This window comes from Castor canadensis, chromosome 9 (genome assembly GCF_047511655.1).
Source record: "Castor canadensis chromosome 9, mCasCan1.hap1v2, whole genome shotgun sequence".
In the NCBI taxonomy this organism is placed as follows: domain Eukaryota; kingdom Metazoa; phylum Chordata; class Mammalia; order Rodentia; family Castoridae; genus Castor; species Castor canadensis.
This window is the reverse complement of record NC_133394.1, coordinates 150,847,735-150,990,086: the sequence shown is the minus strand read 5'-3', so window position 1 is coordinate 150,990,086 and position 142,352 is coordinate 150,847,735. Positions and strand designations below refer to the sequence as shown.

The following is a 142,352-nucleotide window of genomic DNA, read 5'->3' as shown; positions in this document are numbered from 1 at the left end:
TGCTCCATGCCTGCATGTGACATGGGTCATTTGTCATCCTGACAGTATTGACAGAGCTTCCACTCCACTTGAGGCTGCACCAGAGACACCCTGTCAGAGAGAATGAGTGGATCGGGACACAGGTGGCCGTACCTGAGAACTCACTGGAATGACCAGCAGTTCCACCAAGGCTGGATTCTGTCAAGTCAGCTGTGCCACTTCCAGTTGTGCGGCCTTTGGCACGTCACTTAGTCTCCCTCCTCAGGGCTCTGCCTGCTTTGTTGGGTCCGCTGGGGTCAAACAATATGAAAGTCTGGCACCTGACCAGGTGTTGTGTCTGTCCTGGGGCTGTCATAACAATCCCCCACAAGCAACAGAAATTTATCACCTCACAGCGTTGTCCCTTCTGGAGGCTCTAGGGAGGGTCATCCCGGTCTCTGTCCCAGTTCTGGCTCTGACAGTCCTCGGAGATCCTTGCAGACACATCTCCAGTCTCTGCCTTGAACCTCATGAGGGGTTCTCCTACACCTCACCTCTCTCTTTTCCCTTGGAACAAGCACATCCTAAGGTCCTTAACTTAACGCCTTCTGAAAGACCCCGTTTCGAAACATGGTTGCGCTCCGAATCAGTTCTGGGGGAGGCCACTGTTCAACCACGGCCTTCCCCAGAACCTGGCTGAAGGATTCAGATTCAAGGTCTCCACCAGCTTCAAGCCAGATGCTAAGACTGGTCCTGAAAATTTGGGAGGCCGATCTTTGCCATGGTACCCTGGCCTCCCAGCCCTCTGGCTTTAGGAAAGAGTGTGAGAGATGAAAGGTGGTGGGGGTCCTAGGGGTCTCTGGGCTTCCAGGCACCTGGGAAGCACCCAGATGTGGGGCTGGCCAGCGAGAGCAATGTGTGCAGAGCCCAGTGAGATGAAGGGCTGGGGAGGCCTCAGGGGAAGACAGAGAGACCAGACAGAGAGATCTCTGCCCAGTGTTTCCAGGTTCTTGTCACCAATTGTCAGAGAAAGAATTCAGAGGAGACAGTTAGGAATTGGTTTCATTACAGAGAGGAAGTACACACTCACAGGGCGAGTGGATGTCCTCAGAGTGAGTTGTGCTTATTGGGGATGGGACAGCTCATCTTATGGGCAGATTTTAATGGCAAGAAGGATTACTCATGCGTTAAGGCAAGGAAAAGGTGGGGGAACTCCTGGAATGGGTCAGGAGTTTTCCTGGAATAGGGTCTACTCCCTTTTCTGTCCTCTCATATGCGCTATGGTGTCAGGTGCATGATGGGATCAGCCAACTGTGACAGACAAATGATACGGAGAAGCCTTTACAATGAAGCAGATGACAGCAGTGGTCTCAGTTGACCATGTTGGTCCCAGCTGGTTCTGAGATGTCTTGGTTTTCCTCCTTAGAGCAGTCTCGGTCATGTGACGTCCTGCTATTGTGCCACTCTGCTGTCATACCCGCCTTCAGCCAGTTGCATCTTTCCCCATGCTACCCAGCCTGCCTCATTGACTTCCAGGAGTCAGGCGTTGCCCAGTGATGGTGTCAGAGGCGGGGCCTGTGGGAGGTGGTGAGGCTATGGCAAATGGGACGGAGGGACTGAGGATCTTACGGGAGAGCCGTCACACAGCATTTGACCTGCTTGCCCTTCCACCTTGCCTCATGTAAGGACGCAGCACCCTCCCCTTTGGAGGTGCCATCTTAGAAGCAGAGCTGGGCCCCTCACCAGACATGGAACCATGGTGCCTTGATCTTGAACTTTCAGCTTCTAGAACTGTGAAAAATAATGTTCCATCCTTTGTAACTTACCCTATCTCAGATAGTTTGTTACAGTAGTACCATTGTCTGACAGTGAGCTTGCACAGCCAGGGGTGATGGCGAGCTCAGGGGCAGTGATGTCCCCAGGGCAGACGAGTCTCCTTCCTCAGCCTCCCCATCCATGCTCACTCTGAGTGGGGAAAGAGCAAGCCACTTTCCAGGGGGAGGTCCCACGGCCTGGCCATCCTTACCCTGGTGCCATGCTGCCCAGGCTGGAGCTGGGTTGAGGGATGGAGCCACTGGAAAGAGATTGGGGAGAGTTGGTGGGCAGAGGGTCCTGCAGGGAGTTTGGTTTTAATTTAAGAGCAAAGCCCAGATAGGACATACCATCTGTCTTCTCTGTGAAATGGGACTGGGGAGGGGGTGAAAGGGAGCCACTGTCTCCAGGTACCCAGGTGCCAGGTGCCAGGGAGGACTTGTGGCTAGTTTGGGGGAAATTCCAAAGGGATATCTGGGTTGTGGGGGTCAGGGAAGGAGGAGGCGGGCTGAATTCTGGGGTCTAGGTGAGGTGAGCAGCTAGGCTCCTGGGGAGGGAGGGAAGAATGGGGCAGGTCCCAGTTGGGGAGAGGGTGTTCCTTGTTTCAGACAGGTCAAGTGTAGGTGCCTGTTGATACCTGCGGATGAGCTCTGGCTAGGCAGGACTGGGATTACAAGGGTCTGTAACAAGCAACCTCTGGGCAGGTTTGGAACCAATGAAAAAACAAGACAGCAGAGAGGCAGAAGGGAGATGAAGGTGTCAGAAGCTGGCAGTGGACAGTGTGGCTTCTCTGAGGATCGGGGGCTTCCAGGCTGAGCCCCAGAATCTGTAAGACTCCCTGAGGCCTGAACTGCACAGGATGACTGACGGCCCCACAGAGCAGCCAGGGGCAGAGGGACCAGTGTGCGTCAGCCTCCCGGAGCCACGGACAGAGGGAGTAACCTGAACTAGAGGGAACCCTGTGCTCCACCCCGGGGGGCGGAGAGCTGCTGCAGCATTCCCGGCCACTCGGAAAGAGCAACCTGGTCACAGGTGGCAAGTGTTTGTGGCCAGTTTGCTGGTGTCGGCTTTGGCTCTGCACCCTCTTCGGGGCTGACTGGGGCAGGGACCATAGTCACTCACTGTCTAGGTCCTGAGGACCCTGTTTATCTCCCCAGTGTCTCCCTCCCGCACCTCACCCCAACAGCCAGCACCACTGCTCTAACCTAACAACACCTCTTGATGCTCTCCAGCTGCTGAGGTTCTCCTGGGAACAACACCCTGCCTGGTGTCTTGTCACTTTCTGTCTCCTCTGTCGCCTGAGGCCATGTGCTCCTGGTGAGGTGAGCAAGACAGGGCTCCTCAGGGCTCCCCACAGCTGAGGGCTGACTGTCCTCCTGCAGGCTGCACTGTCTCCTCCATTCTTTGGGAGTCTGGCATCTCTGAGAAGCACTCTTGGGTTTTTTGTGCTTCTCCATTTCTCAGGCCCTTCCAGAGGCTTGGTTGCTAGCACATGGCATGTGTATAAATGTTCCTGGGAGCCAGCAGGGTCTTCCACCCGCTTCCTGTTAACTCAGTTGCCCAAACTACTTATTGATTCATTCATTTAATGACTATGTATTAAGCCCTCAGAGTGTGTCTGGTTTGTTACTAGGAGCTGGTGATAGAGTAGAGCTGAATGAACATGTCTTACTACCCAGTAGAGGAGGCACAGATCTATTAAAAGGCCACGAGAGCAGCATGTGCAAAGGTCCTGTGGCAGGAGGCAGCAGAAAGGAGGACCATGTGATAGGAGCTGGGGCTGGGGAGCTGGCACAGGCCTGTCCTGCAGAGCCTGGGTGGCCTCTTCAGGATCCACATTTGTCTCTGGCTCTCCAAAGCATGGAGCTGGTTCGGATCTCCTTCCTCACTCCAAAGGGGCTACTTCCACTTGCATCATGATTAACCTCCCCTCTCAGCCATGGTTGCTTTCCTTCTTAGAGGCTGTGGGGGCTGCCCAGGCATGCCTTGTCACCTAAGACCCTGGAAACATCCCCTCCTAGTGTACCTGGGGCCCAGCTCTCCCAGGGGAGTTGCAAGGATCATGGTGCAAAGTCAGCCCTCTCACAGACCTGCTTGTCTCCCTTGTCGTTCTGTCTCCTGAAAGAGATCCCACAGAACTGCTATAATGACTTCCTCAACCAGTTGGTAGAAGTCTCCAGTGAAGCCATTGGACCCTGGTGCCTTCTGTTGGGAGGTTATTAATTACCGATTCCGTTTCTTTAATAACACAGTCCTATTCAGACAGACTCTTCTCTTGGAAGATTGTATCTTTAAGGAATTGTTTCGTTTCACCCAGGTTGTCGATTTGTAGCAGAGTTGTTCATAGTCTTCAAAAAAAGTTATCAGCGTATAATAATTGTACAGGGGGCCACACGATGATGTTTACATATGTCACCATCCATTTTTCTCGCGGTCCTCCCTCCCCTTCTTAGAACAATTTCAGTGGGTTTCTTTCCTCTGTTTTTTCATAGGAGTACTCCTGGCTCTCCTTTTGACGTCCACAGGATCTGTAGTAATGCGCTGTCTTCATTTCTGATAGGAATCATTTGCAGTTCTCTCTTTTTGTCTTAATCAGCATGGCTAGAGAAACACCAGTTCTACCAATGTTCCCAAGAATGAGCTTTTCATGATTCCATGGATTTTTCTCTGTTGATTTTCTGTTCCAATTTCATTGATTTCAGTTTTAATTTTGACGGTTTCTCTTCTTCTGCTTACATTGGACTTAATTTGCTCTTCTTTTTTCTGATTTGCCTAGGAACTAGAAAAGAGGAGCTTAGGTGACTGACTGTTGATCTTTGTAGAAAATGCATTCAGTGCTGTAAGTTCCCCCCTCTGCACTGGCTTGCTGCCTCCCACAAATTTTAATATGTTGGATTTATGAGGTAGGATAGATGGGTGAGGTGAAGGGAAATGAAAAATAAACATTAAAAGGGCCAGACTCAGAGATTAAAACCAGAAAGCATCCAGGCACCGGTGGCTCACACCTGTAATCCCAGCTATTCAGGAGGCAGAGATCAGGAGGCTTGCCGTTCAAAGCCAGCCTGGACAAATACTTTGTGAGACCCTATCGCAAAAAAAAAAAAAAAAAAAAAATCACAAAAATAGGATTGGTGGAGTGGCTCAAGGTGTAGGCCCTGAGTTCAAACCTCACTATCACACACACACACACACACAATACCCAAAAAACCAAACCAGAAAGCAGTCAGGCACAGTGGCTCATGCCTATAATTCTAACCACTCAGGAGGCAGAGATAGGAAGATCGTGGTTCAAGGCCAACTTGGGCAAAAAAATTAGTGAGACCCCATTACAGCAAATAAACTGGGTGGTGTTGGTTCATGAGTATAATCCCAGATACCTGGGAGGTTGTAGGTAGGAGAATTGAGGTCTGAGGCCAGACCCAGACAAAAAAGTCAAGACCCTATACAAAAAATAAAAGTAAGAAAGGGCACCTGCCTAGCAGGCGTGAGGCCCTGAGTTCAAATACCATAGTCCCCCCTGCAAAAAAAAAAAGCAGTAAAATCCCCTGAAAAATTGGGGCAGCAAACTTGCCTCCCACCATCTCCTTTCAAATCATAAGGAAAAGAATACGGAGACACAGAGCGGCTATCTGAAGCTGCTTTCCTCCTTGAGCCTGGAGGTACAAAGCTCCTCGAATGGATAGAGAGACAGAAAACTGAAGAGCCAGCCTGGCAGATGAAGTCCTGGCAATCACACCCATTGTTCCTGCATCCTGGACTCACACCTATTGTCCCCGCACTTGGGGCCGGCTTGACCACATCTCCACGTTCTGACTAGAAAACAGGACCCATCTTGGCCATGCTTTGGGTGATAGGCCCACCCGGAACCCGTGGTCTCTAATGGTTAGGGGCTGCTAGCCGACATGAGCAGGTGTAGAGCCCCAGCTCAGAAAGTACAAGGACCCCAGACAAGAACCACCATTTTGAGTCTCCTTTCTCCCAGTGTTTCTCTCTCTCTCTCTTTCCTGCTTCTCCCTACTCTATCCTGCTTTACTAAATAAACCCTCGCTGACCTTCCACCTTCTGAGATGCTCCTTTTGTGAGACCCCTCGAGATGCTTTTCACTGTGGATCCAAGTTCCTGTGACTTGCATGGAAACTGGGCAGCTAGGGGACTACTTGTCTCTTCTCCTCCAGTGACATTTTCTTTCAACTAGCTCAAAGTATGCTTGGATTTCTCTTGAAATTTCTTCTTTGGTCCCTGTGTTACCTGGAGGTGTGCTGTCGTCACCCTCTCTGTTCCACCCCCGTCAGGCAAGCCTTTGCTTCTTCCCTTCTGCTCAGGGCCTCCCTTCTGCCTGGACACAGATTTGCTGGCTCTGCCCAGGGCTGTGCACCTGCTGCTCAGCGGAGCCTCACTATCTCCTCCGAAGAGCACAGTACCGACCCTCTCCCCTGGGTGCCATAGGCCTAGAAACTTTGTAAGTGGGGGGACTGGAATTGGAACCCTGTCTTCCAGGCTTCAGGACCCCGTGTTTCCCTTCTTTCCGCAAGTGGAACCTCAGGCTCAGCACAATGGGGCTCCATGGCAGCGACCTGTTGAAATGATCATGAGGGAAGGGAGCCATGTCTCCAGGGGAACCTCCCAAGGAGTGGCAGATAACTTCTCTCCTATTCCTAGTAAAGTGACCAGCCATCATCGCCAGACCTCAGCTTCCTTCTCGGCGAAGTGGGCTGATAGGTATTCAGGAGCCGATGGTGGCTACAGCACCTGTCATGTGGGGAGTTCTTTCTACACCCACCTTCTACCCCCTGTGCTCTTCACCTGCCTCCCAGGAAGGAGTCACACTGACGACAGCCTCTCCCTGGAGGGGCCGGTGAGACTCAGAGCAGCTGGGTAACTTCCCTGGGTTCTCTTCCATCATGTCCTCCAACTGGCTTTGGACCCAGGTAGGCTGACTCCAGGGCCACCTGTTATGGTGAGACCAGGTGAGTTGTGAGTCAAGCAAAGTGCCCATCACCCAGGACCAGGGCCTCAGGGAGTCAGTGTTGTGGGGAAACATGAGTCCTGCCTTGACCCAGAAGCAACACCCACTTCTGCAGGTGCACCATCTGGGGGGCTCCCTGGGAAGGGCCCTGTATACCTCAGGGTCTCCCTCCTGCCCAGGCTGTGAGGGCTGAAAGGAGGTTATTTCTGGGGTGTGGGGAGCTAGGAGGAGCCAAGGCGGCAGGGCTTTCTAATTTGGAAAACTCAGCATATATAAATACCCCACGCCTTCTGCATCCTGACACTCTGGGATGGCTTGGTGGCACCTGCCTACGCTGCTCCTGGGGCTGGTTTCACAGTGGAAGGGAGTGTGGAGTTGGCTGGGGGAGGGGTGTCATGAACCAGGGACACCTCCCACAGAGACCCAGGGGGCCAGCATTGTGCCAGCTGTTTATTTTGCCAGGCAAAGACAAAATCAGGTTCCTCATTGTTACCACCATGTCATAGAAGACAAGACTGTATCTTGCCAAAGCAAGTAGGAGGGACAGAGGCTCAGAATGAAGAGCAGTCAGCATATCAAAGACATCTTTTATAAATGTGACACTCAGTGCCGGGTCCTGGCTAGTCTCATTTTTACTGAAGGTTATGAAATCACAGCCCAGCCCGTAGGGCCTGGTAACGAGGAGTCCCAGAGCCAAGACTTGGAGGTGCTGCCCACTGGGAGGTGGACTGATGAATGCTGGCATGAGAGATACAAAGGCCCTGCTGTGAGATGCAGCTGGCTCACCTGCAAATGGGGTTTCCATCCCCACCTTCCAGGGGTGCTGAGGGTCAGAAGAGGCAGCTCTGCTCTCTGCACAAGAAGTCCTGGTCTCCATCTCTAGCAATAAAGGAAATGCAAATTAAAACCACGCTAAGATTCCACCTCACCTCTGTTAGAATAGCCATCATCAGCAACACCACCAACAACAGGTGTTGGCAAGGATGCGGGGAAAAAGGAACCCTCATACACTGTTGGTGGGAATGTAGACTAGTACAACCACTCTGGAAAAAAATTTGGAGGCTACTTAAAAAGCTGGACATCGATCTACCATTTGATCCAGCAATACCACTCTTGGGGATATACCCAAAAGACTGTTACTCCAGAGGCACCTGCACATCCATGTTTATTGCGGCACTATTCACAATAGCCAAGTTATGGAAACAGCTAAGATGCCCCACCACTGACGAATGGATTAAGAAAATGTGGTATCTATACACAATGGAATTTTATGCAGCCATGAAGAAGAACAAAATGCTATCATTCGCTGGTAAATGGATGGAATTGGAGAACATTCTGAGTGAGGTTAGCCTGGCCCAAAAGACCAAAAATCGTATGTTCTCCCTCATAGGTGGACATTAGATCAAGGGCAAACTCAACAAGGGGATTGGACTATGAGCACATGATAAAAGCGAGAGCACACAAGGAAGGGGTGAGGATAGGTAAGACACCTAAAAAACTAGCTAGCATTTGTTGCCCTTAACGTAGAGAAACTAAAGCAGATACCTTAAAAGCAACTGAGGCCAATAGGAAAAGGGGACCAGGAACTAGAGAAAAGGTTAGATCAAAAAGAATTAACCTAGAAGGTAACACCCACGCACAGGAAATCAATGTGAGTCAACTCCCTGTATAGCTATCCTTATCTCAACCAGCAAAACCCCTTGTTCCTTCCTATTATTGCTTATACTCTCTCTACAACAAGATTAGAAATAAGGGCAAAATAGTTTCTGCTGGGTATTGGGGGGGGAGAGGGAGGGGGCGGAGTGGGTGGTAAGGGAGGGGGTGGGGGCAGTGGGGAGAAATGAACCAATCCTTGTATGCACATATGAATAATAAAAGAAAAATGAAAAAAAAAAAAAGAAGTCCTGGTCTCATCTTCTTTGCAGACTGCAGAGTTGAGGATGGTTCTGGAGACCTAGGGCAGGGCTTGGGGGGAATATGTTGGGCAGATAAGAACACAATTTGTGGGTCCTGAGGACACCAGCCATGAAAAAATGTGACTGATATGAATTGAGTTGTGGCCCTCCCAAGGTGTGTTGAAGTCTTTATCCCCAGCACCCCATAAGGTGGCCTTGTTTGGGAATAAGAGCTTGCAGATGTGCTTAGTGAAAGATGGGGTCATGAGTGGAGCCCGTAGCCCAACACGGCTGGTGTCCTGGCCAGAAGAGGAGAGGTGCAGAGACACAGAGGGAGGAGGCCAAGCGATGATGGGGACAGAGACCTACGGGCTTTAGCCACAATCCAAGGCATACTGAGGGTTGGTGTGCCAGAAACGACCAGGCAGGACTGGATTCTCCCTGCAGGTTTCAGAGGGAGAATGGTCCTACTGATGTCTTCCAGAATTCTGTAACTTTGTCATAATACTTTGTCAGGGCAGGCCTTGCAAACTACTACAAGTGCTTATCACTGAGTTGTTCCATAGGCAGGGCTTGCTAAGTGTATGCTAGATGACATTTCTGGAGTGCTTACGCGCTGTGACAGAACTCATTTTGGGCTTCCCACACCTCTGTGGAGCGTTCCTGTAAGCTCTTTAGACGGATTCACTTGTGGGATGCACACAACAGTGCTTGGGGTGAGTTCTGCTGTGGTTTTTATATTATGAATGGAAAACCAACACTCAAAGAGCAGGGTCTTTTGCCTGGGATCAGGTCAGCAGCTGAGCTAAGACTCAAATTTTCTCAACTCTCACTGCAGCCCTCCCTGCTCAACACTGCCATTCTACCTCCTCACCTGGCACATGGTTGGCCACTATTTGTGGATAACTCTCCCAGCTGTGCCAAGAAGATTCTGGAGTTCTCTGAGAGCCCTCAGTTCTCAAATGAGAGAAGTGTTTAGCTTTCCTACCCCAACCTGCCAGAACCTCTGGTTAACTGCTAAGATTTGCAGAATAAGGGCTGACTGAATGCTGCCTTTACAATTCTCACTTCTCAAGAGATGTCTGGCCAGCTCCCATCAGAGCATCCTTCTCTGGGTTGAATTGTACGCTCCTCAAACAGATGTTGGGGGCCCCACCCCGACACTTGTGAATGTGACCAAATTTGGACATAGGATCTTTGCAGATCCTATGTCTACTTTCCAGAGATTAGAGCAGGCCATAATCCAATATGACTGGTGTCCTTATAAGAAGAGATGTGGGGACGTTAAGGCCATCTGGCTGTGACATCTGTCACCCCATTGAATCCAAAGGTTGATTTGGCTGATCTGGATGGCTAGGCGGGTCCCCTTTCTTCCCCACCACTCTGTCTGCATCCCTCCCAAAGCCGTGAGCTCTGTTGAGAAGGACGACCATCCTTGACAGAGGAGGACTGTTCTTTAGTCAAGTACACAAGTAGCTGTGCTCCCCTGCTAGAAACTCCAAACAAGCTCTCAATAAGAAACATGGACACAGAAGGAGGAGGCCATATGGACATGAAGGAGGGACTGGAGTGAGACATCTACAAGGCAAAGAATGCCAGGAGCAGCAGAAGCAGGCGATGCGTGGAGCAGATCCTTCCTGGAACCTAGGTTTGGTGGGGCAAGTCCGTGAGAACACCTTGATTTTAGATTTCCAGTCCCAGAACTAAAATACATTTGCATTTTCAGATACAAAGTTTGGAGCATTTGAGGAAATTAATGCACAACCCAAGTGTTGCTAGCTGACAGTGCTTGTCCGTGCACACCTTCTCCCACATTCTTCAGGCATGTTCTGGAACCCGGGGATCAGAATGGCCCCAGAACGATTGCCAGGCCATCTGACAAGCTCCCCTCAGTTCAGGGTCTGTGCCTTACATCCCTGTGTGTGCCGTGAAAGCCATGGGCCCTGGGGCCAGGTGGTACTGCACAAAATGTTCAGGTCTCCACTTAGAACTTCTGTGGCCTTGGCCAACCAAGTCACACCTTCCATCTTTAGTCACCTCCTCCATGAATGTGGTCATGACAATACTGCCTTGAGAGATGAGAGGATCAAGTGGGAACAGGTGTGGCAATACCTGGGCGGCCCTCAATCCTACCTGGTCTTCAGTAAACACTTCTTGAATGGAACCCAATGAATAGAATATCAAACCTGTCGTTGGTTCCTTCAATAAATGTAATTAAATTTCTCTTTATTTCAGAGGTTCACAGAATTGAAAAGATTAATTGCATAATATCTCCAGCTGCTCCTTAGACAAGCAGGAAAATAATAGCACGATTATACCAGGTTTTGTACTTCCTGCAAAGACAAAAAAATAAAAGAGGGAGATAAATGACTTTTCCTTAATTCAGGAATTAAGGCTCTGCTTTTGTACCCTTCAGCTCCCTAAACACAAGGCCAAATTTCTACACACCATCTGTATTTGAATATTTTTATCATGCCTCAAAATTAGTGTTAATTTAATTATTGTCTCCAGGGTTTGCAAAATATTTTCCTCAGTAGTTTTGAACCGGAGGTGATTCATTCAGGGAGGGAGTGGATGGTGTCTTCAGGACAGTGTGCCAGACTTGGAACCCTGCAAAGCAAAGCAGGAGGGCGCCTTCCCGGCCTGCCTGAGCTCCACTTCACCCTTCCAGGGGCTTCCCTGTGCACACCTGTGCCCTGAGGCTGTATCAGAGCTGAAAGGACAGAGTTAGAGCTCCCTGGCTTGGCAGGTGAGCTGGTCCACCTTGTCAACCCTCATGTCTGACCTGCCCTTCCTGCTCACTCCACTTTCTCAGATTGCTCTAGCTCGCATGGAGGGAGCACCTAGATGGGTTTGGCTGCTAAGCTGCACTGTTTTTTCCCAGGATGCCTTGGTTCACTCCAGTCCCCTCCCATCTGGAGACCCTCCCTGCCTCAGCCCAGACGCCTCCTCTTCCTTGGATCTGACAACAGTTCCTTACCAGCAAAACCACATCTCTGCTCTGTTCCTTGGACAGACTCCAGTGCCTTCTCCCCTCCCACCCGCCGCCCCGGGCCTGAAGCCAGGGCCCTGAGTGGCTCATGAGAACCACAGGTCCTCAAGATCCCCTGGGGTACTGCACAGAAGCTTGTTAAGGGTTTGTGAATGTGTGAGTGGTGAATGAATGCGTCAGTGTTGTCTGTCAGTAAATTTTTTAGCCTAAAATGTAACCAAATCATCCTCACTGCAGCAAGCCTCTTTAAACCCTCAGACTTAGAACAAAGCTAGTCATATTATTAAATAAAATTCCCCAAGATGCAATAAAGTGCAGGGAAGTCTTTTCTCTAATCCTGATGTGTAGAGCAGCTAATGCTGTTAAATTAGCATTTTAAATGTGTGGTTTTATTGGATCTGAGCTCACTGGGTTTAATCAGAATATGACCATTTGCTTTTGAAGTGAAGCAAACTCAAATGAAGCCTATTGCTATTTGGCACTTAGTGTTTGTCAAGCACCACCACAGGCACTTTTTTAGATACATTAGGTCACAGTGCAGAACCCTGGGCTCATGAGAGTCTTCATCCTCAACTCTTTCCCTTGTAAGTTCTCACCATCACATCACTAGTAGCACAAAATCACCATGATTGGCCTCATTACAGCCATCAACATCCACATCACCACCACCACCACCATCACTACCATCACCACCACAACCACCATCACCATCACCACCACCATCACCATCACCACCGCCACCACCACCACCACCATCGCCACCACCACAATCATCATCACCACCACCACAATCACCATCACCACCACCACCATCACCATCACTACCACCTCCACCACCATCACCACCACCACCACCACCACCACTACCACCACAACCACCACCATCACCATCACCACCATCACCATCACCACCACCACCATCGCCACCACTATCACCACCACCATCACCACCACTATCACCACCATCACCACCACCACCACCACCACCATCACCATCACCATCACCACCACCGCCACCACTATCACCATCACCACCACCACCATCACCGCCACCACCACCACCATCACCACCACCACCACAACCATCACCGCCATCATCACCATCACCACCATCACCACCACCATCACCACCACCACCATCACCATCACCACCACCACCACCACCATCACCACCGCCACCACCATCACCACCATCACCACCATCATCATCATCACCACCATCACCATCACCATCACCACCACCACCATCACCACCATCACACTATCACCATCCTCATCACCACCTCCATCACCACCATCATCACCATCACCACCATCACCATCACCACCACCACCACCACCACCATCACCACCGCCACCACCATCACCACCATCACCACCATCATCATCACCACCATCACCATCACCATCACCACCACCACCACCACCATCACCACCATCACACAATCACCACCACCATCGCCACCACTATCACCACCATCACCACCACCACCACCATCACCACCATCATCACCATCACCACCACCACCATCACCATCACCACCACCACCATCACCATCACCACCACCACCACCACCATCACCACCATCAACACCATCACCATCACCATCACCACCACCACCATCACCACCACCACCACCATCACCACCATCATCACCATCACCACCACCACCATCACCATTACCGCCATCACCATCACCATCACCACCACCACCGCCACCACCTTCACCACCACCACCACCATCACCACCATCATCACCATCACCACCATCATCACCATCACCATCATCACCACCACCACAACCATCACCACCACCACCACCATCACCATTACCACTATCACCACCATTCATTCATTCAACAACCACTTGCAGAAAGGTCCTCCTATGTGCCAGGCACCTTCTAAGGCTTGGGGATTGCAGGGCTAACAAGACCGAGGCGGGAAGTTGGCATTCTGTGTGTGTGTGTGTGTGTGTGTGTGTGTGTAAACACAAGTGAGCCTGTGGGGTGGGTGCAACAGGAACACATAGTGAGGAAGCAAACAAACAAATAAACAAGAACAACTTCCCATTGATATCATGAGTGAAGGATATAAAGCAGGGTGTTGGGGCCCGTGACAGGCAGAACTTTGTGAGACTGGACTCAGGGACGATCGGAGGAGGTGACATTTGAACTGAGACTGGAAGAGTAAGAAGAGGCCCTACTGAGAAAGGAGACAGGAGGTGCAAAAGCTGGCCAGGCTTGTTCCAGGAGAGGAAAGCGATGTGTCTCGGGGTACTGAGCCAAGTGGGAGGAGAGGTGTGTGAGGTCAGGGTGGGGCTGTGCCACCTGCTGCAGTTAGGGGTGGGCTTACCTAGGTGAAATGGGAAGGGGGTCAAGTACGTGGGTGACATGATCCCTCTTCTGTTGAAAAGGACATTTGTGTAGAGAACAGATCAAAGGAGACAGAAGTCCCAACCTCAAGGTGCCTGAGGTCGTTGTCCAGAACAGGTGTGACCGCGGGACAGGAGGAAGTTAGGAGTGTCTGGGATGCTTGTGTGAACAGTGATCAAGAACGGCTGATTACACGTGGAGGTGCAGGGCCAGGAGGTTGAGGACCCTGGTGACAGCGACACTCAGCTCTTGTCACATTGTGTGCTATAAGCATGCATTGCATGGAATAGGCCGCTCTGTCCTTCCAAGAGCCCCGGAAGGTTGGTTGGTACAGTTGTCATCACTATGGAACCAAAAGTGGGAACTGAGTCACCAAGAGCTAAGGTCACACAGCTAGAAGGTAGTGGACTCAGGTTAAAGCCCAGGTGTTCAGTGAGTGTTTGCTGAATGAGCAAGTGAGTCCAGGGTGCTGTTGCTCACAGATGTGCCAATGTGCAGGTGTGAGCCCCGGGCAGGGTGATATCATGGGATTAGAGCCCACTAGCGTGGTTGTGTAAGAGCAGATTGGTGTGGACACATTTCTGGGTGATTTCTGGGGCATGTAGCTTGCCCTTTTTTGCAGGATTAAATTGACTTTTTATTGCACATTTTGATTTCTGAATAATGTCTTGACTTTCTTCCTTTACTCTCTCTCATATTTCAGAGACATATCTCTGACAGCTTGTGCTGCTCTGTTTCTGGGTGGTGGGGAAGTGCTGAGAGGCAGAGTGGTCTGTGTGTCTCTGGCAAGGCCTTGAGCTGTCTTTTTTTGGGGTTGAACTCAGGGTCTACACCTTCAGCCACTCCACCAGCCCTTTTTTGTGAAGGGTTTTTCAAGATAGGCTCTCACAAACTATTTGCCCAGGCTGACTTTGAACCGTGATCCTCCTGATCTCTGCCTCCTGAGTAGCTAGGATTATAGGTGTGAGCCACCAGCACCTGGCTTCTTCTCTGTTTTTAAGAGAGGGTCTTTGGCTTTGCTGTCATCTTTTCTCAGCCTCAAGAACTCCAGCTTCACACCCAGTTTGCTATGTGAGAAGTGCAAGGTGTTTTAACCACCGCAGTTAAAGTAAGAGTTGGTCTGATTTGCCTTAAGAATCAAACACTGTGTCACTGCTATTCTGACGCCCTGGGCTCTCACCAACTCCCTGAAGACCTGAGTTCTATCCAATTTCCTTCCCTTCAGCCAGAAGCAGTTCCATGATGGCTGACAATGGACTCCTTCAGTTTTTCTTCGTCTGAAGTGTCTTTATGTAATCCTCCCCATGATTTCAGGTTTCTATCACAGTTTGAGCCATCCTGAATGATCAGAAGGACTGCCCTCTGGTTAAGTTCCATAAAATAGTAAGATCCATCAATGTTCACTAAGAGTCGATCCCTCCAGCATCTGTCAGTTTTTGATTGCCTTTTGGTGTATAGTAGTAAGCGTCCCATTACTGTAACAAAATACCTGAGAGAATCACCTTAAAAAGAGGAAAGGTTTTTTGGCTCACAGTTTTAGAGTCAAACAGTCCATGTTTGGATGACCCCATTGCTTTTGGGCCTGTGGTAAGGCAGCACATCATGGTGAGTGAGCTTCTCACCTGATGGTGGCCAGGAAACAGAAAAGAGAGGAAGAGGAGGGCTGGGGTCTCCAACTCCTTCAAGGGCATGCCGCCTATGAACAGAAGGCTTCCCACTAAGCCTCACCTCCTAGGGTATTTCCACTACCTCCCAGGGTGCCAGGTTGGGGACTAACTCTTTAATGGGGGTGGGGGTTAGGGGGACATTCTAGATCCAAGCTATAGCCAGGCAGTTACTTTCGAGTTCTGTCTGGGTTCGTGGTGGTTTTCTGCGGGAGGGGTGGCCTGAGAGGAGCTACTTTGCATTTCTGGGAGCAGAATTCTTAGTACTTGTTTTTTAAAGTTCTTCTCTGAGTAATATTCCATTGTGTGTTATTCCACGGTGTGTTTATTATCTTCTGTCGATGGCCAGTTGGATTGCTTACAGGTTTGGCTGTCATAAATAAAACTGCTGTGTCCATCCATGGGTAAGTGTTTGGTGTGGACACACGTTTTCTCGTGTGTAAATGCCTGGGTGCGGAATGGTTAGGTCACACGGTGAATGTATATTTAACTTTAGAAAAAAACTGCCAAATCATTTATTCATAGGTTGTTGTATGTGCCTGGTGAATTCCAGGCACTGGGCACACAGCAGTGAGCAAAACATATACAAAAAATAAGAATAGATGCCATGAGTGTCCTCATCAGAGGGTGTTAGCTGATGTTGAATACAATGAGAAAAAAGGGAGAAAAAAAAAAGGGAGGTGTGGGGGAGGGGCCTCCATTTAGAACTGACTGGCCAGGAGACCAGGACTCAGAGCAGGTGGCTGTGTGTGTGTGTGTGTGTGTGCACCTCTGAGGTGGGAAGGAAGCCATGAAGGCCCTCAGGTACTGGTGGAGTGCGGGGGTGGAGTGGGGAAGGAGGTCCTGAGTCCAGCAAGCCCGGGAAGAGCATGGACAGGTGACAATGCTTAGGACCTCAGGTTTGCTCCAGGCAGGACAGGAAGCTGGGAAGGTTTGGAAGTCAGGCTTATGGAGAGAGACACCCTGCTGTGAGCTGAAAACAAACAGTAGCTGGGAAGACTGAGAAGTGTGTGGGACAGAACACTCAGCCCGGGAGTGCAGCGAGGGGTAACTGGGGTACGGTGGGAAGGCAGAGCTGGTGGGACTTGCTGACAGATTAGACATAGGTCTTGAGAGGAAGCGAGGTGGCAAGGATGACTCCAAGATACTTTTGCCCAAGTGACTGGAAGCACTGACTGATGTAGAGTAACGTAAACACTCAATATTGATCAGGGAAAAGGGGATGGGAAGTTTGCGAAATCACTCTTCTGTTTCCCTGCCAAGTTTCCCACAGTGTCTGGAAAGGATTTTATTTCTTCGCTTATTTCTGATCTTTCTATCCTACTGGAAGGCCCCTCGCCCAGGGCCCAGCACAGGTTCTGGCACGTGTAGGAATCAGATGAATACTATGGGGTAGAGGGTAGAAGAATGGAAGGAAGGAGGCAGAGAGGAGGGAGGAAGGGAGGCGGGCAGGAGTGAGGCACTCACCTGGCGAGGCCACACCAAAATCATTGTCCTGCACAGCCAGTGTCTACTCAGCTCTCCACACCAACCACACATGCACCAACCAGAGGGAAAAGAAGTCCCGAAGGACTCCCTGGGTCCACAGAAAGGTTCAGGTTTTAAGTTCAGCTTGCTGGTGCCCAGTGACCGAGCGGCACAGCTTCCAAAGGTAGAAATTGCTCCTTCCAGCCCCGAGCAGCTCAGGTCATGGAAATGTTCGCTCCACTGTGGAAAAGAAACACGTGGTGTCCAGTTGTCCTTGTCCCCGACATGCCCACATCCCAGCCCACTCAGGGCCCTGCAGCACAGGCTTGTTCCTGCTACCAGGTGCCTGAGGACAGACATGCCCTCCCTGGGTCCTCTCTTTCCCCAGCTAGATCCTCACCATTCCTGATTCTTCACCTCTCCCTCCCTCAAATGACTCCTGAGCCCCACTGTGCCAGGCCTCATGTTGAGCTCTGGGGCTCTGAACACTCAGACTTCAGGTCCCTCTCCTCATGGGTCATGGCTTAATAACAAGACATGGACCGGCTGTGCCGTCTGCACTCTGGAGGCTGGTGTCCCTGTGGTCCAGAGAGTAGCAGAGGCCAACAGGGCATGGCGATGAGCAACTTCATTCCCCAGGCCAGCCTGGCCTCAACTTTCCCTTCTGCAAAATGGCCCAATGGTCACACCTTCCTGGTGAGGCCAAGGACATGCCTCCTTTCTCTCAATGCTGCAGTCTAGTGACTAGCCAGTACCAATGATACCTAAGAAGGAGTGCACAATTCATAGACATAAACCCTAAGTGTTCCACGTGGTTATTCTGGGGGGGGGGGCGCAGCTGGACCACAGTACTCAGCTGACTCACTCTGGTCAATCCTGAGACCAGGGCTTTGCGACCCTGAGGGCTTCACCATTATATGCTGAAGCAAGGGCCAGACTCCAGCCTTGTTCCTGCATTGCTGGGCTGGGACTCTTGGATCCCATCCGTCCCTAGAGCAGATGGGGCTCGGGTGGAGGCAGGGTGCATCCTGTTTGGGCATCAGATGTCACTTCCAAAGCAACTCCTAAATCCAGTTGGTAATTGCTTCGTCTGTTCCCACACTGGCCAGTTACACTTCGTGACAGCAGCAGCTTAGATGCGTGTTGGTGGAGTCTAGCATGCTGGGTATGGTGCAAGGGACTTGCCGAGTTTGAGTCTATGTTCATCAGAAAGTAGCTCCAGGCTCACTGAATGATTTGTAGTTAATTACCCCAGCTTAAGGAAGTCTTGCAAGTCAGTGGTTATCCTCCCCTCACTCATTCTCCCAGTGCAGAATTGTCACCCTCAGCTCAGGCTGAGGCCAGCAAGTTCACTGATATCCTGGTCCCCTGCTGACGCTCCCCCATGATGGGTGCCATGTTGTTAATGTGACCACTCTGCCCATGTCAGCTTTTATCACCATTAGCACCCAGCTCCCATGAGCCCTGCAGGATTTCAGACAATTCCTCAAATTAGCAAGCTTTATCCCACGTCAGGGTTTTGGAGCCATTTACCTATGGTGACAAGAGGGTGTGCACACGCAGAGCCGATGGGCTGTTTGTCAATGGTGAGGTGAGGGACAGACACACCAGGACACAGCTCGAATGCATCTCCCCTTCCTTCCTGCGCCACACAAGGGTGAGATAGCAGCCTCTTGGAGGAGGCTCGAGGTCCCTCCCGGGGATGACTGGGGCCAGGGTGCAGTCCCATGGGGTGTGGGCCCTTTCCAAGTGATGGTAGATCCAAGGCCGACAGCCCTGCATGGACAGGGTCAGATGGAGCTGGGAAGCCCATGTCTTCTCATTTTCTTCTTCTGCTGAGGAAGAAAAATCACAGAATCCCTGTGTCACCATGGGCCGTTCTGTTAGTGTCGGCAAAGGCCACATGTGGCTGGGGACATTCTTGGCCTCCTCCAGGGAGGAGGAGACAATGTGAGAATCATCAAATATTCCTGTATCATGGCAGGTGGGCTGGGGAGCGCTTTGAGGGAGGAGAAAGCCTGCAAGGGGACAGGGACGATTCCTGGGGAGGGGCTTACACCTTTGACTTCTAGTCGATACTCCAGGGCTCCCTGTATATTGTTTCTGTTCACCAGTTGTGCGTTTGCACCAGCAAATGCATTGTCTGCATGAGGCCTGGCTTTCCACCTTGTTTCTGGTGGTTTTCACAGAGCAGAGGGCATGGTTCTTTGCTGGTTTGGACTCCGGACTTGGTTGGAAATCCTGTACCCAGCACCATAACTACAGGCTGCTATAATGTCCTGCAGAAGTTTTCAAGTTTTGCTCTTCAGACTTAGAGATTTCATTCACTCAGATTTATTTTGTGCAGGGCTTGAGGTAGGGATCCAAATTTATTTATTTATTTCCACAGGAAGGAAAATGTTCCAGTGCCATATAGTGAGTGGGTACCCTTTCCCCTGGTGCGTAATTATATTACTTCTTTCTTTCTTTCTTCCTTCCTTCCTTCCTTCTTTCCTCCCTCTCTTCCTTCTTTCTTTCCTCCCTCCCTTCTTTCTTGTGTTACTAGGGTTTGAACTCAGGGTCTCACACTTGCTAGGCAGGTGGTCTACCACTTGAGCTACTCCACCAGCCCTTTTTTGTGTTGGGTTGTTTTGGGATAGTGTCTTGCTCAGGTTGGACTTGAACCTCAATCCTCCTGATCTCTGCCTCTTCAGTAGCTAGGATTACAGGTGTGAGCCACTGGTGCCCAGCCTATAAGTTTATTTATATGTGTAGTATGAATTTCAGTCTTGTCTGTCAGCTGTCTTGCTTGCCTCTGCCCTTCTCCTGATGCTGCTTTCTGAGGCCCGGTGGTGCCTGGCCACCTGGCTAGTCAGCGTGGGATGCACTACAGACACTGGTTTCTATCATATCACCTGGACTGGCTCAGGTGCAGCACACAAGTGAACGGCAGTGACAGGGTAAGGCTGTGTGGGGACCTGTTCATAGTAAGGTAGGTGGTAGGGACCCACCACTCCCCTGGGCACACAGGAGTTCAGCATTGTAAGAACACTGTTAAATACTGTTAAAGCACTGTTAAGTCAGTGCAAGTCTTAATTGTAAGCACCTCTTTAAATGTTAGGGACCAAGGTGATTTAGTCCCTAATTAACAGCTCTTAGACCCTTCCTTGGTGCTCTGGCTGCCTTGAGCGAAGGACTTTCAGCCAGTCAAACAGTCCTCATGGCAGCACCTGCTGCTTCGAACGCTGCACGAACACCTGGAGGAAGCTACATGGCAACCACAGCTGCTTGCCACCAAAGCACAACTCCAGCAACTAAAGATACTGCCCAGCAAACAGCTTGCCCTGGACTTTCTGCCATCATAGCCTCGGAGAACTCTAGATGACCTTACAGCCATCTCCACCCAGGCCAGGGGGGAGAACTTCCCCTTGTGGCCCAGCAGAAGATCTGTGATTGATGCCAACACAGTCCTCCATTAGCACGAGTCTGACATGATTGGTCAGACCCCTTGCCACTCCCTTTCTGGCTGTATAAATGGGCTGTTGGGCTCCCTTTGTCAGTTGGGAGATGCCTTCCTGTGTTGCCCCCTGGTGCTGCAACACTAGGCCCAAGCAAAGGTTCCTCTTGAGTGTTCTTCTTGCCTGCTTTTGATTTTCATCATAAATAGACTGGCTGAGCTGGTAACAGAAAGGAGAGAGCTGAGAGCAGAGCCAGAGGCAGTGCCAGCACCGGCAGCTGTGACGGTGGAGCCAGCAGAAGCAACAGCAGGACTGGTCCCCAGCAGCAGTAGCAGCAGTGGTCGTGGTGACAGCAGAGGAAGAGCTAAACAGCAGAGCAGAAAGCAGCAGCGGAGCCTCTACCCTGGTGGTAGCAATGATAGTGGGGGCAGTTGTGACAGTGGCCAGGGTAAAAGCAATGGGGAACAGAAGTGGCAGAGACAATGGGGGATAGCAGAAGTAGAGAGAAAGCAAGAGAGGGCAGAGAACTGAGGCTGAAGAAAATCAGAAGACTGTGAAGAGCCAGAAAGCTGAGAAATTGTAGGCCCTGGAAGAGCGCTGTAACACTCGACAGTCCCAGCAGACAGGGCCCATACGCGAGCTTCAGCACTAGAGGGCGCCACCTGACGCTGCTCTGTGGGTTGAGGATTGCAGAAACCGCCAAGGGTCCAGGGTAACTGGAAGAGCTTCTCCTCACCTACCCATGGTCCCTCTGTGGGTAGAGCAGAAGGACCCCAGTCTGCTGATTGACAATGGCCTCTGGCTCTCACCCTGATGCTCAGAGAGCTTCTTGCTGCTTCTCCAGGGCAGGGCAGGCTAAGCAGGCCAGAGGACTAGCAGGTAGGGTTGGGCTATGCCCACCTACTTATTGTTCTCCCAGTTGTTCCCCATCATGCAGCCTCTGTCCATGGATGTCCCCCCTCCCCGCCGTCACATGGGTGGCCTACCTCACAGATCTCCTGAACACTCTCTGGTGCCTCCTCTCTGCCCCACAGTGTGTCCCCAGGTCAGGCCAGGGATCTCCTGCTGATCTGGTCCCATGACAGCCTCTGTGTAAAGCAGCCAGGAGGGTCTCTGAATGAAACCTTTGTGCCACGTTTCTCCTGCTTCAGACTTCACAGCAGTAGCTCTGCATGGCTCTGTGATTGAGTCTGTACCCTGATTTCCAGCCACTAACCAGGAAGGGGCTGACCGTGGGGCCACCTCCCTGGCCAGGTAGCTCATTTCTGTTTCTTATGCCCAGCACACCCATCTGAATGTAGGAAGTGTCCAGGACTGTTTGTTGAATGACTGAATGAATAAGTGAATGAATGCAGGATGGATCAGTGCGAGGGCTTCTTGGAGAGGAACGTCACATCCACAGTGATGCATCAGGGTCCTATGCCGATGCGCTATTTGGAGACCTGTGGTAAGGAACAAAGGTCACCTGTGTGTCCAGACATGCTATGAGGCTGACCTGGGCCCCTGGCAGTAGGGATAAAATAGAGGCCTCTAGGCTGGACGGACAGGTCCTGCCCCCTCCATGGCCAATGAACCTGCCTGGTCCTGTCCTTGGGTGCTGGCCAGAGCACCAAGAAAGCACAAAAGACCTGCTGAAAACTGAGATGAACTTCAAAGTGGTTTGGAAATGTACCTGCCCAGGGGCTCTGTGAGGGCAGGAGGCTGAAAACTGGATGCAGGTGAGACATGGGCAAATAACTTTTTTGGATTCAAAAACAGCAAAACATCTAACAGCCAGGGAGGCTCACTGGCACATTCCAGCACGTTCTGTTGATTTGTGGTTGTTTCTAGGCAACAGAGTACACTGAAGCGGGTGTGATTTTAAAGTGTGGCTCCCGACCAAAGAGAAAACCATTAATTGAGGTGGGGGTGGGGGAGGGCTTCAATACAGTCCAGAGTATTGGAGTGTTAGAAGCAATTAGAGCCAAGGGTCTCCACCCCTCCCGCGGCAGTCCTTCAAGGTCAACTGCAAGTTCACAGAGCAGGCTGCAGACCCGCGCTTCTCCCCCAGAAAGACCAGCGTGGACTTATCTTCTGTTCTTCAGCATTGATCCGGCATGCCTAGGTTCTAATGTAGCCCCGACACTGTACCAAGTGTACGAAGCATGTCGTCTTGACGTCAGGATTCATAGTGTGCCTGTGTTTATATCACACACAGCTCCAGTGTCACAGCACAATGCATGAGCTAGATGTGTACTGATACCTACTGTGTCACCTGCTTGGGGTACAAGAGCAAAACAGACAGAAGCCCCGGCCCCAACACGAAGCTGGCATTCAGGTTTGGGGAGAGAGACAATAAGAAGGAGAATCTGGTTGACCTCATTAGGAAGGTGATGCTTAAGGAAGTGAGGGACTGAGCTTGTAGGAATCTGAGGAAGAACAGTCCAGGGGGGAGGGAGCAGCAGGTGCAAAGGTCCTGAGTCTGGGACACACATACTGTGTTGGTTGGTACTGGATTTTGAACTCAGGGCCTTGTACTTGCTAGGCAGATGCTCTACCACTTGAGCCATATTTTCAGCCCCACATGCTGTGCTGGAAGAGTAAGGAGGCCAGTGTGGCTGGAGAGGAATGAAGTGAGAGAGGGAAGACAGGTCCTATAGGGTCCTCAGCCCACCCAGGGAACATTGTTGACAGGTCCGAATCCTGACCCTGAAGCCCAGGCCTACACCTAGGGTGCAGGCCCTGGAGACAGGCTTTGTTCTTGCTCAGAGCCAGCTTGCTCCTTTCCAAATGGCCTCAGTGTGTCCTTGCTGCATGTTCTCCAAACCTCAGTGCTGGAGTGTGGGCAAACAGCCAAGGCCGAGGCTGGACAGAGGTGGGCTGAGGCTCTCACAGTGTCTGCCTGGCTCCCCTTCTCATTCTTCAGCACCTTGACCCTGGAAGGCCAGAGATGGGGCCTCCGCACCTGCATGGGGTTGACCAGCGCTCAGCAAGGCACAGGTGGTGACCCAGGTGGAGAGCACAGGTCTTCTGACACAGTGATGGGTGGTGAGACACTGCTGCTGGCTGTCCCTACCTCATGCTGGAAGAGCCAGCCTTGAAGTGGCAGAGTGAGGTCAGCCATGCAAGGGACAGAGAAGAAAATCAGGGAGCATCCCATAGAACCACTGTCCCCAGGCTGGGGCCACCTGAGGCCTGGTGTTGTGCCCTCACTTTTGCTAAGCTAGTTCAGAGTGCCTGTCTGTCACTTGAGACCAGAGAGTCCTGATCAAGCCTCCTTATTGTCTCTGGTGCCACCAGGTACCACAGCAAGGCCAGCGGGTAAAGCCTGGCCCCACCCCAACCATGACCTGTCCCAAGCCCTACTCCATGACAGCCCGGCTACCCTCCCCTTTGAACCAGTCTCCCGTCTCTCCAAGTCCCTCTGGGCTCCCACAGCCTCATTGGTCGATGCTCTGGTTCCCCAAGGAAAACCTGGTTCTATCATCTGCTTCCTGGCTCAACCCACCAAGACACACGGGGCTGGTCTGGCCACATCTCACAAAGCTGGTTGGTCTGTGTGCTCCCTGTGGGAGGCACCATGGGGTCTGGAGGGGACAAATGAGGAGCAGGAAGAGGGGCCAGCCACCAAGGTGCTTCCTGGTCTCTCTAATGCTCCGTCCACAGAGCAGGGGACCACAGGCAGAGCTCTCCACCCTCTTGGGACTGCCATTCTAGTGTGGGAAACAGAAAACAAGGTGCTGCAGAGAGCGAGGGGTGGGGGTGTCGAGGTTGAAGCTCAGAAAGACGGTGCCCCTTCTCGGTGTGTGAAGGGGTTTGGAGCCCGCTCTGGAGCAAGGACTGCCACTGCTCACAAGCACAGGGGGTCTAACCCCCTTTAGGCTTTTGTTTTCCCATTTGTAGCATGAATAGACTCCACAGTGGGGTTTGGGGGAGGAGTGAGATAACACTTAGGAGAGTCACACAGCTCATGGGTAGAAGCGGTCCTGTCCTCCAGCCTGAGCAGTTGAGGCCTCATTCTTGCGGCTGTGACCCATGGTTTGCAATGTTTTCCCTATCATTTGTTCCTCAGGATGGCGGTTTCCTTGAGAGCAGGACAGGTGTTATTCATTGGTCTCTGCTCCAATTCTACTGCAGTCTTGATAATCCATCAATGATCAATCATTTAAAAAATAAATTAATGAATGAATGCTGTAAAGCCTTGGTGATGACCTCAAGCACTGAAGTAGTCAAGGAAGGCTACCTGGAGGGAGTGTCACAGGAAACAGGCTTGGAAACAGCATCTCACTGATGCCACTTCGTCCAGGGAGAAAGGATGTCCACAGATGAGGGTGGTCCTGGGTCTCGGCATGGAGCTCCTGGGAGCTCCATGGCTTGGAGTTTTGTCTTCCTGATATGGCCAGACCCAAGTAGGAATTGGGATGAACATTGGACCTCCAGCGCCTCTCACAAGGGCTGGGCCGCTGGGCCAGAGACAAATGTGTATAGCTGCAGCTCGGCTGGCAGAGCTGAGAATTATTGGTCACTTGAGAGGAGCATGTCTGTCAAGGTCGTGTCCATCCTACACTGAACTGCTTGTCTGTCTTCCAGATTTCCTCAGGCTGCCCTGGGGAGGCGGGGATTTTCTTTGTGTCCATTATTTTGCTTGAGTCCAGTGTGGGGGACAAAAGGCACCAGCCCCTTCTCTTTGATATTAAGCTCAAAAGCCATGGATGGATTCAGTCAGGTGCTGATGGGGGGCTGCTGCACAGCTTGGCATTGGAGAAGGATGCATCTCTGTGAACCCCGAGACAAGTGAGTTTCAACTCACTTGTTCCAGTGGAGGGCTGGCAGAATCTGCAGAAATTAGGGGCAATTCACGCTCTCTGAGTACCCGCGGTGTGCCAGGCTTTCTGAATATCATCTCCTTTCGTTCTCAGGGAGGCATTCAAGTAAGCAGAACAGCGAGGAAGCATATTTCCTGAGAAAGTCGTCAGAAGCTGGGGCAAAGAATCTCCCATGCCTTGCTGACAGGCAGGCCTGAAAAGGTAGAGTTGTGGGATGAAGGTGGCTTGGGGAGAGGACTGCCTGGAAGAGCTGTGCTGGAACCCCATCCCGTCAGGGGAGGAAGAGGAGGCGCCGGCCCCTACCCTGGATCCTAGTGTGGAGGAACGACTCAAAGCTCAAATGAGCCTGCTGGCTTCCACAACATGGAGCAAAGCACAAAACTGTGTTTGTCAAGCAACAGGACACCAGGCTGCCAAGGGAAGGGAACACTGAGAGCTGGACACTCAGGCAAGGCCGAGGGCTCCTCCAGCTTCCTGCCTACGCCCCTGAGCTGAGCCCTGAGCTGAGTCAGGGAGACCAAGGTGGCTGGAACGCACGGGAAGCTATGGGGAGGACAGTTGCCCAGAGTGGGCTCTGGAGACAGTGGAGGTCAGCTTGGGGGCTCAGCTGAGTGCTGATCAGCACACACGTATAGGGAGATTGACCCAGTCAGGAAGAGCCACAGGGCTGGAGGAAGCAGTGTACAGAGGCACATGTGGGGTCGGGAACCTGGCTCTCTTGCCAGCTCACTTGAAACACTCGAGAATCAGAGCATCCGGAAGGCTACTCAGGAAAGTCTGGCCTCAGTGCTGGGGAATAATTAGTCCTGGATTGAGAACGGCTCTAGACGTGCTTAGAAAATCACCCAAGCAAGACTTGAAAGGATCAACCTGCTCCCAAGTGAGGTGGCTACCTCCCACAGCAAAGCACAAGGATATTTATAGGAATATAGACAGTTGCAGCCCCCTAGAAGGTGAAAGTCACAATGGCTGCCACCCAGTAAGAAATGACCAGCCATGTGCAGAAAATGCAGCCCATAGCAAGGAGAACAGTCTATTCATCAAGGTGGATCCAGAATTGACATGTTACAATTAGCAGATGAGGACATCAAAACAGTTACCATAACCATCTTCCATACGTTTTAAGAGCTAGAGGAAATGAACATTCAATAGACCTGGAGGATATAGGAAATGTTGGGGTGTGAGTGTGGCTCTGTGCGATCAAGGATGTGAGGTGACATCCTTGCAGATCCTGCAGTTATTAAGAAAATAATATGGAATATTATGAACACGTTAACGAATTAAAAAGGCTTAGATGGAAAGGATAAATTTCATCACAAATAACTGAAGCTTATTGAAGAAGAAGCAGGTATCAATATTAAACCTTCTAAAAGAAAACTCCAGGAGACAGAACTCTGATGAATTCACCAAACATTTAAGGAAGAAATAATATCATTTCTACACAAACTCAGAAATTAAGGAGAAGGGAGTTGTCCCTAAGTCATTCTATGAAGAGGTATTACCTTAATATCAAAACCAGGAGATGCTGTTATGGAAAAAGAATACTATATTCCAATACCAAAAGCCCTCGTGGACCTCAGTACAGACATTCTTAACAAATCTAATCCAACAATATCGAAAAAGGAAAATAAATACATCGTGACCGTGTGGGTTTATCCCAGGAATGCAAAACTTGATCAGTCTAATTCACCATGGTCTGAATGTGGTGTGTCCCCCAAGTGTTCATGTGTTGGAGGCTTGGTCCTCAGTGTGGCCTTCAGAAGTGAAGCCTTGTGGGAGGTCCTTAGGTCACTGGAGACCCTGTCCTTAGAAAGGATTAAGGTAGCTCTCCGGAGACTCTGAGCTAGTTCTCAGGAGAGCAAGTTGTTGTGACCCTGACTCTTAGATCTCTCACTGACTTCCTGTCTGGCCATGTGCTCTCTCCTTCTCATGCCATCCATCATGGGGTCCTCACCAGGGCTATTGTCAGCCATGCCTTAGAACCATGAGCTAAATACACTTCTTTTCTTCATAAAGATACCCAGCTTCAGGTATTTTGTTACAGAAACAAAATGGACCGATATATTAACAAAATGGACTGATATATTAATGACCCAAAAGAAAAAAATTACAAATCATCTCAATAAACACATAAAAATACTTACAGAAACAACCTTTATTCCTGACCAAATTCCTCTTGAAACTAGGAACAGAAGTGAACGTCGTCAACTGGACTCAGAGCATCTATGTGAAAAACTTACAGACCTCATGGGGAAAGACTAATGCAGCCTAAGATCAGACCTCACCTTGTGGTAAGAGTATCTTCTCTCACCATCTCTATTCCACATTGTACTACAAATCATAGCCAAAGAAATAAAGCAAGAAAGAAAAATAAAAGATTTACACCAGAAAGGAAGACAGGAAACTGTCTTTGTTCACAGATTGCATGATTGTCCATGTGCAAACTCCAATGAAATCTATAAAAAAAAATCAGAATTCATAAATGAGTTTCTCAAGTTTGCAGGATACGTGATCAATCAGAACTGAAATTTAGTCGGGCACCAGTGGCTCATGCCTGTAATCCTAGCTACATGGGAGGCTGAGATCAGGAGGATCACTGTTCCACGTCAGCCTGGGCAAAAAAGTTTCCAAGACTCCATCTCAAGAGAAGAAAGCTGGTCATTCTGGCTCGCGCCTGTCGTCCGAGCTACTACTGGAAGTATAAATAGGAGGACCATGATCCGGGCTGGCCTGGATAAGAAGTGAACCTCTATCTCCAAAATAACCAGAGCAAAAAGGGCTGGGGGTGTGGCTCAAGTTGTAGAGCACCTGCCTTGCAAGCAGAGGCCTTGAGTTCAAACCCCAGTACTGTGGAACAAATTTAAAAGTACCACCTACAAAATGAGGTAATGAGTCTGCCAAAAGGTGTAAGGACCTATGCACTTAGAATTTCAATACATTGGTGATGGAAATTGAGTTAAATAAGACCTAAGAGAAGAGACACTGATGTGACTGGACTGGAAGACTTGCTCTTGTTCAAATGTCAGTAGGGCCCAAATTGATCTATAAGTTAACATGACCCAAATAAAATCTGAGCAGGCTTTTAAAACTCATTTTAGAAGTTGACGGACTGATTCTAGAGTTCACATGCAAAGGCAAAGGACCTAGAACAACCTAAACGACTGAAATAACAGAACAAAGAGGACCAACGTGATTTTAAAATTTATCGTAAGGGCTGAGTAACCGATGCAGGTCATATTGGTATAGAGACAGATAAACAGATCAGTGCAAGAGAACAAAGTCCAGAAACAGACCCACACATACAAGGCAGCTTACTCAGTTGTCTTCTGGAAAGGTATGAAGGAGAATGTTTAGAAATGGTTTCTAAAATAGTTTTATGTTGACAAAATATTGAACTTCAGTCTATACACTGTAACATATACAAAAATTAATTCAAAATGATCATAGATCACCAGGTATGGTGGTACAACCTGTTATTCCAGCCCTTGGGAGGCCAAGACAAGAGGGTCATGAGTTCCAGGCTAGCCTGGACAACATAGTGAGAACCTGTCTTAAAAAAAAAAAAAAAACAACAACAGATCATAGATGTGCATGTAAATCCTCATTCTGTGAAATTTCTAGAAGGTAAGTTGACAACCCTCTTCTTAAGTGAGCACGTAAGCCTGTGGGCTTAGGGTCTCTGTTACAAGTTCACGATTCTGCCATTGCCATGTGAAAGAGGCAATACAGAAAATACAGAAATGAGCGGATAGGCAGCTGGTCTCCAAACCATGATTTGTCAATCTCTGTTGTAGAAGAAAACAGGATAAAATCTTTGTGACCTTGACTTAGGAATTTCTTAGATATGGCAGTTAAAGCAGGATCCATAAAAGGAAAAAAAAAAAAACAAACCTGATAAAAATACCTCCTCTTTGAAAACCACATCAAGAAAATAGACAAGGCTTAGTCCGAGAGAAAATCTTTGCAAAGTGTGTATGCAATAAATGGGTTGTATCAAAAATATATAAAGAGCTCTCAAACTCAAAAGTAAGAAAACAAACAGTTCAGTTCATAAAGTGGGCAAAATGACTGACACTTCACCAAAGATAGCACACAAATAAGCCCAGGAGAAAATTAACATCAGCATTTGCCGAGTGTAACATCAATTAAAACCACATCGAGATGCTACTGCACATCTGCTAGAGTGGCTAACATTTAAAGCCTGGCCACATCAAATTTTGCTGAAGACACAGACAAACCCGAACTCCTACACACATTGATGGGACTGCAAATGGCATGACCACTTTGGAAAGAGTTTGGACTATGATCTCGATTGTATACAACTATTACGTAAAAATACAAAAGAAAGTTTTCAACTCATTTTATGATGTGCCTATTTATGATATATCTGTAAGAAAAGAAAATTGCTAACCCAGCTAGTTTCTAAATATGGATGCAAAAACTCAAATAAATTAGCAAAACAGATATGGATTCTATCTCTATTTGCATCTTAATCATGTAAGGCCCCCCCTAGAGATGCAAGGGTGCGTAAAGACTTTATTTAACTCTATTACTATTACTTAACCCTATTAATAGGTTAAGGACGAAAGGTCACATGATCACATAAGCAATATGTCAAGACAAAGCAACCAGCCACAGAAAAGGCACCACTCTAGAGTCAATTCAATACTCAGTCTTGGTTAAGTCTCTCAGAAAGCTAGGAACGGGATTCCCAGCCTGAGAAAGGACACCAATCAAAACCCAACAGCCACCATCATCTTTCATGGTGAAACTTTGAAAGCATTTCTAGGCCTAGGAGACAGACGCTTCTTGTCATACTACCTTGTCTTGGAACCAACTGGACCAGACAGAAAATTATGGAAGAATGGCAAGGAAACATCAAAATTGTCTTTGGTTGCAGATAATATGATTGTCTACCTAGAAAATCCAAGAGACTCTACCTGCTGTTTAACTACTAGAAGCTTGTAACAGCTTAACAGAAGTGTTAGATACAAGACAATGAAGTAAAATCAACAGCATTCTTACTGACCAGTGATACCATTAGAGCAAGTAGGAAGGGGCAAGTCCCATTTATGGTTGCAGTAAAGACTACCAGGGACTCAAGATGAAACCTAACAAAATTCCTATAATCCCTTTGTGGAGGTGGTGCAGGACAGTGGATCAGTGGGTCACAGCAGAGTCTTCCAACCCACATTGTCTGTCTTCAGGTCACAGACCTACTACTTCCTGCATCTCAGTTTCCTTATTCATAAACATTATTCACAAAAATTCATCTACCTCACAGTGAAGGTCTGGAAGATTGGGTTGTATATAAAGTGTTTAGGACAGTAGCTATGTATAAGTGGTCATTGCTACTGTTATGAAGAAAGTTACAAAATTTAATTGAAGGACATGAAAGATTTGAATGAATAGAGAGATCAACCATATTCATGGATAAGATGATTCATATCAGAAAGATGCAAATTAGCATCTTTTATAATGAAAATTTATAATCTTTTATAATGAAAATTATAAAATGAAAATTTTTATATAAAAATATTTTTATATAAAAATTTTCATTTTTATATAATGAAAATTATCATTATAATTTTAGTGAAAATCCCAGCAGCACTTTAATGGGATCTGACACACTAAACAGACAAGGAAAAATCCAATAGCCAAGAGATTGCTGAGGAAAAGCCAAGGCACTGACATTTGATCTATTTGATATTGACTTAGTATAAAGCTATGCAATCTAAGGCAGGGCAGTACTGTCACCTGAGACAAAAAGACGATGGCAACAGAACAGAGAGTAGAGAGATGGATCCACACATATATAGGACCTTAGCTCAGAAGACAAGTAGCATTGTAGATGGTGGGAAAGACTGCACTGTTCAATGTTTGGTTTGGATATCAGGTTCTTCATATGGAAAAAGAACATAAGGAGAACCTTCCTCACCCCAAACAGCTGCCTGCTGTACACGGGCTAAATCTACTTACCTGTACACGTAAAAGCAGCATCTTCTGTGGATCCCCTTTATAACTCAGGGGATAGAGGAGCATTGATCAAAAAGGATACAAATGGCAACATACCTAGAAGATGACATTGATACATTATGACACTTGTAGGACAGGAGTCCCTTAAGCACCCTTAAAAGGAAAATAACAAGTTAGAAGAGAATGTTTGTAACATGCATAAAGAGACAGAGTAGACAGTGCCATTACCTAGAAAGGTCCGGGGAGCCAGCTAGAAGAAAATTTATCAAAGCAGTGGAGAACTGGGCAAAGGGAAAGAACAGGCAATCCATACAAGATGAAACACAAGTGGGGGGTGGGATTCCCAACCAGGCTAAGAGTCAGGAAATGTAAATCAACCATGAATCAGCTCAGCATCAACTTCATGTGAATTTAAGTCTGCTCCAGTGTCACCGGGAATATGACCTGCTGCTATAGAAGTGTAAATGCTTTTGTCCATTTGGCACCATGTTGAAAGTTAAATAGGCACACCCACCAGTAGGCATGACCCGCTAGGTATGACATGAGCACCACCCAGTAGCTGCCCTCCATTTCCTGGGAAGCCTTTACCTTTGGATCTGGGGAACTTGGTAAAAAAAAAAAAAAAAAAAAAAAAAGAATAACACTGTGTTGTTTGAGTCCAGGAAAGATTGGAGACAACCCAAGCATCCATCAAGGTGGGTGAAGGGAAGGAGGGTGGAGAGAGAAATCAGTTATAGTCACAGGTGTGCTGGGAGCTGTTTATCAGCCCACTTGCCGTCTAGGGGAGAAAGGCTAAATTTGTAGCATTGGCCAATTTCTGGGATGTAAAATTCTCCACCACCGGCTGATTGCTTGCCACCCCCACGGCATCACTGAGCACAGGGTTAGCTCTTGTGATAAGGTTCTTAGAGCAGCATCAACACACCATTGATTGTCTTCTTCCAGCGTCAAGATCAATGAAGAAACTATGTAGAGCTGAAAAAAATAATGCTTGGGAAAAAAAAGCAATTTGCAACATGGGGCAATCAATACAACAATGTTTACATAAATTTTAAAATTATACTAAATGATATAATGCATATGTGTTAAAGAATAGAACATAGATGGGAGAAAGCACTAGGGAGGGGGTGTTTGCTTTTGGAAAGAGAAAGGGAAGAATATAGCCAGGGAGGTCTCTCTCTCTCTGTCTCTCATTTCTTAAATGAAAAGAGATGAATCAACTGTGTGAGAATGCTGAGATCGATTCATTGTTGAATCAATGTTCAGAAGTAAGGGATTATAATAACGCATGTCTCAGTTTATTTGAAATATGTCATTGAAACAAATAAAATACAAAAAAAAATAAAGTGAAAAACCTACCCTGGAGAAGTCCTGGGATTCCATACTTGAAGGGGTTTGGGCAGCTATGTTTGGATTCAGGACCATAACTTTTCTGTTTTTCTTTATTTCTGAATGTCTTATCACGAGTGAGTGCTACCTGTGTGGAGGCAGAAAATCCCTCATCTTATGAGTGCTGGGCTGGATGGTGACTCTGGGCTCTTCCATGAAGATGTAACCTCCATTTGCTAGGTCTCAGCCTGTCTCAGAATTCCAAGATAATCCTCCATCTAGAAGTGTGGTGACTGGGCTGAGCTGGGTGGGACTGTGTCCATCATTTCCCCAGAAGAAAGAGTCATGGTGGTTGTTTCAGCTCTCCCCCCTCCCACACCCCCACAAGGTGACAACAGATGGCTCACGATACAGGAATGAACCAAGAGGCCACCTTGAAGCTTGGCCTGGGACTTGGGTGGTCATCGCAGGGGACAGTGTCAGAGTACAGCTAGATCAGCACCGGTTCTGTGGGCTGGCTGAACAAGCCCGATCCACATAGACCTGCCAGATCTCAGCACTGTCACAAAGGAGCAGGGGCCTGTAAAAATGACTCGGTTCCCGGTTTTGCATTTATAAAATGGGAACTATGATAAACTCTTACTTTGCAAAGCATTTGCAGCCCCTTCCTGGAGGGGTATTGTCCTTCTGTGCTTCACCAAGGCCATGTGGCTATGAGACCTAGTGTCGTCCCTCTCTGACCTCATTGAATTCCTATCTGGCGTTATGTGACTCACTTGGGCCAATGACACTGTGGCTTATGGCCTCAGCTCTCTCTTTTACCTCTGCATGACCCCAGCAATGGCCAACTTTGGAGATATTCTGACAGCTTGAGTTGTGGAATGAAGATGTAAGGATCAGAGCTGTAGCCAACTCATGATGGGCACATGGCATGCATAAGAAATACCAATGAGCCACCATGTCACCGCAGTATAGCGAGAGGGGTTCCTTACATCTGAGACAGGAGGAGAAGGCGTGTGTGAATACTCCAGCACAAGGACGGGAGTCAGGATAGGTGAGGGTGGGCTGCTGTTAACAAGAAGCCTGCTAGTCTTAGTGGCTAAACACAGCGCATGCTTGCTCTTTCTGACCCTGCACAAGAAGTAGGGGTTCCTGGTCTTCGAAGTCATCTGGGGTCCTGTCTGACAGAGGCTCTGTGTTGATGAGTGCTTTTGTAAGACCTTAAGTCAGGAAAGAAAATTCTAGCTCTTCAAGCTTCAGCTCAGAAAGGAAACTCCCTTACCTCACATTTCACAGACCGCATCAAGTCTTGTTACCATGCCTAATTTAAGAAGGGACGAGGAAGTGCAAATCTACAGAAGCAGACTAGAAGCAGGCTGTGTGAGGTCAGCCCTGAGGGCCTCCCCTGTGGCCGCTCCGTGACCACTGGACGATGCGTGACACTTAGACAGATTCTGATCGAAACGAAGGTGGGACATGGGTCCACATTCTAGGCAGGGGACCAGCTTGGGCAAATGCACAGGTCTGCGAGGGGACTGACTTGCTCAGGAAGTCGCCCATGTTCAGGGGGTTACAACACTGGGGCACAAGGGACATGACCAGAGCTGCAGGTGGAAGTGCGTGTTGGGAAGACCCTTGAATTTAGACTTAGAGTATGGAAGCTTGGAGCTTAGAAGGTCTGCAGCAGTGCGGGCAATGTGCACCATGGAGTGAGGGGATCCTGGGGTGTGCGGACTGTGACACTGGCTGGAGGAAGGCAAGGTCAGACTAGGAAGGTATGGGGCACAGAGCACGGCGGCCCCATATCATCTTCAGTGGACTGGGGAGCAGCCAGGTCAGTGTCAGGAGAGGATGCCAGCTTCAGCCATGGAGGCAGGAGGCGGCTAAACCCACAAACTATAGCAACAGTTGAAGGAGGTTGTGTGCCAACAGAAATTTTCTCATTTATCTCTTGGGGACCTGTGCGACATCAGTAACAAAGCTAAACAACCATAGACGTGACGACTGACACTTCCCACCACAGCACGAATGCTGAGACAGGGGAGCCTTGTCCTTTCAGCCATCAATTGAAAAGCAGCTCTGAATGACCATCAGCAGTGGGCGAACTGCAGACTTTCCATGATGGAGGATCACACAACAAGGAACAATGAATTAGTTACAAGTATGTATCTGAATCTCAGAAACAGCACCGAGCAAAAGAATCCAGATGAAAAAAATTCATACTCCAGGACTTTATTTATAGAAATTCTCTAGCCAGGCACAATGGTGCTTGCCTGTAATCCCAGCTACTCAGGAGGCAGAGACTGGAAGATTGATAACTTGAGGCCAGTCCAGAAAAAGATAGTAGGACCCAATCTCAAAACCAAAGGATTGGGGACACAGCTCAAGGGCAGAGCTCTTGCCTAGTGTCCTAGACTGAACAACAAAAAAGGAGGAGGAGGAGGATGAAAGATTTTCCCTAAACTAGCAAAGCAATGTCAGAAGTCACCATGGGGTTATCTCTGGGGTGACCCGTTAGTCATTCATGGATGTTGTAACAAAGCTGCCACCACCTGGATGGCTTAACCGTAACTCCTCACCACCTGGAGGCTGTCTCAGTAGCAAAGCACCAGCTAATGAACTGTCTGCTGATGGCACATTTTCTTCTTGCTGTGTCTTCACTTGACAGAAAGAGAGCACAAAAACTCTCTCACAGTTCTTAGAGGACACTAATCTTGTCCGTGGGCTCCATCCTCATGACCTAACCACCTCCCAAGGACCCACCTTGCAGCACTGTCACCTTGGGAGTTAGGATTTCAACAGGTGATTTTGGGGAACACACCTTTAGTCCCTAACAGGAAGGCCTCTGGTTGGCCATGCTCCACGTTACAGGGGTACTTATTTCCTGGTGTCCACTGAGTGAAACATTTAGCGTTTGTGTTTGTGTTTGTCCTCTTGGGTTGCTACAACAAAATACCACAGCCTGGGGGCTTAACCAGCAGGACTGTACCTTCTCACAGCTTTGGGGCCAGAGAGTTCAGGGTGGACACCGGCCAACTTGGCCCCATGGTGAGGGTTCTTGCCAGGTCTCCACGTGACATCTCAGGGAGTGAGCAAGTTTTCTTGTCTCTTCCTATAAAGGTGCTGATCCCACCATGAAGGCTCCCCAGGACCTCATTTAACCCTGATCGCCTCCCAAAGTCCCCCTCCAAAGACCATTATGTTGAGAGGTGGGGCTGCAACAAGGATATAGGCAGGAGACCATTGGATCTGTAGGGCATTTTTCTGCACAGGCTCTGTACATCCGGGGAATGTATGGGGAAACAGGTACAGTGAGACACACAGGCAGATTTTCGGAAGGAACACGACTCAACCTTGAAAGTGGCTGCAGGGAGCCAGAGGGACAGCCAGAGAGAAGTGTGTGTGGGTGCCCACAGGGTGGAAGCCAGGGACAGAGCAGTCATCCTTGCCCTGTGAGACTAGTTTCTCTCTAGGGAGGAGGGTGGCAGAAGGGTGGTGGGAGGGTTGCAGCAGTGAGTGTGCGGGATGAGGAAGAGGAAGCAGCCAGTGTAGATTCGCTCTTCTGTCACTGTGGTTGTGAATCAGAAATGTGCTTGCAGCTGGATGGGGACACGGAACGAGGCCTGTTCTCTAATGTGGAAGAGACTCAAGCAGGCCCGTGCCTCTTGGCACCACATCACAGATGTAGGAAGGGGAAGGGCCCTGCAGGAGGGTGCAGCTCAGCAAGATGATAACTGAGCACCACAAGACCAGGCCCCTTGCTCAGCACAAACCAGCCATGCCTGGTGATGCTTTGAAACAACCCCTGTTGCCATGTCCTTTTTATACACAAGACTCTGCTGGCCCCTCAATGTTGGGACTTGAACTCAGCCCATCTGCCTTCCAATGTGACGCTGCAGCCATGTTGCTTTTCTGAGCTAGAGGCCAGGGGTGTGTGGTCAGAGAGTAGGATGTGTGGGACATCTGGGTAGACCAGGTGTGAGGGACAGGAGAGCAGGCTGGGGTGGCAAGTAGAACTGTGGGGTACAGTGGCACGGAACCCACTGATCCCAAAGATCCTGTTCTGCCCGGGAGTCTGCACAGCTATGCTAGGAGGTGAGCAGCAGCCCTGTGTTCTGCGGTGAAACGGCTGAAGCTGGCACAGGTTAGTGAGCAGGTGCTGGCTTTGGCCCAGCCCTCTCCTGTTCCAGCTCTTTCCATCACACCCTGCAGGGTCCTGGGCAAGGTCTTCCTCTCCTCCTCATATGTCCATGCTGGGCCTTTCTATCAGGGGAAAGCCCAGTTCTACCTGTGGACGCTCCTTTCGGTTCCCAACAAGAAACCTCCCTTAACCCAACCTCTCCGCACTGTCTGGACTCTGCTTCCATTACATTTGGGGGCTGCCTGGAGTCCCCAAAACCAGCTGAGAGAAGCAGAGAGCACTGCAGAATTGTAGAACTGGGTGAGGCCAGCCCCACTGGCACTAATGTCTTGGACCCTAGGACTCCTCCACCTTGGTGACCCCACTGCATTGCCCTTCCCAAGGCAAGTTAGAGCTTTCCTGCTTCCCTTTGCAAGGAGAGCTTGCTGAACACAGAGGAAGGCCTTCCCCCCAGTCCCAACACCTCTAAACCCCCTGTACTACCTGCAGGGGAGCGGAGATTCTTGGAGGAGACAGCTTGACAAAAGAGACAATACTTTTGAGGGGTTATTTGTACCAGGCCTGTTAAGATGTGGGGTATTCACTAAGGACTGAAGGGGGCAGGGGTGAGGGGGGAAGGGAGAGAGAGAGAAGGTTGGTGGGCAGAAGCCCAGGGTTGTTCAGGAACGGCCATGCAGGGGGAAAAACCATTTCCAGTGCTGGTGTCCCTGGTTACTTCTCACCTGTTGTAGGAAGAGAAGGATCACAAGCTCTGCCTGGGAGCGGGAGGCTTGGAGGGGGTGGAACCCACCTCCACTGGCATCATCCAGAGTTTTACCATGTAGGATGCTTGCCCCCCATTTCTTCACGCAGACCCAGCTGTGCGCTCAAGGGGACCCCAAAACTACCGCTTCTACTAACGAAGGGGCCCACTGTCCTCCCCCTTTGGTTCCCCAAGTGTCCACTCTCCAGGTGCCCTATGCAGCGATCCAACCCGCCACCCCCCTCCCCCCCCCACCCCCCGCAGTCGTTTTGGTCGCTGCCTTCTGCCCAGCTAAGCTGCGGGCCTCCTCCTCCCCCCCCCCCCCCCCGTCTAGCCTCCTGACCCGTTATGACCAAAGAGTCCATAACTGGGAGCACCTGGGCACCCAAGGTACCCTCCTCCCCAAATCGCAGCTGACCAACACCCCGCCCCCACCCAAGCCTGCTTCATCTTTCTCCCTTCCCCCTGGCGCGCATCCAGGCCCCAAAGGTCCCGGCGCGAGGGCCGAGCACCGCGGTGCCGCGTCTGCCTGGGCGCCGGCTCCACCTGCAGGGTGGCTGGGCGGGCAGCGCGGCCGCGGGGGCGGAGAGCGGGCGGCGCGAGGGAGGGGCCTGCGACAGCCGCGGTGGCCGCCCCAGCCGGCGCAGCCCGGCTCGGCCCCGGCTCGGTCGGCGCAGCGCAGCGCAGCGCCGCGCGCGTCCCCTCGCCGTCGCTGCCGCAGCCAGGCGCACGGCACCAGGCCACCGCCGCCGCCGCCGCCGCCGCCGCCGCCGCCGCCACCGCCGGCGCACGGACGCAGAGCGCACGGGCCGGCCGGGATGCGCGCCTGGGCCCCGGCCCGCCCGAACCCGCGGCCGCCGCCCGCCCGCCGCGCGCTCGCCTGACCGCGGCGCCCGCCCCGGCCACCCCGCCCGTCCCCGGCCGCCCCCCGGCCGCGATGTCCGCCCCCCAGGGCCCCGGCGGCCCGCGCCCCTGCTAGGTTGCGGCGGCATGGCCCGCGCGCCCGGCGCGACCTCTGCGGATTGCATCGGTGTGCGGCGGCGGGGCATGCCCAGGGCACCGGGCACGGCCTTCAATGGGCGAGGACACGGACACGCGGAAAATTAACCACAGCTTCCTGCGGGACCACAGCTATGTGACTGAAGGTAACGTACGTGTTGTCTGAGACCCCCTCCGGCCGGCCGCGGCGTGGGGATGCCGTCGCACCGAATGCCCTCCGAAGGTTTGGACCGCGCGCTGTGTGTCGTGTCCCCCCCGCCCCATCCCACCCCACCCCACCCCGACCCGGGTCTGGCAGGGAGGGAGCCCGAGGGCACCGGCCTCGCTACCCAGCGCTGGAAGAGGGGCAGCGCCCTCCTCCGCGCCGCCGTCCGGGAGGGAGGCAATTTTGTGCTCCTGGCCAGGTGACATCCCGATCCGGCCCTGGCTATCATTTTTACAAAGGCCATGTCTGCGGCCAGTCTAGTGTAGAAATCTCGTAAAGGCTTAAAATCCTGGATTTGCCATTTCAGCCCTGCCCATAGCCCGCAGAATTTTCTAGGCTGCCCACTCCCTGGAGACGAAGAGGGACCCAGAAAAAAAAAAAAAAATCCGTTGCCATATCCTCCGGAGAGGCTCGCCTGCCCTGGGCCCCTCCCTGCGCCTCCAGAGGCAGGGTCCCTGCGTGGGAGGGAGGAGGCGGCTGGTGTGGGGCTAGGCTTTTATTCCTGGGGAGTTATAGTGAGATAGGAGTATCTGGGCCAGACCTTTAGGATGTCACAAAAAAGTGGGACATGCCACCCACAAAAGGCCCTGTATTTTAAATCCCCTAAATTGGCTATGGAAGCCCAACCCCCACTCCAGGCAGGGGAATCCTGAGGGTCAGTGCTCCTTTCCTATATGACAGTAACTTGCAGGGTCCTTCCGCCGGGCCTTGCCCTGGGAACAGTGGGACAGCTCGCGCGCGCCGCGGGGTGCCGGCGGAGTGAACCCCTGGTGGAGGATGGGAGCTTGTGACCTCTGGAGGCAGAGTAGCCACAAGCTTGGGCGGCGGGGACGCTCGTGCTGGACTGTAGGGACAGTGCAGCCTCCCTGGGGGCTGCCGGGCTGGCCCACAAGTGTTTATGACTCCCTGGTGGGCGTCCCTGTGGGAGGGGCGCTGGCGCCGCGTCCCGCGCGGCTGGTGCGCGTGGGTGCCTGTGCCAGCGAACCGGCGTGGGCCCCGTGCGGTGACTTGACTGGAGCTGGTGTCCGCCACCCTGATGCCCGCTCCGCCGGAAATGAGGCCGAGCAGGCGCGGAGGCCGGCGCAGCGCTGGCCCGGGAGGCCGAGGATGGGTGTGCGACCTGGGCGGGCTGCGGAGCCGTGGCGCGCCCCGCGCGGGGAGGAGAACCGCTGAGTCACGCTTCGCCACCGTGCGTGCGCGCGTGTGTGTGGCTAGAGGGGACAGGGCCGCCGGGCTCGGTGGCTTCGGGAGGCCCCCCCCCCCCCCCCCCCCCGGCGCTGAGCGTGTGCTTTGTCGCCTGCCTTGGTGAAGTGGAGGAAGGACCGCGAGTGTCCGGGGGTGTTCTTTCTGCTCACAGCCGCGGGTTGGACGAGGCGGAGGCCTCGGGTTGCTGGCAGGTGCCCAGGTGGCCTGGCTAAGGTGCCAGAGGATCTTGGCGCAGGTCCCTTTGCTGTGCCTGAGCTGGCTCTGGTCTGGCTGCCTCTGTTTTCTCATCTCTAGATTGGGCGTGATAATAGGGCTGTTGTGTAACCAGCATAAAAGGCACCACACTCAACCCGGAGCGGACATTTTCTGTCCACCCCTCATCACCTCCCCTTTCTTTAATAAACCCACCAGTTCTGGGCAGGGGACAGCAAGGGGGGAAATGACAGCTGCAGGAGGGAGGGGCCGTGTTTAGCCCTGATCCATTTATTCAGCAGATGCACCATTTGAGCCCTGGGACTGTAGTAAGTCCCCCGTTCTTGTGCAGCCCAGTGATCTGGAGGGGAGTCTCTGCTCACCTGCCTCAGTTTCCCCACCTATAAGATGGGAGTAAGGCCACCTTGTCTCCTAGATCTTGGGATTCCTGTGAGGATCAGGTGAAATGGTGAGGAAGGAGCTACCTTGGAACTGTGAATTGTTAAAGGCAGCCAGTGTTGAGTACCTACTATGTGCTGAGGCCCTACTTAGCCCTCCTCCCACTTTTTAGGTGAAGAAACCAAGGTTAGGCCTTTTCCATGGCTGAGGCCCAGCCCCAGTGTATGTAGGGCCCAGGCCTTGGGGATGCAGAGAGGAGGCAGGTCAGAAGTCCCTGTCCTCAGAAAGGCAGCTCTAGGGGAGGAAACAGTAACAGCTATGGTGATGGTTAGCATGAAATGGAATTCTGGCCTCCCTAAATGAAAACGGACCTTCACACTGTCACCTACTGAGCCCAGGGTAGGGTAGGTTTCAGCTTCCTCTGGTGTCAGGCAGACTTGTGTTGAAATTCTGCTTTGACTGTCACCTGCTGTGCTATCTTGGAGGTTACTAAACCTTTCTGAGCTTCCTTTTCTCCTCTGTGAAGGCAGAAGTACTAGTGACCTCTGTCATGGGATTGTTGAGACACCAGTGACTGTGCTAATATAGAAAGTACCCAGAGTATTGCAGTCATTGAATAAATGGCCTCGTCATAATTTATCTTGAGGCAGAAGAGCTCCATGAAGAAGTCATGGGTGCTGAAGCAAACTGGGTCAAATTCCTGTTCCACCTGGTGGTTGGGTCCACACCACTCACTCCACTGCAGCGGCTCTGATCTACTTCCTGTTCCTTAAGCTCCATTTTCTTCCTGCCTTGGGGCATTTGACTCACTGTTTCCTCTACCTGGAACACCTGCCTCCTTCTTTTCTCATAAATGACTCCTACTATTCCCCGGGTCCTAAGTTGAATGTCATCTTTGTCAGTGGGAGTCCTGCCTGAGTTCCTGAATCTGGTTAAAATCTAAAATCTTGAGAAAAGTTTAGGTTTTGTTAGTTACTCACACCTTGATGTGAATTAGTCAGCAGCTTGGGTAGTTTTTGTGCCGTCTAGAGCTTCTGTGCTGTGAGCATTGGGCACAGAGAACTTGGAGTGCAGGGGCGAGCAGTGAAGAAGGAGCTCTTAGACAAGTGGTGGGCATCCAGGAGTGGAGGATGCTGGGAAGTCTCTGTTAGATGTTCCTAAGAGCTGGAAATACCCCCAGAGGACCCCTCCTGGGCTGCTGTCCTTCCCTGCAGGTCTGGGACTCAGCTTTAGAGTGAGTTAAATGGGCCTGGCTAGACTTGCTCGGACAGACAGAATCCATGCACTCATTCTTCCATCAGCCTCCTTACCCATGTTGGCCCTGGGCAGGCATCGGTGGCTTTGGTACAGAAGCTCAGGCTCAAGGAGGTGGTGGAGGCCACACAGGTGTGTCCTAGGAGTGACCAAGCCTCCCTGGGAGAAGGGTGCCTGACAGGGGAGGCACTTTGGGACATGGTCTTCTGCTGGGATTTGGGCACAGGGTCCCCTCCTAGAATATGTCAGCTAAGGAAGACTTGGGCACATATGCTTCTTACACCCACGGGGGGATGCACTCGTCCTTGCATGTTCCATGGGATTTCAGTCATTTGTCTATCCCCAGTTGTCTTGGTTTATAGTTGGGGAAGTGAAGAGGGCTCAGCTGAGCAGGGGCCTGGCCTGTCTGAGTCCATCACAGGGAGTTGTTTCCAGATAAAGAAGTCTAGACCACACTGGAGATGGTTTAGATGCTGTGGGGGGAGCCCCAGCATCTGTGGAGTTCACAGCTTTGTAATGACATCATTGCTGATCTCCCCAACATCCGGGCTCTCTTCTCTTGGAAAGAGACCTCCGTCCATGGCTGCTCTGATTGGTCCAAGGGTAATTTCTTCTCCTTGTACTGGCTGGTTCCAGAATGGATGTAGGAGTCAGTTCTGGAGGTTGAGTGGAAGGTAGAGAGAACTGCAGGAAGTTGTTCTCTTTCTTGAAATAAGAACATGGAAACCCTGTAGTTGCTGGCAGCCATCTTGGCACTGTGAGGAAGAAAGACATAAGGTGACATTGTTGATGGTAGGGTGGAGAGCAAGGAAGAACTGAAGGCCTCTGGGTTTCTAGTTATAAGAGCGGGTATGTCTCCTTGGTATAGACTTTGAGCTAAGTCTGTTTCTTACAGCCCACACAGCCTCCTTCACACGGCCTTGACTGCTTGTCTAGAAACCCAGGAGGCTCCCTCCATGGAGACTTGAAAGCAAGACTCCATAGAGAAAACCAAGAGGGATTTTTGTTAGCTTCCTGTTTTAGGAACCCTCTTTTATCTCTTTGCTCTGGGTCCAACTCCTCCTCTTCCTTTTTTTGGCGGTATTGTGGTTTGAACTTGGGGCCTTGTGCTTGCTAGGCGGCAGGCTGTCTACCACTTGAGCCATGTTACTGGCCCTTTTTTTGCTTTACTTATTTTTGAGATAAGGTCTTGCTTTATGCCCAGACTGGCCTGGACTATGATCCTCTTATATATGCTTCCTATGCTGCAGGGACGACAGGGTGCACCACCATGCCCATCCATTGGTTGAGATAGGGTCTCATGAACCTTTTTTGCCCTGGCCTGGCCTTGAAACAATCTCTACCTTCCAAATAGCTGAGATTACAGGCTTGAGTCACTGTGCCCAGTTGGGTTCCTCTTTTTGTTTGGGCCAGAAGAGAGACTCTTAGACCTGGTTTCCAGAGCCTTGGGTTTGGTGCTATCTGTTCTTAAGTGGTCACAGGCTCTCTGAGCCCGTTTCCCCTCTCTTGCAGTCTAGATCACAGGAGAGGAGGCATGTAGGGCTGTCTGTGTTTTCACTTCTCCATGAGCCCCCACCTGGCCTTGGGAAGGATGCTGTCAGCACTCCGGGGCTTGAATGACTCTGTGGGCCTGAACATGCCCACCCAGGGCCTTGAGCCCAGATGGCCTTTGTAATATCATACATAAACCATGCCGCCTGCTTTCTAGGGGCTGAAGGTAGACTAGCACTCCGATGCTCATCAGACACCCACCCTCCACCCATGGGAAGCCAAGGCTGGTTGGCTTGGCTGCCCTACAGCCCAGGGTTGGGGGGAAGCAGCCCTTATGTCAGATTGATCAGCCTCTGCATTCCCTTTGCTTCTGTCTGAGAGTGTTACACGATAAGCTTTCACTGGGCTTTATGGGCTGTTTCAGGGGTGGGGGAAGGGAGCAGGTTGAGGGATGGCCTGCTGGTGACCTTCATCAAATTCCAGCACCTCTCTGCGCCTCAGGTGACCTGGGTTGCCACAGGCTTGGGGAGCAGAGGCTGTGGGGACACTGCAGGAGTATCTGGGTGAGGGTTTCTGCTATTACCTATTTCCCCAAACCTTCGCCTAGGCCAGCCCCTGCCCCGATGTGAGCAATGGTGTTTACTTTTAATCAGCCCAACTTGAAGCTGCCGACAGTCACTGAGTGGGCCTTTTCTCACTTTCTTTCTGGAAGCTGGAAGTCAAATTCTCATAAACTATTTCCACGTTGGCTCCTGGTTGTTTTTTACTTGCTGCAGCTTTTGGTGTTTGTCCTTAAGCCTCCACGCGCTAAGGGACATTTGGTAAGGGGGCTTTAGGCCTTGGGAAGTGGCTGTAGCACTGGACTGAATGCCGGGGCTTTGCAGGGACAATGACAGGTGGCAAAGAAAGGAGAACGGGAGCTGGAGCCCGTCTGGGCCACAGAGACTCACTCTGCTAGCAGTTTGTGACTTTCCTTCCAATGTTTTGCAAATGTCCCTTCTGTTTTTAATAAAGCTCTAATCTCTACATAAGCAAATTTGAAGCTGCCTTTCCACTCCAGGATGACGTGATGAGGATTCTTCAGGGCTTGCTGTGAGCTGACCTCACGGTGTGCAGCCTGGGTGGCTCTACAGATCCCACGCTCAGGATCTGTGCTTGGGTTTGTGCTCTGCTGTTGCCCTCTTGAAATTTTTAAGGATTTCAAGTTCTATGAGTGCAGTCTGGTGGACAGTGGAGCATGGGATGAGCCGAGGAAATATGGAGTGTGTCTGTTCCCTGGACTTCCTGAGTCCCCGGGTCCCCACAGTGTGGTGGCCATACTTCCACACTCATGCACTCCAGCCTTGTCTGTGACTGAAGGATCCTCTCTCCAGTGGATCCAAATTTTATGATGAAAGCAACGACTCTCCAGGCATTGACCTCTACTGTGAGGACTTCTGGGGGAAGACCCTTGTCAAGTCCTTCTTACTTCCAGGCTGAAAATGAGGACACAGGACAGGGAAGGCACGGACACCTGTAGTTCCTTTTCCTTCTCACCAAGAAGGCACAGGGGGTGGAAAGTGCACATAATGCAGAAGTGAGTGATTTCCAAACAACAGTGGAGTTACTTTCCTGCACTGGGAAGAACAAAATGCTGGTGCACAATACAAATTGCCTTTTGTATTCCAGTTCAATTGCACAGCAGAGTGAGTGATAAAAGTCATGCTAAGAAGATCAGCGTTTACTTTCTCTTTATTTCCACTGACTTAAGTAGCAAATAACAGCATGACAACCATGAAAAACTGTATGTTTTACACTGTTTCATGGCACATTCCCTCTGCTCCTTGGCCAGAGGCCCTGCGTTTCATTCTGTCCTGGTCCCAACACTTCACACACTGAACCCAGCAGGCCCTACTTTGCTGTAGCAGAACTCTGGAATTCTGGGAAGTGGAATCTTTACCCTGCCCTCTTCCCTTGACTTTCGTCATTGGTGGGCAGCTTTTCCTTGTGGGGCGGGCTCAGCAGCCTCTGGCCCCAGGGACTGTTGCACAGGTTCAAAGCCTTGGGTTATTTGATTTTAGAGTCCAGACTGTACTTGTCTCTCCCCCACAGGCCTGCGGGGAGAATGAACCCTACTTCATTTTTCCCTCCAGGTTTGCCATTTGGATCTCCTGTGTATTCACACATCCTCAAAGGAGGAGGGGTAGCTGGTGGCCCCCGGTTTTGGAGCCACATTTCATTGGCTGTGCATTATTGCTGAGATGGATATGTCGTAGTTCAGCCACTCCTTGTCCTCGTTTTCCCCTTTTGTTGCAAACACCATTTGCGTGTGAAGACTCCTCACTCCATACCTTCCCCTAACTTTAGAATAGTGTTCTTCAGAGAGAGCGAACCCTATACACACATTTTTATGTAAAATCATCAACACTTTTAATGTTCTTGATACACTCTGCCAAATTATTCTCCAGAAAGTCCCTGTTTAACCACACGCTGATAGCATTAGGTAGTCTGATTTGTTTGACCTTTGCAAATATCATAGATGAGAAATATTTGTTTTAATCTGTGTCTGAATACCAATGAGGCTGTGCACTTTTTTCTTTTTTGTTCAGCACACATTTGCAGACCTCTCCCCACCAACTTGAGTACCAGGGTCATGGCAGATGCTGGATGCACAAAGTTGAAGAACAAGGACGGTCATGATCCTCACTCAGTCGTTCAACAAGTATTTTGGAGTGCCCACTGTGTGCAAGACACAGAGGAGGCCTATGTTGCCAGAGCCAGGAGAGTGAGGGTGGAATGAAAGGAAGGAGAAAAGGAAGCTTGAGGCTGCAGTTCTGAGGTCCACCAGCATTTAGGGGACAGAACAGGACATCTGGAGTAGAGATAGATTTGAGCAGCCAGCAGAGCAGGAGGAGGACAGCAGGGCTGTGGAGTCACAAACCTGGGATAATTTGGGAAGGAGGAGTAAGGGAAGCAGGGGGAGGAGTCGGATCAGCAGTACATGCTGTTCAGTCGCCTGGAAAAGTCTCCCCCAGCTCCTCATGAGGCCTCTGTGTAGGGTGTCATGGTCCCTCGCACTCAGTCCCCTTAGGTGCTGCTTTACAATGTCGTCTTGTGGGCCTCGCTCCCTAGTCTTCTTGCCCAGCCTTCTCCCGTCTCCAGAGAAATGCACTCATGGTTTCATTTTGTGGACACAAACCAGGTTGTGTCCTTCTCCTCCTCTCCCAGGACCCTGGGCATCCATGAGACATCAGCCACCTCAGCAAAGCTAATGTTGGAGGAGGAACCTGCAGCCCACAGAGCCATGGCAGGTCCTACTAGTTAAACCAGACCCTGCAAAGATGGAAACCTCACTGCTCAGCCTTCAGGCAAAATGACTTGACTTTTAGGATTAATAACGATAAAGCAAACACAATAGCCATGGTTATGATTAATCGTTTATTGAGTAATGCTCTGTGCCAGACACGATGCTGTGTGGCCCATGTCGTGCGTACACACAGCACCCAATATTGTGTGTGTGTATTTTACAGAGGAGCAGTCCGAGGGGCACAGCCTGCAGTCCTGATCACCTCACTGAGTGGCTGGGGTCAGCAGGTCAGGCACTGCTGGCCTGCTCAGTTCCACTTATGCACCGTGCTTAGGAAGTCTGGGCGCGTGACACCTGTCTCCCTGGCTTGGTGCTTCTGGAGCTAGGACCCCACCAATGCACAGGTGTCTATGGGGGAGGTGGTTCTGGGGCAGGCAGTGTTTCCCAGGTACAGGAGTAATGGCGTGGAGGAGCATGGCGTTCTAGTGCCTTCAGGGTAGTAAAAGCCTGTGCAAAGTGATGGGACGTTTGTCATCTGACAGTGTCTGAGCCCTTCTCCCAACTACGAGGTAGTCGCCTGCTGCCTGGGGAGCAGGGTACACCTGGGAGCCACTGTGTTGTCCAGGACCCTTTAATAGGAGGTTATTGTCCTCCAGAGCCCGGCCTGAATTGCCCATTGAGGCAGAACAAAGGCTTCCACAGACACATGCCAGTGCAGTGCCCCAAGTGGGGATGGGATCTCCAACAGCAGGCTGGCCAGACCTAGGGCCCCTCTGCCTGAGCCTGGTCTCCCAATTCCCCATACCGGTTCCTGTCCGAGTCCCTGCTGCTGGAGGCTGGCACCTGGGCTTGGGGACCCAGGCTGAGCTCTGGCTCTGGCCTGGCCCTGTGCCTTTGGCAGCTCCTTCTGCCTCTCAGCCACTTTCCCCCATCTACAAAGCAGGAACCGCCAAGCAGCCAGGCTTTCAGCCAGGACTGAATGAAATAATGTACTAAATAGATATCAGAATACAAGGGAGCTGCTTTTATTATTAACTATTGAATTTTTTAAATAATTCCAAAACAGGTTTCATGAAACCTTTCAAATATGTACCAAAGTAGACAAAGTAACATATTTAATTCCTTCTAATCCAGCCCTTTCCTTCAATTGCTAATCCCAGCTACTCCAGAGGCAGAGATAGGAGGACTGTGGTTCAAGACCAGCCCCAGAAAAAGGTTAGCTGGAGATCTTATCTGAAAAACAAAAAATAAAAGGACTGTGGGTGGCTCCAGGGGACAGCACCTGCCTATTAAGAAGGAGGCCCTGAATTCAATCCTGGTACCTCCACACACACACACAAAAGCCTCCTTTTTTGCAAAACCAGTCATCTCTTAATGCTAAGGACTTTTCTTGCATACCTAATCCCACCTAACAAAACAAGGCCAAATTTTGTATCTAGATTCTGGTCCGTTTTCTCAGTGTCCCCATTTGTCTCAAAAGTGTTACCTCATCTGTGGTTGTATTGACCCAGCATCTGAGTCCTGCACCTGTGTTCACTTGTCTTTCCCTGAAGTTTGTTCTGATTCAGGCAAGTGAGTCCTCCATCCCAGGTTCAGACCACTGACTTGCTGACAACATTCATTATTATTTTATGGGTTTTTTTTAACAATGAAAATGATAGTAAAGTTTATTAAGAAAGGAATTTAGTATAAGAGAATAAAAGTGGGGAGAAGTGGGGAAAAAAGGAGAAATATTTCTTGCTTCCATAAAGAAATGGGGGTAGAGACTCTATTACTATTTTATAAGGACCACAGTGTTACCTCCACTGTCCCCTATCTGTGCCTAAGGGTCTGGAAGGCTGATGGTGGTTGCCTGCATTCTGGGAACCAGGACCCCTCCCCATGGGAGCTGTCTAGCACCCACTCACTCAGTGGTCTTGGGAGATTGCTTAGCTGGGTCATGCCTGATGACACATCGGAGATGGGATAAGAGTGGGCACCTTTTCTCTCAGTGCTGTGTCTAGGTTCCCCCACACACACCTAGCACAGTGGATGTGAATTGTCTTTCTCCCCCTGTTGAGGGTGCAACAGTGAGCCCAGATCCCCGCCTGCCCATGTAGCATTCACCTGATGGGGAGATGATCGTCCCCACTAGTCACTATGTGGATGCTGAGGATTCCAGCTGGTAATACTGTAATTAACACCAGTTACAAAGAAACTCTCAAATCCAGTGCCCAAATCCCTTGGAGGTCTATATCCTGTAATGATTCCTTGTGGATGGCCCCTATTGGTGGGCAGTCTCTTTCAGAGTGCTAAGTGGAGCCAGACCCTCCATCTGCCATCCCCTCCCCCGCCACAATCCCTTCCACTCTCTGGTCAAGACCATGGAGAAGACACTATCACTTCTGAAACACTTTGGTTCAAAAACTATCACCTCACATTTCATAGGCTAGAGCTAGTCACATGGCCCCTCCTAGCTGCAAGGGGAAATGTAGTCCCTGGCTGGGACAACACAGAATGGAGACAGCCTGAATTTTGGTGGACAGCTAGTTTTTTTTCACATGTCCCAACCAAACAAGGTCTCACATTTTCTATCTAAAAAATCCTATTAAGAATCCAGCACTGGAAACACCCTCACTCAACCCAACCCTCCTATGTCCCCACCTCAGGGTCCCCATGTACACTGCCATGAGAGCAGAGTGAGGGAGACACACATGGGCTGGGGGAGGTCAGGATTACTTTTCTGGGAGAGGTGACATCTGAGCTGTGTCCTGAAATCCAAATAGGTCAAGCCCAGGCAGATGAGGTAGGAAAGGCATTGTGGTCATTGGGCCTGGGTAAAGGCTGGTGTCTTGGGGGTAGGACATCTTTTTTTGGGGAGCATTCTTTGGGCCCTCCAGGCTTAGAAGATATATGTGGAGTGGGCAGGGCTGGAGCAGGAGGGAGATGGGAAGGGGGTGGTAGGGCTGCTTTGTGAAAAGCTTTGAATGCCATGATAAAGAGTTTGGATTTCATCCTGTTAGCATTGTGGAATCAAATTGAAGTGGGTTCCCCTCCTTGCTTAAAAGCACTTTTATTTCTGTTGGCTTATTGTATTACCACAAAATATATTCACACTCACTGCAGAAACTTCAGAAAATAGAAAAAGAGAAGAAGAAAATGTTTTTTCATATTTTTCTTTGCATATGTGTAGACATTCTTTATATCCATCCATCTGTATCACCTGTCTGTCTGTCATCATTCTGTCTATCATCTATGCATCCCTACATTTACCCCTTCACTGAAAAGTGTCTTTTGAGCTTCCATCCATAAAATAGAATCGCTGCTCATCTTACTTTGAATTCATTAAAATTTCCCTTAATGTGTGTGTCCAGGCTAGAAAATACCGAGCCTACTATGTTAGTTTTCTTGGGCTGTCATATCAAAGTACCACCAAGGTTTCTTAAACCACCAAAATTTATTAGCTCACAGTTCTGGACACTAGAAGTCCAAGATCAAGGTATTTTCATGGCTGGTTTCTCTTGAGACCTCTATCTTTGGCTGGCAGGTGGCATCTTCTCCCTGTGTTCTCCTGTGGTCATCCCTCTGTGTGTGTTTGTGTCCTTGAAAGACACCAGGCATATTGAATTAGGACCCACCCATATGGCCATGTTTTACCTTAACCACCTCTTTATACCCTGTGTCTCCAAATGCAGTCACATTTTGAGGTCCTGGGGTTAAGACTTCAACTAATGAATTAGGGGACACCTGTCATCACTACTAGTAGCTGTCAAGTGTTCCTCATTGGAATTTTAATCAGTTGCATACTGGTGGGTATCTGGGAACTTTCATCTGCTCAGGGTCATGCACATTGCTGCAAAGGACACCTCTGGCTGTTTATCTTTGCATGCATCTTTGGTTATTTTCTAGAGTATTTTTATCTAATGCCAACGTTCCCTGTCAACCAAACTCAACCATGTCTGAAGGTTCCCTTCTTCCAAAGCCTCACTAGATATGGTCCATTTCATGTTTGCCAATAGAGTAGTAGAAAAACTTGTGTTCTTTGGTTTTCAGCCAGGTGGCGCTTCCTTGCTTATACTTACTGGCATGGCTTCTATTCAGTTTAACCCATTCTTTGCCTATTATTCTGTGTCATTTGTCATCTCTGTCTCAAGCACTGTCCCTTGGAGTGTTGTTTGCCTGGGGCACTGTTTAATTTTATGTGGTCAGATGTCAGTTTTTGTCCCCCATAACTCATGACTCTGTTGTCGGCTGAGAGTGGATCTGCCTGTTCCTCCATCATGAGCACCAATAAATATGGTGGAAGTGACACTGTGGCTTTGGAGGCTGGCCACAAACAGACAAACAGTTGAGGCTTTGCTCTTTTTGGCATGCTTGGCCTTGGAAGCCAGCCACCACACTGTGAGGAAACCCAAGCAATGTATGGAGAGGATCTCATAGAGAGGAGCCAAGGCCCTTGGTGGAGCCACCAGCCACCAGCCACCAGCCATCACCACCTTGCTCGCAGGTGCGTGGTCACCACATTGATTGGTTGAGACCAACAGGACAGGAAAGGCAGAATTCCAGGCCCCAGTTAGACTATCTGTTTGGAAAGAGCAGAGACATCCCTACCATGACCTGCTTGTATGGCAAATCCATGAGCAAAAGAACAAATGTTCTGTGCAGGGGATTTGATTCAAACCACAGAAACACGGTCATGGGCTCCCCAAATTCAATTCCCAGTCCAGCCCCCTCCGTCTCCTTCTGAGGCCACTCATGTTCCCATTGCTCCCTCTGCTTGGGTCTGTGGGCTCCTCAGAGCTTTCCAGTGACTTCCTTCTTCACTGGCCTGTTTCCGTTATTGGTGACTATGGATCCCAGACACTGGTGCCAGCCCTGGGGAGAAGTGACTCGGCTTAGATCCTCAGACAGGCCTGGAGCCCAGGCCTTTCTACAACAGTCCTGGGGCTTGCCATATGTCATCAGCAGACACCATGGTCAGGTCTGCTTTGCATCTGGGACCCACCGGGTACTCAGAGGATGTGTGTTTGAATGACTGGATGAGTAAACCAACACCCGCTTTTCACATCTGACTTCAGCAGTGAGGTGGGTTTCTCACAGGTGTCACACCATTCACTGGCCCAATTCCTGGATGACAAAGATGATGCCACAGTTCAGATGTCTTTGGCTTGGTGTGGTAGCCCTGACTAATGGCGTGGGACACCCGCTTTGCTGCTGGCCCTTCCTTCCATCTCCAGACGCACATTGTGATTTGTGACTGAGTCACTTCCTTCAGTCTGTGCTGATGGGCCAGGCATATCTGGAGCTCATGCAGGCAGCAAAGCATGCAGCCATATTGCTCCCTTGTCTCCCTGCTACAGGGAGATGTTTGCATCCCCTGAAAATTCATGGTGAACTCCTAACCTCCAGGCAAGTGTAGTGAAAGGTGGGGCCTCTGGGAGGAGATTGAGTTGTGAGGGTGGAGCCCTGGTGACAGGGCTAATGTCCCAGAGAGAAAGAGCCCCTTGCTCCTTTTGCTGAGTGAGGAAAGATGCTATCTGTGAGCCAGGTGCTGGTGGCTCACTCCTGTAATCCTAGGTACTCAGGAGGCAGAGATCAGGAGGGTCATGGTTTGAAGCCAGCCCTGGACAAACAGTTCGGGAGACCTGATCTCAAAAAAACCTGTCACAAAAAAGGGCTGGTGGAGTAGCTCAAGTGGTAAGAGTGCCTGCCTAGCAAGCATGAGGCCCTGAGTTCAAACCTCAGTGCCTCTGGACTGTGAGAAATAAATGCCTGTTGTTCACAGGCTACTCAGTCCATGGTATTCTGTTATAGCAGCCGAGTGAGATGTTTCCTGTGATAAACCTCATGACATTTTCCAAATATGGACAATTGAAAGAAGGAATTGACCAATGAAGAGGACAATCAGCAAAGATAAGAAAGCCATTCTGCAGGGTGGGAGGTGTGGCTCAGAGCTAGAGCGTGGAGGTGAGGGTGTGTTTGGGGTGGCTGAGCATTTGCTGGGAGGTCTCTGAGATCCTATAATGAGGAAAGAAGTTGTGTCTCAAAGGATAGAGGTGTCCCAGACGAAGTGATGGACTTCACATCAAAGGAACTTGAGTCCACTGCACAATGTTGAAAGTACAAAAGTCTAGACTTTGCAAGACTGGTCTCCTAGACATAGACAAGGAGCCCCCAGTGTCATAAGGGACCCAGCCAGCATGCAGGTCACTCTGAGAAGCCTTAGACAGATGAAGAAAACACTCCCCAGCCTTCCCAATGTTTTAAATTGTAGGCTCCTAAATAAATAGTAGCTTATTAACTTTTATTTCCCTGTACATTTGTAGCAGTCAGTAAGTGAGTTTTTACTGTCACAGGACAATTGTAAATTTCTTGATTAAACAAGATGGCCTGGAGTGGTGTCAGTCTGCAAGTCATTGTTATGACCCCACAGTGGCAGGCAAAGTAAGGAGCTGCCCTCATTCCCGATGGGCGATGTCCCTAGCATGTTGCCTGTTCCCATGGCGAGACCCAGAGGCAGTGGTGATATTTCAAATCTGGTGGTGGTGGTGGTGGTGATGGTGGTATGGATGGTAGTCAATATTCTCCTTCCTGAAGGCGGCAGCTCAAGAGTACCAGCTAAGTCACGTTCTATGTGGCACATCCGTCTGCAGCCCCCAGGTCCCTGGGACCCCACCCTCCCTCTGCTGTGTGCCCTGGGAGACCTCTGGCCAGCCTGTCTGCTTTGGAACCGTCTACCTGGAGTGCATGGCAGAAGACGAGTCAGAGGCTGAGCCATGGTGGATCCTATGCCAGTTCTCAGTGTGAAAGGTGATAAAAACAGCCGTGAACATTTACACGCCCCAAGGAGAGGTGAGGCTGTTTATTGAAGTTGTGAAAATAAAACCCATTGTCATGCGTCCCAGATCTGCAAACTCCTGAACTGACTTGCGCTCACATTCGGGTGCTCCCTGTGAGAAGATTTTAATTGTATTTCCGTATTTTATCTCAGTACAGAAAAGCTTGAGAATGCAGAAAATAAATTAAGGGTTGGGGGAGGATAGCCTCTTTGGTTACCACCCCAGGACCATTGTTCACATTTTGCTTATTTTCTCCCTACAACCCTACAGGTTGTAGTATAAATCAGTTTTGTATCTTCTAAAATATGAAACTCACAGTAAACATTCCCCCCTAGCATCACACACTCTGAGTAAACAATTTTTATTGGCTGCATAATACTCCATCATGTAGAGATAATCGTTTAATCCATAGTTACATATGGATTCACTCATCAAATTGGTGTTGCCTACGATAGGTGTGGGGGCATGGTAGAGGGATGTGGGAAGGGGACATAGGGCCCAGCACTCCCCCCGAGATCTCCTGGAAGCAGGGAGATGTTGCAGATGTCCCTAGTCCAGTGTGATGGGGAATGGTGCAGAGGGCCCTGTCGCAGCCTGAGAGCAGGTGGTCTGGGTGCTCAGGCTGCAGTGGACTTGTGCTTGCCCAGCAGTAAGGAATGGGGGAGACGTTCTTGGTAGCAAGGCCACTGGGGTGTTTGGGGCTGCTGGAGCGGCCTCCTGCAGGCTTTGAGGCTCTGGGCAGGACAGTGGAATATTGTCCAGAGGGAAGGAAGCAGGAACTGAAGGTGGCTGAGGGACATGAGGGATAAGAAAGGGTGTGGGCACTTCCACCAGAGGCCAGGCAGCCCGGTGAGCAGAGAGGAGAAGGAATGGAAGGAGATGCTAGGTGGAGAGGGTGGCCTGGCTGATTGGAGCCCGGGGTGTGTGGAAGCAGGGGGTGCTGAGCCTCTTCTCCTGGTCTTGAGGAAACACGAGTGCACAGATGGGGAGGTGTGGGTGCACTGAGTGGAGGATGGAGAGAGCGGCTCCCCTCCCATTGGACACCAGCTGTCCCCAACTCTGGGGGTTCAGAATGAAGATGTGATGGGCTTCCTTGTGAATGTCCATTTGCCTATATTTCAGACTGTCTCATAGCTGGCCCTATAGAAATGCAATTTGCTGAAGGGTTGAAGTGTTTTAAAGAGCTCAAATAAAGATTTGAATCGCAGAGCCAGTGGCTCACACCTGTAATCATAGCTACTCAGTCGGCAGAGATTAGGAGGATCAAGGTTCGAAGCCAACCAGGGCAAATAGTTTGAGACCCTATCTTGAAAAAAATCCATCGCAAAAAAGGGTTGGTGGAGTGGCTCAAGGTGTAAGCCCTGAGTTCAAATCCCAGCAGCACAAAAAAATCGAATATTGTATTGTCTTCTAACTTAAAATTAAATGGACCAAAAGTTTTTGTTTGCGAGATTTTTATAATAGTGTGTGCACAATGCACTCTGAAGTCCTCTGTAAATGACAGCTAGCCTATCAGTCTGTCTCTCATGTTTACAAAAAAAGAAAAGATTGACTTTTAGCTCCAGCACGTGGGGACTTGTGGCTGTGTTCATTGCCCCTGGATGGGGGTCTGATGGGGAAGGGGCCTTGGCCATAATGGGAGCAATTGGGTATGAACGTCTCTCTGCAGTTGTAACTATCTTGTCTTTGTGGCAAACTGGTAAGAGTGATGGCGGTGACAAAGGAGGCCATTGTCTCTTGACTGCTGCTGTGTAAGGACACATCCATGATCTCAGCAGAACTTTGCATCCACTCTGGGAGACATGTGAGTGGTGGTGACCTCAGTGACACACCAGGGGAAACAGAACCTTGGAGAGGCTGAGTCATCCCTGTCACTTGAGAGCTATGGTTATTATGACTGCATGACAAATATCTAAAAATTCCTTCTACTTCCTGGGTTCTGAGGGCCAGGGCATGGCTGGGCCAATCTGTCACTCCATAGGGTGACAGCTGGGCTTCTCTGGAAAACTAGTAGGTGGTTAGTTGTTCGGTGGGGCTCGAAGAGTCTGGCTCATGCTTTTTCATGGCAAAGGCCCGAAGGCTGGACTCTCTCCAGTGTGGTGGCATGGGACAATTGGATTCTTAGGTGGCAACTGGCTTTCCCAGGTAATGTGTCCCTGGATAACCAACTGGAAGTCCCATGGCCTTCCCTGATGTCCCTGCAAGTCTCAGGGCACCAGCACGTCACCATCATTTAGTTCACAGCTGGTGGGGGGCTTGAAGGGAAGTAGACGCCACCTGTGGGTGTGCGAGAGGCCAGGTCATGTACGAGAGCAGATGGGGTCCTGATAGTGCTGTGGCCTTTCTGGGAAATACAACTTGCCCCAGATGGTCCAGGCAGAGCCACCATCCATATTCCCTTCTGTCCAACCTTGGGACTACTGCCGGAGTCCACTGAGCGACATGCTTTTGTCCTCCTGACCAGGCAGAGGAATCTCACGCCTCTCCCTCTGTCCTAATCTGCTGTCTGAAAACAGCAAAAGCACCCTTACTTCTGCCCATTAAGACGTGGAAAAGGAGGTGAGGGAAGGCTTTCTGTAGAGGCAGATCAGACTTGAGGCAGCGCCCGCCTGCCTGGTGTGTCCTCCAGGTGGAAACGACCAAATTTGGATGTGCCTCTCTGTCACCTCTCACATCCTCCCCTGCAGGTTTGGAAGTGCCTGGGCAGCGGTGGCCGATGTGGAGCTGAGCTGGCTTTCTTGCTGGTTACTGTGTGGGGTGCTCACAGAGTGGGAACAGGTGAGCTGGGCTAGATTTTCTGCTTGGCTAACTCAGTGCAGCTTGATGCCAAGAAGGCCATGCTGACCTTGCATTTGCTCAGCCTTGCAGAAGCAGTTTTGTTGGAAGCTGTTCAGGCCCTATGGTCTGGGTCCAGACATGGTGCACGGTGCATACCCTGTGGGTGCCATTCTTTGCTTCCTCCATGCCTGTCCTGGGTAGGGTGGGCAGTGTCCAGGCATTGCCTGTGAGGTGGACCTGCCTGAGGTTCCTCAAGCCAGGAGGCAAAGCCGGGATGCACTGGGCTGGTCCCTGATGCTGTTGTTACACTATGGGTACTTCCTATGCTTCTTAACACCCTGTCTCCCTTTTTTGGGGAACCCTCATTCATGCTTTGTCCCTGCTGCTTGAACCTGTGCAGGGGGAAGGGAGGGGCACCGAGAGGGACTCAGGCCACCTGAGTCTCCACAGCCATAGTGCACATGACTTCTTGTGGCTCCTCCCAAGTAGCTCCATGCCATGTCTTCAGCTCTAAATCAGGGATGAGAATGTCCTCTTGGGGTTGCGTCAAGGTCGGACAGAGATAATATGGCAGGTGCACTGATGCTCGGAGGCCCCACACACGCTCATTGTTATGCTGAGCAGTAGTACCAGGTGGAGGAGGCTGTACTGAGACGCCCTCATGTCCTCCAAACGCACAGGAAAGGTGTGGCGGCTTGGACCCATCCACATCCTGTCTTACCCTGAAACCAGCCAGGGACAGACTACATTGTGACTGTGGGCTTGCAGAGTGGTCCCTAGCTGCAGCCCAGCCCGAGATCTCCCATGTGCCCATGGTGTCTAAGGAGGGACCGCACCGCTATGCTGGACCAGTGGGTAACTGCACCCCAGGATAGCACTGGGTCGGGAGAGTCCCATGTGCCCAGGACCTCGGGAACCACTGTGATTTCAACTTGGGAGCCTCATGGTGGAGCCAGGAGCCCCATGGTCAGCCCTGGGAACTCCAGGCTGGTGATCCCATTTGCAAAACCCCAAACTGGGACTCTTGTAAGGCCACACTGTCTACAAAGGGACAGTGGAAATGGTAAGCAATAAATTGAGGCAGAAGCTGAAAACATGGGATCCATTGCTGTTGCTATGTCCTTCTAAAGGGGCACATGGCAGGTGTAGCTCTCTCTGGGCCTCAGTTTCCTCTTTTGTGAATAAAGGTCTCTGTCTTGGGGGTCACAAATGCCAGCTTGTGCTCTGGAAGGAAGGGCATCTGTCCCTGAGGCAGCCTGAGTCTGCCAGCTCTGCAGCAGGATCCCATGAAGCCATGGGAAAGCCATCCTGGGGACATGGATGAGAGGAGGGTGATGGGTGATGAGGATGGGCCCTGGGAACTGGGAAGAAAAAGAACAAAGCAGCTGCTCCCAAGAGCTACACTCTGACGCTCACAGATTCAAGGTCTTAGTGGGGAGCTCACAGTCCTTCTGAAGGGACAGATGCGCAGGCCAGCAGGAGGTGGCTGGACCCAGTCCCCCTCACTGGGGGGGCAGGGCAGTGTCTGTTTTTCAGCATATGTGACAGGCAGAAGCTCCTCCCATCTCCTGTCCAGGCTGTTGAGGACCTGTGTCCCCAGCCCTCCCATCCTCACTGGTGGTCAAGACAGCCTGCTGACCGTCCTCCCACTTGCACAGGCTGCTGCAAGGGTGGAAGGGATGCTCTAGTGTGTAGGTTCATGGGAAATTGTGAAAATAAAGGAAGCAGCCTGCAGTATGCTGGGTGGGCAAGGTGTCCTGAGCTTTGTGACTTTGTCCCTCTGCTGAGTGTTATGTCCCCCTCAGGAGCCGGTCTCCACTGAGCTGTCCACCTGCCCAAGTCTACGTACCTCACTTCTCCCTGAGGGGGTTTCACACTCAGGCAGGAATGGGGCATCATTGACTGGACCCCAACTAACCCAACCCAGTCCCTCCGAGGACTGAGGCTGGAGGGGGATAGAGAAGAAGAGGGGGCTGACCTGAGGTTTCCTTTATCCTCCTCCTCCTGGGCCACCCTGACCTGGGAGCTGAGAATTAATTAGCTTTGTCTTTGTAAACAGCCAGCTATAAAAACCTATCAGCAGCACTGCACCTTCTCCATAAAACAGGCTGGGCTGGATTTATGTCCCAGGTTCAGGCTCTTCTCCAGGGCCCTGCCTGCTGAGCCCCACCCCCCCCCCCACCCCCCACTGACTGATAAAGGGAACAATCCAGAAAGTGTAAGCCACGGAAGAGACGCACATGCAGCTCTAATGTTCCCATAGGAAGCTGGATTTAGTTGGGATCACGGTTATTTAGGAGTGCCGGGAGAGCGGCAAAAGCTGGTGACTCTGCTGAGAAAGTGGGCTGGGTAGGGAGGACTGGGGTCTGAGATGTCGCTGGGATCTGCAGGTGGCTGGCGGAACTGTGTACTCCAGTCATCCAGTCTGCGGTTTGTTGAGCACATTACTATGTGTCAGAAGCTTTGAGAGGTGGGGAATGTGGTTCTGGATTTGATTGACGAGGTCTGTGTCCTGAGGAGTTCCCCAAACAGACCAAATGGGCAAGAGGTCAGTGCTGGGATGGTGGAGGGGAGAAGCCTGTGGTCGTGCTGCCCAGAGGAGGAGTGGTAAGAGTGAATTCATTCAGCACATGCCTGTCAGGCCTGTTGTGTTAGGCAGGGAGGAATAGAAAAGAGAGGAGGAGAGTGTGGGAAGGACAGGCCCCGAGGGAGTCTTCTGAAAAAGGAGGAAAAGGAGCAGAGGGTTCCTGGAGCAAGGAGCCCTCAGTGTGGAGGAAGGGAGGGAGGGAGGGAGGGCTGGCCAAGCTGACACTGCCCCCAGCAGGTGTGGAATTGTTCTCTCTAACAGACATACCAGGAAATTGAGCGTGTTGGGGGGGTCGCCAGCTCAGAGATGGATGGGCCTGAATTTGTACCCAGGCCTGCAGATGCCAAACTCAGCACTTGCTCAGGTGTGCCTGGACCACCTTCCATCCCAGGGCCACCCTGGCTGTGTCTGGTCACTATGGCCGTCATTGGACCCCTTCTCAATGACTGCCTTCATTCGTTTGGCTAGCCTGATGGCAGTGCTGGACCTGCGGGGCCGGAATCCCCTGAGTTGACCTGCTGTGCAGATCACCTGGCACTTTTCTTCCAGCACTTGGCAAGCTTTGGGAGTGACACTGAACCGTGCTCTGTGTCTCTCTGATCCACATGAAGACGGAAGCCATTCGCCCAACCAAGTGAGATCCTGTGTTTAGGTTAAAAAAGGGGGTGTTGAAGGCAGGGGAGGAAGCTGGTGTTTGTAGTTGACGACGTGGAATACATTCTGGATGCTGGCCAGGTGTCCGGGGTCCTGATTCTGCCAGCCATCTGTCATTGGTGCTGCTGCCCTCACCCCTTCCCAAAGATGAGGGAATCAAAGCCCCTGGAGGTCAGGCCTCACCAGGGTCCCACAGCCCACAGGGGCAGTAGAGTTGGGACTCAGCCTCCGCACTGTCTGGTGCCAGAGCAGATGTGATTTCCACCACACCCAGTGCTAATTTTGCTGCTGCAGAAAATACTTCAGCACCCCAGGCTATCTAGGACAGGCAGCTGGATGGAAGAGAATTAGGGAATCCTGGAAGCCTGGGGCTTCCAGCTCTTGGGGAAGCCTCTCCGGGAAATCTCAAGGCAGGTGGCATCCAGGCCTCTGCAGCAGGTGGGCTGGGCTCCTCTAGTTCTCTCTGGCCAGAGCAGGTGGCAGCCTCTCCTGGGAGTCCTGTTCCTTATCCAGGGCTGGCTAGGTCTCTGGAAAACATATCCCATCAGATTTGGCTTCTGGTGAAAGAAGAGAAGGTTCTGGCCACTTGGAGCAGGCCCTGGTGAGGTGTGTTACCCACTTTTCAGAACTCTGAGGATGGGGGCAGGTGGGGTGGGCTGTAGTCCACATGACACCCGGTGACTGATGCTCAGGACCTAGAGACCTGTAGAGCTCTCTCACCTTGCACAACATACCTTGCTGTGCATGGGGTGGGGACGCCCCTCTGCGTAGAGATGGGTGGGCACTGCTGGCTGGAGGCTGTGGGGTCTTTATGCCTCACAGCTGGGCAGCTGTTTCCCTTTCTGTCAGTACAGACAAACAGTGGAAATGAGTTCTGTTTGTTATGAAAAGTGAATGTCGTGTGTTGGTGGGGTGTGGAGTGCCAGGGGCCCAGCCAAGGTGTGGCAGAAGTGTAGTTCTTTCAGAGGGGCTCTAGGAGACATCCAGGCCTTTGAGTAGCTTTGGGTTCCGTTGGAGGTGGAGCCCAAGCTACTGAGCCAGCCACCTGTTCAGGCTTCAGAGTACATCTCTCAGGAGCAATGGGGGTTCTCCCTATTTCTCATGGTGCAATATGTCTGTGGTGAGTACCCACAGTGGGCATTGGTGGGTCAGAGGGCGTGTGCCTCCCACTTCCCATTAGTGTAGTTGAATTCGTGGGGCCTGTTGAGGCTTTATGAGTGCCCCCTTGCAGATGTTTCCCTCTGAAACATCCTTGAGGCCCCTCTGTGCCCACTGGGTGTGAAGCTGCTGGACTGACTTTGACCTCCTCTGCACCTGGTCACTAGGCCCAGCCTGGGATCCTGCAGGAATGAGGTTCTGAGGTGGAGAGGTTGGCTAGCTTGTTGCTATGGCTTGGTGAGGGGTTCTCAGCTGTGGGTTCCATAGGCAGGGACACTCCTGCCATTTGCTGGGTCAGCACTGGCCACTGGGGTTACCTAGGACCTATTGCATAGCTTTCCTTCCTCATGCTGGTGGCTTCCTGTGTGTGGCAGGTCCCTTTGGGGTGATGGAAGTTGACTGTGGTTCCTTTGCTCATTGAGGGGAGGGAGACAGCCAGGCACAGATGAAAGGGGCTTAGAGGCGGCAGTTAGAGTGTTACTTGGCTTCTTATGGTGGGTGAAGCGTGTGCACCTTGGCCTGAACGCCAGGTGGTGGTGGTGGGAGAACAAGAGGGCTCTGGGAGTGGAGGGAGGGTGACCCCAGCCTCCTCACCTGGCTCCGCCTGGGAGCCTCAGCCAGCCCCAGCGAGATCGGGAGGGCCCAGGACAGCCTGTTTAGTGGGCCTCAGGCAGGTGTCAGGACACCTGGGCCTGGAGCCTGGTCTGTCCACCCTCTCCCTGTGACCTCTCAGTGCCTCAGTGTCTGCTCAGTAAAGAAGGGAAGTAGTGATTCTTACGATGGCTCTGGAAAGGGGTGGAAGTCTTTGCACACATGTGGCACAAAATCGCCAAGAAACATTTGCCAATGATCAGAGTTGTCCTCGTGGCCTGGTGGTCCTTGGCAAGCCCTCGGAGCCACGGCTGCTGGAATTGCTGGATTGTGGTGAGGCTCCCTGGGGGCAATTACGGGGCTCCTGGCCCTCCTGCCCTTGCTAAGGAGGGTAACAGAGTGAACCCGTGAACTCTACGTGCACTCAAGGATGATGAGTTCCTAATAGTTGCCCACAGTTCCTGCCATGGGAAGGGCCAGTGATTCCCAGATGCAGGGATGCCTCGCCTCTTACTGTGCTGTAGCTAAGTAAATCGAGAAGTTTAGACGTTGTCAAGGTCAGCTGCTCCTAGCAGGTAGACCGTGGATTTGACTCAGGGCTGTGTCCCTGCAAACCTGGCTCTTGCTGGGCCAGCGTGGGGCCCTCTTGCAGGGAGACAGATGGATGCTCTACGGTGTGATTGGCAATTTCTTCTCCATTAAATTGCCAAGGAAATGGTGTCCTTGCATCCCATGGAGGGGGGTGGGAGGAAGGCTAGGTGGCCCGAGGCCCTGTCCTCTCTCCACATGCGGGGTGGGGTGGGGATACAAGAGACCGAGCGTCAAATTTCCACAGCATCCTGGGTGCAGAGCGCCTGCCTCCTCCATTGCCTCTCCCCCAGCTCTTCCTCTGAAGGGAAAAATAACAGCCACCGCTGCTGCAGGGTTATTTCAAGGGGATTCCCATGGAAACGGGGGAGTGGGCGGGTCCTCTCAGTGCCTGGATGGGGAGTTGGCTGGGTGGCCACGGGTCTGACGGGAGGCTGCGAGGGGCCTGTCCTGCATCCAGGGTCTCCTGAGTGCGGCTGATCTCCGTGCTGCGCACCCCCTGCCAAGCTTGAGCCTCAAGGCTCTATGACATGGGCTGCAAACCAGGGCCACCCAAGCCTGGCCTCGCCTGCAGGGCTTTTTCTCCAGTGGGTCTTGGGCTACTGCCAGCCGCAGCTTCCAGTGTCTCCCTGGCAGTACCTCTGTGCTTTGAGCCTTTGTTCCTCTTCCACAACTGACCTCTTCCCCAGTGTGGCCTGAACGAGTCCCAGGACCCCCTAGTCTCTGTTGCAGTCTCATTCATCCTTCCACTGCCTTATCCAGCAGGATTTCATTTTTAACAAGCAGAGCCCTTTGCTCCATGACACAGCTCTTCGCTGACACGCACTGCACAACCTCTCGGAGCCTCACTTGCCCCGTCTGGTTAACGGGCACTGTGGCCCCTGCCCTGCTGGCAGGTGAGAATCCGCTTAGGCAGTGAGAAGGGGGCTGCAGGTAGGGAGGGCTGAGCAGGGGCCATCCGCACTTCCATGGCAATGAGCCAAGGGCAGTGAGCCAAGTCTTGGAGGCAGGGAGGCCACCCAGGAAGTGGGAGACTTGCAGAGGTGCCTCCAAGTTACTGAGATCCTCTGAATCCTGCAGCCCCTTCCCTATGAGGGGCCCAGGTGTAATGGCCCCTCATGCTGGGCTGAGAAGGAGAGTGATGCCATTCTTCACTTCACGGTTGAGGAAACTGAGGCTCAGGGAGGTCACATGATGTTCATCTACTCCTGGAAAGAGGCTGAGCTCAGACTCAAGCCAGTGCCTGGCTTCACCTGCAGGGCTCTTTGCAGGGCTCCAGCTGGCTTCCCTGCTGTCTTGGAGATGGGATTAAGACCCCATGGGAGGAAAAGCTCAGCCTTAGTTGTGGGGGGGAGTGAAGGAGAAATGCCCAGTGTTCTTCCATGTCTAGTTATGCTCAGTGTGCAATGTAAGGGGGCTATGAGGCAAACACAGCGTTTTTGGGTGAGGTGGGGGGTTGAAGATGTTGTGGGTACTGGGCACAGTGGCTCACACCTATAATGCCAGCTACTCAGGAAGTGGAAATCGGGAGGATTCTGGTTTAAGGTCACCTTGAGCAGAAAGTGAGACCCCCCCCCATCTCAATGAATAAGGAGAGCGTGGTGGTACATGCCTGTGATCTTGTCTCCTGGCAGGCACCAGTAGGAGGGTTGCAGTCTAGACTGGCCTGGAAAAAAAAATGTGAGACCCTACCTGAAAAATAAAGCAAAAAGGGCGGTGGGCGTGGCTCAAGTGGTAGAGTATCTGCTTAGCAAGTGTGAGGCCCTGAGTTCAAACTCCAGTACCACCAAAAAACTAAAAAAGATGTTGCAAATTCTGGCATCTCAAGATTATAACTGATATTTTCTACATGGTTCCTGTGGGGTCAGGCTAAGCTCTATACTTTGATCTTCAACATGACCTCAAGGATAGGTGTCATTGTGACTGACCTTTTTTTTTTTTGGCAGTACTGGGGTTTCAACTCAGGGCCTACACCTTGAGCCACTCCACCAGCTCCCCCCGCCCCTTTTTTTTGTGAAGGGGCTTTCAAGATAGGATCTCTTAAGCTATTTGCCCAGGCTGACTTTGAACCTTGATCCCTGCCTCCTGAGTATCTGGAATTGCAGGTGTGAGCTGCCAGCACCTGGCTGTGACTGACTTTTTACAGAGAAGGAAACGAAGCACAGAGAGGTTAGGTGATGTGCCCAGAGGTGCTTAGGAAGTAGCAGAACTAGGATTTGAACCAGAGCCTAGCCCCAGGGCACTCTGAGTCCTTAGAGAGTGTCCAGTTTAGGGCCTAAGCTGGGAGGCCTTGGGCTTGGCTCCAGGCCACAAGGCCACTTGGAGCCTTTTGCCCTTTTGCCTCTGGTTCTGGGGCTCTCAGGGGCCAAGGACAGAGGGGTGCAGAGCCTCCTTCATGGCGTGGGAGCAAGACAGGCCTCTTGAGTCACTGGGTTAGTGAAAGTCATGCACTAAAACTTCCTTTGTCTTCATACAAAGCTGTGCTTCTATGGAAGAGGGGCTGTCACTGTCACTTGTTCTTTGAATAGTCCATAAGCAGGTGGACAGGCTGAAATTCCTTCAATGGCCATCCTTTCTCAAACTCAGTTCATTAACTTCCCCTAAATTGGTTCCATTTGGGTGAACTGAATGCATGGTTGCTGATACATGGGCACAGATGTTTTCAGCAGGTCATGTCTGGAAACAGAATCTAGCATGTTCTTAGCTTTTGCAGAGATGATCAGGAGAGGTGTGGGGAGAGGCTGAGATGCACGGAGTGTGGACATGAGAGTGTGTGCCTAGAAGTGACACATGCAGTGTGCTTCTCTGTCAGGGGACATTTCTCATTGACCCAGGGTTGTTTACAGTAAGTCAAAGTGCAAGCTACCGCGGCAAAACTGCCTGACCGGAGAGTCAGCATCAGAAGCCGGGAGATGCTCTGTCACCTTGCTCAGTGACTTTTCCTTTGGTTTGGTTTCCTTGAGTGAAAAGGAATTAGGAGACCAAGCCCCTCTTTCTAGCCTCTGGAATGCAGAATCATCCTTGGAGCAGTGAGGAAGAGAAAGAAGGATCTGATAACCTTGAAGGACCTTGGGGAGATTGGCACCCAGGCTGTGTGCAAGGCCCCCTGAGAGTGGCAGGGTGTCTGGAATTTACAGTAGTTCTGACTGTCCCACTTATTATCCAGAGGACTTAGAGCAAGTCATGTGACCTCCCTAAGCCTCAATCTTCTTTGTAAAATAGGAGGAGTAACAAGGAGGTTTTGGTGTTGTCAGCAACAGCTGCCCAGGGCACTCCTCCCTCCCCACCTTCCTGACAGATGCAGTTCTCTTGTAGACCACAGGGCCGGTTTGCTCTGTCCTCACCCAACTTCCATTCCCAGGGAGGCCACCTCTAGCCTGGTAGGTGTCTACACCATCAATCCCGCCAATTATTTCGTTCTGGTCTGCAGTCTTCCTAATCAGGTGTTTGGACCAGACATGGGTCTCAGATACGACCACCGACAGAGGGCTACAGGCCAGTAAATAAGGGACCAGGGCTGGGTCCTGTGCTGCTGTGTTGGCCCAGCCCAGCGCTCACCTCATCACAGGGCTGCGTGGGCCGAGCAAGACAGCCCAATAAGAAGCACCAGGAGCCATCTGTTTGCAGCCCTTGGGCCAGATGGTCTGCTAGGACTCCTGGGGGTGGATGGGTGTGGGGGAGACATTTACCCAGCACCCAGCATCTTCCAGAGCCTCATTGCAGCCCTATGAGTCGGCTTTGCTGTCCATATTCGTACAAACCAGGTGCACGAGGACCAGAATGGTTGAGTTACTAGTGGAGGTCACAGCCAAGAGGTTGCAGAGGTGGGGTTTGAGCCAGGGCTTCCTGACTCTCAGCTTGTGTTCTCTGCATGGGGCCCCTCAGGTTCCAACTGGAAGATGTGGCAGAGTGACTTATGGGAAAGACCTGAGTGGGGGTGACTCATGTAGGAGTGACTTGGCCTCTGTCAGTGCCTGGTGGCCACAGCTCTGGTGTGTCCTTGAGTTTTGCCCGGAAGTCTGGACTCCTGCAGTGCCATTGGACAGCTGGCAGGAAGGCAGGGTCCAGAGAGCCCTGTGTGTATAGGAAAGTGCCCTTCACCTGGAAAAACCTTTCCGGATAAGATCAGTGAAAGGCAGAGAAGCCACTGGAGTGTGAGACCTTGCCAACCTGTGAGGGTTGGCTGACCAGGGCAGGTGGGACCATCCTGGCAGGTGCTGGAAGGAGCCTTGTGAGGGTGGGGCTGAGGACAGTGGGAAGAGGCTTCATCTCTTCTTCTTCTTTTTTTTAATGTTATTTTTCTTTGAGTTTATTTGGATTCGATTTTTTTTTTCTTTTGGTGGCATTGGGGCATTGGTGGCATAGGGTCTCCTGCTTGCTGGGCAGGTACTCTTGCTGCTTGAGCCATTCCACCAGCCTTCATCTCTTCTGAAAGCTTGATAAGTTGGGGCCATTGTGGGTCCTTGTTTTCTGGGATGCCAAGGGTGGGAAACAGGGTTTCATAGTGATAGTGACTATGAAACAGGGTTTCATAGTGATAGTGACTTTAGGACACAGGCTTAAAAGCCTGGCAAACTCAAGGTCAAGTCTTTGTGGCACTGGCAAGTCATAAAAGTTCTCCAAACCTTGATCTCAACATGATGAGAGGTGACAGCTGCCTCCTTGGGCACTCCGGGGACCAGAACTCCTGAAAGCTGCAGCTGTCGTACGGTTGATGGTGGCGAGCACGAAGGCTCTGGAGTTAGGATGCATACTTCAAGTCCCATGGTGCCACTTACTAGCTGTGTGTGGCCTGTGGTGACTCTCCTAGCCTCTCTGTGCCTCACTTTCTCCCTCTGTAAGGTGAGGATAGGACTGCTCTGACATCCAGGGATTTGTGGGAGTTTAACTGAGTCAATCTGTATAGAGCCCCTAGTGAGTGCTGTGTACACAGTGCTCCTCGGCACTAAGATAATCACCACAGTCATCGTCATTGTCACTGTGTCCCCTCTCCCAGCTCACTGGACAGTGCTTTATGGTACACAGTAGGGCCCGCAACCACCTGTCCTAAAGTGAGTCAAATAATGGGTGAGCTGCTACGGTCACAAATTAGTGGTGAACCGCCACGGTCAGTCATAGATTGGCGGCCCAGGGACCGGAGCAGGTGACTGAGGACAGTTCCCCTTCCCTGTGTGGGTTCCACTGTGCATGAGCAGGTTGGTTGGGAGCTGGGCCTCCACCCCCTTGCCCACCGTGTCTCCAGCCTGAGGGGTGGAGGATCGGACAGGCCTTCTGCTGGGGGCAGATGGCCTGAGCCGCAGGCCGGGTGCTGGAAACCAGTGGGGAGATGGCACGTTAGACACAGTCTGGTGGCCTCCTCAGAGCATGGAAGAGTCCTTGCCCTGGGTCCCCAAGCTGCTGGCAGTTTCTAAATCACATCAAAATGGGGCAGGCTGAGCCCGGCAGCTTAAGGACTGGCTCGTCAGTCCAGAGTGAGACGGTCACTTCCACCCACTGCCTCCCCCCCCCCCCCCCGACCTCGGCCAGAGTGTGGTTCAGATTGGGCTTGTCCTAAGTCTGGTGTGGGTGTTCAGATGGCTTCTGCCACGGCCTACAGTATGTGCATGTGGCCGGGGCAGAAGGTCTGGTTGGCTGAGAGCAGCTGTATGCCAGGCATTTGATTCTGATGGCAGTTCTAGGAAGAGGGGTCGTGACCCATGTCCTAGATGGAGACTGGGTCTCTGGTTACTGCCTGCCAGAAACACCCAGGTGAGGAGCCAGGGTCTCCTGTGGGCATGGTGCCCCCCCCCCCCCGCCCACCACCATTTCCATAGCTTCTGTTTACTTCTTCTCATCTTCATCTCCCAGTCCCTTCAGTCCTCACTGGGACAGCAATGAGGGGAGTAGAGGTCTGGACTGCAGGACAGAGTCCTGGGCACAGGCAGGGCCCATGAGCTGGTAATGCTGGACGCCTGAGCCAGGTGGACTCACCTGTGAAAGGCTCTCCAGAACGTGGTCACAGACTGAGCAAAGGCAGGACGGAGAGAAAGTGTGTGAGTGTGTTCAGTTGCACAAATGTAGGCTGGAGTTAGGACTGCAGGTGGTGGGGTCCTCCAGGGCAGCTGGGCTCAGGAAGGGCAGTAAGCTGAGGCTGGAGATGAGGCTGGGTGAGAAAGGGCCCTGTGGCCTCTGAGTGAAGAGGAACTTGAGTGGAGGAGGCTAGAGGTCAGGGTGCAGCAATATCACTAGGCCTCTGTCATCATCCCCTTGGGTCCCTCTACTGCTTTTGTGCACAAGGACCTGCTGCTTTTTACAGTGTCTGCACCTGGGCACCCTTTTGGTGGTGGCCCTCAGACTGCAGGAGCCCACCTGGCCTGTGCAGGAGAAGAGTGGGAGTTCTGGATGTTTATGTCCTCTGCCAGGGCAGCCCTCACCCAACAGTCCTCAGGAGCAGTGGTGTAAACACCCGAATCCTGGATCCTGATTGGGACACTCTGAGGTGTGCCCAGCGCTATCCCCAGAGCTCCTATGGGGCTGAGCCCAAATCCCCCACTGTGTAGCTTTTCTTGATATCACTGCATTTGGCCTTGATCCCAGCAACTCTCCCCAGCTCCTGGTTTTCCTGGGAACACTTCCTAGTCATTTCAGCTTGGGTCCATGCCTGGGGTCTGCTTCCGGAGCACCCACCCCAAATGAGCCCAGTGGAGGGGCTGAGGAGATGTGGTGAGACACCGAGGAAAGCACGCAGCCCGCCATGCAGGTTAGGAGGCCATGCCTGGCGTCAGCACCGCGGACAGTGCTGGGGCTGCCTCTTTGGGAAGCATCGCCTTGGGTCCCCCCCACACTGACTTGCAGAGCCTGCGTGTTTGGTCCAGTGTGCCCCCACTGATGAGGGCCCTGGGCTGCCGTGCTGCAGGCTCGGCCTCCCTGAGCTCTTCATGACCTGCGTACCCACCCCACCAACTGTTGGCCGCTGGGGACAGGATCTGACAGGACTTTGGAGTCCCTGTTTGTGCTTTTTCAACTCACGGGATTGGGATTTGTGCTGGAGCTCACCAGGACATAGAGCTGATTGCTCAGGCATGGAGCCCTAAAGACACCCTCTTCCGGGGACTTCTCAGACATTGAACTTGTGGTCCCACAAGTCTCACCTGCCACCTACCTGGCCATTTAACAGTGTTTGTTGCCCCATGCTAGGCCCTGGGGACCTACAGATGGCTTTGTCACTGTCTTAGTTTGGTATGGGCTGCTATCACAGTACCTGAGTGAGACGGGGCAATTCATAAGGAAAAGGATTTTATTTTCTCACACTTTTGGAGACTGAGAAGTCCAAGATTGAGGGGCCAGTGCCTGTGAGGACTCTGTGTTCTATCATCCTAGGGCCAAAGGCTGAAACACAAAAGAGAGAGAGAACAAGCAAGAGAAGGCCAAACTCAGTTTTACAACAACCTGCTCTTGTGCTAACTTACCCCCACGGGATGACATTAGTCCATTCAAGAGGACAGAGCCCTTGTGGCCTAAACTCTCGTTAGCCCCAACTTCCAGCCTGTTATCCATACGTGAACTTTGGGGACATGTTCAAAGCAGAGCAGCGCCTGTGGTCATAACCTGGGAACTGACTGTGAAGGTAGATTCTGATGGACAAAGAGAGGCATATTATTTTGGCAACTTCTGGAGAAGAGGGGCCACAGGGCCCTGATGCAGTGATGGAAGGAAGGGGAACTGGGGGGGGGTAGGGAAGCTTCCTGGGGACTGTCTGTGACTTGGACATTGGAGATTAGCAAGTTTTCCACGAGGGAGTGTGAGGTGAAGAGCAGTGGGTGGAGGGTGGACACCTGAGGACATGAAATGGCAGTTTGTACAGAACCCACAAATGGCCAGGCATGATCTGAGTCAAGAGGGGGCTGAAAATGTGAGTTTGGCTAGTAATGACTCCTGGAAGTGTCTGCAAGCCTGTGGATTTGACTCTGGGGTACAACTTTCCAGTAGAGGCATTTAAACTGGAGTGCAACGTGGTCACATTTTCAATTTCGGAAGACTCTCTAGCATGGGGGTCAGGAAGTGGATGAGTTGAAGGATCCCCAATTCAGAGGGCAGGGGGACTTTTGGACAGTCCAGGGGATGGGAGTGTGCTGGTCCCAGTGCCTGGCTATGAGAGGTAGCCAGAGCTCTCCATCAGTCCTCATCATACCTCCCTAATTCAGAAGAAGAGGAATGGTCCTTTTCATCCTGGCCTCTTCTGGGATAGAAATGAGCTATTTTTGAGCCATGCTAAAGTTAGATTTCTAATTTTCTTTTAATCTGTGTCTCATTTACAGCATTAGAAACTGAAAATCATCCCCGCGTGAATGTAATGCTATAAATCAGTGCTCGTCACCAACTGCAGCACGAGTCACTTCTACAGGTGCGCACAGCCGTGCATTTATAATAAGTCTAATTCTTTATCTTTTTAGGCTGCAGACTGGAGTAATTAGTCATTTCTGCTGATGCTGGCAGATCAGTGCCTCATGGGGTTAACGGAAGCGAATTTCTCTGGACAGCTTTTGCCGCTCCTCATGAGTGTGGCTCCTGTCTCTTCTGCCTGTTTGTCAAGGGAAAGCATCCTGCTTATCACATCCTGGCCTTTTCTAGAGATGGTGAGGTGTCTCTAGTAACAAGTGGCATTTCTCAGGTTCTTGTGACTCCCTGTCCCTGTTCAGAAATTGGGAAAGAAGGGATCCTTTGTCCACATGGAATCTGCCCTGTGTCGTGAGGTCCTTTGGCTCATGACACAGGCTCTGACCATGGACTGGCTTCTGCTCTTCACCCAAGCTGCCTCGTGTTTCTTCCTCCTAAACTTTGGTCAGACAGGAGCCACCTGTATACCATATGTATATTACTCACCTACTGTTTGCTTCATAATCTGCCCTCTACCATAAAGGGAAATAGCTCATCCAGCAAAAAACGGAGGTAACTAAAGACAGATGCAGGTGTTTCTGCTCTGACAAGGTAGAGGCATTCCTGAGACATCTCCTGCTGTGCAGATGACAGGCAAATGGCAGGGGATCAAGGGACAGAATGAGGTTGGTGCAGACCACTGCACCTGTGCAGCGTTTCATCAGACACCAGCAAAAGTCATAGGAGTCCTGTAGAAATCTGGCATGGTTTAAGGAAAAAAACTGTTAAGTTCCCATTAAAGAAATACTATCTTGAAGGACAGATGAAGGTAGTTGGCTGGAAGGGACTGAAGGGAAGGGACTGAACTAGAGGTGGGGCTGGTCCCACCTGCAGAGGGAGAAAGGCCAGCAGGCACTCCCACTGGCTCAAGAGCAGGCCTGGCCCCTATGCTGCTTCCTTGGCAGCTTCCTGTATCCAGCCCAAGGCATCCTTTGTCTTAGCTGCTGCTCCAAACTAGCACAAGACACAAACAGCATAAGAAAAACTGTTTGGACTAACCCGGCATTTACATGATACAGACGTCATTCTCCTGTTTACAAATCACGTGACCTGATTGGCTGTGCAGAAATTGGGGGCCTTGTGGGGCTGTGCGTGCAGTGGCAGGAAGAATGGTGGCTCTCGTGCCAGATGCTGCCAGGCCTGGCTGTAACTCAGGACTGCCACTGCTCTTGCCGGGTATGCAAAGGGCAGGCAGTGCCCATGGATAGTGCTTTTTCACCCTGCAGAAAACTGGGCAGCGAGGCAGCTGAGCCCAATTTGGGAGCCAGCTTGGGGTCAGTCCAGAGAAGTGAGAGGGAAACCAGTCAAATTGTTTCTGTCCCTCCCTTGTGCAGGCCACAGTTCTCTTTAGGATGAGACTACAGTCCACTCACGTGAAAACTCAGGCTGTGTGTACACGTGGGGTGGTAAGGGCTGGACCAGGGCAGGGGTAAGCCAGCAGACAGTGCAGGGTCAGTGTCACTATGGTGGGTCCAGTGACACTGCCTATCATCTCTGTAGGAAGGGGGGAGACAGTGAGTGACTCCCTCAGCCACCTGTACCTGTCTGTACATTTATGAGTCTTCAACTTCGACACACAGACAACAGCTGGTAAGAGTCAAGGCTTTGCCCAGACTGAGCTCAGTGAAGAAGGAGGAGGATGCCCTGTAGGGTTGGAGATGACAGGAGTCTGGATCGGGCAACCTTGATGGACAACAGCTACATTCCCAGTTTCCTTGACTCTGTCAGGGCCCTGCTCTCCAAGTCCCCATGTGTAAATGAAGGGGTTCAGCCAGACGGCTACAGGAGGGCTCTCCAGGACACGTATCCCGGGTTCCAAGTTGGCAGTAGATAAAGGGCTGGCTCAGGCCAAGCAGCAGTTCACTTTTGAGCAGTTCAGTTGTGTTTGACAGCCATGGGCGGCCTGGCACTCTACCAGGCTTTTTGAGGAAATGGGGGTAAAGCGCTGACCTGTGCTTTGGTGACCGTTAAGAGTTGGCTGTCTGGAAAATCAGGCAGGTCAATGTCATGAGCAAGTTCAAAGTGCTGCAGGATGAGTGCCGCTGAGAGCAGTGCAATAGGGGTGGGGGCTGAGGTGCAATGTCTGGCATAGCCTGTGTGAGACCCCGAATCCATGGATGCTGGAGAAGTGGGGACCCACACACTGTGTAAACCAGAGCTGGGCATCTGAGAAGCTATTCGTCAGTACTGAATAAAGAATGTCAGAGGTGTCCAAGGTCCACCGCCCTCCTGTTCCCATCCTCACCAACAGCACAGGAAAACTTGGAGCCCTGCCCAGAGACAAAGGCCCTGAAAGTCAGCGTCTTCCTAACTTGTTTGGCAGCGAAACCCAACCTAAAAACTGATGTGAAGCTATTTATGGTCTTATTTATCCCTTGAGCGTGAATGCATGTGTGTTTTGCTACGGAAAGATAAGCCTGTTTGAGTGTTACCCCAGATCTCCCTGGGATGACAAACAAGTGTAGCGTGAGGTCATGCACTGTACTGCTGTCCTACAGTCCAGAACACTCTCTGTTCTGAAATGCTGGGGGTGGTGACTGGGGATCTGGTGTGCTTAGGGGACTCCAAGTTCATGGAAGGTGCTGGAGTGGAGGGAGGCAGAGGGAGACAAGGCTGCAGGAGCTGTGGACGCCCAGCTGAGGCCTCTATACCTGGTGGAGTCTGTGGGGCTCAGAAACGTGTTCGATCAGTTGAGCAGCCTTCAGTCCCCTCAGCTGGGGAAGGCAGGGCTGAAGCCTCTTTCCAGCTGGATCTCAGGTCTCTCCAGTGGCTGGTGAGGACACCCAGAGGAGGCAGGAGTGGTGGGGGAGCCGGAAGGTTAGATTGGAGGATGGGGTAATGTCTGTGTGGGTACAGTAGCAGCCCAGCGACCAGGAAGACGAGGCTACGGAGGCGCCTCTCACAGCTGGCCACTGTGGTCTGAAGGTCTGTCCCCTCAAATTGAGGTGCTGAAACGTAATCACCAAGGTGGTGGTGTTGGGGTCACTATAGGGTGGAGCCCTCTTAGGAGGGACTGGGGCATTTATGAGTAGACTCCTTCCTCGTGCCCTCCTCCACGTGAGGACACAGGGAGAAGGCGCCATCTCTGAATCAGGAAACAGGTTCTCACCGGACACTGAACCTGCCAGTACCCTGACCTTGGACTCCCCAGCTGCAGAACTTTGAGAAATGTGTCTGTTGTTATCAGCCCCAGGCTGCGGCATTGTTACAGCAGAGCGCGTGGGCTAAAACACTGGTCACCCCCTGCCCCTGGTCGCACATGGAACATGTGTCTGAGGCAGGTGACATCTTGGGGAATAGGTGTTTTTCTGGGGTCCCCAAAAGCAGGCCCTGGAATGAGGAAAGGAGCATGGGTGACTGACTAGGGAAGTGCTCCCAGGGAAGCGGGGAGGGGAGCTTCCCTGCCCTGCAGGAACTCTGGAGGGGGATGAGGTCCTAGGTTCTCACTAGGGCCAAGGCCAAGGGCCTCTGTTCTATGTCAACTGCTGCTCTGTGCTGTGGGCCTGGGCTGGGGGGCAGTGGTCTTAACCTCCCAGGCCCTTCCTGCTGTCTGTGGGAACAGGCAGGGCAGCTTCAGAGCTCAAGCATCTAACAGCTCAGGGTGCAGGTGGATAATCACTACAGTGCAGGGAAGCCAGGAGGAGGCTCATAGCTGTGAACAGATCTGGAACAGTGGTGTCCCGTCCCCAGGCTTTGAGCTCAGCCCCTCAGGGACACTGGGGTGGTGTGGAGCTGGGGTTGTGAGTAACCAGGATGGGTGATGGCCTAACTGCGCTCTCCAGAGTTCCATGGGCCATCAGTGAAGTCTGCACTCTCCCCCTATCTGCCAGGAGGTCCCAGAAGCTCCCAGAGCCCTGCCTCTCACTTTATCCTGGGTGGTGGCGTTCGGGCAACTGGGTTCTGGACTTGGCTCATTCTAGCTCTTGAGAGCCATTGCTTAATTTTGAGTCTGTGAACAGGTGGTTATGTTGTTGGCCATTTGAAATCTGCAGTGTGGGAGTTTCTGTGCCAGGGACTTTGCAGGTGCTGTGACTTAGGCCTCATTTCCAGCTGAGGCTACATACCTTCCATTGGCTGCTTCGTAGACCTCCCCTTCCTCAGGCTCTGCACCTCTTCCCAGGTTGTACTAATTATTGGACTTGGAAACAGCCACCTATGTCATCTGGCTTCTCCTTGGGGACCCTCCCCCCAGCTATGAAAGAGTGGGTTGCTCCAAGGTCATACTTTTTTTTTTAAACAGTCTTGTGACCTAGGGTCTCACTATGCAGCTCAGGCTGGCCTGGAACTCACCACCCTCCTCCCTGTGCCTCCTGAGTGCTGGGATTACAGGTGAGAACCACCATGCCCAGCAGGTCATACTTCTTAAAGTGAGTAAATGGCAGAGCGCCCCAGGGCCATGTGAACTCCCTAAAACATCTCCTGCTTTTTATGTTGAGATAAATAAGATGACTTATCAGCAGGATTGTTATTTGTTGAAAACAGGGGTGAATAGATTACAAACTTGGCCTGATTTTTAGTAAGTGAACACATCAGCCTATCATGTCTAAGTGAAATGGCAGCTGGCCACTGTTGTCTCCAGCCAGTTCTCCTGTGGAACTCAGTGTGACCTTGGAAGCCTCTGGTCCTGGATCTTTCCTCACATAGGACTCCGAAAACCAGTTCTTCCCGGCAATATGAAGGGAAGGATCGCAGGGCATCACCTCTCTACCTCTCTTCCTGCACCTCTGCCTCCCCTTATTTCCCTGATACTTGTCAGTAAGTAGAGTAGAGAAAGCCTGGACATTGGAACCAGATCAGGCAACTTGCTGCATCTCTCTGGTCCTCAGCTCCCATATGCGAAATCCCGATGCTCATCCCCCCGGCTCTGTGGGGTCAGGAGAGATGATGCAGGTAGCAACATGAGCACCATCAAGGACACAGTGCTAGGACAACACAGCTCATTCTCCCAAGAAGGGAGCATTCAGGTTGGGGAATCAGACTCCTACTGACATGCAGTGTGACCCCAGGCAAAGCGCTGGGCCTCTCTGGGCCTCACTGTCAGAGCAGACCATCTCCTTGACCTTCTCAAATGTGTTCATCTGGCCCTCATTCCAGCCCTGCCTTCACAGGAGCCAGCCTGCCTCTTGGACTTGCTCCTTTTGGGTGTGGTGGACATGTGTTCATCCCCCCGCCAAGCCCGTTCCTCAGATCAGGGGTTGGTGAAATGCAGTAGAGCCGAAGGGGCTGCGTGACCAGCACAGGCGTGTCCTGCCCTTGTCATCGGGATCAGAGCCTTCCTGTTGCCCAAGGAGCAATGAGACCAGCACGATGGCTTGGCTCAATTGTTTTTTTTTTTTCGTGGTCCTGGGATATGAACTCAGGGCCTCAAGCTTGCTTGGCAGGTACTCTGTCACTCGAACCACTCTTCCAGTTCTTTTTGCTTTAGTTATTTTTCAGTCCTGCAACTGACCTTGGACTGAGATCCTCCACCTACGGCCTCCCTTGTACCTGGGATTACAGGCATGCACCATTATGCCAGACTTTCGGGTCAATTTTGAGTAGCCATTAGGATTCACACTGTTTGTCCCCACCAGTTTGTAGTTATGATTCCGAATCCACGGGGCCAAAGGTAATTGGACAATACTTGACAGCTCCTGAGTCCCCTTTTAATACGTGTGGCTGGTTTTCCCACACATGGCTCTGTGGTCTTAATGGGGGCTGTTTCTTACCTCTGAGAAATAGTCTCAGAGGCAAGGTGACTTGTCTCTGGGCTCACAGGAGATATGGGGACTGGAAGGGTGACCTGCCCCATCCCTAGCCTCTCCCACATGGCTTCCACATCCACAGGCACAGTCCCATCCTGAAGCCTTGCACACATGGCTCCTCTTCCCAGGATGCCCTCCCCCACATTACAAAGCCTGTTGACTGCTCAGGACCTGGAAGCAGGGCCTTCTGGGGAGGTGACCATCTCTGGTATCTCTGTGTAAGTGGCCCCCATACTGCCTGGTGTAGCCTGGCCTGGCCTGGCATGGCCTCCCCATCCAAGCTCTGCCAGGCCCTTCGGGGTAGAGTCAGGTCATAGCCATTCTGGGGTCCCCCTTCTGTACTTGACAGCAGAGTCTGCCATCCTTTGCGGGGGACCTCAGAGGATGGCCCCCTTCATAGAGGTTCCCGCCTACGACTGCTGAATTGGGACTGCCTGTAGAATCCGGGGGTCCTGGAGCAGCCATCAGCTCACTAAGGGAGGGATGCTTTTCCTGGGGCTCTCTGAAAGGACCCATGTCAAAGATGACAATGACACAGCATCATGAGCTCATGTGGCTGCATGCTCAGAGTGCTGGCGCCCTTCCCATAGCCTTTCCTCACCTCCTGGCTTAAGTCTTGCCCTCCATAGCCCTCACTCTAGCCTGACCAAGTGGCCAGGTGGCCAGAGAGTGGTCAGTCTTTGTAGAGGGATAGCAGGAATGGGAGCACACCCTCGATATCTATCTTTAACTTCAAACACAAGGATGTCATCCTCTGCTTGGTGTCTGGCCTGCTGCCTCTCTGCCCTTGTGCTGCCCTCCCCAAATCCCCAGTCCCTCTGCAGGGCCAGCTCACCCAGCCTGCCTCCCTCCCCGCCGCTCCTCCTCTCTGGTGCTCTGTGTTCTTTCCTCCTATCCTTCACCCCAGCTGTAGTTACGGTACTGCCGTTTCCAAGGGGTGGGGGGTGGTCTCCACTGGATGTAAGACCCCAAGCAAGTGTTTCTTGCTCACCAAATACCCCCCAGGGTGGCACCAGCCTGGCACACAGAACCAGGGCCTGTGCAGTGGCTGCAGCCTCTCCTGTTACAGGGCACTAGGGGACAGTGAACACATCTTCCTGGCTGTTCCCTGGAGTAGACATGTGTGTCACATGCTATGCTTTGCTGCCGTCTGTAGGTGCTCGGTAGACAGTGATTGAAGAAATTCCATTCAAGTGGGTGTGGCATTTATTGAGGCCCCACTCTATTGCTGCTATGAACTGAATGTGTCCCCTCCCCCCGACATTTGTTGAGGTTCTAATCCCCTCGGGACCTCGGAATGTGGCTGCAGTGGAGACAGAGTTTAAAGGAGTAAAGTGAAGGTGACCCTATGAGAAGATGGTGGTTCTCCTTATAAGAGATTGGAACATAGACACACAGAAGGAGCACCCTCTGAGGACACAGAGGACCGCCTTCTGTAAGCCAAGGAGAGAGGCCTCGCCAGGTACCAGCCTACTACTGACCTTGACCTCAAACTTCAGGTCTCCAAAAGTGTCAGAAAATAAATTCCTGTTTTTTAAGCTGTTATGGCAGCCCTGACAGACAGACATGGTTACCTCATCTAATTCTTCTGTGGGAAATATTCCTTTTTTAAAAAGAGAGGAGGCTGAGGCTAGAGGCTGAATGCGTTTGTCTGAGGTCATAGCGCTTGCTGGCAGTGAGGAGGCGCTGGCCTTTGACTCCTGGCCACCGGTCTTCTTCATGGATGGTCTCACACTGGCTGCTCAGCTGAGAGGGCCATTTAAATCTCCATGGTTGCTGGCTAGAAAGTCCCAATGACATGCACGTTTGAGGGCCTCGTCAGCCTCCATGGCTCGGTCTCCGCCCCTTTGGTGTGCACCTCTTCAGAGTGGTGAGGTGTTTGTGAGAGATGGAAGTTCTGTGACTCAACACTACTCAAGCTTTAAAAGAAGCAGCCAGGTGTGGTGGTTCACACGAGTAATCACAGAACTCGGGAGGCTCAGGAAGCAGAGGGAAGAGGATAGAGGGTATATGGCAAGCCTGGGCTACATGGTGAAACCGTGTCTCAATAAACACCCCCCAGATTTTTTTAATTTAAAAAATAAAAAATGAGCTGGGTGCTGGTGGCTCAAGCCTGTAATTACAAGCTACTTTTAGGAGGCTGAGATTGGGAGGATTGAGGTTTGAGGGCAGTCCTGACAACTAGTTTGTGAGACCCCCATCTCCAAAATAACCAGAGCAAAATGTACTAGAAGTGTGGCTTAAAAGGCGGAGTGCCTGCTTTGTAAGCATGAAGCCCTAAGTTCAAACCTCAGTTCTGCCAAAAATAAATAAACAAACAAAAATAATGAGAGAGAGAGAGAGAGAGATGTTCCATTATTGTACCATCAGGCTTCAATATCCAGGGCTGCTGTTCCTGGAGCATTGTGGGGATTCTCTTATTTTAAGTCTCAGGCTGCCCTGGCACCTCCTGCATGGTGTGCACACATACACACATATGCACACACATACACATATGCACATACATATACACACACACATATATATGCACACACATACATGCACACACACATGCACACACACATATATACACACATACACATATGCACACATACACACATACACACACATATATACACACATGCACATGCACACACATACACACATGTACACACATACACATCTGCACATATACACACATACACACATACACACATATACACACATACACACACATATATACACATACACACATACACACACACATATACACACAGACACACATATACACACACATACACATATGCACATACATATATACACACACACACATATATACACATACACACATACACACATATATACACACACATACACATATGCACATACATATATACACACACACGTATATACACATACACACATACACACACATACACACATATACACACATACACATATGCACATACATATATACACACATACACACACATATATACACATACACACATATACACACATATACACACACATACACATATGCACATACATATACACACACACATATATATGCACACACATACATGCATACATACATGCATACACACATGCACACACACATATATACACACATACACACATGCACATGCACACACATGCACACATGTACACACATACACATCTGCACATATACACACACATACACACATGCACATATACACACGTACACACCATACACACACACACACAGAGCTGGTTGTGGGGCGACAGAGTGCAGTGAGGCTTCTGCTACCACATGCCTGCAGCCCTGGCCTGTTCCAAGCCTTGCATGTCCCCATTTCATGTGATGCTCCCAAGATCTCTGGGGGGTGGTGGGCAGAGGTGCTGGATGGTCCCCTGTCAGCCTCGGCATTCGTGGGCTCCTTGGGGAGGCAGCAGCCTCTGAGCACCCAGCACAGGCACGCCCCCCCTTGTGTTCTTGGCCAGGTGCCCTCTTCCTCCTCCAGCCCTGCTCAGGTCTGAAGTCACCCATTGGTTCCACAGTGTGTTGTCCATCAGCCCAGGAGCTCCTTGTGCCAGGTCTGCAGGCTTTGTGTTCCCGGCTGCTGCCTCAGGCAGCCAGCAGGATACCTGGTACAACTAGGTGATGCCAGGAGTCTGGAGCTGCTCATCCCAGTGTTCCAGCAGCGCCACTCAACACCGAGGTCCCATTCGGGGTCCTCTGAAGTGCCAAAGATGGGGGCAGCCCTGGCTCCAGCCGGGGCTTGAGACTCAGCAGGGACTGGAAACACAGATTGTTAAATGTCATCCTGGGACTTCAGGAAGCATGTGATTGTGTTTCAGTGGCCCACTTGCCTGACCCTGCTGTGGCCCCAGGACCGGCCACTGCTAAACGGCCACCATTCAGTTCATATTCCAGATTCCCTTTTGGTGGTTTTTGTTCATGAGGCTGGGGGAGGGGCGACTGATTGGCCCACATAGGTCGTGTGCCTACCAGGAAGTGGCATGTGATTGGCTGAGCCTAAGTCCCATGTCTACATAGGGTTTGGTGGGACCAGACAGGAGAATGTTACCCTGCCACTGCTGTGGTCCACACTCAGTGGGAGATTCCCCAAATAGCAAGGGTGCCACGGAGCAACCAGAGGACAGCAGAGGCTGCCACACCTACAGTGACCCCAGTGAGCTTGGGGTGAAGAGGGCAGAAGAGGAGGGTCAGACTGGAGAGATCTGCTCTGAAACATGGCATTGGTGGCCTCATCCTGTTGCCTTGCTTCCTGTAACAGGGACTGTGCATCTGTGCCATTGGTCCCAGTGATCCCTCTACCAGCACTGCCCTATATCCTTTCCAGCGACCAGCCCCTGCACCCCTCCTCATGAAGCCAACTCAGGAGAGCCAGTGACCCACCCCGTTGGCAGCAGTGACATCCTCTCTTCCACGCACAGCCTGGGCTGAGTGGGGGGAGACCTCATAAACAGATTTAGTGAGCACTTTCTGTGTGCCAGAGTCAGTCCTGGGCGCCAGCTATGGCACAGTCCCTGTCAGGTAGTTGTTTGTGTGTCATTAAGGCCTGACATTCCACTGCGTGGCTATCCCCTCTCGAGTTTGGCCAGTGCTCTTCTGTTGAGGGTCTTAGTTTTTCTGCTGCTGTAACAGAAGGCTTCAGACTGGGTATTTATAATGAAAAGAAATTGATTTCTCAGTTCTAGAGGCTGGGAAGCTCCAGGTGGAGGGCTGCCTCTAGTGGGGGCCTTCCTACTGCATTCTAACATGGCAGACCACATCCCGTACCCGTAGACGAGACAAGACTGAGCTTGTCTTTATAACAGACCCACACTCATGGTAATGAATCCACTCCATGACAATAAGTGCCCCACTCTCATGACCTCATCACCCCTAAAAGGACCCAGGGGTCAGTGCTATTGCACTGGGGTTGTTTCAACACATGAACTTTGGGGACACGTTCAAACCATAACAGTGGCCATTCATTTTCTTTTTACTCTGTTGGTTCATCTGAAGGACCCGGACTTCATCCTTTCCTTCAGTGAGGTCTGCTAAAAGCACGCAGTAGGAGTTGAACCAATGGCAGTTCCCTTCCAGACCTTTGCAGGTAGGAGGGAGCCGTGGGCATGGGGAAGCAGGGAGGAGCTGGGGCAGGACTGACCCTGCAGAGAAAGTGCATCTGTCCCTCTGGGGCCAGATGCCACCTGAGCACCTGAATCTTCAGGCTGGCCTGGTGCCGTCTGGTGCCTGGCACTCTCGGATGGCAGGGGACGCTTTTGGTTCACATACAGTGGATGATATTCTCACCTTCATCGCCCATGGCATGTTCTGATGGAAGGAGACGCTGGCAGTGGGACTTGGCAGGAGACGAGTCATTTGTCATGGCTCTGTGCCAGCTTGCATGTCGTTCCACCGCCCGTCCTTGGGAAGTCTTGCCTACCTATCACATGGAGTAGAGTGTGTGTGTGTGTGTGTGTGTGTGTGTGTGTGTGTGAGAGAGAGAGAGAGAGAGAGAGAGAGAGAGAGAGAGAGAGATCCACAACTCTGAGGATACAGTTCCTCAGAAGAGACTGAAAATTGGGGATCTCAGTGTGTTGAATAGTCCCCCAAATTTATGCCAACCCAAAACTTCAGTATAGGATTTTACTTAGGACAGTGTGTGTTTTACTTGTGTGTGTAGTTAGGATGAGGTCACTGCAGGAGAGTAGGTCTAAACCCAATGGCTAGAGTCCTTGTAAGAGGAGGAGAAGACAGAAGCACAGAGAGGCATGTGATGACAGAGGCAGAGATGGGATCAATGAGTCTGTCTTTCTGGAAGTGACAGAATGACCTTACCCCCGCCCAGCTGGGAGAGAGGCCTGGGACCTGTCCTCCCTAAGAGTGACCAGAGGAAGCTGGCACTGCCCCACCTTGGTTTTGAACTTGCAGAGCTGCTGTTGTCCTGAACCACACATTTGCTGTCCTTTGCTGCAGCCCTCTGGGCAGCGGTGCAGCCAGGCCCTTGCTGGCCCTTGAATCTCCCCAGCTGCAAGCTGAGGTTTAGACTGGAGCAGGGTGGCAGGTGCTGTCTGTACTTGGGCTTTGTGGCTAAGGCCAGTCTCTGTTACATGTTTTTCTTTGTTTTGTTGTTGTTTGGCTCACAACCTTTAAAAAATGCAAAAAACAAACCAAAACATTCTTAGCTCTTGGGCTGGCCTTGGTCCCTGTGCTACAGTTTTTGGCTCCTGGATTGGAGTCACGAATTTTGCCTTTAGAGAGCCTGTTAGCAGCTAACCAGGCGGGATTCTGCTTTGTGTTTTCCTCTGTTGGTGGGGACAGCCATACTTTTCGGGGTCTACCGTAAGTCCTCCCTGTCCTCTCTTGCCCAGCAGGTGTCTTATACACACTTTATGCCCTGGTACCGTGCTCAGAATCCAGCACAGGGCAGAGTTCCGGGGTTTGCTGGAAGAATAAAAGACCCTTTCCAGTGCTCTGACCACCCAGGGGCTCCTCTATTTGAGTGGTGACATCTTATGCATCAGTGTCCACTTGGGAGATAGGATGCCAGCTGAGTCATCTTTGGGTGATTTAGGCCCAGCACAAAGTTTGATATCTGAGAGGAAAATAGCTCAGCCACAGGGGACATGTCTGAAGGAGCTCCAGGCCCAAGGGGCAGTTTGACCCCCATGTAACCCAATAGCCAGGTGCTGCCAAGAGAAGTGATTTTATTTTTATTTCTTTTATTCATATGTGCATACAATGTTTGGGTCATTTCTCCCCCCTTCCCCCTGCCACTTCCCTTTCCCCCCAACCCCCTTCCTCACACCCCCTACCCCCTCGCTTCCAAGCAGGAAATGTTTTGCCCTCATCTCTAATTTTGTTAAGAGAAAGTATGAACATTAATAAGGAGGACCAGGGGGTTTTGCTAGTTGGGTAAGAATAGCTATACAGGGAGTTTCCTAGTATTGCTTCCATGTATAAATGTGCCGCTTTCTAAGTTGATTCTAAGAGAAGTGATTTTAAATGGGAGACTTAGATTGGAATTCTGGCTTTGCTGTGTGGCAGCTGTGTGAGCCTGGGCCGGTGTCTTAACTGTGCTGGACTTCACCTCCCCATACAGGGCGTAACAAGCCCTGCCTGTGAGGTGTGGTGAGTATGGGCTGAGCAAAGCTTACAGGCACGGTGCTCTTCCTGGATAACAGCCCTGCCGCTAGTTGGTCCTGGATAATCAAACCTCACATATTGGGTGGGAAGGAAGGAATAAGCAACAGAAGGGGTTTAACTGACCAAAGTTAAGTAGACTCACAGCGGGGACACATTGAGACACCCCTTTGAACATCAACTTAGATGTTAATAATGAAAAATAGGACTGTAAAATAGGTACAGTGTGAGGGAGGTACTTGTGGGAGGGGGGAGGGGAACTGAGGATTAAGGTGAGGGAGTATGGTTGATGGACTTCATATACGTTAACAAAATAGAAGAAACCTCTTGCTCTAGTTTTAATTTGGGTGCGGAAGGGGCAGAGGGGGAGAGGTGGCAGGGGTGGTTTAACCAATGTACAATGTAAGGCTATTCGGAATTGTCACAGTGACTTTCCCTGTGTAATGAATATATCCTAATTAACAAGAAAAAAAAACCTCACATTTTACATTCTGTCCCCTTGGGACTTCCCATGTCAGCACTGTCTGGGGTGCCATGGTCACACCACTTCACAGATGGAGAAAAGGCCCAAGGAGGCAGGTGACTTCTCAAGGCTACAATGCAAATGGCAGACCAGGGACCCCTAGCCCAGTCCTCCTGTCCCCTGTACACCCTCCCAGTCTGCCTGCTGGAGGCATGGTCCCCGCCGCGCATGCTTGGGCCACATTGCCAGTGCTAAAGGAACCCAGCACTGTGTCAGACATGAGACCCAGTGGCAGATCCCAAATGCTGCCATTCGAGACCAGCAACCTCCCTGGAGGCTGCTCCCTGAGCCTAGAATGAGCTGCGGGTGGGGGCCTCCTGTGTCCCTTCTGTCCTGTGCTTGCAGCCTTTGATCTCATCCTGAGTCAGGTCCTCCTAGGCCATGACAGTCCTGAGAGAGCTGTTGGGTCACCCTTGGCTTTGATCTACAGCTGTGGGCCGTGACCATGGACATGGGGCCCTGGGGCCTTGGGCGCCTTGGTAAGAGAATGTGTTTACCAAGAACTGGGGCAGCCTCCAGAGTAAGCTGGCACCAGTGGGCCTCACAGGCTGGCCCTGGAAACTCAGCCAGCAGTGTTGCCCTGGGGATTCTGGGAGCCTGGGCTGAATTCCAGCATTGCAAGAGAGGGATGTGTGTTCTCTAGAGGGGCAGAACGAGGTCACTGCAGGAACAGACTGAAGGACCCCAGTCAATGTGGTTCTCAGTGGCAGATTCCCAAGGCCCCAGGACTTGGAGGACAGGCTGTGGAATTAGGGGTGGTGGCCATGCCCCAAATTAAGGTAACTCAGGGCCAGATCCAGGTACAAGTCTAGGAACAGGGAGCAGGGAACAGGGAGCCTGGGGTTCAAACACTCACAGGCAGCTTCCATCTGCCCCTCTCAGCCTTATCTGCTTCTCCCTCTCCTTCCCCTCCCCAGTGTAGGGTCTGTGCTGGGGTCTGGGAAGGGTGTGAACCCATGAACATGTTACAGGAGGCAGAATCAGAGTTCCACTCTTGTCACCCATGTTGCTGGCCTCGAGGACCTGGCCAAGGCATGGTGGCCACATGGGCTTCCTGAGGCCAATCCAGAACTGGAGACTAAAGGGACAGAGGGCCGAGTGGTGGAGCAGATTGGCTCCTAGGCATGTCTTTCCCAGGAGGAGGGGGGTTGGGCTCCCCATACTCAGTTCTCCCCACAAATGCTTCCATCAGAGCAAATTCCTCCTCCTGAGAGTGCAGAGGGAGAGGCCAAGAGCACCCCGCAAGGGCACACCAGGCCATAGCAGGCATTTGTAATAAGGTACCTCCATCAACCCTGTCAGAGCCCCAGGGCCATCTGCAGGTGACACTGTGGCCCAGTGATGAGAGCAAAGGCTTCAAAGCAGAAGGATCTGGGTTCGGAGCTGGCTTTGCCCCTGGCATCGGTGTGGTTTTGAAAGGGATGTGGAGGCCGTGGCTGGTGAACCACCATCCTTCCCTTCAGCTGATTTATTTTTCGAGTAGGAGTCGACACCAAAAGAACAGCAAAAGGTATGGCATCGTAAGGCCACGATCCAGTAACACAGTCACCCATTACCGAGTGTCCTGCCTGTGTGTGGTTGTACTGCTGGGCTTCTGTACAACTGGCTGTGTGGTAGATGTGTGAGAATATGCCGCTCTCCACTGTCACCAGGAGACAGGAAATTTTTGGCTCCATTATAATCTTGTGAGGCCATCCCTGAATCACCAGGATGTACTGTGGGTCGGGAACTGAGGTTTCCTCGAAAGCTGAATGAGAGCTCTACCCTGGCTTGTGTAACCTGTGCAGCGCTGCTCCTAAGTGGGTGCCGTGGAAGTCAGCCCTGCAGCTGTGCTTGAGGCTGAAAGGGACATTGCTTTTGCCTGCCGCTCCCCACCAGCTCCCTGCTTATTGACCACTGCCCTCACCTCACCTTGGTCTGCAGGCCGCCTGCAGATGAAGCAGCTTTTTTGTTAGTTTCCCTGGAAATCTGACGTGGACATGTGCAGAGCGTTGGCTCATCTAGCTGAGGCCTGCAGAACTAGGTCTTTCCACACGGGTGGAAAGGAATCGGCTGCTTCTGGATAAGTCCTCAGCCTGCCCAGCCTCCACCAAGGCACTTGGCATCTCAGGCCAGTCCTAGTGCCAACTGGGAGGAGAAAGAAAGGCAGGGCCTGGTTTGAGAATTTATTCATGTACCAGCATGCACTGGCACACATGTACACACATTTATACATATGTACACATACATACACACAGGTACACACATGCATGATCTATATTACTGTCCAGTGCATCATTCATGGATTTGGGCCATGTCAGTCTGTCTTGGATCACTCCTAGGTGACATGGTGTTGGCCAAACTAAGAACCCCAGTGATATTCTGTTCTGACTGAGCATAACCAAGACTCTCACAGGAGGAAGGGGAAGGGCCAGGCAGGGGCTGCAGAGGACTATGTTGGGTTGGGGAGGTCCCCTGTCACAGAGCTGGCCAGCTTGGGTGGAAATCCTGGCTCTGTCCCTGACTAGAAGTAGTCTTTGGGTGGTCACCTCCCTTGTCAGGGCCTCAGTGTCTCCACCAGACAATAAGAAGATTGTTGAGGTGTCCAGATATGACAGTGTCCAGTCTGCAGTGGAGACATGAGCCTTGGCTTCCACTGCTGTTCATGCGTGTGACCGTGATCCTGTGTGGGTGAGAGGCAGTGGGGTCCTTTCTCCAGCGGGGAGAACTTTGTGGCCCACTCCAGGACCAATGCCTGGCCTCTGACACACCCGGCAAATGTAATCCAGGGCTGAGATGAGGCGTTGGGCTGCTTTATAACCTGGTGTAGGGTAGCTCATGGGAGACAGCTGCTGCTTGGGTTTCTCCTCTTCTTATAGAGCCACCTTCATGACCTCACCTCACCTTACCTTTGTTACCTCCCAAAGGCTCCACATCCAACTACCAGTGACCGTGAGTTTGAGGATGAACTCATGAACTTTTGGGAAACACATGCAAACCATAGCCATGTGCAATTGACACTTCATAAGATCACCAGGGGACCAGGGGAGGTACAGTGGGGAGCCACACACCCACGCAGAGCTGGCGTGTACAGGGACATTTAGGGTGGGCTGTGCCGCTGCAGAGTCTCTTTATTGAGCTGGACTGGGGTTGTGGCCCACTCCTGTAAAAGGCCCACCCCATTCTAGGTGGGAAAGACCTGGAATGCCCACCCCCACCAGCAGGAAGCACCAAGAAATGAGGGCTCGTCTACTTACCAGACACGCACGTGGGCCTACTGTTTGCCAGGCATTGTTAATTTTTAACTCCCAACTCATTGAACCATCAAAATAATTACATTATTCCCAGGCCCCTGTCCCAGGTGGAGAAACTGAGGTGCCTGGGAGATGAAGTGACTGAGGCTCATGGCATAGCCACTGGGATAGAGGCTGGCAACTTAAGAGTGAGGTGAGAGGAGGGATAAAGGGACCAGAGACGCGTCCTTGAGTCCCTCCTGTCTGCGTCTGGGGCTGGTGCACGCGTGATCAGCTTAGGATTCACTATTTAGTGTTCCACCGTGAGGTTGGTGCCGAGGTGCTCCGTGGTGCAGCGCTAGGGACCTGGCCCTGCCACTTCCTGGCTGTGTGACTGCAGGCGTGTTGCTTGCCCTCTCTGACCTCAGTCGCCTCATCATGGCTGCTAGGATGAAATGAAATCTCTGTGTCTGAAGGATCCCGAGGCAGTGTAAGGTTTACTGAGGACAGTGTGTTAATACGCTTGGGTGGCAGATCTGAGTTTCACTAGCTTCTGTCCGGCCTTACTGTTGCTCACCTGTGCCCTGTCCACACATCTGGACCAAACAGAACAGCCTTCACAGGCAGGTCCCATTACAGACTGGGCCCGGGTCCCCACTCAGTACCTGCCACCAGGTGTGCCTCTTTGCATCCCGCCCCCATGCTCTTTTTGGTATTTTACTTTCAGTCTAAGTCTGAACCCAAATCTCAGCCTCCACCAGCTGGCGGGCACCTGTGCCAGCCCCCAGCCTCCTAGCACTCACCCGGGTCCTTCTTCCCTTGCTGCCACTCCCAGCCAGGGCTTTGGGACTCTGCTCCACCGGCGGTGGGTGACGAGAGTTAATTAAATCACATAGTGAGCTTTGTAGAACACGGGATGCTTCATTAGGCCCTGCGTGAACAAGCACGCCCCCCTGCCCCGGTCCCCGTGCTGGTGTAATTACAGCTCACACGGCCTCATTAGCTCGGGAGGCCGCTGGGAGGGCTAGGCCTGGGGGCTCCACCAAATGGGGGCCTCTCCCTGAGTCTGCTTCAAGGCAGACCTGGCCGTCTGCTCACCAGCCTGCCTGGTGGCATAAAGCTGGGTCCTTGTGAAATTAGGGGCATCCAGACATTTGCCATGTAGGTGTGACACCAGCGTGACTCCTTGCTTGGAATCTGCTTTGCAAGACAAGGTTTCCCTAAATCCTGACACAGGGGAAGGCCTCAGGTGGAGGAAGAGATGGAGTTTTCATCAGATGAAAGATAGAAAGGAGTGCCAGGCAGGAGGAACTGTACAGGAAAGGACTTGAAGGATAAAGTGGTCCAGCACACCCACTGAGGCCCAAGATCTAGGTCCATCCTGACCTGGGGTGAGTCCTGGCTCTCCCCATCTCAGTGTTCCCAGGGCTGAGATGCAAGGTTGCAGCCTCTGGTCTGTGTGTTCCTTGTGCCTCTACCTTACCAGTCAGTGATAATGTCACTTTACAGCCCTGTAGGGAGGCCCTCCCTACTGTCTCCCCTTCCCATTTCCAGATTCCTGGGCGAGAAATGTGGTTGGCTCAGCTTTCTGGGAAGCTTGTGATTGGCTGCCTCTGGAAAGGGATGGCTACCTCTTGATCCAGTCAGCTGTGGGCAGGGTAGGGGTGTCAAGTGTGAAGAAATTCTGTCTAGCCAGGGCTCCCTGAAGCCCCCTTAGGGGAAAATTGGGGATCTTGGGAAGGGGGCAGTCAGAGGTCACTTTGGAAATCTTTGCATTCCTTTTTGGGGTTTCTGGTCTCTTCTGTCATTTCTTTGGCGTTTTCATTTTTTATTAACCTAAAGCCATATATAACTTAATTTAGAGATTGCTAACTGTACCTACCGAATTTTCAGTAACCTCTAAATCAGTGCTGAGCACATTACACAAATAAAAAGAAACAGGTGGAAATAGTTGTAATGTTTCGTAGGTGTTTATATAACAAATTTACATATCTAAGATGTTATCAACACAATCAGTATAAAATTATTAATGAGATAGCTTTCATTCATTTTTCATGCTAAATCTTTGAAGTCTGGTGTGCATCACAGCCAGCTACAGTTCAAGGGCTTAGCGGCCACACGGGTAGTGGCCATCCTGGACTGCACAGCTCTGAATGGTGACTTTGCTTTCTAGCCCAGGGAAGTGCCTTTTCATCTGTTTCACTCACTTTCAGCCTACATATCTAAGTGTTTTGACTTCAAGGTCAAAAGGCAATGACTGCTCATGACCTTTGCTTCTAACCTATTGTGTCCTGTTTTTGCAGGGTCACTGCTGACTCCTTGTCCCCAGCACCCTGTCTAAGGCCAGCCAGAGAGCCCACCATCACCACTCATTTCTCGTTAGTGAGTGGAGCAGTCACCTGTGGCAGGAGTACGCACGTGGGGTAGCTTGAGCACACACATCTTTTCTTTTAATGTTTTTCGGCCAGAAGTCTGAAATTGAGGTGTTGAGAGGGCTGTGTGGGGAGAAGCCTCACTTGCCTGGAGTTAATTTCTTGCCTTTTATAGCCACAGCCCTCCAATACCTGCCTGGTTTCTACATCATGTCTGTCTTCTCGGTGTCCCTTGTAAGGACACTTGCCACTGGATTTAGGGCTTGCTGGGATAATCTAGGCTGAACTCCTCATCAAAAAAACCCTCAGTTTAATTACATCTGTGGAGAGCCCTTTTCCAAATCAGGTCATAGTCACAGATTCTGTGGACTAGAGTGCAGACACATATTTTGGTGGTACCATTCAGCCCACTGCAGTGAACTAGTATTTGGACAAAAGGAGAAGCAAAGAAAGTGAGTCAGAATTACAGTTTTCTGAGCTGTGAAATGCACGAGTGGGACTAATGAAATGCCCCCGTCAGGGTGATACTGCTCTCCTTGGCTGGGGCTTGGGCCACCTTGGCCAGGACCAGGTGGGGGTTAATTTGATGTATTGAGGAAGGCAAAGCGGGAGAGAGAAGAAAGGCGATAATGCCTCAAGTTGTTCAAAAGTAAATAACATCAGCGCTCATGGCGAGCCCGGAATCGGGCCAGGCTCGGCCCAAGCACTGCTGGCAAACGCTCAGCTCCATCACGAGATTGCAATCATCGTTGTCTGTTGTGTCCACGTTCTACACGTCTGAATTATCAGTGAGGATGAGATAGCAAACTAAGGGGACAGGACCTCCACCAGGACACAAAACCAAAGAACTGAGCAGAACGCATAAGTCACTCGATGGGTTCTGACGACAGCACCCGCTCCTGGCAAGGCCATTACCATGGTCAGGCTTGTTCATGGATCACTTTATCCGCCCGTCTTTCTTTTAGACAATCACCAGGACGGCACTAATTTGGGTTTGCAAATGAGGTTTTCAGGATGATGTCTTGTCAGCATCTGGATTGAAGATGCTTCCCAGACCCCCACCCTCGGGGGGAGGGGGCAGGCCAGCCCCTCCCCCATCTAATCACGCCTGGGAACCTGGGGGTCTCACTCATGGGCCGGGGGAGCCGTGAATTGTAATGAAACTGCTCGTGGTGCCACCTGCGTGGGGTTGCTCTCCTGTGCCTTCCCTGTAATTAAGTCAGGGATTCTCCCTCTGCCTTTGAGTTGAGGTTTGTCCTCCCCGGGCATTCATTCATCTGCACAGCCCTGTTTGTTATTTCAGTCACATGTGTGTTTACCAAACCACAGTTTAGTATCTGCCGGGCGCCAGCTCAGAGCAGGTGGGGCAGGAGGTGGCCACACAGAGGCAGGCGGGGAGAAGGGCTGGCTGAACACAGCATGACCCTGGGGAGTCCTCTTAACCCTTCTTGCTTGATTTTTCTCATCTGTAAAATGGGGAGAAAAACATAATAGTCACTACCTTACAGACAGATGCCTGTGGGAATTCAAGGAGGTCACGGATGTAGAGCAGCCCCCAGAGAGTACTTCACGTCTACGACCTCACTTAACTCTCCCAGTCGGTCTGCAGAGGTTACAGCTGTCACCATTATTTTGCTGCTGAGGCAACTGAGGTCTGGAAAAGTGTAGGGCTTACTGAAGGTGGCACTAGTAGGGTCAGGTATGGTGGCTCACTTCTGTAATCCCAGCTATGTGGACCCATGAGTAGGAAGATTTCCATCTGAAGCCAACCCATGTAAAAAGTGCCAGGCCCTATCTGAAAAATAACCCAGAGCAAAAAGGGCTGGGGGCATGGCTCAAGTGGCTGAGTGCCTCCCTAGCAAGTGCAAGACCCTGAGTTCAAACCCCAGTGCTGGGGGGGTGGGGGAAATGCCACTAGTAGAATTCTCCAGTCCTGGGCAGACCTCTACCTGTCTCTCAGCTCACATGGGAACCCCACCCACCTGGGCTGCCCACTCCAGACCAGACTTTCCATGGCGATTGTCCTGACACCCTCAGTAACACACAGAGGAAGATTCCTCACACGTGCCAAGGGGTGCCATGAGTGGTTCAGGGAGGGTGAGGCGAGGACAAGGTTTTAAAGGCAAAAGCCAAGTGGATTACATAAGATATTTTGAGATGATAATCCGTGACCACCAGGATCAATAACCCGGGAGGCATCCGTCTAAGATGAACATCCTGTGTGAGAGTCCTTGCTGTCAGGCTGAGCCTCAGTTCCCCTCTGCAGCAACTCCCACTTTATTTACTTATTTGGGGTAGGGCTTGACAAAAGGGACTCCATTTAGATTCTTATGACTTTCCTAGGCAGATGCCCTGAATGTACCTGGCTTGTCCATGCCTCCTACCTGTGTGTCTTCTGCAACCGCAGCTCCTCCATGTGCACCTGTTTCCTTAGAAGTCCCTCTTGGTGCCTGTTAATTACAGATTTCTGGGTCCCACACCAGGCCTCCCAACTTGGGATTTTTAGAGCCAACCATTTCCTGACAGTTCCTATTGGTACTTCTGACGCACTTGCAGGATTAAGGACTCTCTGCTGGCCACTTGGGGCTGTCCTCTAAGTTTTTAGGATGACAAGTGTGCTACCTGAGTGCAAATGCTAGACCAAGCAAATACACACCCATACTTCAAAGTGCTGAGCAGGTGGCAAGTCAGGAGTAACCTCAGCCTTGGCCAGCAGGGTGCTCTGCCAGGTGGAGAGGCTCGTGGTTCTAGTCCATGACTGCTCGTTCCCACCAGTGGGATGGGAAGGGTCTGACTTAGAGTGTCAGTGTGTTCCCAAAGCCTCAGGGAAGCTCTGATGGGGATGTCTGCAGCCCAGGTCCCTGACTGCCGCTGCCACCTCCCCAAGTTTCCCATTGCCTCCACACAGGAGTGCAGAGAGGAGATTCAGGTGCGATTTCATCTCTTTCTTCTTTCTTTTTAATCCAACAAGATTCTTGGGAGGCTGGAAGGCAGAGGCTGAGGGGTAATTCTTGTTATTCTTGTTGCTAGACCATTCTGAGTCTGAGTCTCAGCCCCCAAATGAATGGTCCGTCCACGTCAGCCAGCCAGCGGCTCTGGGTTCTGCCTGTTTTGATTGCACAGGGATGGGGAAGACGCAATCATCCTCCCACTTGCGGGGCACTGTCCTGCTGTGAGCAGTAATTGAAGTTCTCGACTGCTTGGTGGGTCTGATTAGCCCAGTGGCTTCTCCTGGCCTTGGCAGTATTTATGCTCCTTCTGCCTGCTGGTTCCACCAGCTGGTCCTTGAAGGAGTGCCTGAGCCAAGAGCAGAGCCAGGCCACCCACTGTCCCCTTGCTGGATGAATCTCTCTTGGGGCAGTTGTTCAGAGCCTAGTAGGAGACTAGTGTTCCAGGTCCAGAATGCTGATGGGGTCCTGCCGTCCCCCAGTGGGTTGGATGCTCCAGCTGGGCACACCCAGGCCCCTTCCCAGCCAAATACCCATCACCTGCTCCTATCAGTTGGTAGGATTCAAAGGCAGTGCTTCTTCCTACAGGAAGCCACCCTCATCCCCAGGCTGGGTGCTCTCAGACCCCATGTCTCCTTTCAGCACACACAGAGAGCAGGCAGCCCTGTGCCCGTGCTGCAGGTGAGGACACCTAGTAGGAAGTGGATTAGCCAAGCACAGCATCTACCAGCGTCCCATACTTGCCCTGCAGAATGAACAAGGAGCCCTTTTTTGATTTGGTGACATAGAGCTGAGTATATAAAGAGCCACAGGAAAAAAGCAGGTGGGGAGGGCTAGAAGTCAGGCAGGTGTATATACACAGCTTACCTGCTCATCTGCTGAACGACCTTGGGCAAGACATTCAGCTTGGAACCTTGATCACTGTCCTCCACCTCCTCCGCTGCTGGGAAGGGCCACAGAGATGGTAGCAGCAAACACTATGTCTGGGAAGTGTGTTACCACTTATCATCACAGGAACCCATGAGCGAATTCATTGGGGCTCATCTTATCATGAACCCCAGTGTACAGATGAAGATGCTGAGGCTCAGAGAGGTTCAGTAATTGGTCCATAGTCACATGGCTAGTGAGTGATGGAGCCAAGATTTGACCAGGGCCTTTGGCTCTGATACTGATGCCTTGGACTCTGCTCTCCTGCCCGAGGTGTGCAGGCATCCCATCTGTCTGACATACAGTAGGCATTTAAGTGGAAACCACTGTTACCACCTCATACCCTCCTCAGCGCCATTCTTGACTCTGTCTGTCACCAGAACAGCAGTAAAGCCAGGGTTTTGCTCCCAGTCTCCCTTGTTGCTTTTCTCTGTGAGCTCATTGTCAGGGCTTTTTTTGCTGATTTGTGGTTCTCACTCTGTGATTGTGGCCCCCAGAACCACTTGGGTAAAGTCATAGCGACAGGGGGGTAGGACCCTCACAAAATCATGCTGAGGGGGAACCTCAAGCCGGTTCACAGATGTCTTAAGCTGGGGTGCACCAGAGTTTAGAATCTGGCACTGTGTTCAGCCCAGCCACTGTTCCAGGTTTTGACCTTACCCTTGCTTTCTGGAAAGTCCAGGAGCTGCATCCTCTTCACCTAGGAACTACCAGGAATCTATGACCCTAGAGTCACAAACGTCACCATCATAGCCAATATTCCTGACAACTGACTGGGCAAGCCCATGCAAAATATTAAAACTAAATATTCAGGTGAGGTTGGCCATCTGGAGAGGCCCAAAGCACCTTTCTGAGCGCCTGCCTAAGCCTGTTTGTGGGTTTGCTTCAGCGGAAGTTAGATTCACTGTGTCTTTGTTATTAGCCGAGTCTGGGAATAGAAGTCTCCCCCATGAACAGCTTTCCCAGAGGGGCAGGTGAGCTGAACCACTGGAGCGCTGAAGTTTCCACAACCCTTGACCATAGCAAACCTGGAGTAGAGGTCAGCAGTTAGCAGAGGTGGAAGGATGGGACCAGCCAACGTGAGGCAATTCTGAGATGATTGGTCAGAGGGCCCCTAGCTGACCTTACATCTCCTTTGGAATCTGGGTGTCTTGAGACAGAGGCCACCAGCCTAGGAATATGGGAGAGGCATTGGCAGGCCAGGATCTGTCATGGGATTTGGGTTACTGGGTCAGGCCAGAAGGTTCTTGGTCTCAGCAGAGAAAGAATTCAAGGGTGGACACAGGAGGCCTAGGAGAAGCAAAGCAAAGGCCTAGCAAAGCAAAGAGAAAGAAAGGTGAAAGTACATTGGGGGGAGGGGGAAGGCAGGCTCCAGAATGGGGGCCAAGGTCCCAAGACCTCACTTCTACTGGGGAAGGGGGTAGTTGTTCCTGGAACACGGGAGGGACCCCTTAGAAACTGGGCTTTGTGTCATTAACTCCTCTCACATGTCAGTCAGGGGAGGTTTTGGCCTAGGATCATCAGACCAGGACTGTCCATTTTCTGCAGACTTTGGATCAACAAGACCCTGCTGTCTGTCACCAGTGTCCCATTAATGTCAAAAGGTCATCCTTCTCAGCTATTAGGTTTCCTAACTCCCTGCCTTGCCCTATGTCGGATCAGTGGATGCATGACTAGATTGGCAAGCACCCAATTTGTCCAAAATTCTTTTAGAGCAGGGGTTATCAAACTTACAGATCTCAAGATCTCTTTACAGATCCCCAAAAGCTTTTGTGTGTGTTTGTCTGTGTGCATTCTTTTTTACCATGTTATAAATTAAAACTGAGACAGTCAAAAGATTTATATATGGAATTATTTCCAAATAAAAATCATAAATCTGTTATTTATGGGAACATAAATATTTTTTTCTGAAAAAAATCCTATGCTTTCCAAAGCAAATAAAACATGAGTAAGAAGAGTGGCATTTTTGTAAATTTCTTTAATTTCTCTCTCTCTTTCTGGCAGAAGTGGGGTTTGAAGTCAGGGCTTCACACTTGCAAGCAGACACTCTACCACTTGACCACACCTCCAGTCCATTTTGCTCTGGTTGTTTTGGAGATGGAGGTCTCATGAACTGTCTGCCCAGGCTGGCCTTGAACTGAGATCCTCCAGATCTCAGCCTCTCAAGTAGCTAAGATTGCAGGAATGGGCCACCAGCGCCTGGCATTTTACTCTCTTTAATGCCTGGCTTCGTTGATGACAGCTTTATTCTCACATTGGCTTCTCATTCAGTCTCTTATGATGCATGGGTTGAAGTATTGTAAGTCATCATTGGCATCACAGATAAATAGTTGGAGGAGGAAGAGCCCTGAGAGTCCCTAGAAGGGTCTTAGGGATTCCCCAGGGGCCCATGGGCACAGCCGAGAACTGATGTAGGTGATTGATGAGAATGTGTCACCCCCAGGTGACTCATCCTTCGACGGGGATCTCAGGATCTTTGGAGCCCTGACAGTGTCTGACTTGGAGAGGGCCTGAAGAACAGCAGCGGGACTAGCCTGGCTTCAGGCTCCCACTGAAGACCTCTGCCTCCCACTCAGCTGTCCCCAGCACTCTCATTCAGCTGCAGACTTCCATTGACCACGAAACTGGACACTTCTGGTAGCAGTTTGCCTGCATGTGACCCCCCTATCAGCTGCCTACTGCCCACCTCAGCCTGTTAAAGCCACATCTGCTGCTCTGGTCTCTGCCTTTCCTCAGTACCCAAGAAGTCTTGCAAAGGGCTCGACCATGGCAGGGGCAGCCCCAGCCTTTCCTGGGTCATCTCAGGCCACCTCACTTGCTTTCGGCTTCCTGCCAGCCACTGGTGAGCTGTGAGTGCTAATCTGTTCAACATGCAGTTAGTAAAATTCTACCATGGGAGGCATGGCACTTGTCTCATGCCAAGTCCGGGGTGGGTTGGACCTGTTTGGACAGATCTGGGTGAATTTGTGACTTGATAAGTAATGAATGATCTCAGCTGATGAGACATGCACCAAACAGTTATCTCCCTTCACAAGCAGGATCACTTGGGCTGTCAAATCCGTCAGCCTTTTGGGGATCAGATCAGTTTCTGGAGGTCTTGGATGACAGTGGGTGGTGGGGGTGGCTGCTTCCCCTCCCTCCATATTCCCCTCCCCATTTCCTCTTTACTCTGCAAACAAAGACTGTAAAAACCAGTGCAATAAACTGTACCCACCTAAAGCATTGAGTTCTGTCACCTTGACAGCTGTATGCACTCAGGAAGCCACCTCTATAACTAACACTCAAGACACTGGGCCACTCCAGAAGCTCCCATGTTCCCGTTCTGTGCCCTCTCTGTACCCCAGAAGACTATGGATTAGCCGTCTGTCACTGTGTTAATTCGTACTTTCTGGAATTCCATGTAAATGGAATCACATCTTACGTTTTCTTTTGGTCTGGCTTTCTTCCCTAGGCGTATTTTCATCCCTGCTCTTGCATGGATCGACGGTGTGTTCTTTTTTACTGCTGAGCACAATGGCTGTGTCACAGTGTGTTCATCGGTTCACCTGTGGGTGTCGGTTCTGAACTGCTGTGGTTGCAGCTGCTGTGCCATGTATGTAGTTGGTGTCCCTTATCACTCTTGGTCATGAGGAAGGGTTGGGTTCCATAGTAGGCACGTGCTCAACTCTTTAGGAAAATCTGTCCGGTGTTTCCCGCAGGGGCCCTGTCATTGCGTTCTGTCAGCAAGGGACAGTTCAGGTCCATGTCTTCAGCTGTGTCACGTCTTATTACCTTTCACCATGCTCACGAGTGCGCCAGTGGGCATTGCATCTCCTGAGCTTGTAATTTGCACCTCCTGACGCATCTTCCGTATGCTCTCTGGCTGTGCCTGTGTTTTCCTCGGAGAGACGTCTTTCATATCTTCTGCTCACTTGTGATCAAGTCGTTTTGATCTCGTTATTGAGCTGTAGCCGACCTCACACATGTGGTAGGCCTGAGGGATGTGCTTCAGATATTTTCTTTCATTTCACAACTGGCCTTTTTGTTTTTAGAATGGTTTCTTTCCAGGAGCACACATTTTTAATTTTGTTAAACTTCCATTGGTTCGTTTTTCTTTTGTTGTTTGTGGGTTTTGTGTTTTGCCTAAGAAATTGCAAAGCTTTTCTCCTGTAGTTTTATTGTTTTAACTTTTTTTTTTTTTTTGTGGTGGTACTGGGGTTTGAACTCAGGACCTCATGCTTGCTACCACTTGAGCCATTCTGCCAGTTTTAACTTTTATATAGGCTGTGGGACTCATTTCAGTGTGATTTTTGTGGCTGGTGTAAAGTATTTTTTTTCCCACCATATCGATCCTCATTTATTGGAAGGACTGTCCTTTCCTATTGAATTGCCTGGCGACTTTTACAGAAATGAATTGGTGGTGGATTTGTGAGTCTGTTTCTGAATTCTTGCTCCTACATTGATCTGTGTGTCTGTCCTTTTCGCCAGTGACACAGTCTTGATTGCTGTCGTTTGTATTAGTCTTCCAGTAGGGTGGGTAAGGACTCCAGCTTTGTCCTTTTTTGGTAAAATTGCATTAGTTATTTTCAGTCCTGTGCTATCAGGGAACATGCTTGCTCACTCACCCTTACACCTCTGAGACAGGTCCTATCAAGCCGTTGGGCTGATGAGGAAGCGAGGGTGGGGCTGAACAGCTTCCAGGCACCTAAGAGGTCAGGCTTGAACACCGGGGCACTGGTAACAGTGGCTGCTCCTGACCTCTGGGTTCTACTTCCCTCTTTTGGGTTCAGCCCATTCCTGATACTAACCTCTGCCCTAGAACTACAAGGTTGAGTAAGTCTATGGGTTTCTTTGTCTGTCTTCCTCTGAGCTGTGGACCCCACAGAGGCAGAAACCATCTGGAGATCATTGCTGTGGCCCAGCTCTGAGATCTGGACCTTGATGAAGTGGACCGTGATGAGTGGACTTTGGTGAAGGTGGTGAGTGGGTGCAGTCCATTCAGAAAGGGACGCTGACTGCCTTGGGTTCCAGGCAGGAACCACTGTGCTAGGCAGGAAGTGAGTGCAGAGTACTGTGGCCTGAGCTAGAGGAGGCCTGGGGGACAGTGGCTCTCTGAGGAACCATGGATCACCAGACTCAGAGCCTGACCCCACCTGCAGACATGCCCACACCTGCTGGTGACACAGAGATGCTTCATAAACTTCAGGGAATGGGAAGAGGCCAGCACAACACAGGCTGCAGGGACAGGTGTCCCTCTGAGAGGGGCAGGAGGGAGCCATGCTGGAATTCAGAGGCCAAAGCAGAGCAGCTGTGAAAAATTTGGTCACTGAGGAACCCCCCGCCACACACACCCAAGGCTGGTCCCATTCCCTCGCCCAGCACCTGAAGCTGGCAGACCCACTCAGCCAGGAATGGTGCCCCGGATGTGAAATTCTGCGTATCAAACCAGACCTCAGCCATCAAGGTCTCTGCAGCTGGGGTGCTTGTCCAGGCCAGAAGAACTATGGGCCATGTGGTTCCAACTGTCCTTCCTGTCCAGCTCCTGGTCCTGATGTCTATGATGCTGAACAGGTCACTGGGGGCTTTGTAGCTGGTAAGGGTCCTGCCCGCTGCCACATGGGACTCCCTGTGCTGTTCTGGGCTAATGGGTGGGCACCAGTGCTACTGTGGGGAGAGTTTGGACTCAGGGATGACACCAGAATTCAGAGCCTGAACTTGGGATCTTGCCATTGTGGACTTGGTGGCTCACTGAGCCCAGGAGGTGCCAGAATTGATGTGCATTGATTGGCCTGTGTCATTTTTAGGAATTTCAAATTGTACAAAATAATGGATTTCATCATGACAGTTTCATACATGTATATAATATACTTTGATGATGGTCACACACACCCCTTACTCTCTCTTGTCCCTCCTTCACCCTCCTTCCTCTTCCCAAATCATCCCCCTTCTACTTTCATCTCTTTCTTTTTATAAATCTAAATTCCACATATTAGAGAAAAGGTGTTACGTGTCTTTCTGAGTCTAGCCTATTTTGCTTAATATGATATCTCCAGTTCCATCCATTTTCTGCAAATGACATCATTTCATTCTTTTTTACAGTTGTATAATACCCCACAGTGTGTATAACACATTTTCTGTATCCATTCATCTATCGGCAGTCTCCTAGGCTGACTCCATAGCTTGGCTATGGTGTGCAGGTGTCTTATTCTTTGCTGACTTATATTCCTCTGGATATATACCCAGGAGTGAAATACTAGGATTTATTTGAGGTGGTTATTAAATCACAGGTAGCTTGGAATCCATCCAGGCAGGAGTGTTTACACCACAGACTGGGCCACTGGTGCAGGCTGAGCGCTTTCCCCCTTCTCCCACACTGTACCCTAGCACACCATGACTCTGCTTCCTGTAGTCTCAGATTGCCCTTGTAAGGATGGAGGTGATACCCACCCCTTCAGGCTGACCCCACCAGGCATGAGGTCATAGATACGCAATGCTTGTAAACGGTGTGAGCAGGAAACCATGTGCGAGGGGGGTCACCACACAGGTGGTTGGTGTGGTGAGGGGTGCAGGCCACAGAGGAGACTATGGGTCTCTGATTGTGTTCCATGGAGGTGTGTGGTCATCCCCTGCTGCAGGGGCCTGGGACTGGCCTGACCACATGGCAGTGTGGGGAGCACAGGCCCTGATGGCCAGCCGATGCAGAGAAGCCACCTGCACTGGATCAAAGATAAGTCCCATCCTCAGAAGCCATGTCTCCTCAGAAGCTGTCGGAGGGTGTGGGTGAGGAGTAGCACACTAAATCCCATTCCTGTGTGAGCCTCTGGTGACCAAGACAGGGACCGCTCCAAAGCCAATTCCTCCATCACCATCTGAGAGCCCAGGCCACCTGTCTGTGCCCGCAGAGGGCTGGGAGAGGGGCACCAATGGGAGGCTGGGAAAGGCCGCTTTCCAACCAGGGAGGCACAGGATGGAGGGTCCTGGGAGAGCAACTCTGTCCATCTTACAGATGAAAAGCAGAGGCCCTAGAGGCCGAGCTGCTGTGGTCACAGAGCAGGACAGAGCTAGAGTTAAGCCCAGCTGCCTCAGTGTCAAGCCCTGCCTCACCCTAACCCAGCCCACTGAGCATCTGCCAGACTACCACCTCGAGCCTGGGACGTGAAAGCCAACTTTTCTCTGTGCCGTGCACGGTGCTTGCTGTGTTAGAGGATACGCTGTCACACTGCTCAGACCAGCCTGGCAGGGCCAGCCAGGATCCGCTTGGTGCCCCTCTGAATTCCCGTTAAACTGTAGATACTTGTTGAATGAGTAAATGACCTCTTTTGGAGCAATGAAAAATGTCTGGGCGGCTAAAGGGTGGGGATTGTGCTGGAAATGGTGTGACAGGGTCACCAGGCAAGGGAGCCTGTGTCTGAAGGGCCACAGGGAGCCATAGAAGGCTGTAGGGAGGGTCATGACATGATGAGGTTAGTCAGAGTCTGGGCAGAAACATGAGAGGTGGTGGAGAAGATGGGCTGGTTCTGTCCCCCCAGTTCAGGCACATGTGACAAGGACACCGCAGCTCAGTACCTGGCCACACCCTGGAGCAGACTGGCCTGGCCCCTGAGGCTGGTGAACACAGTGATGTGAGGAGACCTGAGGGGTGCTCTGGTTGCCAAGCCAGTGTGGCCCCCTCCACTTACCCACCTGCCATTTGCAGCCTGAGTGGGGAGCAGGGTACAGGGGACCCCAGATGCTAAGAGGCCAGAGGCCAGCCCAGACCAGCCCGCTGGTCCTTACCCAAGTGGTCAGTCTGAATCTATGTCAGGCTGCCTCACTTCTCCTCCTGGCCCAAGGACAGCACAGCACAGTTTGTAGAGCTCCTCCCAGCATGGACAGCTCCTACTGTCACCATTTTGCAAATAGGAAAACAGACTCAGTGGCTGATGTGACCTGCCTGGACCACACATCCAGGGCAAGGTGGAACTCAAAACCAGGTCCCCAGCAGCAAACTCACCACATCCCATACCCTTTCATCTTGTGCTTTAGTCATTTTTCTTTCAGTATCTCTGTGGCCCTGTGATTATGTTTGTAGCAAAAATAATAAAAAATAATAATATGCTACTAATTGCAGGCAACAACTTTTTCTTGTCGGGTGATTCTGTCTTTGTTGACTCATTTAATCCTTACACCTGAGCTGAGTATTTATTATACCCACTTCAGAGATTAGGACGCAGAGGCCCAGCGACTGTAGCTTGCAGAGAGCCAGGCAGTGCTTCCTTCCTCAGCACATGAAGGAGAAGTGTGGCCGTGCAGATGCCAGGCACTGGCGGTCATGCCCAGGGAGAGAAGCAACTTTGGGAGAGAAGCGGGAGGCCTGGGAGCCTTTCAGAGCCTGTGCCTTACAAAACAAGTGGGGAGCAGGTGCTCTTTTCTCAGGCCCCTCACCTTGGCCTATTTCAAGACCAGCAGCTGGCCACCTGTGCAGACAGGGGTCTGATCAGTGATGGCCAAGCACCCAGAGAGCCATGTGGACACCAGAGCTGGTGTCACCTCTGCACAGAGCACAATCCAGCCTGGAGTGGCCTCAAGCCTAGGATTGTGACCAGATCCTGCTTACAATCACAGGCAGATTCACAGCTGCTGGGCCCTCCCTGTCTCAGCTCATCTGCTGGGGGTGCCATTTGGCCCCAGCAGGAGGAGCTGGCAGCCACAATCCTGGCTGTCCCCACCCTGTCCCTTGTGGAGTGGCCTGGAAGGAGCCATGTTTTTTGCCCTGGCTCTGGCACACCCCCCCCACCCAAGGGTCCATGATGATGGGCTCTCAGAGGCTCACGGCCCCCGGCCCCTCTTCTAGAGCCTGGGTTTTTGCTTAAAGAGCAAGGGACCTCTTTTAGTTGCCATGGTGACACTGGAATGCGACTTTGTCATCGAAGGGAACCAAATACTGCTGTGTGTTACAGCATGCATGGACCCCAAAAGCATCGTGCTAAGTCAGAGGTGTCAGACCGGCCCAAAAGGATCGTGTCGCACTGTCCACTGTAGAACCTTAGCGACAGCAAGTCCCTTTGTGGCTGCCAGGGGCTGAGAGGAGGGAAGGGACACTGCCCTGGGCGTGGGGCTTCTTTTTGGTGAGGGGAGTGTTTTGGATTAGAAGGTAGTGGTGGTTTTACAGCACAGTGAATAAAAAAACCACAGAAATACATTTACACTTTGAAGTGGTCACTTTGTGCATCGTATATTATTCTCAACCCTAAAAATGTTGAAGTAAAAACAAAATCATGCTTCTGACAACTCTCCTAATGGCAAGAACCCAGAGCAAAGCCTGGAGAGCAAGTCTTCTGTTCCCTGTCCCAGGTACCCCAGTTCCCAGTAGCCACCATCCTACACTGCACTTTCGTGAGGTCAGTTTCTACACTTTCCACACACAGTGAGGTCATTCGCTCCTTATCCTTCCAGGCCTGGCTTCCTTCACGTAACAGTGTCTTCCAGGTTCTTCCATGTTGTTGCAAATACTAGGATTTTGTGGATTTTAAAGACTGAACAGTATTCTACTGTGTGTTTCTGTACCAGATTTTCTTTGTTCGTTCACCTGTCGATGGACACCTAGGTTGGTTCTGTTTCTTGGCTATTTTGTGAACAGTGCCACAATGAACTTGGGAGTACAGACATCTCTTTGACGTGCTGGTTTCATTTTCTTTTGGTGTATGTCCAGTAGTGGGATTTCTGGAGCCAAAGAGCATTTGATTTTGTGTTTGGCAGCAGTCGTGTTGGTGGAACTGAACGGTCAAGTCCACCCGCTGGTGAGCAGGTCACTTCTAACCTTAGCTGGTCACAGCTGCTTGGAGTCTCCCCTGCACGTGTGTTATTTGTGGTCAGATTTACACACCATATTTGGGGCTCCTTCTCTGGAGCTGTCTTCTTTCCAGAACTTTCACCTTTCTAGCTGCTGAGGTTTCCTTGGACTGAGGTTTTTGGAGCCCGTGAGACTGTGGCTTTCTGGGTGAGTTTTAGCAGCTGCTGGCACAGGCTGGGACTTGTCCCTCAGGCTGGGTGAAGAAAGGACACTCACCCGACCTGGGGCTTTTCCTCCTGCTGTGAACCCTGGGAGTCTGCCTGCATTTTGGTTGCCTTCCAGCACCCTCAGATAGTTTGGTTTAGTTGTCGTCGTTTTCTTGTGGGGCTCCATTGCTGTCATCTGTGAGAACACTGTCCCATCCGGGGCTCCTGGGCTAGACCAGCAGTGCCCAGCAGACAGACGGCTCTTGGGAAGTGAATGTGGCGCCCTCCACGCTCAAGGCCAGAGGCGATGTGTACACAGACAGCACCAGGGAGAAGTAGCGACCCTAGCCATAGCTGCAGGAGGGACTCTGACCTGGCGTAGAGTAAAGGAGGCTGGCCAGGATGGCTTCCTGGAGGAGGAGGTGTTGGAGCTGGACAAACCTCACTCTCCCAAGATCAGAGGACGACCTTTCATAGAGGTGGCCACCATGGTGACTGAGCTTACAGTTCGTGGGTGCGAACTTCTGGCTGTCTGCAGAGTAGTTTTGCCGGCATGAGGCGGCAGTGCCCCAGCCTGAGGTGTGGGAGCTGCTCTGTAAAGGTTTACAGGACAGGACTGGAGGGGCTGCTGGTCAGGACCCAGTATGCTGGGGCCAGGTCACAGATCCACACTTCTCAGCTGGTCACTGCCATTTCTCTAGACGCCAGGAGCAGAGATGACAAAGGGCTGTAGCTTTCTGTTCAGTAAGTTTTGTTAACATCTTAGGTGAGCTATGTCAGGAGCATGTGTCTTTACAAATAACAGTGAATTCTTCGAATAATGATAATTTCACTATGTCAATTTTACTGACTTTAATTCACCAAGTGCTACTGATTTCACTTGATATTCATGGTCGTTGGCCATCACAGGTTTTTTATCTCTCTCTCTCTCTCTCTCTCTCTCTCTCTCTCTCTCTCTCTCAGGATTGAACTCCTGATTGCCAGACAAGCACTCTACTACTTGAGCCATGCCCCTAGTATTTTTTTTGCTTTTTCAGTTTGTTTGCCTGAGTTGTCCTGGAACCTCTATCCTCCTACCACTACCTCCCAGGTAGCTGGGATTACAGATATGGACCATCTCTCCCAGCCTCTTTTATCCCAATCTTAATGACAAATATCAACGCTCCGAGCATACTTTATACTTCACACGGACATGGATGGAGAGGCTAAGGCTGGGTTGAAGAGGCTGCAGGGGTCAGAGGGGCTGTTTGAAGGCAGAGAGCGGGTACAGTTGCAAGGAGAAATCTCTGGAGAGGATCAGATGAGAAGTTTTACAAACAGCAGGTGCACAGCTGTCAAATGCAGGTCTGGGCTGCAGGCTGCCAGTTTGAAGTGGGCTACATGTCATAGGCAGGATAAGCTGCCCTGGAGCTGGAGCCTGCGGACAGAGGTGGTGGTCCTTTACCAGGCTCATGCCAAGTGACTGAATATATGATGGGTCAGTGTGCCCACCACATCTCAGTTGTTGGTGTGCTCTTTTTGTAGTCCAGGTAAGGGGTCTTATTTCTGCTGTGATTGACAAGCTCATGTGTCTGGTGTTTCTGATATGACTTGATACATTCACAGATGTAATTATTCATTGGCACAAATGAATTATTTATTAGTTGTGCCTCATGGTGTGCTGGCAGATGGTGGCTGTTTACTTGTATAAACAAGATGTAGAATCATTCAATCTTGGCACTTATACCCAAAATGGAGTAACTTGGGTCAAAACTGTTGTTTTATAAAATGGAGTAACTCAGGGCTGGAGGAGTGGCTCAAGTAGTACAGCACCTGCCTAGCAAGTGCAATGCCCTGAGTTCCAAAATCAAATAAATAAATAGCAACTAAATAAATAGAGCTACATGATAATAACATAGAGTGACTCAAGGTTAGGCACAGCCTAAAAGCTGCTCCTCTGTACCACAGGGAGTAGCCCAGAGCAGGACAGCCTGGTCTCCCCAGAGTCTTGTCCTTTCTGCCTCCCTTCCAAGCCCTCTCACCCCTGATTTCTCATGAGCCTTTCATCCTGGGAAGGCACTATTTAAGCCAGCACCCACTCATAGGAAGCAAGGCTCAGAGTAGTTGCAATACCTGCCCAAGGCCACACAGCTGCAGGCCTGGAGCCAGGACTCCAGCCCAGGCTTCCAACTGGTCCACAAGAGCTCCAGGGCTTTTGCCTGGGGAGGGGGAAATAACACTGATCTCCCCTTGGGCTGGCATGAGGTGCAAAGGAGGCAGTGGACATGAAGTGACATATAAATTGTAAATTGCCAAAGTCATTAATGTCTGTTACCGTGGTAACCACCCAGCACCACATTGCTCTGAATGGCAAGGTTATGTTGTCATTTAAATTGGATAGCATTATTACTTCCCCATCATAAAACAATATACGTCACGCATATCCCCCACTCACAAATTATATGCATTCAATGTGTGGATCAATTTTGTTTATCAGTTATACCCCAATAAAGCTATTAAAACGAATATACCTTCATTACAGAAAATCCAGAAGACAGAAAAGTAAAAAGAGGAGGGAAAATTATTTTATTTCAGGCACCCCGAAGCAAGCTCTGTTGACATTCTGGAGAATTCTCATCTTTCCCCCAGCTTGTTTGCTTATTTAATGTGCCTGTGATCACTGGTCTATATAATTAAAAACATTTTATATACAATTTTATATCCTGCTCTTTCTCCTTTAGGGGGTTTTAATATGAAACACCAGGAAGGCGTGCCGCCTGTGGGACCCCAGCAGTGTGGGCTGAAGCTCCAGCTTCAGCCCAGCAGTGTCTGACGTCCTGGGCTGGGGCAAGTGCCCATGGAGGGACAGGATCAGGCAACGAGGACGTTTTGAGTCCACGCCCGGTGGGCCCTTGCATGGCCCCATGGAGCTGTCTCTCTCTGTCTTTAATGGGGTGTGTGCCCATGTCAGTCGGGGAGCCTGTCCAGTTGCCATTGGCATAGCTCCTCTTCTATCACCATCAAAGTCGGCATTGTCCATGGCTCACAGGGCAGTGTGGCTCAGGAGCCACCTCTGAAGGACATGTACCGGGGGCCGAGGCTGTGGACTTCCCTTGCATGGGCTGCGCCCTGGGTTCCAGCCCCAGCACTACAAAAGCATTAACTAGCTAAAAGACATAGAGAATAAATGGCCATAGCTTGCCTCCCAGGTGCAGGTGCCACTGAATCAAAACCCCTGACACGCACCCTTGTGGAGCCTGGAACTTACTTTCTAGTATGGGGACAGCCAACAGTTAATAAAAGTGTCCTAAAAGAAAACTGGGTCGGGCAGAAGGGACTCAGGCCTCTGTAGAGGGGCAGCAGGGCACCCATTCTGTGCTGTGCTCAGTCAAGGGAAAACCCCTGCAGGCACAGAGGTCTCAGCTGCAGACAGAAGGCGGCGGGGGCTGTGGCATGGAGAGCTGAGAGTCCAGAGTGGAAGCTGGAGCAGCTCGCTCAGCAGTACACATCCCATGGTGCCTGCAGAGGCTGACTCTGGGCTTGCCTGGGCCTGCTTTGCTCTGCACTCTGTGGCCTGCTCCCAGCTGGACTTGGCCATTGGCTCTGCTATACCTGCTCCCCTGGGGACCTGAGCAGGTCCTTCTGGCAAAGACAGAGGCCCCAGGGCAAATGCAGCGCCCAATCCTTTGTACATCATCTGCTGTTCTCTTGCAGGCCCCAAGCGAATCTCAGTGTCCAGAGTCAAGGGCTGGGAGCAGGTCACCTGGCCCAGGGTGGGGACACTGCCAAGTTCCATGGAGAAGGACACAAGCAGGGAAGGGGAAAAGTTGGGTCCCCTATGTTTCCTCTTGGGGCTTTCAGGCCACTGACACCTGTGTTTCACCTGTATGGAGTGGGGAGCCATGAGGGCCTGGAGCCCAGGTGTGAAGTGGTTAAAGTAACATGGGTTTCCCCACGTTGCCCTCTCTTGAAGGCCAGGTCGCAGCCCTTGGAAGACTGAGGTGACCTGCTTCCCCAGGCCAGGGGTGGGAGTGAGTGGTGGTTAGGACCTGGGCATGTCGTGAGGGAGGAGCCTGGCAAGACTGGCTGTGGGAAGGGAGAGGGAAGTCAGGATGACCAAAGGCTTGGGCTGAGTCAGCCCATACTGGAGCCGCCATCACTGAGACCCCAGTGAGGAGGAGATGGGGAGGGGCCGGAATTCAGGCTTGGGGCTGCTGGAAGGTTGTGAACAGAGAGACGTTCTGTGACCAGGAGAACCAGCACGCTGTCAGCTGCCTGTCGGGAGGATAAAGAACAGGCAGCGTGGTATCCTAGCACCCTTCCTGGGCCCCCAGGGAGTAGCGTCCCTGCTGTGTTTGGTTTGAAAGGACATCTGTACAGGGTGACAGATATGAATCTAATCTGTCTTCTGCATATAATTAACCACTGTCCCCAGCACCATTTGTCGAAGAGGCTGGCTTTTGCCAGTGTATGCTTTTGGTTCCTTAGTCAATGATCATTTGGCTGAAGCAGGGTGGCTTTATTTCTGAGTCTTCGGTTCTATTTTGGTCTTCCTGTCTGTTTTTATGACAGTGCCATACTGTTTTTGTTACTATGACTCTGTGGTAGAGTTGGAAGTCTGGTGGCGTTCTGTTTGCTAAGCTGGGATCAGAGGTCTTGGTGCCTGCAGAGGCCACACCAGGAAGGGGAAAGATGACAGAGGGAGGTCCCATCGTGGGGGTGGGCCTTGCTCTGATCCAATAACTGCTGCTTGGGCAGATGGTGTTGGTGTTTCCAGCTATATTAAAAATGGTTTTTACAGGAACACTTCCACTTTTCAAATATTAGGAGTGAATTTGGATTAAAAATAAAAATTACTTTGGGGTCCAATAAAGCTTGTTGGTGGAGCAAGCAGCCTGAGGTCTTGAGTTTACGAGCTGTCCTACAGGGTCACCTGTCCCTAGAAGAGGTGCCTTTCTTCTGCCAGACAGGGTCCTGACCTCCTTCTGATCCCCTCCCTTCCACCCCGTGGAATGTTTGGGTCAGTTGTCTCTGTGACTCGGAGGGTCTGAGAATGTTGGTGAAGGAAGAGGTGTTCCCCTCATTCCCACGCCAAGACTTGGGCCCGGAGATGGTGCTGTTGGTTCTCTCCAAACACCTGCCCATGCAGGAGGGCCAGCCCTGGGTGTCCAAGACCCCAGGTACTGGGGTAACCCCTTAAGGAAGGTCCCTTGAGCGCTGGAGGAAACATGGGTGAGAGGCACCGTGGGAAGAACTGAGCTCAGCCTTATGGGGGCGCAGACTAGGAGGAGACTCAGAGGCCTTCTGGAGGCGGGCTCCCAGGGGAGCAGAGAGCCACCCCAACCCTTCTGAGTACCCAGCCCTGGCTCGGGGGCGGGGGAGGGGCTTGTTTGCAGGGGGGCAGGGAAGGCCTGGCCCGGCCTGGGTGTCAGGAGCATGGGAGCTGGAGAGCTCGAGGCAGAAGGGGTGAGGTGACGCCAGGTGGCCTTAGATGCCACCTTCAGGCCCCACTTTTCTTCCCAGTACTACAGTTTGTAAACCACTATGGTCCTCCTAGCTTTGCACCCAGCCCTCATCCTCTTAGGTGGCTTCCCGACGGCCTGCCTCAGGCCAGGACTCTGTCCTCAGAAGGGTCTGGTGGAGACACAGGCATGCCACTTCGTCTCCACCCTTGGCTGATCACCAGGCTCAGTGAGCGGGTGACTTGCAGCCGAATCCTGTACTCAGTCCCAAGAACGCCCATAAGCTGCTCCTTGAAGGGAGGGGGAAGGAAGAAGGAAGCCCACCCTGGGAGTTGGATGGGAGGGCCTTGCCTGCTCCTGCCCTGGCTCCCACCTGCTCACAGCAGGTGGGAGCCCGAGCACGTGTCACCCTGTGGTTGTCCAGCACCGGGTGAGGCCTTGTTCTAACGACTCCCTCCTGTCTGTCCCCTAGCTGATGTCATCTCCACCGTCGAGTTCAACCACACTGGAGAGCTGCTGGCCACAGGCGACAGGGGAGGCCGGGTGGTCATCTTCCAGAGGGAGCCAGAGGTGTGTGGGGGTGGGGTCAGGTGGGAGAAAGCAGCCCTGGCTGGCAGGTGGTGGGAAGGGTGGGGTCTGGCATGGGAGAAAGCAGCCCTGGCTGGCAGGTGGTGGGAAGGGTGGGGTCTGGCAGGGAGAGTCCGGTAGAGTGGGATCAAGTTGGGGACCAGGTCTTTTAAGGGTGGGGTCAGATGGGGGCCGAGATTGGCCAGGCAGGGACTATACCCCAAGCCGGTCCTCTGACCCACAGTTGCCTCCCTGAACCTGGTTTGTCTCCATCACAGGATCCCCGGGGCTGGAGGGAAGGGGATGCGGGATGGGACAGGCAGGTGCAGGACAGGGTCCCAGGTCGTGTTCTAAGCCCCTCTACCCAGCAGCTGTTTGCTGACTGGTTATTCTGAGCCCAGACCCCAGAAAGACCTCAGCACCAGGCAGAGCCAGAGGCTGCCCCAGCCTTCCTCTGAGGAAGGGAGGCTGCCCCCTCCTGTCCAGCTGCCCATCCCTGCCCCTATGGTCTGCTGATCAGCAGAATTCCTAGTAAGATAGGAGCAGCCTGTGAGCACCTTGTGCTGATTGCCTATGGTGAGCAGGCTCCTGGCTGAGTGTTCTATTTACTTTCCTCTGCTCTTCATTGCTTACCCCAAGGGGGGAAGGAACCACACCCGCTATTCAGATGTGGAACAGACAGGTCGCCCAGCCAGAGAGCCGCAGCCCAGGCCTAGGCTCTGTGGCTGTGGTCTGTCACACACCACCTCAGGGAAGGACCTCTCTCCCTCAGCCATGTGTTGGACAGAGAGGGGACCCCCGCAGGGAGTGTAAAGGAGTGAAAACTCAGGTGAGGCAGGGCAGGGGAGAGTGGCTGAGAGGTAAGTCTGTCCTTCCTAAGCGTGGTCCCTGGTTGACTGACTGACACGGCCTCCTCACAGCCACCCCAGGGGGCAGTTAGTTGCTGTTATCATCCCACAGATGAGGAGATGAAGCACAGAGGGCTGAAAATAGCTTGCCAAGGACACAGATGAGCAGATAGCCACACTGGCATCGGCCAGCCAGTATGGCTGACACATGTCAGGGCCAGGGGGTCCCACCAAGGGCCACAGAACACAGCCATCCTTTTGCCAAATGGAGAGAGAAATTAAATCGGGCAGGTGAGCTTGCTCACGTTGAGCGCCTCTCCCTGAGTTTTTTCTTCATTCTGGTCCTGTCCTGCTGTCCGTTGTCATGACCAGTACTTGTGGGAGACGAAGTGAAGCAGAAGCAAAAACATGGAAGAACTTTAAAGTTTTCATGATGACACAGGGACAGGAGCCCAAAAATAGACACTTTTTAATAATGAGCAAAAACCCCTGAACCTGTGCTTGGTTGGAGACAGTTTCATGTTGTCATGGAAACTGGGAAAGCAGTCCCTGGTGCGCGTGGCGGGCCCAGCACCTCAGTATTTGGGGGGCTGCACTAGGAGGGTCTGTTGTAAGGAGCTCTGTTGCCTAAGCCAGGATGGGAGCCACCAAGGCAGTCGGGAGACGCTGTTCTGTCCCTGGTCTGACATCGCACCAGTGTAAAGTCTGTTCCTAAACGTGTCCTCTCCTCAAGTCAGGCCCGAACTGGACACACAGACGCTCCATGAGGTGCTGAGAGCCAGCTTCGGTGTCTTGCCTCAGCGAAGTAAGCACGAGGTCTTGGAAAGGCCATTGGCCTCTCTCCACTCTGGTCTGTAAGATGGGGAGTCCTGGCCCCACCTCCACAGAGGAAGCCTCACGGATAGGAGAGGTGAGAAAGGAAGCCCTTAGCTCAGCAGCCGGCAGAAAGCAGGTGCTCAGTCAATGTGAGCTCACTCAGGTGTTCTTAACCGCTGAACTGAGATCAGGGTGAGCGTGGGCACTGCCTCTCAGCAAGTCACGGACTGTTTAAAATGTAGTTTCCAGGGCCAGGCATGGTGGTACATGCCTATAATCCCAGCTACGTGGGAGGTGGAGGTAGGTAGGATCTGCACCCAAGGCTGGCAAGGGCAGAATTGATAAATTTACTAAAGCCAAAAGAGCTAGGGGCATGGCTCAAGTGGTAGGTAGAGCACCTGCCTAGCAAGTGCAAGGCCCTGAGTTCAAACCCCAGTACCACCAAAATATAAAAATAAAGAGTAGTTTCTCTTGGCTTGGACCTTCTGGTGCTCCTGGCGACTGATGGAAAGATTGCACTGGGCCCTCTGAGGTTTTGACCACCTGGCCCCTTCCCGTGTGCACTCCCAGCCGCCCTGGCCAGTCCTGCGGCTCAGCCCTGTGTGGTTTTCGTGCAGAGTAAGAATGCGCCTCACGGCCAGGGTGAGTACGACGTCTACAGTACCTTCCAGAGCCACGAGCCGGAGTTCGACTATCTCAAGAGCCTGGAGATAGAGGAAAAAATTAACAAGATCAAATGGCTCCCGCAGCAGAATGCCGCACACTCGCTCCTGTCCACCAACGGTGAGGCCCGCTGGCCGGGCACGGGGTGCGGGGACACGGGGTGGCCGATTTTACCTCGCTGGCATCGCTCGTGCTGCTGTAAGTCTTAGGCCTCCTAAAACATTCGGGCAGCATGTGACTGCTATCGAGTGACCCCTCACTGGCCTCCCCAGGCTGGACGCCGGGTCCTCCTCACTGTACTAACCGGTGTCGTCATGACCGCCTGTGAGCTCCTGTTGTAGTGTATAGGGGACGTGCTACTCCAGACAAGGACCAGGTCCAGAGACCCAGTGACCATGGGAGACAAGCTGAGCTCACTGTGGTTGTCAGAGTTCTTCAGAGAGAAACCAAACTAATGGGAGAGAGACCAAAAGAGGGGCGTCGATTTAAAAAATCGGCTCACATGCAGGGGCTGGTAGATCCACAATATTAAGGGCTGGCCTACTCGCCAGAGGCCAGGTAAGAGCTGTAGTTCAAGTCTGGATTCCCTTCTCTGTCAGTTTTGGGTCTATTCGGGCCTTCATCTGATTAGATGAGGCCCACCCACATCATGACAAGTCATCTGCTAAATAGATTTAAATTTTAATCTTATCTTTAAACATATCCAAGATATGTTTAACCAAATATCTGGCCTCTGTGCTTAGCCAAGGTGACACAGAATTAACCATCTTTCTCTTGTGATATTCTTAGCCAGGTTCCCAAAGTGAGGCTGTTTAGTTGGAAAGAATACACGGGCTGACTGCTCCTATCTGTCTGTGAAGGACGTTACAGGGTGGGGAGGGGAGAGGTCCATAACGACCCTTGAAAGTGCCAAATCCTTTAGCCCAGTGATATCTGTCACCTTTGGAAGCAAACATGAGGAAGGAGGGGGGTGAACACAGGCACGTCACACGCGGAGATGTGCTCTGTGTGAGTGTGCACAGCGTGTGCCTTGGGACTTCCCAGCTGTCCAGAACAGGGTGGTGGTCGGTGGCCTCCAGACGGGTGCCATGTGTGGCTGGCTGGCTGGTGTTCTGTCCCCTGTCCTGGAGGCTGACAGGTGTCTGCTTGTTCTTTGTTCTGTTCTTAAAGATAAAACTATAAAATTATGGAAGATTACAGAACGAGATAAGAGGCCCGAGGGCTACAACCTGAAGGACGAGGAAGGGAAGCTGAAAGACCTGTCCACGGTGACGTCCCTGCAGGTGAGTGTCCAATGCGGGGGTCACTCACAGAGGAGAGTGTCCTGTGACAGGAGGAGGAGCACCTGTGCTTTTACTCAGCCAGAGGATTTTAGGGCACCGGCCTTTGGGCTCAGAGCTAGAGTCAGGGTCTCATCCTGGCTGGGTTGCTCCCTTGCTGGGCGACTATGTTTCCCTGCTCCAGGCCTCAGTTTCCTCACCAGTGAAATGGAGACCTGGGAGTCTTGTGAGCGTGAGGTGTGGTGGTCGTGACTTTCTACCTGCAAGTCAGAATGCCTTGTTACGTGAAGGGGGATACTGAGGCCCAGGGTGAGGTACCTCACCCAAATCCACTCAGCTGAGCGAGAGTGGAGCCAAGGGAGAGAAGGTCTGTCAGCTGAGCTCTTCCAGTCCTGAGTCCTAGGCCAGGGGACAGAGGAAGCCTGAGATATTCTCAGCTTGCAGCATTCACAGAGCTGTGCTGGCCAGATTGCCGTCAGCTTGAAAGAGGCTGGGAAGTTCACACTGCATTGCTGCATCAACGCCAACTCCTGTCCTGTGCTATTGAAAGGGGAAAGGACTCCTTTCTCCCGACGGAGTGTCTGTGAGACATGAAAGTAAGTTCTGGAGTCACAGGACCAGGGTTCAAGTCCACCCCTGTTACTTCCTGCCAGGTGAGCTGGGGCCTCCGTGAGCCTCGGATTCCTCTTCTGGAACAAGAATAAACACAGCCATAGTGAATGTGTGCTCACTTCATCAGCACCAGATCCTGAAGGGGGGCATGGATGCTGTCACTCCAATTCACAGATGAGCAGTCTGGGAGCCAGGATCCAAACCCAAGGCAGCCTGGCTCTGGGGTCCACATTCCACCTCCTTTCTGGTGCAGGCAGGAGGTCCCTGCTGCCCACGAGGGACATAAGTGGTCAGTGGCGTCAGGCGGGAAGGGCCCTGTGGCTGTCCTTCCTGTGGCTTCTGCAGCTGGCCAGGAGGTGGCTAAAGCCACCTTGTGTGTCTCTGGCCTCCAAAATCAGGCCTGGAGCAAAGAGGGTGCTCTGCCAGTGTCTGCTGAAGACGACGCTGGTGTGGGGCTGATACGTACCGCCCCACTCTGCCCCAAGCGCTGGGAGGCCGCAGTGTGCAGACGTCCCAGCCCCGGTCAAGTCAGCTCAGAGGAAGTGACTTGAGAGTGCTGGGAACGAGCCTGGCCAGTGTGTGGGGGGGGGACAAGGGGGAGTCCCACATCATGGGACACTCCTGTCCTTAACCGTGGTGTGCTGCATCTTTGAGAAGCCATGATTAGGGTGAGGGGTGTCCTTAGCCTCTCCAGGCCCCTGGACAAATTGCTGTCAACAGCCACGGTCACTTCCCTGCTCCGTCCCTCAGTTTCCTCACCAGTAAAACAGACAGGACAAGTCCACTCTCTGAAATGACTTAGCAGGCCTCTCTGCCTCTCCCCTGGAACTGTAGCAGGTGCCCACGGCTGAGCGTCCAGCCAGTCATCATAAACACAACGTGGAAATCGGTGCGCTCCTGAGAAGTGTTTAAGTGTGCTGGCCTCTCAATGACCGGCAAATTGCAGGAGTAAATTCCGAGGACGCGGGAAGGCCAGTCAGCTTCTGCATTGAGTGGCGAGGACAATGGTGTCCCACACCTCCGCTGTCCCCCGGGTTTCATCTCAGCGACAGATGCTATTGTCTTGATTGGCCTGGCGCTCAAGGCAGAGCCCGTGGCCCACGGGGATCACGCGTGTTTCCCTCCCAGTGTGGGAGATTTCTCTCCATATGTCACATGTCAAGACACTGAACTGTCAGCTGAGGCTGCAGGAGGAGGGGTCTCCTGGGGTCCTGGCCTTTCCTTATCTTGCCTCTTACCCGTTTGTTCACCGTTTCACCGAAGCCTCCCCTACCCTCCTGCACAGCTTCTGCCTCGCCTGTAAGGCGTGCTGGAAGCCCCCAGGGTGGGCTTCGAAGTGGCTCTGTGCTAGGGCTCCATGCTAGGCTGGTGCTAGGTTCCTAGAACCTCAAACATCAGTCCCTGACTCCAGAGTGTGCCCAGCTCCCCCGCAGAAATGGATAGAAAATCACTGTCACACTGGTGGTCAGTGTGGTGACAGAGGGACGCACGGGCTGCGGGAGCCCAGGAGGCCTTTCTCTACCTTCTCTAGTTGGTGAACTCCTGTTCATCCTTCAAAACCTCTCAGCCATCATCTCTGCAACACATTTTCCACACAGGCCAAGTGAAAATCACTATCATTCCTCTGTCTCTCCAGCCCTTGCCATCCAGTCCTTCTCTTTCCTTCATCTTCTGGTCCCTTGCGTTGACTAGACCATGGCTTTTGGTAGAGTGGCAGCGAAGGTTTTGTTTGTGAAACCCCCAAATCTTCAGGGCAGGTTTCTTTCCACTCTTCCCGTCCTTCATTTCCATGGCTTTGACATCTGGTTTGGTGGGTGGCAGTGAATGGCTGGGTGCGGTGAGCATCCTCAGGCTGCTAAGAGAAAGTATTGCTGTCAGAGTGAGGGGGGGGAGGGGGGGTGAGACCCAGGACTGGGCCAGGCCAGAGACTCTGTAGTGGCCTCCAGAGTGGCCGCATCTCTGGTCTCTTCTGCCCAAGGGTCTCCAGGTGGGTGATGGCTGTGCCCTGAGGGAAGGGAAGGTGAGAAGCTGACCTAGAATAACCAACACACGGGACAAGTGCAGGGAGGACCCCTGGGGTCCAGAGACACCCATGCTGACTCCCTTAGAAGGAGACATACACAGAGAGCAAGAGGAACACCAGAGCCAGGCGGGCCAGCCTGCCATGCTGCATGCAAGTTCTCACACTCATGCACACACATGCACCTGCACTCATGAGTGCACACTCATGTCCATACTCGCACGCACACTGGGTGCCCTGGTGTGTGAGGACAGGGCTTAGGGCCTGGTGCTCATCACACACACTGCCACATTGAGGCTGTCACCTCCCATCTCAGCTGTCCTGGGGAACTGGGGGACCATCACACACTCACTCACCGAAGCGCTCTCTGCTCTCGGTCTGGATCAAGTACCAGAAAGACAGAGAGGCAAATGAAGACATGTTGCACTCCAACTGGTCCCCAGTCCACCAAGGAGAAATGGGAGCAGATGACAACCTTGCAGCAGACCAGGCTTTGACGAGGCACTTTTGGGGCTCTGTGAGCACCAGGGGACCCTTGGCTCAGCCTGAGTGTGCGGTGGGTCAGTTTCTGTTTCCTGATCACCCAAGCCAAGCCTTTTGAGAGATCAACGAAGTCATATCTGTCTGTCCGTCTCAGCACCTTGCAAGGCCTCACAGTTGGCCAGAGCCATGTCCAACACCCACCACAGTGCAGAGCAAGTGCTCCAACAAGAGATGCGCGCGGCATGCTGAGGCAAGCAGGGCAGGTGCACACCCAGGGCCGTTGCGTCTGGTCTGGGAGGTGGGGTTGGCTAGGATTGCAGAGGGGTGAGTGCTCCAGGCCTGGGGCACAGAAGGAAGCAAAGGCCCATGTCTGGTGCCACCATGGGGGCTGTGAGACAGGAGTTTGTATGAGTCAGGCTGACTTGGCTGTAACAACAGCCCGATGTTCCAGGGCTGCACATGGATACACTAGAGGAAGATCCCGCATGGGTTTCTTGTTAGCATGTGACTCTCCCGCAGGCTCCTTCCAGCCCCTCCCCTAGGTCTGGGTCCTCACCCAGAAAGGCACAGCACTGTGTGCCCTTGCTAACGCAAGCATCACTTTGCTCACTTCCTATTGGTCAGAACCAATCATATGGTTGTGATCAGGTACAAGGGCAGCTGGGATATGTAGTCCTCATCTGGGCAGCATCTTCCCAGAAGGGAAATTACTGTGATTGTGGACAATCGGCTGGCTCTGCCACATTACCCCTCATTCCATTTTCGAGATGGGGAAATGGGGTGCAGAGGGGTTCATCCACTTATTCACAGTCTGCTTATTTGAGGCCACGCAGTATCAGGATCAATGCCCGTGTCCGTGTCGCAGCCTCTCGTTAAGATCTTGTGCCACCATGCCACCTCACCCTCTCCTGCACCACCCTGCTCTGACCACCCTCCTCCTTGGCAGGTACCTGTGCTGAAGCCCATGGACCTGATGGTGGAGGTGAGTCCACGGAGGATCTTTGCCAATGGCCACACCTATCACATCAACTCCATCTCTGTCAACAGTGACTGCGAGACATACATGTCAGCCGATGACCTGCGTATCAACCTCTGGCACCTGGCCATCACCGACAGGAGCTTCAGTATCCTTCACAAGCACCCCACAATGGCTTCTCCCAGGGGAGGGGACCTGGGCGGGGGTTGGTAGTAATCAAGCTGGTTTGGGGTCTTCATCTCTGTTTAGCGTCTTCTGGCTGAGTGCGTGAATGGGGCCCCGGTATGGGATCACATGCTGTCTCTTTCTGAACACTAAAGTCATGGCTGCCCAGGGGCTCCGTGTGACCCCTTGCCTCCACCAGAGTGGCCGTGATTTAGGGGCTGTGAAGGAGTTAAGATCCCAGAATGCCTTGTCTTGGAGGAAGGGTGACTGACCCACCAACAGCCAACTGGAACCTCCCTGAGGTCCAAGCCAGGCAGGTAGTAGCCATGTGTCATAGACAGCACTGCGTTCTGCCCAGGGCTGAGTGACAACTGGAGTGTTGAAACCTGGCTGGAGTTGGGCTTTGGGGGACCTCGCTTAGTGGTCCCTGTGTCAGAGCAAGCTAGGGACAAGTGCATGACAGGCCCCTTCCACTTGAAGACGAAAGGACCCTTGGCCTGTGAGTGTTGACTTGGGGAGGGCAAGGCTTGGCCACCACCAAGGCAGCGGTGGACAGGACAGGCAATCTGCTAAGACACCACTTTTGTGCAGCCATTGATGATGACGGTCACACACAGCGAACTCCGTGTGTGGGACTCTACTCAGCAGTGAGTGTTAATGTTAACTCAGTTCATCTTCACACAGCCTTGTGCCATAGGCACTATTCGTGAGCCCCTTTCCAGACCAGGAGCCATGTCACAGGGAGCCCAAATTTGCTTGCTACAAGGTCACAGCTAGCAAGTGACCCCTGAGATTCAACCCCACACCCATGGCTCCAGAGACTGTCCTCTGTGAGGGAGGCACCCAGGTGTGTGATGGGAGGTGGAGACCCACTCACTAGCCTTGTGCAACCAGACAGATAGCAAAGTGTCTTCTTGGCACTGGGCACCCAGAGCCAAGATGGCTCAGCCCTCACCATGAGAAGCTTTGACAGGGCACAGTGCCCACCTGGGCTCTGTCCCTTGAGCAGAAGCCAGGATTGGCTGCAAAGGAGTGTGGGAGCAGGAGGGTGTAAGTTGGGGGGTTAGAAAGCAGGAAAGAAGGTAACACATGGCTTCTAGCTGCTGAGAGCCAGGGATCTTCATAGCCCACTGGGTCTGGGGGACCCTCATCCAGAAGAGGAACTGGGAGAGGCTTTGAGGAAAGCATTGGAAGTGCCCAGAGCCCAGCAAGAGGGCAAGGGGTGACATGAAGGGGCTTTGGAATCAGGAGATCTCTGTGTGAGTGTTACTGCCACCTTTGAGCTGTGTGACCTCCAGCGAGTTACTGCACCTCTCTGCACCTCAGTAATCTCCCTCAGAGTCAGAGTATGTGTAGTCAGTGAGGCCACATGGATGTGACAAGCACTCAGCAGACATCAGCATCTGTCTGCTTTCTCTGGCCCTGGTGAGTGGAGGGCGGGAGTAGACTGGGACAGTCGAGAAGACTCCAGGAGAGGCTGGGGCTAGACCTGTTTGGAGAGCAGGAGCTCAGACCTGGCCGGACAGAGAGGCTGGCTGTGCCTCTGCCTGACTCCATCAGGACTGAAGCTAGGGGCCCAATTCTTCCCTGGTACCCAGGGCATTGATTGCTGGGCCAGGATGCTGCACCAGCTGGTGTAAGGCGAGTGTGGACGTTTACCAGTCTCAGGCATGGTGGGCTCCGGGCTGGACGTTATGGCAGTGCTCTTTGTCATGGCCTCTGCTCTGTCTTCCGTCTTGGGCTCCATTTGGTGGCGAGTGAGTACTGTACGCTTGGGCTCCATCCTTCCAGGATAAAGTCCAGGAGAGACCAGTTTTCTCAACTGTCCCCAAGACCCTAGATGGTACCTACTGGCTGATTGGCCACAAATCTGAGCCAGATAACAGAAGCAGTGGAAAGGATAGAGTGGACTGGACAGGGAGGGGGCGCTCCTACCTTATTGCTATATAATTCTATGTCCAGCCTATGTGTAGCCTTTAGTTTTGTGAAAATAAGTCACTAGCTGATGGAAACATGCCAACTCTTGGTCCTTAGTGCTACAGGAATATGTGTACACAGAGTGCTGGGCACTCGGTGGCCTGGTAGGAAGGCCTTGGGCCTTGGGAAGGAGTTGAGTGTGGTCTGCAAGGCTTTGTGGACTTCTCCCCTGATTGATTGGATTCATCCGCCAGGGGACTATATTGCCCCCACCCTTCCCTAGGCCAGCTGGTGCTTGGCCACCAAATGACACAAGTCACCACCGCCCAGAGCAGAGACATGTCACCCATCCCATGGAGGCAAGCGTCCTGGCAGGGAAGGCATTGGAACTGTGGCAGCAGGTACAAAATTGTCTCATTTTCAATATGGGAGGAGCCAGAAGGGCAGAGAATCGATTGCTCTGAACCGAGCAGGTTCTGCCTAGGGGATTCCCACTGTCAGGTAGAATCAGTCTGATTTGTCCTGAGAGGGAAGCCAGGGCTGGGAGGCTACACTGAGCACTGTGAGCATCCTGGGCTGCGCTAGGGCATTGCATTCATCTCTCTCTTGCTATCAGTGTCCCCCCATTCCCCACGGAGTATGAAGCTGCTCCGTCCTCACAGCCCACCAGGTATTGCCTGCTGCATTGCCACTACTCCTACCCAAACTAACACTTTCCATGGCAGTGAGATTGGTTTTTAGCACAGGTGTAGAGAGAAAGGAACGCTTTTCTTAGTGCAGGAGGAAGAGTGGTATGGTTTTGACCATGTGGCTGTAGGAAGACTGGCTCAGGAACATTTCCTCTACTGTCTATAGTTGGCTTTTCAGTGTTTATTGGGCCTCTGCTGCAAGCCCACCACACACAGACACAGTGTCCCGAGCTGAGTCACCAGGGCTCACTGTGGAAGCCCTCTGCCTCCTCCGTCTCCTGCTTCCTCCAGGTAGAAAGTGGGGCCCATCTTCTTCCGTCCCTTCACTACTGCATCCACTGAGAGCAGCCAGGCAGTGACCCATGGGCACTGTGGTCTGACCACATGAGCTGTACTTCAAGCTCTCCATGGTCCCTTCAGGTTCCGAGGGTCTGCACCCCTCAGTAGTGGCCTGCAGCCCGTGGGACAAGCACTTAGTGACACATGCCACATTCCCCCACATCAGGCTTAGGGTAGGGATGGGCACAGTCCTCTTTGCCCAGCCAACTCCTGCTTGCACACAGGTGTTAGCTCACAGCCCCATGGCTGAACACGTCCCACTGTCCTTTCTGCCCTCCTGGCTAGCCAGCCCCCCACCCCAGGCTCATGGCTCTATGGCTGATCTCTGCACACACAGGGTTTTCTGTTACTGTGACTGCCTCCCCCGTTCAACGCTGGCAGCCTTGGGATTCAAACCCAGGTGAGGCCTAAATGTGCCCTATGCTCCATGCAGAACCCCGCACACAGTAGAGTGCTCTGAACCTTGGACATGGAGCAGCCTGGTGGCTCTGAAGTGAAGAAGCCATTTCTGGGTGGTCCTAGGACATGGGCACCTCCCTGTCTGTCTGAGTCACAGGCTCAGACCCCAAACCCTAAAGACCCAGAGAAGCAGCCTGGGCTCTAGAGCCTGGGGAGCTTCTTACCCTCCAAGGCAGCCAGCGTTCAGAAATTCAAGATGGAGACCATCCCTTCTCCTTAGGATGGAGATATATAGAGGGTGGGGGGGGACACAGGTGCTCTATACTTGAGACATGTCCCCAGCCCTTTTTGCTTCAGTTATTTTCAGGTAGGGTCTTCTGTTTTCCCCAGACCTGCCTACACTGCCCTTCTATGCCACTGCTCAGCTGGGATGACAGGCGTGCGCCAACACGCCAGGCTTACTGGTTGAGATGAAGTCTTACTAACTTTTTCTCATGCTGGCTTCAAACCTCGATCCTCTTGATTTCCACCTCCAGAGTGACTGGGATTATAGACGTGAGCCACTGCTCCCATCCCTGCCCTTCCTAACTATATATGTAAGAGCAAAGAAATTGTTCCCATAAAGGGCTCAGGAGCTACTCAGAGCTTGTAATAAAGGGGTATTATTTTCTTCCCTAAAAATAACCCCTCAATATTTAAGGTCAGTTCTTATAAAAACCCCTGCCCCTTTGCTCATCTGTTACAGCCCTTGTCTCCCAGTGCTCCACCTCTGTTTAAACAACCTCTCATGCCCTTTATACCAGCACTTCGAGGTGGAGCCGTGGGCTAAGATATTTTTCCAGAGGTCACTACATCTTAAAGGTAACAGTTCCCAAGGCAGCTCCAGTGATGGACCTCCACTGTGGTTTTCACACCCAGAGAACTTTAAAGATGGTTCAATTGATTTTTCTTCTCCCAAGCAATTTCTCGTGCTGCAAGTTGGCTTCACACCAAGTCTCAGATTTCTAATTCTCATGTATGGAGCAGGTCCTACAGCCAGGAGGGCTGGGAGAGAGCCATGGGGATGGGTGGGAGGCTCAGGACCTCAGCCCAGCAGTGCGTGCTGGCCTTAGGACACAGCTGGGACTGGGCTGGCCATCCCAGAGCCCGAGGTCCACCCTGCTTCTGCTGCTCGCTCACTGGCCATCCTGGCCAGTCATGCAGCCTTTCTGAGCCTCACTGATCTCTGTCATCGGGGACGTGCTTCTGTGCTGGGGCTATGAGGGCGGAGTGCCCAGACTGTACACGGCCTGAAGTGGTGTAGACACACAGCTCTTACCCCTCACCAGCCTGTGATCCACTGAGGCCCCACAAGGCTGCCTCTTCATCTGTCCACAGTGCCACTGTACAGAGAAGGAAATGGGTTCGCCTGCTCCATGGTGTTCTGACCTCAGCTCAGTGGGTAAGTAGAGCTGATGGTAAGAAGTAGAGGCTCCTAGGTCCTGGCTCCAGCTCTGCTGCCACTGTCTGTGCTTCCACGGAGTCCTCCAGTAGGGACTGTAGTCTCTGTTGAGCTTTGGACTAAGTGCTGGGGATACAGGCGGAGTGTCTGCCAGGGCTTCCAGTACAGTTGTATACTGCGTAAAGGAGAGGGTGAGTGAGGACAGAATTCCAAGCCAGAGAAGAACTTGTTTTCAATTCTGCACAGAAAAGGTGTCTTTTCTTCAGTTGCACAAAGGAACCTTTGGAGTGAATAGGGCTTCTGATGAGGTTTGTGACTGAGAAGAAATGTCCTGAATAAAACAAGTCTCTGTGAGCCCTGGCTGCACCCTCAGAATGCAGGACCCCAGCTGCCAGTCCCCTCCACCACCTCCAGGCCACTGGTCACCTCTTACACTGTGTCTCCCTGTGACCTCTCTGACCTCCCTCTTTAGACTTAGGAATGCTGAGTGCTGGGTTTCCAACTTTGGCCCCAAGGTTGTCCTCTATGGCCTTGGCCAATCCCTGTGGACTCCGTGCCTGTAACCCCACCATGTCACATGCCAGGGCTATCCTGAGGTCCTCAGGCACAGTGTGTGATGCACAATCGAGGCCCAGTGTCATTGTCCCCACTGTTAGCCATGTCTTCCCTCGTGTCCTCACATGGTCTCCAGTGAGACAGCAAGGTTTAACACCATGAGGCAACTCACATTCCTGCTCTCAGCCCTCCAGGGGCTTCTGCCAACTTGGAGTGAAGCCCTCCTTCTCTGTCCCGAGGCCCTGCAGGCTGGAAGTCTGGCCTCTGATCCCCAAGGGTTGAGCAGAGAAGGGGGACTGCTGACACCCAGCTGTGTCCCCCATTCATGTGCTCTAGTGCTGACCCCAGGACTCCCATGTGAATGTATTTGGACAAAGATTTTAAGGAGTGTACAGGTTAAAATTCAGCCTTAGTGCAGTCTAACTGGTTTCCTTATAAGAAGATAAAATGATCCAGGCGCTGGTGGCTCACACCTGTAATCCCAGCTACCCGGGAGGCTGAGATCCAGAGATCATGGTTCAAGGCCAGCCCAGGCCCCCATCTCCAAAATAACTAGAGTAAGATGGACTGGAGGTATGGCTCAAGCTGTAGAGTGCCTGCCTTGCAAGTGTGAAGCCCTGAGAGCTAACCCCAGTCCCACCCAAAAAAAAAAAAAAAAAAGAAAAAAAAAGAGGGTGCAGACACCAAGGTTGAGTGACACACAGGGGCTGTGTGAGGGCACAAGGAGCACTGGCCACCTCAAAGCCCAGAGAGGGACCTTCAAAGGAACTGGCCCTGCAGTCACCTCAATCTTGAACTTCTGGATTCCAGAATTAAATGGCCATCGTCACCTGTGCATTGTGCGGTGGCAGCCAGGAGCCCCTGCCAGACCTCACACGCTGTGTCCTGAGAGCCTGCAGCTCACGCTTGTAGCCAAGTCAGCTTTTGGAGAAAAACTTGTCTCCATGTGGGGGAGGCCCTGGCAAGGCCACCTCCATCCTTCGCTCCAGCAACTTCATGGTTGCCATGACAACAGCCTCCCACCCTGAGAGTGGTGCCTGCTGAGGCCTCTGGATGAACCATGCTTTGCTCGCTTCAATCGATGGAGTCCCAGGCTGTAGCCTTCTTGCTCATTGCACCCCCATCTGCACTCAGCATCCGCCTTGTTGAGAGACTCTGCCAGGTCACAAACCCCAGCCCTGGGGGCCTTGGGGAGATGTGCAGATTGCATGGAAGTGTGCCCACTCCACAGCGGTGGCAGGGACACACCAGATGGGTGCCAGGAAGCCAGGGTTCCAGCTCGCTCTGTCACAGCTCCATGTATGGCCCTGGATACTGCTCACCCTGGCCTCTCTCTGCTGAGTGGATTGGAAAATGGTTTTCCTTTCCTGCAGGTCTTCACAGAGGGTTGTGACTATGTCAGGAAGCTTGTTTAGTTGCCACATCTTGGTGAACTGGCCTGCATGTCCGGAAGTATAACCCTAGCAGGTCTCATGGCACAGGGAAACATCATAACAGACCCTGGTGGTGGTGGCACATGTCACTTGTCACTTCTGCCATCCATTCATTGGCAGAAATAATAGACTGCCGACCGCTGGAGGTTCTGAAGGGCGGATGGCCATGTGTCTCCCAGAGAAAAGCTGGGATGCTCAGAAAGCCACTCCCTGCCGGGCACCAGCTTATCCATGGTGTCTGGCCCCTCCTGCCTATGAGTTCAGGCCTGTGAGATGTGGTGAGAACCAGGTCCTAACAACACAAGGAAATGTCCCCTGCCTGCGTCCTGGGCTCTTCTACAACCTCCCTTGGCCTTGGCTGATGTCTTGCCTTCTGAGTGAGAATGTCATCCTGCTGGCCCTGGTCCTTTGGTGAGAACACTGGACATGACCATGCAGACATTTGTGAATGTCCACTTTTCCTCCAGAGCCTGCTCAGTGAGGCTCGCTGAGGAGAAGGCTGAATGCTGTAGGAAGTGGGCAGTGGCAGTCAGCCACGAAGGTGGGGCCGCAGCTGGCAGCGATGTCCCTAGTCATGGCTCTTTCCCTCTTAAGGGTTAGTACGAATACATTAGTTAATCTCTGCTCCCCACCCTCCTTTTTTTTTGGCGGTGCTGGGGTTTGAACTCAGGGCCTACACTTTGAGCCACTCCACCAGCCCTTTTTTGTGATTTTTTTTTTTTTTTGAGATACGGTCTCTCAAACCATGATCCTCCTGATCTCTGTCTCCTGAGTAGCTGGGATTACAGGTTTGGGCAACTGCACCCAGCCTCTCTGATCCTTTTTATACCAGGAGCCCACAGTTTCTTAAGGAGTAGTTTCCAGCAAACCAGATGTGCGTGAGCCCAGAGACAATGTTCTTGGTACTTCTGATTGTGTGGTCGGCACCTTCTGGAATTTTATGAACTCTTGTGTGTACAGGAGCCAGACAACCCAGCTTTCTCACTGAGAGAGGGGTGGGGTGGGGAGAAGGAAGAAGCACTGTGGGCCTGGCAGGTCAGCCTCAGAGTTTCAGCTGATGTTTTCCAGACCATAAAGAATGATGATGGTATTGACTTTCATGGAGCTTTGCAGTGTGTCAGACTGTGCGAGAAAGTGTGGGGAGTGGATTATGAGATGCCTCTGAGAACTTGACATAGCACAGCTGTGCTCAGTGATCTACAGGCTGCGTTTGGCACAGCCCCAGCTGCAGAGGAGAGCGAGAGGCAAAATGCAGCACAGCTGCTTTTCTTAAGTTGTTTATGTTCAGAGAAAGAAGTAAGAACACAGGTTTCTCTTGTTACAATGTCACGCCCCTCCCTGAGAACTGCTGCTCCACCTCCTTGTTTACCACTGGATATAAAAGACTTGTTGAAGGAGAACATGAGGGTTTTTGATGGAGGGTTTTTTGATGGGGATTTTTGATTGGCTGATGCTGATGCTGATGCTGACACTGGCTGGTGTGTCTTTGCCAGAGCATCTTTCTGCACTGAGAACTTTACACATAGGCTTTAGAGAAGCTAAGCTAAAGAAAAGGTAACGAGAACATGGGACAGTGTGAGTCTGAGGGTCAAGACTTTAAGAAAGCTTAAGAGAAAACATGGGACAGTCTGAGTCTAAGGAAAGAGACTTTAAAGAATAGAAAAGAAGCAAGGTTTTAAAGAATAGAGAAGAAAAGAAGCAATGAGGCTGTTGTGCATCTCCATCTGAGAACCCAGCACACCTGATCCCAACTTTATGCATGTCTGTCTTCTACCATTTGTCCTTTCTGCATCTCCCGTCACCCCAGGTAGGTCAGTAGCACAAGAGCTTGTGAGAAAGCTCGCTACAAGAAGGGCTTGGCCTCCTTGTAGCTCCACAGCACATCTATAAAGCTAGAAGATTAGCCCATTTCACAGATGAGAAATAGGTGTGGACTGCTGGGAAACATTCAAGGTCTCTCAGCCAGGAGGTGGATGACCTGGACTCAAACTCTGACCCCTCCGGTTCTAAGACTTACATCAAGGAAGAGGGGGGTTTGAGTCAGGGAGCCAGGCTGGGCGACAGAGACCAGGGACGCCTCTGTCAGGGAGGAGCATGCTGTTCAGGCAGGGCCGCAAGTAGGGTGTGAAGCTGAAACTATCAAGAAGCCAGGATATGCCAGGCCTCCAGGGCTGTGCAGAGGATTTCTGACTTGCTGCTTTGGGTAACGGCATGGACAGGAGAAGAGCAGGCCCTGCTGAAGCTGAATGTAACCTTGCCTCTCACTACTGCATCACCTAGATAAGTGCTTGCCCTCTGTGCTACAGTGTATCAGCCAGGGATACTTCTTTTGCAAGTTGCAAGATTCTTAACTCTTAAACAAAACTTGGACATTTACTGGACCCCATATATAGCAATCTAAGGAAAATGACTTCAGGTGCAGCTTGATCCGGGATTCAGAAGGCATCACCAGATCTTTCTCTCCTCTCTTGTTTTCCAAGCTGTCTCTTCCCTGGTGTTCCTCTGGTCACAGCAGCAAACTGGAGCCCCTCCTCTCACCCACCCAGCCCAGCAGGGATGAGGTATCCAGGTCCTGGGGCCTGGGCATGTGGCCCAGACAGGCAGGGGAACCTTTTTCCACCAATCTTGATTTCTTGGTATTGTGGACAGAAGAGGAGGAGTGGGTGTGGGGACAAGTGGCAACATATGACACATCCTCGATTTCAGACAGTTTACAGTAATACACGCAGAACTGTTCACCAAGAGTGTCCACAGGCTGGGCGCCAGTGACTCATGCCTATAATCCTAGCTACTTGGGAGGCAGAGATTGGGAGGATCATGGTTCAAGACCAGCCTGGGCAAATAATTATGAGACCCTCATCTCCAAAATAACCAGAGCAAAATGGAGAGGAGGTGTGACTCAGGCAGTTGAGCGCCTGCTTTGCGAGCATGAAGTCCTGAGTTCAAACCCCAGTCCCACATCCAAAAAAAAAAGTGTCCATGGCCTGTGTACAGTAGGTACAAGTGCTCCTTTCTTCCTGCTTGGCAACTGATAAGGGAAGGTGGACAGCGGGGACAGACCCATGGTCACTGCAGCACTGGGCAGCGGATGAGCACTGTGGGGAGAGGGCAAGGGTCAGGAGGGAGGCAGTAAGGCCAGATTTCCAAGGCCAGTGGACAGGCATGGGGAAGGGGTGGCAGGTGGGCAGTTCTCTGTGTGGTTGGCAGTTCTGGGGCTGGGATGCTCGGGGATCTTGAGAACAGAGCGGCATCTCAGACCTGGTGCTAGACAGGTCTTCTGGAGGAGGTGTTGGGGGCTCAGGGAAGTTAGACAGTGAGGACGGATGCCTTTACTGCCTTTCCTTGACCTCACCACCCCAGACATCGTGGACATAAAGCCAGCCAACATGGAGGACCTCACAGAGGTGATCACGGCTTCCGAGTTCCACCCCCACCACTGCAACCTCTTCGTCTACAGCAGCAGCAAGGGCTCGCTGCGGCTCTGTGACATGCGGGCGGCCGCCCTGTGTGACAAGCACTCTAAGCGTGAGTGTGCATGGGTCCTGAGGAGGACAGGGTGGCGTGGAGGTGGCAGCATGGGTGGACATGGGCCAGGCATGTTGGGGCCCAGCTAGCAGGGTGGGGCTTCATCCTTCTTGACCTCCTCTCCATCTGTCCCCAGCCCTATAACAGTGTCTGAAAATAAACACTTGAATGAGTGAGTGATGACCTCTGCCTTGAGGTTTCAGCAAAGTCACAGTGTGGGTGGCGGAGGGCCGGCCTAGCAAGGGGGGCCACACTGCTTCTCTGGGCAGCCACATTCTCGGGGACAGAGGAGCAGGTACTGAACCAGTCCCCTGGGACTTGGGCTCAGGTGCTCAAAGCCTCCAGTTTTCTCCCCTTCCTTGCCATGTTCTGTCCTCACATCCCACCCATTCTTGTCCTGCAGGCTGGTCCCTGCCTGTGTGCCACCAGCATTCATTAGGCACCAGTTCCACCATGGGGCTGCATCGGGAGCATGACTAGGTCAGAGTGTCAGGCAGGGATTGAAGGCCCAGGAGGGTCTCACTGTAGGGTTGTCATGGGAAGAATGTTCCAGAAGAGGGAACTGCACTGTAGGGCAGTATGGCCGGAGGAAGACAGGCAGGTATAGGGGTGCAGACTCATCTGGACTTAGGGCACTGCTGTGGGGCAAGGGGAGGATGCAGTGGGATTCTGGGGAGGATTGGGAGTTTGCACGAGCAGAGGAGACGAGCACTGGACGAGATGAGGGTACCACAGGAGCACCAGCCTGCAGATGGGCTGACTAGGGAGAGGGTCCCCTGGAGGCCACTCTGCATGTCCCCGAAAGTCCAGTCAAACTGTCAGCCTCTGCCGAGGGGAATGTGAATAGGCAGTGTGACTTCCAGGTGTGGTGTGAGCATCAGAGAGGTGGGGGGCTGTTCCCTGTGGTGGCTGGGATTAGGGTACACCAACCTGGGTGACAGATTTGGGGCATGAGGACGGGGGTTATTATGGGCTCTGAGGAGCGGGGGCCTGTCGGTGGCCAGACGTGGAGGTCTGGAGGTCTGGAGTCCTGGAGTCTGGGTGGATGAAGCTGGGGAAGTTATCAACATGTGGACAGGAAGGGAGGCCAAGGGACCAGGTGGGGTGCCCGGGTGAGTGTGGACACAGCCAGATCCGACCCCCAGTCCCTGGGCTGGATCTGCTTCCTGGGACCAGCATATCCACAGCCCTGACCTGAGCAGCTTAAAACAAGTCAGATGAGAGTGGTCCCATTGGCTAGAACCAGGTGTGGGCCTGGCAGGGTCCTCCGTGGGCTGGGGAGCAGGCTATCCTGTCACTTGGCTCCTGGAGGTGTCTGCCACCTTCCTCATTCCAGACTTCTCCCTCTGTCTTCAGTGCCAGCAACAGCTGGTTGAGTCCTTCTTATGACTGCCTCCCTGTGTCACTTACAAAGACACTTACGGTCACACTGTTGCCCACTGGGTGCTCCAGGGTGGCTTCCCTTGTCACAGTCAGCCAATGAGCAGCCTCGATTCCATCTTGGACCTTAATTCTGCCTTGGCACGTAGCCTGACTATCACAGGTTCTGTGGATTAGCGGAACTGGAGTCCTGGGCCACAGGCCCAACCCTCCAAGTTTCCACATGTCAGGTCCAGCCACTCGTCCTAACATGCCACATAAAGAGCAGTGGTGAAGGAGAATAGAGGCTTATTACATGACACAGGCAGCAGAGGGAAGAGGCACAGGAAACACTTCAGCTGCTTTGGGGTAGATCCAAGCTTTAGGTTAAACAGATGAAGAATTGGGGCTGGGTGAGAGGTCACATAGACAGTCCTGGGCACAAGTGTCCAGTGGTCAGAGGTGGTCTGAGGTAGCCAGTTGCTCATTATCTCATTACCTGGTTACAGTAAGAAAGTCATTGCTTCCTGGCAGGGGGTGGCTTTGTCTCCTGTCACAGAGTGTTTATCCATCAGCCCTGACCTTCCTATATTCTAGAGTGACTGAAAAACCAGAGAGAATGGCTCAGAACAAAGACACAAAATGGAGGCAAGAATGCCAAGCTTTTCTCCCACCTTTACTTCCCCTTTGGACACGTGCAAGCCCAAGTGAGCAGTCAGTGCTTTTTAGCAAAAGCCTCTTCTAAGTGCCCATTACATTAGGAAGGGACATGGCTGGGTCCACCATGCCCTCCACGGGTGCTGCCCAGCCCCTATGCCCACTGCCTGCTGCTCCCGGCCACATGTGCGCCTGAGCTCTGCATCAGTGCAGAGAATAAGGTGAGGAGGAGAGACACGCCTGGGCCCCTCCGAGCCCTGCGGGTGGGCAGCAGGCTTCGAGGCACATGGTCCTTGGAGGGCAGAAGTGTCCAGCACAGTGAACAGTAAGCTGATGTCCATGACACCCAGATGATGGACTATTGTTCAGTCATTTCAAATATTGTTTTAGAAGATTTTTAATGCGATTCCGTGAGGAATGAAAAAGACAGAGCAGTGACAGTCTTTCCATTACCAAACAATGGAAGCAGAGAAAGTGCCGGAAAGGTTCACATCAAGACATGGCCCCAGTGGTGGGCTGTAGGGTGGCGGTTGGTATTTTGTGTGCACATCGCCATACGGTTGTATGTTGAGAACAGATCTAAACCTCAAGTCAGAAAACGTGTGGCAGAAGGGTTTTACTTGTACTTTGGCTCGGGACAGGCTGTGCTGTGTGCCCTGTGTCACTCCGGGGACCTTCTTCAGTGCAGGTGGAGGTGGGAGCCCCTGGGCCCTGGTACCCCGAGTCTTCAGATCCCCAGGCATGTGAGGGAACGGCTGCCCTGGGCTGCCACTGCGAGCCCCATGTGCGTTTCCCGAGCCCAGGCACAGATGCCTGGGCCTGTGACTGTCCTGCGTCTGGTGACAAAGGAGCCTCAGATGAATCCATCCATAAGCTCAAGAGGGGAAGAAACAGTAGGTCATTTTCACTGACTCAGCTTAACTCTTCTTCCTGCCCCCATCTCCTTGGGCTGCCAGGAGCGATAACTTGAGGGCTGGATGGTTCCATCTTTCCCTGTGACACTCAGGTTCTAGAAGGCCCTGCAGGGCTAAGGGGTGGAGGAAGCAGCACTGGCAGCCTGGTGACATGGCCAGGTGTGTCCTGCAGAGTTCAGAGGGCCTGTCATCTGGCTGCCCAGGAGTTTTGGCCACATCCAGGTGTGCGGCCCTCCCCAGGCCAGCCTTGCAAGGTGGCAGTGCTGGGCGGCATGTGGTCTGCTTTGCCCACACCTGCTGACATCGGTCTGTGATTTCTCTTCCCAGGCTTTTTGCCTGATTTTATTCACATCATTCAACCCTCCTACAGTGAGCTGGGCCGCCCTCTGCCTTTTTTCTGCAAGTCGGTATAGCATACCTGCCCCTTGAAGTCTTGGTGAGGCTGGCATGTAAACTGATCTGATATCCTTTTGAGGGAGAGAATTTTTGTTTAAACAATCGGTTTAATTTCTTTTTGGATTAGAGGCTTATGTAGGTTTTCTGATGGAGTTAATTCTGTATTTAAAACTTTTTCTAGAATTTGTTTCATTCTTTGCCTGTACAAATCTGTCTCTTCTCTCTCGGCGAACTACCACTGAGCCACCCACCCCACCCCACAGTCTCTCCCCATCCCACTGAATCTGCCACGCCTAGTTAGTGAGTGGCTGATAGATTTGTTCTGAGTGCCTCCTCCAGACCGGGTTTGTTCTCCGTTCTCATGAGAAGTCAAGCAAACAGCCACTTCCCAACTAGTGTGTGGCGGTGACTGTTCTTCCTGGGCATGCGTGGTTGGTATTCCAGTTACATGTTTTTAGAGCCCTGGAGATCAGACTCCTTCTTTACCTGCTACTTGTCTAGCTTTTCTGTTCACTGCTCAAAACTGAGGGAGCAGCTGGTAGCAACACCCGATGTCCCCTGTCATGTCCCTAACAGGAAGAAACCATGATGTTCTGTTCACTGAATGACAGGCATCCTGGACAAATGGGAGATTGTTCCATTTCTGCTCACTGGACAGATGAGGAGACCGAGGGTCCTCGACCCACCTGTACCAGGGCTGCACTGGGGGCTTGCAGGCCGCCCTGTTCTCTCCTTCGTCCTTGGCTCTTATCTCTCTCTGAAGCACTAGAAACCCGGGTCTTTGTCTGCCAGGCTTTGTGACAGGGTAACCATGGAAACGACCATCGTGAGTCCTCAAAATAGACTGTTATTTCTGTGTTTGACAGCACAAGCTGTCAGAAGGAAGGGCTGGGCTGTGCTGGAGCTTGGAGGGTTCTTAAAAAGGGTTGATGACAGTCCAGACCCTCTGTGGGACCCTACTGGGCAGGATAATCCCTGCGGCTCACATTGGCTGAGTGTTAACAGTGCCCATGCCATTCTGGGTGGGCTTCTGCCCCCTCCTGAGCCCCTGGGTGGAGGGTGCTGCCCACTTTACAGTTGGACCAGGGGACTTCTCTCCCCTCTGTAGCTCAAGACAGTGCAGCTGGATTTTGTACAGTTCTGGAGGTCAGAGACCCAGAGTCAAGGTGTGGGAGCCTGGCAGGCTCCTTCTGGGGGCTCCAGGGGCAGATCTGTGCCCCTGTTGTAGGGCCACTCCTTGTGGGTTGGTTGACTGGCTGACCACAATAGCACAAGAGAGTGTCTGATGAGGTGTAGCAGTTTCCAGATGCCCTGCAGGCACTGGATAGGGTGGCGCTTAGACAGGAAAGGGATGGAGGGCAGGGATGCAGGGCGTGATACCCCGTGACCTGGAGTGGCTGGTAAGGAGGGCTTTCATGAGCCCCGTGGTCAGTGTCTGCCTTCCTTTCCGGCCAGGAGAGCAGAGCAGGCAGGCAGGGCTGCCATGCACCAATTTCCATGGGGACAGATGGACAGGTTGTTCAGGGCTAAGCCCTAGCCATACCGTCCTCATCCCCTAGAACCCAGGGACTCCATGTTGGCCCCGGCAGGGGTCCTGGTCCCCACCAGACTCTGTACCAGGGACACAATGAACAGAGGCAGTGCCCAGGCCAGGGAGGACAATGTTTGGAGAATGTGGACACTTTGTGTCTGATGTTCTGCTTCACTGCTAGGGGGGCAGGAAAGGGCAGCATGGCAAGCATCACTCTGGATTCAAATTCACCCCTTCCAGCTCAGACCTGGGATGTGGTTTAGAGCCAGGGGCCTCAGTTTTCTTGGCTATAAAATGAGAATATTATGTTATTTTATTAGGGGTTTCAATGAGGTCACACACAGAATCTGACTCATGAAAAGTGCGCAGTAGTCACTGTTCCTGCAAATGAGTCCCTCCAAGAGCTGGCTGCTCCCTTTTTGAAGGATCAGAGGCCTGGTCAGTGTTTAGTTACAGGTTTGACGAGTGAATGTAAAACCATTAGACATCTGAGTCCCGGTGGAAACTTTCTAACCCGTGGGCAGCCCGGTGATAGCCATCTATTCTCTGTCTCCAGTCTTTGAAGAGCCCGAGGACCCCAGCAACCGCTCCTTCTTCTCAGAAATCATCTCATCTGTGTCTGACGTGAAATTCAGCCACAGCGGCCGGTACATGCTGACACGGGATTACCTCACCGTCAAGGTTTGGGACCTGAACATGGAAGCAAGGCCCATAGAGACCTACCAGGTGGGCACTGCCACCCAAAAACCTCGGGGGACTCATCTGTGGGGCGTGAGACCTCCCCAAGTGACCCTTCCTATGTTGAAAAGCCCACAGAGGTTCCCAGCCCTGGGGGGCATCCATCTGCCCCATTCTGTAGGTGAAGAGAACGAGGTTCAGGAAACCAGGCTGCCTCCCCACGCAGATCCACGGACAGGAGAGCCACTCAGTCCTGACTCCAGGAAGCCCCAAACACCCCACGCCAGGCCTGCAGTTGGGGCCCAGATCCTCACTGTCCAAGAGGGGAGAGAGAGGGATCAAGGATGAGACGGGCTGGACCTGGACTCGGGGTGCTGACTGTGGTCCCTCCCCGTCCCAGCATGTGCAGTGGGACTGCTAAGTGGTGCACCACCCCTCCCAGGGAGCAGCTGTAAATAGCTTGTGCCGTAGTGACATGGGGAGGTGACATCTAGACCCTCCGCACTGGCCTTCTGAGCCAGCATCGCATGGGAGTGCAGACCCCCCACCCAAAACCCCAGCTGTCTAGTCAGGGCATCATGTGGGGGGCAGAGAGGCTGAGCTCACTCCTGCTTTTCCTGGAGCTGACGCTCTTCCTCTTCCCGCCACCAGGGGGCAGGAGCTGCTCAGAGCCCGGGAGAACCTGCGGCCGGTGCCTGGTGCCCGTGCAGGCCCTTCCTGCACCCCTGAGCAGGGCTGTTGGGGTCATCCAGCCCCTGCCGCTCTCTGAGACCCTCCCCACGGGAGGCCAGGGCAGTCAGGTGCCAGCATTCAGCTGCTCCCTCCTCTCACCAGGTCCACGACTACCTTCGGAGCAAGCTCTGCTCCCTGTACGAGAGCGACTGCATCTTTGACAAGTTCGAGTGTGCCTGGAATGGCAGCGACAGGTGAGCTGGGCCTGGCCCTGGGAGGGCTGTGTCCTGCAGGCCACCACCAGTTACTACACTTTGGGGGTCCAGGTATGGGAGCCCTCCTTCCTCTCTAGCGGCAACCCTGGGGCCCAAGTCCAGTGGCAGGGAACTAGGCTTTCTTCATCTCCTGTTCTAGGGCAGCGTAGGACATACAGACAATCCAGGGCCCTCAACCAGGTGTCAGTTCCCTGGGCTGTTGCGGTGAGAGCTGTACACCAGCGCCTCAGACTCCTTGAGGCCTGCCGTGCTTGGTCGCTGTCATCGCCCACACCGCACGCCCTGAGATGACTGGTCCACTCCCTCCCCCCCACCATCCTTGGGCTGCGGCCCCGAGGAGACCCAACGGGGGGTCAGGAGCACCTCACAGCTCGGGCACCTTCCAGGCCTGGTCGGGATCCCCCTATCCAGCCACCTCTCCTGGCCCCACTACCTGGGATGTGATGTGAGCTCCCATGTGGCCACAGCCTGGGCTGGCTCAGCCCCAGTGGGCATGGCAGGGGTCCTTGCCTGTACTGAGCCTCACCTCAGTGTGGACCCCAATGGCCCAGGGGTCCCCCTCTGGCTTGGAGGCCCTCCTCCATTTGCTCCGCCTTGCTCAGGTCCTGTAGGGCTCAGCTTTCCTGTAGCTCTGAAGCTAAGAGGGACCTGTCAGGGCCTCCAGGGGGTGAGATAAAAATCGCCTGCCCCATTTTCTTATCAGAGCGTGCGTCACCTCCCTCCCCTGCTATCCATCCACATGGTGGGTGAGAAGAGGTGGGGTGAGAGCCATAGCCCCTTACTCCAGCGTCCTCCAGGGGAGTGTGTCCATGCATGTGCCTGTGTGTGCTGCTGTGCTCACATAAGAGCAGCCCTGCTAGGACCCTCCGTGGCTTTGGGCTCAGGGCTGGGATGATAACGGGGTGCAGTGAAAGGGACAGGACCAGGGGAGCCATCCTGGAGGCAGGGCTCCTCAGTTGTCCGAGCTTCAGCCCTGACACATTTGCGGGCTCCGTGGTGAACACTGGGCATCCCGTTAGCCTCGCAGGCTAGGGGCTTACTGCTGTACCAGGGGCTCCAACCCAACCACCATGCATGTATGAGGGTAAGTGCTCACACTGCCACTCCACCTGTCCACCACGGTGCCAGGTCTTAGCATCCTACGTCTTAACCCACCACTGCCCACAGGTGTGCCCCGCGCACGGCTGCCACTCCGTGCCTTCCTGTTTCCTCCTCCACACCCTGATCACTTTGGTCTCCTAGAAGCTCCTTGGAGCCCGCTCCACATGGCTCACTGTACTGTCACCTCCTCCAGGAAGCCTTCCAGGTCCTCTCCACCTTGCCCCACAGCCCCTCCTGGGCTTTCCCCCATCTCTTTGCATTTGTGGCATGTTTTCTCCTTACCTCTGCTCTTATTTGCTTCCCTGAATGGAGGGGTGCTCCTGCGGGGTGGGGCCAGGACTCAGCCCAAGCTTAGCCCGTCCATCACATGGGGCCTTAGGAGGGGCCAGCCAGTGGTTGTCCATGTTTCTGGAAGGTGAGGAGTCACGACCTCCTCATGCCACATCCACCTTCCTCTCAAGCTCAGCATGTTTGTGGACAGGATCCCAAGACAGATCTGGCACCTGCCTTTCAAGAGCCCTGAGAGAGAAGGAGTGCACACAGGAAGGGCCCCCATAACCGAGCAGCCCGGGGTGCAGCCCTGACACCCACCGGGCAGACTCTGGCCATGGGCCTCTGCCCAGGTCACGCCATTATCTCAGCAGGAAAAGCGTCTCCTCCCACAAATTAAGGTTTTAGAGGTAGAATTTCAGAACAGAAAAGAACCAGAAAATATATCAGAATTCTCCTCCCTCCTTCCCTCCTCCCTCCCTCTGCCCCAGTAGACACAGGATCCCTGGGCTCCCCCCACCACCACGCTGATGACCTCGGGAAGCTTCCCACACACACATACACATCTCTTTGTCCTGTTCCATGTCCTGTGCAGAGGAATGGCTAGCGAGGTCATTTCCCATCCAGCTGGGACTTATGAGGGTGGCTGTGGCTGTGGGTGCCCCTCCTGGCATTCATTCATTTGTTCATTGGTCACATGGCACAAGTGAGCTCCTGCAGGACAGCACCTACTGCGCCTGTCATTTGGGCCATGAAGGAGAGAAGGTTCCGGCCTCTCTGTCCCTTCTCTATGTACAGCACTCATTGCACTGTCACCTCCCCAGGCTGGAGTCCTCTTCTGGTCACTGACACTCTTCCCAGGCCAAGCCAGGGCTGAGACTTGTAGATAAGACAGGCCCCACCTGGACCTCCACCCAATAGTGGAGACACAGGTGACATACCCACTGAGAGCCCGAATGGGAGGGTGGCCATTCGAGCATGCAAGCAGTGTTGCCACTGTGCCACCCCCCGCTCCTGCTGCCCCCTCGTCCCTGCAGGTACACGGGCCTCCATGCCCTCTGGCTCTTAGTGGATTCATCCAACAGGGGCCCCTTGTGCCCTACTGTTTCAGGCTGTGTTTCTCCAGGCCCTGTTCTGATCGGCGGCCTCTTCACAGACCTTGCTCCCTCCCCCTTAGTCCTTTTGTTTCTTTCAGTCTCTCTGTCTCTCCATTTCTCACCCTTTGTGTCTCTGTCTTCCCCCTCCTCTCTCTCTGGTAGCTCTTCTCTCTCAGGCCTGGGGCTCATGGGCGACAGACCCTCCCCAAATATACCAGCCCCAGAGCAGTGCATTTTCCCTTGTGGCTCCCTTGGCACCTTCTAAAGCATTTGTAAAACTTATCTACAGTGCTCTTTTCTGGTCACCCACTGGTTCCTCCCCCTAACCCTGTGAGGTCAAGTCAGTCTTGCACCAGATGGGACTGGAGGCCATGGGGACATAGGCAACAGAGCCCACCAGTTGAGTGGCAGAGGAGGTGACAGCCACAGCCAGTGCTGCAGAGATGTATTACTTCCACCCTCTGTCACAGTATCATCCAGGGCCCCCATGCTACCTGGGTGCTTCATAAAACCCCTTCTGGGCTGTGCAGACCCCAGCACTCCTGTCCCTACAGACACTCCTCCTGGGCTGTGTAGCCCCCGTCCGCCAGCCCCCACTGTTCTGCACTTTGGCTCCTGTCTATGCATCGCCTCAAAATCCCCAGACTCCATGGTCCCCTGTCCCCTCAGAAGCACAACTCAGCTCCCAGGAGAGAGAGGACTGTAGTGGACATCCCTACCCCCAAACATGGGACAGGAGCCCCCTTCCTCTTCCACCCCTCAGTTGCCCCCAGAGCTCTGCTCTGGGCCCAGGCCCATGCAGCTGGCTGGCTTGCTTTCTGAGGTGTCCGGGGACAGAGGTGTCCTGTGTCTCACGGGACAGAACTCCCTAGTTAGGGGAGGGAGAGGAGAGAGGCAGCATGCACGAACATGGAAGTCTCTCCAGGGCGGGCTGGCCGTCAGCAGTGAGCGCTCATCCACGCACCCGGATCCTCCGCACCTAGTGGGGAGGTGGGTCTGCTGGGTCAGAGGCCCTAGGTCAGCCACGGTGCTAAACCCCTGCGTCTTTGGTGTTACTTCCCCATGGGAGCAAGTCCAGGGCTGTCTCCTGGACTGTAGGAAGTGGCAGGAGGGCACTTGTTCTTGTCAGAACATTAGCAGTCTTAGCTCTTGGCCCCAGTGTCGGAGAGGAGATGACAGCTGAAATGTAAAAGGGCGAGACCCCAAGAGAAAGTGGTATTGAGGCAGACATGGGCTCCTTCCCAGGGAGGGATGGACCATAGCCTCAGGACCCTGTCTCTCTCTCTCTCTCTCTCTCTCTCTCTCTCTCTCCCCCCGCTCCCCCACTGACCCGCTCCTTCTCCCCCCAGCGTCATCATGACAGGGGCCTACAACAACTTTTTTCGTATGTTCGACCGGAACACCAAGCGGGATGTGACCCTGGAGGCCTCGAGGGAGAGCAGCAAGCCCAGGGCTGTGCTGAAGCCGAGGCGTGTGTGTGTAGGCGGCAAGCGACGGCGGGACGACATCAGTGTGGACAGCTTGGACTTCACCAAGAAGATCCTGCACACGGCCTGGCACCCAGCTGAGAACATCATTGCCATCGCAGCCACCAACAACCTCTACATCTTCCAGGACAAGGTCAATTCCGACATGCACTAGTGGACAGAAGCTGCCTCTCGCAGCCAGCCTCTTGAAGGTCACCCCTGACCTGACCTTCACAGTCCCAACACGGGAGGGGAGGACAACCACAGAGGTGCCATGGTGGGACACGGGTTACTTGGACCCTGTCCCCCCCACCAGCTTTCCCTAGCCTGGTGTCACCTTTTGATGGTGATGGCCTGTGTTTTAAAAAGGGACTGGAAGGATCCACTAGCCACAGGTCATAAAAGAGACTTATGACTGGCGGGTCTCAGTTCAGGGTTCTTTCATTCACGCAGCTCCCCGTCTCAGTCTGCGCTCTTTCCAACATTGTTATGACTTCCTACAGGTCAGGGTTAATTTTTCCTCCTGAGGGTCCTTTTGCAGAAAACTGAGTGGTCCCCAGCATACTCTGGGGACCCACCTGAAGCTGAAACGAGCTGCAGGGTTCTTGACTGTAAAAGGCAAGATGCCCTGGCTCAGAGCTGCCAGGCCACCTGGGGTTTTGGACCGTGAGCACTGAGCATTGACTGATACCAGTCCCTGGCCTGGGTGTGCAGAGTGACTTTCTGTGTCCCAGGTCCCAGGCTGGCGCAGCTTCCCGAGCAGAAGGGGTGGGGATCTCTTGTGTGTCCGGATTCCTCATCTCACTGTCCACCGTTATTGAGCAGCTTTTCCACGCTGGGTTTGGTGCTTGGCCTGGAGGGGCATCAAATGGCTCCCAGCAGCCTGTTCTGCAGTAGCTTTGCCAACGTCCTTCCATGCTCCTTGGTCATCCTCCATAACCCACACTGAACTTCGTGACCCCCCCCAACCCCAAGCTGGGTGTTCCTTCATTTCCTCCATGAACACTGATTGCCTGCAGAGTGCCAGGCTCTGCTCTGGAACCAGAGATAAAAAGTGAATAATTATCTTCCCCTTTGTACACTTGGGGGAAACTGAGGCTCTGAGCAGAGAAACAGGTTGCCCAAGGAGGGCTCCTCCAAATGGTAGGCCAGGGGTCCCGTCCAGGTCTCCACACTGGCTCTCTCCAGCCCACCACGTTGGTGGTTCATATTAAGCAACATTCCAGTGGAAGGTTCTGGAAGGGAAACATCTCTTAGTCTTGTGAAGCAGGACAGGGCAGGTATGTTGATAACATGGTAACACTGGAGGGAAGATGGAGAGAACCCTCCGTGACTCCTACTCAGCGTGGTGACACCAGGGTGCCTCCTGGCATTCCACCCTTCACCCCACATTTCCTGCCCGCTGAACTCCTGAGACCGCATCTGGCACCCGTTTTCTGGTGTTTTCTTTGAGGACCACACACAGCCCCAGAAGACACTTATTTGGGATCCCCCCACTGTTCCTCCACAGTGACCCCACCTGTGTCATTCTTGCTTGTGGAACTGGCATTTTGATTCTGAAAGCAGAGTGCAGACGGGGGGCCCGGTGGAAGCCGAGGTCATTCATTCATTTCTTTTTTTACAACATGGACCATCACCCAGGAAACAGAGCCACCTGAGATTTTCCTCAGTGGATTTCCGTGTACTTTTGTGTGTGTAAAAGCACAAAACGCATGTGCCCTCACTTCCAGCCATATGATATTTACACAACAATGGGCCATTAGGTTTTTTTTTTTAATCAACATGAATGAAGAATGTTTGTTTATATATTACTGTAAAATCCAGGTGACCTGGACAGTATTATATGTACATATCTACCCTAATTAAATTTAACAATCAAAGGATCAGATGACTTACCCCCGTGTAAAGAGGTTCGAGAATGTGGTAAATTGTATAGAAATCTTGTCGAAGCCAAAATCCAGGTCTGAGGGCCTTACACAACTGCTTGGGTATTTGGCATATCCCATCTCCCTTTGTGACTCAGATGTTAAGACAGGAAACTTGCCTTTGAAGCTAGAAGCTCCTGTCAAATCATAGGTTTGACATTTCCCATATTCAAGGTTCAAGTCTTACAGGGTCTTCAAAACGGCAGGGGGAAGGGGAGGCTTACTCACCGTTGCTAGTTCCTTACTTCTGTTTTAAACTTTGGGTATCAAGCCAGAAAGGAAGACGGAAAAAGATCCTCCCAGAAGAAAAGTGTGTCTTTGGATCCCTGGAAAATAACCATGGCCAAAGCAGACTGTGAATAATAAAATGTGTGTGGAGAAAAAGATGGGGGGAGGGGCAGAGCTAGACATGGTGGGAGGACCAGAGCCATCGTCACCAACTTGGCATCTTTACTCTGCTTAAACTCTCTGGTCTTCTGGAATGTATAGGTGTTCGCATAGTCATTGTGGAGCTGTTAGGATTTGGGGTTTTTTCTTTCATTTGACTATTCTCTGAGAATAAAGCCCTCCGTGGTGTGGGGTGTGGGGTACGCGGTGTAACATAGTCGGGCCTGATTGCTTTGGACTCTAACTCATAGGTGCGTTCTTTCTTTCTTCAGTGTCTCACAAATTATCCAACTGTTGAATAAAATTATAAATATGTTAATACCAGCTTTTTCCAATAAAATAACAAATGTTACGTCTAGGAGAGGCTCATTGTGCGGCCTGTGTTGAATGAGGCCGACTTGGGAGGGGCAGTGTGGCGGGAGGGCACACTGGGGACCTGGTTCCCTGGGGAGGTTGTGCTGTCTCCTGCCTTCCTGACCCTGAAGCCAGAGTGAGGGAAAATGGATCGGGTAAGGCTGTCAACTTCCCAGGTCTAGCATGTGGATAGGAGTCAAGGCCCCTCAGACTGTGCCTATAAAGTGCTGTGCTCCATCAGTGATGGGTGGCTTTCTTGCCAACCAGGTGTGCATATCCCGCTGTGACTTGCAAATGTTCACACATGCCCCCATGAGATTGTGGTTCGGATGAAGAAACTGAGGTTCAGAGAGGCAAAGGGTTAGCTGAAGGTCACAGCAGCACAGATGGGCCTGGTATCCAGCTGGAGTGGGTAGCCCTTGGCCCAGTGCTGTCCTGCCAGCAGCACACATGGGCCTCAGGGGTCAGGGGTCCTGGGAATGAATGACCAAGTGGAGGGTCACCCCCCTCCCCCTGCACTCGGATTCTCGGGAAGGCAGAGAGGCCCCGTCCTACCTGCGCTGTGGTTGCAAGTCCAGGGCTGTCTCCTGGACTATAGGAGATGTCAGGAGGCACTTTGACTGTTTGGGACAGAGCATTAACACCGATTGCCAGTAGCACATGAGGGGAGGGCTTTGCACCCTGGTTCCCTGCACCCCACCCAGAGTGCCGGCCATGCCGATCATGGTCAAGGCCTTCTCCATTCAGACAGACCCAGCAGGATGGAGGCAGAGGATTCCTCCATCGTTACACAGCCCCCAGGGCAGCGTCAGGAGGAGGGAGAAGCCCATTTCCTGGCTAAGCTCTCTATCCCCACATGTACACAGAGAGCGTGACACTCCTCAAGACCGCTGGATGGTTAATGGTGTGATAAAGTTCCTTCCTTGGCCAGTGAGGTCACTGCTGGTGTGATCTCAGAGGTGCACAGTACCCCTTCTGCAGGGTATGGGATAGGACCCCATTAACTGAAGATCAGGGATTAAGTCATTTAATTTGTGTCTAAATACCCAGAGCCTGTAAGTGGAGGGGTTCCATTTAAGCCCCCAGGGTGAAAGTACCCACATGACACAGTTGCTCAGGGTGGTGACTGACACTATGTCACCAAATCGAACTTGAGCCAACCGTGATGGAGCACCTGGGGCTCTGCAGCTGTGATGAAGGTTGTGGACCTTGAGCTGGGAACATGGTCCTGGATGATCCAGGTGGGCTGGATCGAACCTCATGGGTCCTCTAAAGTGGAGAACCATGCCTGGCTGAATTCGAAGGGGGACATGACAACAGAAACAGGTCAGAGAGGTATGGTATGGGCACTTTAGAGCCACTGCTGGCTCTAAAGATGGAGGAGGGGCCACAAACCAAGCCAGGCATCCTCTAGAAGCTAGGGGAGGCCAGAAAACGTTTCTCCCCCAAGCGCCTCCAGAAGGAGCCAGCCCCACCACGCCTTGACTTCTCACACACGCAGACCCAGGTTGGACTTCTGCCCCCCGGGCTCTATGATAATAAAAGTGTGTCCTTTAAGCCACAAAGTTTGCACTCATTTATCACAGCAGCCCCAGGGCCATTGTGCCTGGGTCCTGAGATCACACAGACACCCGTTCAGGTGGGACCGCGCTGCCCTGTTCACAGATGAAGCTGCTCAGAATGGCTCACAGGCTTGCTAAGGTTGCAGAGCAGGCCGTGCTTAGATCTGTTGTGACACCACCCTGGCTTTCCCTAGGGTAGTGAGGGGCCTCTCCTGGGACGCTTCTGCAGGACTCAGTGGGCTACGGGAGGCAGAGGAGCTGACAGAAGGATAGAGGAGAGAGACGGGCAGGGCGTGCCCAGAACCAGAGTAGCTGGGACGCTGGGCCTATGCCACACTACGGGGCCCAACTATGCTGGGCCTGTGCTCAGCCCATCTGGGCAGGCTTCATATGGAGCTTTTGATCAGGACAAGAAGCAGTACTCAAGTTTGCCCCCCGCCGCCCCAGCCCATCCCAGGTTTCTCAGACCATACTCCCCTGAAAAAACCCTGGGGTCTCATTGCTTTCCAGCCCTCAAGCTCTGAGGTTCCCCACACCCACTGGATGACATTCAGGCTT

At 52.2% G+C, this 142,352-nt stretch overlaps 1 protein-coding gene across 4 annotated transcripts; it reads left to right on the top strand.

Annotated features, from left to right (window-relative positions):
• Positions 1-38,510: 38,510 nt before the first annotated feature.
• Ppp2r2c (protein phosphatase 2 regulatory subunit Bgamma) lies at positions 38,511-140,230 on the top strand. 4 transcript variants are annotated; one of them, XM_074042662.1, is made up of 10 exons: positions 38,552-38,702; positions 95,468-95,866; positions 108,895-108,992; positions 111,271-111,436; positions 112,487-112,599; positions 116,658-116,835; positions 126,986-127,150; positions 132,564-132,733; positions 133,520-133,611; positions 137,450-140,230. In XM_074042662.1, exons 2-10 carry the CDS (start codon positions 95,791-95,793, stop codon positions 137,739-137,741), a joined length of 1,350 nt encoding a protein of 449 aa, XP_073898763.1. In that variant the 5' UTR covers positions 38,552-38,702; positions 95,468-95,790; the 3' UTR covers positions 137,742-140,230. The 4 variants fall into 4 exon arrangements, with proteins under 4 accessions (XP_020020955.1, XP_073898763.1, XP_073898764.1 ...); XM_020165366.2 differs by lacking the exon at positions 95,468-95,866 and having other exon boundaries at positions 38,511-38,702; XM_074042663.1 differs by lacking the exon at positions 95,468-95,866 and having other exon boundaries at positions 38,640-38,779.
• Positions 140,231-142,352: the final 2,122 nt, after the last annotated feature.

What these genes read in the sequence shown, in the direction of transcription:
- Ppp2r2c (XM_074042662.1), top strand. Translation starts at nt 95,791, where the DNA reads ATGGCAGGGGCAGCCCCAGCCTTTCCTGGGTCATCTCAGGCCACCTCA. An exon ending in CCACGGTGACGTCCCTGCAG is followed by an intron (nt 112,600 to 116,657) that starts GTGAGTGTCCAA and finishes CCTCCTTGGCAG; the next exon opens with GTACCTGTGCTGAAGCCCAT. An exon ending in GGCCCATAGAGACCTACCAG is followed by an intron (nt 132,734 to 133,519) that starts GTGGGCACTGCC and finishes TCCTCTCACCAG; the next exon opens with GTCCACGACTACCTTCGGAG.